Genomic DNA, 121,896 nt, shown 5'->3' with positions numbered 1-121,896 from the left:
CAAATTCACAGGCAGAAAGCTGATGAGAGTTTGCTGGGGTGTGTCGGGTGTGGGTGTGTGTGTGTAATGACTGAAGGATATTTGGGGGGGGGGCGTGATAACTAATTAGTATGGATTTTTTGAGATAATAAAAATGTTCCAAAATTATAGTGATAGTTGTACATATCTGTGAATATAATAAAAACCATTGAATGGTACACTTCAAATGAGTAGTTCCTTGGTGTGTGAGGTATATCTCAATAAAGTTAGAGAAAGAGAGAAAAAAAGTCATGAAACCAATTATTTCAACTACCAAGAGACTGAGGACCCCAGACGTTATTTCCAGGGACCAACAAAGTGGTATCGTTTACGGGCAAGCATCCCTTTCCATGTATAAAATGTCAAACATGGAGCAGCGCATTGGCTGGTGAAGCGCAAACATGTAGTGTTTAAGGGCAGATCGGAAGCTGACCTCCCGGCCCTCAGCGAGCACCTGGGCCGCCTCCGGTCACCGGGCGCCCCTCCTCCGGGCCTGAGTCACCGCGCCGGAGTCCCCACGCGAAGATGCGGTGAGTGTGGCCGGGACGCCGCGGGCCCTGGGGCACAGCGTCCGGCTCTCGGCCGCCGAGTGGCGCCGCACGGAAATTTGGGCCCGCACACCGCAGACCAGCTCCTTCTCGGCGGGCGGCAGCTGGTCGGAGCCACGCGTCCTCCGCCCGCCCTCCATGGCGTTCATCCGGAAGAAGCAGCAGGAGCAGCAGCTGCAGCTCTACTCCAAAGAGAGGTGAGCGCCCGGCCCCGGACGGCGCGGAGCGCCGGAGCCGCGGGCGGAGGCCAGGGTCGGCGTCGGGTGGCCGGCGGGAGAGCGCGGGGACCGACCGGTGTGGCGCCGGCTCGGAGGCCGCGGCGCGCGAGCCGGGGGACCCGGCCGGTGCCGGGAGTTGGGGTCAGATCCCGGGGGCCCGGTCGGGGCCTGAGACCGCCGGGGCAGGAGCCAGGGCCGGCGCAGCAGCCAGAGCCGGGGCCCGACCCCGGGACGGGCCCCGCGGGCTGCTGTGATCCCCGCGGCCGCGTCCTAGCTCACCCGGAAGAGGCCGCGCGGGGTCGGGGCGGACTCTTCTCGCGGGCGTCCAGCCCTGGAGCGCGGGACGGCCCCCTGCGCGCGAGCCCTGGCGTTCTTTGGGGGCGAATTGCAGGGGGTGTGAAGCGAGGTGGGCGGACACCCCCTCTTTTTCACCTCGGCGGTCCCGCACCCGGTGGCTCTCCTACCCCCAGGGAACCGGCGCTGATCGCACTTGGCCGGGAGCCGAGGGGCTCCAGGCGGGCCGCTGGCTTGTCAGCAACCCCAGAGCCTGCACCGGATCGGGGAAATGGATGGGGCGGCGGGGGCGCGGGGGGTTCTCGACTCTGATGCTTCACAACACCGAGCCTTCTTTCTGACAACTTCAACTTCTTCAGACGTAAAGCAGATGCTCTTCTGGGCCTGGAGGAGGGCCACAAACAAGGCCTTATTCTGGGAAAGCCGGGGTCCAATCCCCCAAATGTTTTCTACTTAGCAGTGAACCTTACTATACGTGTCATCGAAGCCTTTGCATTCGACATCTTGGTGGGGCACTGCAGTCACCACCTGTAACCCTGGAGGAATTTGGGGTCCCAGGAGAAGCTAAAATAGTCCCAGGGCAGTACCCTCATAGAGTTTCTGATCCTCAGTCTCCAGGGGAAGTGTCTTATAAGAAATCTCACTTCTGCCCCAGCTATACATCCCAATGCATTTATGGTGACTGAAGCATCTTGCTGATTGATCCTCGGGGCTGGGGTCCCAGGTGACAGAAGGAACTGGGGCTGAATTATTTCACATATATTGTTTTAGTTGTGGGAGCTAGTTATGTCGGAGTGCGGCTAACCTGTCACGTTGTGTGATCGGTGGACACCAACAAAGCAGCTCATATGAGCAAGTACAAGAGTAGACTTCAAGGTCTGTGTGATCTTGCAGCATCCGCACTTGTTTTATAGATGTTGACTGGACCTGTTTTGTCCGAACATTCCCACCCCTTTCTAATCTCTATTGTTGGCCTGGCCATCATGTCCATAGTTTGAAATTTTGTTTCACTAGTGTAGAGAAGGAGATAAGGTATTCCAAAAAAAAAGTCTTGAATATGGCTTCCGAGGGTGTTTTTAGAAGTGTGATTGGGTTTTAGCCACATAAAATCTTGCTTATTCAGTAATAACTGGGCTGTAAAGTACTCACACTTATAGAGGCTCTTCTGACTTCATTCATACTGCTTGCTTCAAGTAGAAAGAGCTTGAGTAGAGTTTCTTTTTCTGTACCAGCAACATTAGAATGTGATGGTATTCTGTGTTAAATAGATGAATGTTCAAATTTTACATTGTAAGAACTTTGAAACATTTGAATTGCCATCCTGTTCTATGATCTAAGAGTCACTTATAACAATTCCATTGCCTCACTGATATACAGGAAAACCTGTTTTCTTTAGATCTGCCAGTTATTTTGATGGCAATAATTTGTGTTGAAGTTGGTTAGCTTGCACAGCTCTGCAATGTCACAGGAGTCTGCACTTACATTTCTGTGTACAGTCTGCTTTGTTGGTATTCACTAATCAGACAACATGACAGGCTAGCAGCACTCTCAATATATGAGCGAGCTCTCACAACCAAAACATTTACATCAGGCAGGAGGCAGCAGCTGCTTCTGAAAAAGTTAGTACCACATATTTTATATTTATTTGAAACCTACTTGCTGACTGCCCAAATTCTTTAATGCTCTCTGTCCCTTGACTTTGCACCTTCCAGATGGGCAAACTTGAACCAGGATGGATGGTGTCCATAGAAGCAGTTTGAATGACAGGAATCTGTCTCACAATCAGATGTGGGCTAAAATCAAGCAGTCTCTCTATAGATCTTAGAATTCATTCTGAAAGATAAGAATATTTCAGCCAACTTTGTTCAGTCCCAAGTTTACCATTTTCATGCAGATTTTTCCTGGCTAAATCCTTTGGTGTCAATTATCACTAATTAGCAAAATGATTGATATGGCTCATTGGTTTAGGCATATATCCAAGGGAATTGTTATTTTCCTTGGGACTGTTTTCATGAAAAGGCCTCACCTCTTCAGACTTGTGAGTTCATTGGTCCCTGTCATGCTGCTTTAGAGATTTTAGATGTCTACTGCAACCAAATAATGACCCCAGAAAAGGAGAAACTTGAAGTTACTGTATACTTCCTTTACTGTTAAGTTGATGGTAGTGAATTTCAAGTATGTGAAATTTCTACAAAGTGAAAGTGGAGAGTCTGGGAGATTCTTGAATTGGTGGCTTACATCAAGGTAGTGGCAGAAGAAATGGAGAAAAGTGGATGGATTTTAGATGTTTTTAGGAGATAGCAGTGACAGATCTTGGTGTGATGGATTGGGTGTAGGAGGTAACAGAGCAAGAATCTCAGCTAGAGTTGTCAGAGGAGCAACAAATAATCTTTTAGGATAAGTATATCCTGTGCAATATTTGATATAAGTATTCATGTATTTGTATTGAAATGTTTTTGTAATTTATCTGAAAGTCACATTTAACTAGTTGTCTTCCATTTTTATTAGCTAAATGTGGCAATCATACTCTCAGGTTTCTGGTGTGAACAACTGTGATGCTATTTATTGGTGATGTTTATGAAGAATTGCTTTGGTAATTTTCAGTATCAGAAAATGAAGAGATACTTGGCCATTCAAATTAAGTACACTAGCATCCTGGTTAAGATTTAGATTGTAGGAACCATATTGATTTTACTTTAAAAAAAATGTCCCATGCAGGTGTTAATGAAGATAAAGTGGAAAATTTTTAAAAAAACAATTCACATATCTTCCTTTGGAATTTTTGGACATGGCAGATGTTTACAGTGGGTTAGCAGATAAGGATATTCTATAAACTGCTGCTATTTAAGGTATTTGAATATTGTAGCCCTGGCTGATGTGGCTCAGTGGATTGAGCACCTGCCTGCAAACCAAGGGGTTGCTGGTTTGATTCCTAGTCAGGGCATGTGCCTGGGTTGCAGGCCAGGTCCCCAGTAGGGGGTGCTCTAGAGACAACCACACATTAATTTTTCTCTCCCTCTATCCCACCCTTCCCCTCTGTCTCAAAATAAGTATAAATAAAACATTTTTAAAAGATATTTCTATTTTAAGATTTAAAAATAGGACATTGTTAAATGATTTTTATCTTCGCATCTAGAAGTGGCGTGGGGGGACTAAAGCTCTTTTCTTCTTGGGTGATATATAAACTTGGATAGTTGAGGCATGTTCCCACCAGGAGAGAGTCACAGTTTTCTCCCTGTAAAGTCATAGAACAGATTACCTAGTTATGGCTTGTAAACTGCCATTCCAGGATAAAACATTAGTGATCATGAATTCTGTACTCGGCACACATAATACATGAATAGTTTTACATGCGTTTCTAAGATTCAGCTTTTCTTCAAACATCCATGTGTGTGATTCTCATGGTTATGCTGATATTAAATATCTTGGCTGATATTAAATAGCTTCTACTTCATATGTTTATTTTATCAGTTGATTCTGTATTCATTATGTTAAAAATACTTGTCAGAAAGCAAAGTGATTTGTTTAATCTTTCTAAACCTGTTTAATCTTTCTAAAACTGAACGTCCTATTTTTAATATCTCCATGGGTTATACCAAGTAATGGAAATGGGGGTAAATTGCAGAATCAGTACTTAGTCAGGACTGCTGATAGGTTGAAAGAAATTACATTACATTTATTAATTGTATTTAGATCTTCTATTTCCTTAATGAATTTTTTTCTGATTGACTTACCAATTACGGAGAGATGCTTCACGATGCAAACTTTGCCTTGTATTTCTATCAAAGTTTGCTGTATGTATTTTCAGTATATGTTATCTGTGTAAGTTTAGAATTGATATCTACTTAGTCAATTGAGTTTTTCATCAACATATAATGACCTCTTCTAGTACTGATTTTTTTCTCTTTTGACTGATGTTAATATAACTAACTATATCAATTTTCTTTTGGTTATTTGCATTATATAGAATTTTTTCATCCTTTTACTTTCAACTCTTGTGTGTTCATAGGTTTTAGGCATGTTTCTCTGAAAGTTTATAGTTGGACTTTTAAATAATTCATTCTGATATTTTTGTCTTGACAGATTAGTCCATTTACATTTATTATTATTACAGGTAAATATTTGGATTAATTTTTACTTTTTTATTTCATTCTTTAATTTTGTCTTATTTTTCCTTAGTTTGAATTAAGACCTCCTCTTGTTCCCTTTCATTTTTCCTGAAGTGTATAGAAGACACATATATATATTCTGCTTCTATTTTTCTAGTGCTTACCCTTGAAACTTTAATGTCTATATTTAATTTAAGGTCTGAAGCCAATCATTCTCTTTACCCTCCTCCCTAATAATATGAGGACCTTAGCATAGTTAACTCCTGTTGCCCCATCCTAAATTAAAACTTATTATTGTCCAAAATTTCAATCTATATTTAAACCTGCAAATTAGACATTATCTTAGTTCCCCTTTAGTCCCTCCCTTAACCATGGAAGACACATCGTAAGAACTCCAGTGAATGCCTGACACTGCGGATAATACCAAATCCCGTATATACTATGTTTCTTCATATACATACATACATTTCACAGATTCTCTTTGGAATATTCAAATTGCCAGCATTACTGATCTTGTACTTTGAGACCATTATTAAGCACAATAAGGGTTATTTAAACATGAGCACTGCAGTACCACAACAGCTGGTGTGATAACCTCGACAGCCACCAAGTGCCTAGTGGGTGAGAGGACTTGGGCCAAGGGGTGATTCACATCCTGAGTAGAACCTAGTGGGAAGGCGCGAGATTTTATCATGCTTCTCAGAACAGTGCCACCATTTAAAACTTATGAATTGTTTATTTCTGGGATTTTTCATTTAATATTTTTGGACTCCCATTGACCACTGGTAACTGAAAGCCCAGAAAGTGAAATTGCCAACAAGGGGGGCATTTACTGTATAACTGTCCGGTTAAAGCTTACATAGTTTTGCATGCATGTTTAGTTCAGCATTCAGTCTTGCATATCATATCTTCCCTTTGGAATTACTTTCTTATTCCTGAAAAATATCCTTTACGGGGTGTCCAACCTGTGGCTTGTGGGCTGTATGCAGCCCAGGATGGCTGTGAATGTGGCCCACCACAAAATTGTAAATTTACTTAAAACATTATGATATTTTTTTGTGATTATGTGTCTCAGTGCATTTAATGTGTGGCCCAAGACAACTCTTCTTCCAGTGTGGCTTAGAGATGCCAAAGGTTGGACACCTTTGCTAGAAGTTCCCCTGATGAGGGTCTGATGATAGTATGTTATGTTTGTTTTTGCCTGCCTGAACAGGTCCTCATGTTATCTTTGTTTTGAAAATCAGTTTTGCTAGATGTATAATCTCTCAGCATGTTGAAAATTGTGTAAATGCAGGCAATGTCTAGGGAATATGCTTGTTGGAGCAGCATTTGAAGGAGGGCACTCAACAGGGAAAAGGCTAGGTAACAGGTGTGCCTCACCCCCCTATTGCAGCACTGAGCTGCATTGGTAAGGTCAGGCTTCAGACTCCAGGAGAAACCTGCATCCCATGGAGTGGCCTGGGCTAGGACACAGTGGAGCTGCACTGTGATGGAACCTTGTCTCATCATATGTAGCTCAGCTTTTGTGGCTGTGGGCTGGCCTTGCCCCTTTCTTGGCCTTTTTGGGGCCATCCAAGCCTTTCTCTTAGGTCCATGTGATGTGGCAGGATGGGGCAGTGTTTGTATCGTGTTCATGGCTAGAGGACCACTAGCCCTTTTTCTGGTATGATTAAGACACTGGGATCCTAGCCTTGTGGTGTACCAGAACTGTTTCCTTTAACCCAAGATCGTAACAGGTTTCCGTGTAGTTTTGCAGAAGGCCACCTTCTGTTCTGGGAGGCCAGCCTGCAATAAACCCGTATCATTTAAGTCTAATTGTTCCCTGTAATGCCTTCTCTCTGGATGCTTTTAAGATCTCTCTGTAGGGTTTTGAAATAGAGATTTCTTTCTATTCATCTACCTGATTCTGAAACAGTTCTGGAAAAATTTGGAGCCAAGCATTTAGCTCTTGGAATACTGCTTTTCCCTAATCTTTTATGTCTTATAACCACTCTTTAATATTTATTTCTCTGTGCTGTGTTGTAGGTTATTTAAATCCACACTACAATTTACTAGTTTTCTCTGTAGTTGCTTTTCTGTCTGTTCCATTAGGTTAAGTTTTAACTTCAGTTACTATATTTTGAAATGTCTAGTTTTATTTGGGTCATTTTTAAGTGCCTGGCCATTTTTTATAAAAGTATGTTTTTGTTATATTCTGATGCCCTTATAGTCTTTAAACTTAGTTATTGGAATGGTCGTAATCACAAAGCAATCTGTAGCTTTTATAGTTTTGATTATTTTGTTGCTTGTGCTAACTTGAGTAATTTTACTTTCTCACTTGCTTTATGATTTTTGATTGTAGCCTCTTGCTCTTTGGAGTATATTCTTGGGAATTCGTAGAGGCCTGGGTTTAAAGTGTATATTTCCAGAAAGTGTTTGCATTACTTCTGCCTAGATCTGGCGGAGGGTGGGGGGAGTCACATGGGTTTTTCTTGAGTTTTATTGAACTATACAGGTTGTGTGAAATCCAGACCCAAATGTGTGTCAAGGCAGGCTTGTGGTTTCATATTCTCAAGGGAGAATTATTTTGCCCCCAGCCCAGAGCCAAAGTCCTACCCTCTCCCTCAGGGGAAGGTGGGATGACTGGTTCTTCTTTCCATCCTTAAAGGTTGTTACCATTAGGGATCCTAGCTTTTCTAAAGGCTTCCCCTTAACCCCTCCCTCCACCCAATGACCATCCCCTCAAGGCACATGGTCCTAATCAGTTCAGGCTCTAGACTACTCAAAGAGTTGGGCACAGCCCCAGGGGAAAAGACTGCTCCAATGCCTGCTAACTTCTTTGTTTCTCTCTTCTAGGATTTTCTCTTTCTTCTTCATCACCTCAGCTAAGCATTTGAAAAGTTTATCCAGCAGTTTTAGAGGATCTGTAGTGAGATTGTTTTTCTGGACATCTAATCTGCCAGATGCCTGAAAAAGAAATTCCTGCTGATTCTTGAAGTTTAGGTTTATTTAATAAGTCCATAAACCCACTGGTTTAAGGGACTTTTGAGGTAATCTAGTCTATCTCTCCTTCCCTTCAACTTTATAGTTGAGGTCTAAGCAAGTACAGTGATTTGCTTAAAAGTCTCAACAGCCAAGTCATGGCTGAACTAAGACTAAAACAAATGTTTTCTAATCCAAGCCTAGCCTCTCTTCGATGATAACAGAATGCTTCTTTTTTAAATGCTCAGCCACTACTTAATTTTATAGTGATACACTCTGAAATTCAGAATATGCAAGAATGATCAGAGGCCTGATTTCTGTAGATGTTAGAGTCTTGTTACTCCAGGTGTGGTCAATGGGCCTGCAGCTTCAGTGTGGCCTCCAAGCTCATCTCAGGTTCCACTTGAGATCTACTACATCCATCTGGATCTGCAACATCCCCAGATAGTTATACACACTCTCAAGTGTGAAAAGCAGTGTTCTAGATAACAGCCATTAGGCATTTACCTTGATTTCTTTTGTTTGCTGTTTTGGTTCCTTCAAACTACGCTTCCCTCTTCATTTTGATAGTATAGTGTGAGCTCCTGAAAAGGTTCTCCCCAGGGCTTTTTCCTTGATGAGGACACTGAAAGGCTTTGAGAGCATGGGTGATATTTTTGCCATTTGTTCTTATAGATAGTGAGACTTGAATATAGAAACATGCCTTTATGGATTGCTTCAGTGAAAGTGGTTTTGATGTCTGTACCATGGATAATAACTGCATCTCATATAGTCAGAGAAGAATGTAATTTCCTAGGTTCTGGCCTGGTGATAGAGAGAGCTTTAAACTTACTCCCAAGCAAAGGGACCAAAAGGCCACATGAGCCCTGGCCATTGTGGCTCTGTTGGTAGGGCATCTTTCCGCAAAGCAAAGGGTTGTTAGTTGGATTCTTGGTCAGGGCACATGCCTGGGTTGCAGGTTTGGTCCCTGGTCAGGGCACATTCGATTGGCAATGATTGATGTTTCTCATGTCATTGTTTCTCTTCCTCTTTTTCTCCCTCCCTTGCCTTCTCTCTAAAATAAAATAAATATTAAAAATTAAAAAGGCTAGATGAACTAGTGAAATTGATTACACTGGAGGACAACAGGCATGTGATGAAATGCTAGCTCAGGGGAGGATGAGCTAGTAATTTACTTGAGAAAACAATTGGTTCACGGACTAGAAATAACATTTAGTCACTCAGATGGTGCTATGCAAGTGTGTAGAGCCTGGATAATAAAATCAGTGAAATTTTATTATAAAAGAGGGTAATGTGTGTTTTAAGTGTCACTGAAGCTTGTTAGGCTGGGTCTCAAATTTGGAATCTAGTGCTAAAAAGCTACAGGCCTATTCAAAAGGAAAGACCTACTAGGAGGTGAAGCAGTAGGCCCTGAATGTCAAGACGATGTATGTCTTCTGCGGAATGCATGAACCAGAGGTAGAGGGGAAACAGAGAACGTATTGGAAAGAGGAACAGAGATAACATAATTGTGTTCATTTCTTACAGGCTACCTAAGCGGGTGGAAAAAAAAGGGTAGATCTGTACCTGATGTAGATTGAAAATAGGAAGTGGCAATACAAAAAAAAAAAATGACAGGAGACCTTACTTAGTCAATGCCTACTGAGCTATAATTACAGTTCTTTGACTTCCCTTATTGAAGCTTATTTATCTTAAGGTAGAGAATCTGAGAACTTTACAGAATTCTAAATGTTAAAGAGAAATTAATCAACCAAGTAGAAATGACAGAAAACTTCAGAAAAGTCAATCATATCCAGTTGTTTGTTGTTGAAGCCCTGGAGGATAAAGGAAGATTTTTGTCATACATAGAACCTAGAATTTTCGGAAGACAGTTACTTAAAGTTTCAAGGGAAAAAGAGATAAGTGTTACTACAGGGCAGTTCTGGAATAGATATTGAAACAGGAGGTTTGTGTAACTGTTAAAAATATAATTCAGAACATCCAATGCAATGGTGTTTGGCAAAGAGTTAGAGAAAAATCAGACAAGCAGAGAAACATGGAACGGTTGTGTAAGTACCGTTCCTCCAGGCAGTGTGAAAAGTACAGCAAACAAGTGTAGATGAAGAGATGTTACAGCCTTGCACAATTAGCATCAAGAAACCTACTGAGAAAACGTAAAATGAAACTTGAAGCCCCAAATGAGTGGTGGTTGTAAGAAATGCTGTAGATTAAAGCAGTTTTTAAAGTCCCCTAAAGTTGTGTCTAAAACTTGGCTGCCTCCTAGGGCCCAGCGTGGTAGTGTAAAGTTGACTGATGGCAGGGAAAGTGGTTTTTACTTTCTGTCCATTAATGATACTGACCACTAGGCTGAAAGAGACACATAAACTTTCAGAAGATGGGTGAAGATGCAAAGGGCACACACGTACTTACACTTGTGTCTCCTGTCATGAAATCCCGGCAGAGTCTGAGTTTAGAACTCCAGAACTGTTTCAGTGATCTAGGAACTTTGAAAGGTGCAGAAAGAACACAAGTAGGTTTAATGCTAGTTCTAGATCACACAGATTGTTTATAGACCACTGGAAGGGGAAGCTATTGTCACCAGTCTCCAGCATGAATCTTCACTATGAAGTCTTGTTATGCTACCCTTCTCTCTTTTACAGAGTTCTGGCTGGTAGATCAGGAAATGTACTAGATTTAGTTCCTCTAAACTTCAGTAGAAAATAAGATTTGTTTCTGTGCTGTCTTAGCAGATCTGAGACAGGAGAAATGACTGTTCATGTAGTTTGGTGGAATAATATTTGTCTGAATGATTCTATTCAGAGGTTGCTGTCACACATATGATTGGGGGAACTTCTCTAATGATGGATCCTAGGACTGTGTTCTTACACTATCTGTTCAACATTTTTCCTAATTTTCTCCTTGTTTCAGAGGCCATTGTAGGAAGCTTACAAAAACTGCCCAGTTTAGGTAAACTGACTCTCTGGGTGGTCAGGGCACTACAGTCCAACTTAACCCAAGGGGAGTGTTGGGGTATTCAGAGTAGAAATGGCAGCCGCATGACACTCCCACCCTTTCCTGTGCCTGTGTGCACAGCACCAAGGTAGAGGGCACTTTCTCCCACGGAGCCCCTATTACAGTCCTCCTCAACCCCGTGGGGCCTATTTTACATCTCCAGTCTAGAGAAATGACTGACTAGCAAAATCCTCTGGATCCATAATAAATACTGTTCATTAACAGAGTGTTGAGTAATTGCTGAGTGGCCATGAGTACAAAGGTTGCCTGAAATGGACTTATTTTATGTTGTTGGTTAAGTGTTGAACACTGTACTTTAGAATTCAGGTGACATGAGGATGGGACAGCATCTTTTAGGAAAGTTAAGCTGCTGAATAAGTAAATTTATCTGTGGAGAATGCCATCATGCCTCCACATGGAATAAACTAAGGAATACCCAGGGGCAGTAAACATGGAATAAACTAAGGAATACCCAGGGGCAGGACCAGGAGCCTCCTTAAAGAAATAATTTATAGTCTGATATAATACTACTGAATGAGATAATATATTATGAAAGGGATTAAAAAATGTTAAGGCATTGGTAGTACAAAGTGGGCAGGGCTGCACGGAGGGGGAGGGAGGGTGGGCAAGATGGCACCTGACCAGTGATTTGCTCAGGATTTCTCCAGGGGTGGAGGCACCTGGGCGGGGTGGGGGAGGGGTTCTCCCTCACTGCTACCCTTCCTCCTCTCCAATCCTGGGATCCTGGAGCCCCACCCCTTCCTCCCCTGCTTCTACTGGGGCGGGGTGGGGAGGCCAACCTGGTTCCCAGATATAGTGTTGGACCCTGAAGAGGAGAGCCACATTGTGCGGGGTGGGCACCTCCGGGAAGCCTCCTCCTTAGCTACAAATTTTGCTCAAGGAACTTTTGGGAAACAGTTCAGTCTGTAGGACTGGATTTCTTTTTCAGAAGGATAATATTGCCAGGAAACTTATATGTTACTCTTCAAGTTTGGGATATGGGAGGGCAGACAGTAGGAGGCAAGAGGTTGGATAAATACATCTGTGGAGCATAGGGAATCCTCTTGGTATATGATGTTACAAATTATCAGAGCTTAGAATTTTAGAAGACTGGTGTGCTGTGGTAAAGAAAGTGAGTGAGGATTCAGAAACTCAGCCACTGATTGCCTTGGTGGGCAATAAAAATACAGCTTTCCTGGAGTAAACAAATTGCTTAAGGAGAAAATTCCTAAAGATGTGTACAGTCTTTTCAATAACAGTTTTGATGATTGATATATGTAACTGCTGTGTTGGTTTGGCCAATTCCTGCTAAGAAAGTGATCATGAATTACAGTATGCAGTCACACAGAATGTTACATATGTAAAATGAAAAGATTACAGATGAACATTTTCCTAAATATTATTTACTGCAAAATCTGTCACCGGCCCAATTCCATATGCTCATGTAATGAAAGATGTTATTATTTGTGTTTCTAAGTTGGTGTTACATTAGTATGGTAGTGTGCATTCATTTTCTTTTGGGGGGATAAAATTATCGGGTTGGCCAAAAAGTTCATTTGTTTTTTCTCCTAAGATGGCTTTAGTAGTACTTAGTTGTCTTTAACTTCATTCAGAATAATTCTGTTAGATTGTATTATGACAGCTGTCATAGCAGCATTCATTTTTTTTAAAAAAAATAGGTCAAAATTGGTGAATTTTTGCCTAGACATTTTAATATTGAAGATGGAATTAAGCAACATTTTGGCATGTTATGCTTTATTCAAGTAAGGTAAAAATGCAACTAAAACACAAAAAAGATTTCTGCAGTGTATAGAGAGACTGATCGACTGTATCAAAAGTGGTTTGTGACGTTTGTGCTGGAGATTCTCACTGGATGATGCTCCACGGCCAGGCAGACTAGTTGGAAGTTGATAGTGATCAAATCAAGACATTGAGAATAATCAACATTTATACCACATGGGAGATAGCTGACACCCTCACAATATCCAAATCAATAAAGTTATTGGTGAAAATGAAAAATGTCTTTTACTTTACAGTAAAAATCATACAGACTTTTTGGCCAACCCAAAATATTTAAAAAAATTTAAAGCATGGAATCTTTTATACATAGAATATGGTTTGAAAAATCATTGTTCAAAATGCATAAATCTTTATTATGATTTTTACATACAAAAATTTTAAAACAGGTATAACTGAATACTTCAGTAGAAAGAAAAAACCTCAGAAAATTTGCATAATCCTTTAATTTTGAATAATATTATTTTGTTTTATCCCTTCACCATGTTCCATGTTTTATATTCCTTACAAAATATGTATATTGATCAATTAATGAAGACATAATTCATTTACCAAAATAATGATTCTTGTTCTATAATAGTTCCTATAATGTAATAATAATTACATTATTATTGTGGTAAGAATCATGTAACAGAGATTTACCACTTTAACCATTTTAAGTGTGCGGCGCATCAGCGTTATGTATGTTCGCATTGTTGTAAGGCAGATCTCTAGAACGTTTTCCTTTTGCAAAACTGAAACTCTGTGCCTGCTGAACAACAGCGCCCCCTTTTCCCCTACTTCCAGCTCCTGGCAACCACCATTCTATCTTCTCTTAGAGTTTGACTACTGTAGATACTTCATATAAGTGGAATCATGTAGTATTTGTCTTTTTGTGACTGTCCTATTTCACCTAGCATGCCTTTACAGTTCATCTGTGTCATAGCATAGGACAGGATATTCTTCTTTTTAGAAGCTGAATGATAGTCCATTTTTTATATATACCACATTTTCTTTATTCATTCATCTGTGCATAGATGTTTAGGTTGCTTCCACATCTTGGCTATTGTGAGTAATGTTGCAGTGAACATGGATATGCAAATGTCTATTCGAGATCCTGTTTTTATTTCTTTTGGTATATACCCAGAATTGGGACTGATGGATCACATGGTAGGTCTAATTTTAATTTTCTGAGGAACCTCTATACTGTTTTATGAAGCAGCCGCACCATTTCACAATCTACCACCAGTGTGCAAGAGTTCCAACTTTTCCGCATCCTTGTCAACATTTGTTATTTTCTGTTTTTTTTTCTTTTAATAGTGTGTGAGGTAATATCTCATTGTAGTTTTGATTTGCATTTTACTGATGATTAGTAATGTTGAGCATCTTTTCATATACTTTTTTGGCCATTTGGATATCTTTGGAGAAATTTCTGAGTAAGTCTTTTGCCCATTTTTTAATTGGGTTAAATTTTGTGTTAAGTTCTGTATATAATCTGGGTGTTAAATCCTTATCAGATATATGGTTTGCAGATATTTTTTCCATTTTTGTAGGTTGGCTTCTCATTCTGTGGATTGTTTTTTTTTGTTTGTTTGTTTTGTTTGCTGCACAGAAGTTTTTTGGTTTGATCAGTCACATTTGTCTGTTTTTGCTTTTGTTGCCTGTACAATTGTTTAATATTCAAGAAATCATTGCCAAATTCAGTGTCAGGGAGCTTCCCCCTATGTTTTCTTCTAGGATTTTTGTGCTTTCAGGTCTTCAATTTAGGTCTCTAGTCCATTTTTAACTCTAGTCCATTTGAGTTAATTTTTGTATATGGTGTAAAACAATGGTCCAACTTCATTCTTTTGCATGTGGATATCCAGTTTTCCCAACACCTTTTGTTGAAGTGACTATTCTTTCCCCATTGTGTAGCCTCGGAACCTTTGTTGAAGATCATTTGACCACACATGCGAGGGCTTATTTCTGAGCTATTCCATTCCATTGTTCTGTATGTCTGTCTTTATGCCAGTACCACAATTGTTTTGAAACAATAGCTTTATAATAGTTTTAAAATCAGGAACTGTGATTCTTTCAGCTTGGTTTCTCTTTCTCAATTGTTTTGGCTATTTGATTCCATATGAATTTTAGGCTTTTTAATTCTGCAATAAATGCCATTGAGATTTTGATAAGAGATTGCATTGAATCTATAGATTGCTTTAGGTAGTCTGGATATTTTAACAATATTAAGGGTAGGATTATATTTTAATAATATGTGGAAGAACTGGTTGTCTGTGAAAGCTACTCGAATTTCAAAGCAATAAAATTATGCCATTGTCTTGTTGAAGAATGCTTATGGTATTTTACCCTCTCTCAAAGAGAAAGAGTAGGGAGATCAAGAGGGAGGAGTTAGGGTTGCACAGCTCCAGCCCAAGCAAAGGGTTTTGAGTTAGTAAGATACAAACTAAAATAAGGGGTGAGGTAGTTTGTAAATATTATCTGAATTATATCTCTCTCTGAGAGATATCTATATTATATCTATCTATATCTATCTATCTCTCTGAATTATACCTTTCTGGGAATTATCTGATATATGAAAGGACTGTTCTAGCAATCCTAACTCTTTTGCTCACATTGAAATTCAGAGTGAGTGTTAATAGTGAGCCTTTTATATGGAGCTCTAGCAGGTTGGCCTATGATTAATTGTTGTTCATGTATTTTAAAATGTAGGACAGGCCAATAAAAGATGTTTGTTAGGATGGTAAACTGGGTCCTACTCTCATTATTTTTAACTTACGAGTTATTTTTCTTTTGGTTCAGATTTTTTTTAATGAACAGTATCTTGTTTCATGGATGAAATTTCTTCTTTGTAAGGATATTCATTATAGTCTTTTAATTTTTTCTGCATTGTCTTAGTCAAGTTTTTTCTGCTTGTTTTGGTCTAGTTCCCTCATGTTAGAGCTCAGTGATCTTGAGTTGTCCATTCATACTTAAGTGTGAAGTGTGTAAATCTCTGTCACTGTGGGCAGGCCTTATGTGTTGGGCTTCTCTGTGGGATGATGTTGTAGAGACCCGGCTCTTTAAAAAACTCATAAGTCATTTCTCTCCAGCTATTTAGTTTTTTCCCAAAACTAATCCAACAGACTATTGTTGGGAGTGATACATGTCTTCCTGTTTTTTGCTTAATCACCCTCTCTTTGCTCCGTAGCCTTGCTCTCCCCTGTACTTGATGTCTAGTTTGGAGCCTCTTGTTCGGTTTTTATATAGAAAAACCATGTACCAGAGTAAAATGGGGATAACCATCTGGGGAGGAATCTAGGCCACTGACCTCATTCAGGCTTTCAGTCACCCACCTCTGCTCCATCCCTGCCTTCTTAGGACCTGCTACCTGCAATTGTGGACTTTCTGGAAGTGCTATGACCTGTGTTGCTTTTCTCCTCATTGGTACTTTCTGTGGAGGCACTGCTGTTCTGGTTTCAGATCACTCCTAACTCTTCCCATTTGCTTTACATTAGTTACAGATTTATTGATATCTCTCTTCTGCTTTTATGTCCCTGCAATTTTCTTTGGTCTGTGGGTTTTACCACTTAAAAAATATTTTTGTTCCCTTTTTAGTGGTGTTTCCAGAGGAAGCAGAAATAAACATATGTTTAATCTGCCATATTTAATCTAAATATCTTCCTCCTTCCATCACACACCAGAACTTCAAGACCCATGTCAAGCCCCACACTTTTCAGGAAAGCTTCTCCCCAAGACTCTAGATGCTGCTGACATTTCCTGCTTCTTACCCTAGAACAAACATACTTGTTTGCGGTTCTCTGTCTTATAGTTGTTTCTGTGGCCATACAACTACATTTATATTTTTTTCTGACTACCTTATTTCATTTTTAAAAGTTTAAAGCACTTAAAACTTTATAAAGAACTATATTTCAATCCCATTTAGTTCAACTTATTTATTTACTAAACACCCTTTGTGCACAAAACATTGCTTTGGTTATTACAGTGGATATTGTGGGAGTAGCAAGGTTTACTCAGTTAACCACAGGAGCTGCCACTGGAGGGGGTGGGGGTGGTGGGAAAGGGGGCAGTGGAACACGGTCAGAACTCCACAGGTGGGAAAGCTCCTAACTTGTTCAGACAAAAATAAGTTTTATTTCATGAAGTTTGGGGATTTTGTAAAGAAATAATAAATCTTCCTGGTAACAATTTTATGTATTTATTTATTTTTGGCGAAGCCAGCTGGTCTGTCTATTGTCTCCTTCTCACTGGATAGAGAGGAGAGCCTGGCATATCATACACTTAATAAGCATATATACTTAATAAGCATTTGTTGATTTATTGTATGAAAAAGCACTTTGGGAATGGATGCTTTGTATATTCTGCTTTCTTATACATTAAAAAAAAAAACATGAAATATTCCCCCCCCCTTTAGATTTTCCTTGCTCCTGCTGAACTTGGAGGAATACTACTTTGAACAGCACACAGCTCATCACATTCAGCATAAGGGCAGTCAGAATGAAAGGTAAGGAAGATTCATGGGTCTCTGTGGACGTTCTGTAGTCTGATATTTTTAAAACTGAATATATGGTCATAGAGGTTTTTCCCTCCTTTCATATTGGTAAAGTAATGAGAAGAGGGGGGTTTTTCAGTTGTTGTCATACTTCAGGTATTTTCCAAAGCTAAGAATCAGTATGTGCTAATTCCTTCAAGGTTGTGAGTGTCTCAAATCAGCTGGCTATGACTCTGATTCATTATATCATTTTTTTCTTGCATCCCTTTTGTGCTTATACTTTCAGTTATTTGGGTCATGGTGTTATACAATAATGATCATCAGAGAGTGATATAAAAATCAACACTGTCAATTTGAACTGGAAGCAACATTTTCTCTGTATTTTAATGACTACTTATTACTATAAAAAAACAGATTGTTTCTTTAGTCATACCTTTGAAAGTTATGTACAAAAGGATACAATGAAATTTTTATTTAAAATGCCAGCTTGGAATTAACTAAGATGAAAGTTGTTCCAGCAAAAATGTTTCTGCTAATGATTTCCTGTTAGGATATCACTTCATGATAGGCCACAACTTGCAACATGCTTTCGTATTAAATACTTGAATTTTTAGTGTTCTTCAGGATTTGTCCTGAAAGGATCAAAGCCATGTAGCATTTGTTTAAATACAAGCCAAAGTAAAAATGACTTAGCTTTTTGTTTATTATCCTAGGACGTTTCTTTCCTTAGCATTCAATCAAATTAAACAATTACTATTTCTCGAAAGTAGCATCTTGCTTTCTTACATCTGAAATTTTGCTCATATTCATTTCTCTAATTTCATACCTTTTTTCCTCTCAATATTCCTGTGTCCTATATCATATTAAAACACAAATATAAGCTAGCAAACTGAAACTTAGTTTTATGATTTTAAAGTTATCACTAGGGTAAAATGGAACAACCCCATGGAAGTGAATTTGGTAATATCTAGCACAATTGCATGTGCATTAACCTATTCATCTAGGAATGCCAATTGTAGGAAATAATCTCAGATATGGAAAGTTTATAAATGGACATATGTACATGTTTATTTATTATAGCATTTCTTGACTGGAAACAATCCAGTAGGGGACTGATTGAAAAAACTTTGCGAAGTGCACACAGCAGAGCACCATGCAGCTGTAACAAAGGAATGAGGGAGTTCTATACTGCAGTGGAGTGATGAGCATATGTTAAATGCAAGAAGCAAAGGGCAGAATACTGTGTATTCTATGCTGTCTTTCACATGAGTAAGAGGGGAATTGTTTTTTGTAATATTTTTAGAATTGAAAAAAACTTAAATTATATATTTTAAAAAACATGGGAAAAAATGATGTAAAATCAACAACGTAAAAAATCCTTTGAGAATGAAGAATTGCAAACTAAACTATGAACTTTTAGCGCAATGAATCTTCTCATTCATTCAATACATACGTATTGAGCACTGAAGGTAGAAAGCTAAAGAAATACTTCCTGCCCACAAAAGAACAGGAAGTAGTATTCTATTCTGGTGATGGCAGAAGGAAGGGGGACAGGACTCATACTGTAAGACTATATTATTTCTCAGTGTGATTTTTTTAGATACTATAAGTTCCCAACCAGTACATTATTGAAACTATAGAGATGGCAGATATAAATCCAGGAAGTGGAATTAAAAATCTTAAATTCAATATTTGAAGTGATAGTCTTTAAAATTGCATATTATTATGGAACAAATTTCTTCCTGAACCATACCCGAAAATCACCAGTAAAAGAGTTGTAGGTACTAAATTCAAACTCAGTTTATTTTTCCATTATGATAAGTAAGAAAAAACTCTCTTAAATAGTCAGTTTTAGTTATTTAGTTTGCCTTCTGAATAGTTTTTTAGATATAGGGAATTAAAAGGACTTAGTGGGAGACAGGACAGTGTTTCTGAGCAATTAGTTCTCCGATCCTTCGTTTCCCTTTCCGTGTGGTCGTGAGCACCAAATGCAGTGACACCAACACAGTGCAAGGGACAGTGCCACCAACTGACCCACGTTACAGTGTATGCAGATTTCATCAACCTCTAGGAAAAGAGGAAAATTATTTTGCTGTGTTTTCTAACCCTTCATAGTCTTTAATTTTTTGGTTTATCTTTTATTAGCTGATGCTTTCTAGTTAAAATGTTAGTATGATTTCTTCTGTGGCTTTTGTTAGTGTTTATTAAAAATAATCCTTTGTACTTTGATCTCTAGGAGAATCAGAGGCTCCTTAAAAATATGTTCAAAATCAGTTATTTTTGAACCAGATGCAATATCCCAGCCCATCATTAAGGTAAATGCACTGCAAAAATAGAGGCATACCTGTTGTTTGTGTGTATTTTACCTTTGCTTATTTTTATATTTCTCCCTTAATTTTATGCAGATTCCTTTGAGAGATTGTATGAAAATAGGGAAACATGGAGAAAATGGAGCCAATAAACACTTTGCAAAGTATGTCATCATCAATAACTGTTTAATTTTACTTCTACCAAAAATGTGTATATGTTTATTAACTTTTATCTGCATTTTAGGGCAAAATCTGGGGGGATTTCACTCATTTTCAGTCAGGTAAGAGTCACATAGTAAATATTTTGTCCTGACCTGAATGAACGTTTCCTGTGTGTGTATGTGTGTGTGTGTTTAAGCATGATTAAATTGTAGGAATCTCAAATTAAGCCATTGAAATAGATGGATAAATGCTTTTAAACAATTTAATCACTGAGAAATATATTTTTTAGAAAGATATGATCCCTGCTGAGGTCCTCAGTGTTTACTAAGTGTGTGAAGCCTGCGGGCTGTGGCTCCATCTCCAGAAGTCCTGGCCATGTTTGAGGGTTGAGATGACTCAACTGCAGGTGCTCCTGTGGCCTCCTGGCCATTTACTGGATGGGAGGCCGGCAGCACGCGACGTAAATGGGTCTCAGCTCAACTCGTGATGACGACCAAGGCAGCGACTCAAGGATGCATAGCTTTGTACAATTGTGATGCTTGGGGTCATGACTTTTTAGTCATTCCTTATTTACTTGGCATACATTCATTCACCTAGTATTGTTCTTAATACTGGCAATACAGAGATAAATTAAAACATGAGTTTTCTCCTGTCATATACTTAATTTGTCTATAGATTTTTGAAAATTTGTAAAGAAAGGAGTAGAGATTATCTAACACTTTCTTTTGGCTCTGGACTTCACCTTCTTCATCTTTAAAATGAAAGGGTTAGAGGAGATCAGCGTTGCCTCAGCTACCAACTAGAGCCCTGGTTCCTTGAAGCGTTCAAAGAAAAATCTTCCCGTGATCAAGTAAGTGTAGGAAACACCGTGGGAAACAAAGACACACAGATTTCTCTATTTCGGGACGTGACTCAAAGCCTGCAGGTACAGCAGTGCATTGAGAGTCTCAGAGAGGCAAATGGTTAGGGGCAGAGTGTGCTCCCAGTGGTGTTCAGATCACTGAACCCTTTGGCCATGGAACACTTTTTAATGTATACTGAAGATCATGTAATGAAAGCTGGGTGATACCAGATGCGGTGATTTTCCAGGGCTGCATCCATGATTCCATTAATTTTAAGGAAGAACACATTTCACAGGCTGTCTTTGACTTTATACTGTTTTAACAGGCATACATAAAATAGTTACAGCCATCTGTTACTTTGGGGAGGGAACACCATTATTAATAATTCTGGTCTGCCCCTATACTCTCCTTATTTCTATAGTATCATTCTACATCATTATCTTATTCTAGAAAGCCTGTGTCTTGAAAGGAAGAAGTACTTTTTCTGTTGGAAGTGTGGTTTTCATTAGAAAAATATACATTTTGGTAAAACTTTAATAACTTTGAGCTTAGAAATAAAGCCCAAAAATCCTTCCCCTCTTTTAATAGTTTATAGAAGAGGTCTTAACAAATTCAAGATCAGCTTAACACCAACGGGTGACTAGACACAAGCTACTCTTTTCAAGTTTTACGTTAAGCTTCCTGGGTATTAAGTACACAACCAAGAAATGTAACTTACATCTTTTTTATTATTTACTAGTTCACAGTGTTTCAGAAACACAGTAGCCTTTTCTTATCTACAGAGGATAATTCCAAGATGCCTGAAACCACAAATAGTCCTGAACCCTGTGTATGTCATGTTTTTCCTACGTGTCATACATTTTCACTTAAAGGAGGACTTGACAGCTTCTCTTTGGCCTGTCCGAATTGCCAGCATCACTACTCTTGTGCTCTGACGCCATTAGCAAGTGCAATAAGGGCAACTTGAGCACGAGCACTGGGATGCTGTGATGGTCTTCTGACAACTGAGGCAGCTCCTGAGTGCCTAATGGGTAGGCGGTGTATGCAGTGTGGACAGCTGGACAAAGGGATTGTTCACACCTGGGCGGTTGGAGAAGGAGGATGTAAGATTTCATACTGCTTCTCAGAATAGGACACAGTTTAAACATAGTAATTATTTACTTTCCATTTAATATTTCCACACCAAGGTTGACTGCAGGTAACCAAAACCACGGGAAGGGAAACCATGGACAAGGGACGACTACTGTGCATTAGGTTCTTTAGGATGTAGAGAGTTTTGCCTCCAAATTTTCTTTTACTGGTAGTTTAAAGAGGATGTGTGTGTGTGTGTGTGTGTGTGCGCGCACGCGAATAATAGTTTTTGTGGTTTTTTTAAAGATTTTTTAAAAAATTTTATTTATTTATTTTTAGAGAGGGAAGGGAGGGAGATAGAGAGAGAGAGAGAGACATCAATGTGCGGTTGCTGGGGGTTATAGCCTGCAACCCAGGCATGTACCCTGGCTGGGAATCGAACCTGTGACACTTTGGTTCGCAGCCCGCGCTCAATCCACTGAGCTAGCCAGCCAGGGCGAATAATAGTTTTAATTCATGTATTCAGTAAGTATTGTATTCAAGATTTTAGAGCTATAGGGAAGAACAGCATTATCCAAGGCCCTCTCCCTATGGATTTTACTTTTCATTGGGGGAAACAGACAAGAAGCAAATATCTTCTCTAATGTCAGGTAGTGATGAATTTCATGAATAAACTGGAAACAGGGCAACAGGATGGACTATGATAAGGGACATGTGCTATTCTAGATAGAATGGTCGGGGGTGCCTGGCTGAGAAGGTCCCACTTGAAGGCACACCACTCCGAAGGCGTGAGGGAGTGAGCCATGCGGTTGTCATGAGAAACAGCATTTGAGGGGCAGAGTGGCAGGGGTGAGGCCCAGAGACACGAATATCCACAGCAGGTGGGAGACACAGTGAGGGCGAGTGTGGGAGTGAAGAGAGTTCTAGGAAGGTAGGCTAAAGCAGTGGCAGAGACCGTGTCATGGAGGGCCTTGTGGGCCACAGTTGGGAGTTAGAGTAAAACCCAGAAGAGAAAAGCCGTTGGAGAGCTGACACAGAAGGTGTGATCTGATTTGTGTGTATCTGTAAGTCTCTCTGGAGGCTGACTAGAGAAAATGTTGTAGGGGGCGAGTATGGAAGCAAGGGTGTTCAGAAACCAGGTGTTTCAGACCAGGGTGACAGCAGTAGGAGGGTGAGGGGTGGTCAGTGTCTGGATATATTCTGAATAAAAACCTAACAAATGTGCTGGTGGACTAGCTCCAAGTGTAAAGGAAAGTAGGAACGACTCCAACTCAGCAGTGCCCTTTATTGTGATAAAGAAGCAGGCAGTGTTTAGAATGTGACCTCTCAGAAGAGAAGTCTGGCAGGCCTTTGGAAGCACTCGCCCGGGCTTCAGAGACACTGAGGCTAGAAAGATAAACTGGAAGTCAGCAGTTCCAGACACTTTTTAAAGCCCTGGGCCGGGATGAGGTGTCCCTGAGACTGAGTGTGGCCAGAGAGGCCCGAGGAGGCCCTGTGGAGAGCAGAGCGCTCTGTAATGTAAGAGATTGGGAAGAGAGCGAGGTTGGAAGGAAGACAGAAGGAGCAGCTGGCGAGGTCGGGGAGAACCAGGAGCAGGTGGCTGGGGAGCCAAGTGGGAAACTGCATTAGGTGGAGCCATCAGCTCTGTCACGTGCTCTGAGAAACAGTCAAGGAAGTCCTGAGAAGGGACTCTTGGATGTGGTGACATGGAGATAGCGTGCATCTTTTATGACATTCTCAGAAGTGGTCTTGGTAATGTGGTGTGGGTGAACACCTCTTCTGAGCTCAAGAGAGAGTGATGTTGGCTCTTTCAAAGAGTTTTGTCATGAAAAGGAACACAGGAATGTCCATAGGAGGATGGAGACCGTGGAGAGTTTTTTACAGTGTTTGTGTCCAGTGGGAGAGACTACAGTGTGTAATCATGGGGCAGAGTGTTTGGTGGGGGAGGTCCACATTCTGTACTCTAGCTCAGGGACTGGTTTCTAAGAGACCGGGACAACCCTCCATCATAACAGGAGAGAAGGCAGGGAGAGACATATAGGTGTGAGGAGATGGTCAGCCTGGCAGGTGGTGGCGCTTGTTTGACACAGGTACTAACATACAGTGTGAGGACAGGTGGCCCAGTGCACGTAAGAACACTGAGTCCAGATCGCCTCTAGGGAAGAGAAGTTTCTTTGTGTGAATGAATGCATTCCATGCCATAGTGATTTGTTTTACTTTTCTAAGTGCCCATTTTTTAGAAAACTGGCTCTTAGATTAGCTTCCTTCACCTGTCTACTTGGTTACTTGGTACAAATAATGACATTCATGAAACATCTTAGCTATTTTATTTATCTAGTAATGGTTGATGCCATGTTGCCTTGATGCATCTCTTTTTAATTTAATATTGGTTATTGCAACATCAGAAACTTGAAGCTCTACTAATATTAACATAAGTGCTTTTGGAAGTTGGAAATTATATAACAATGATTTAAATTCAATTTATAATACCTGAACTTATAGTAATTCATTACTATGAAAATTTTTATTTTACAATTATTGATTTGCCTTTCCCAGGTATATTTCATTAAAGAACACAACATTGTTGCACCATATAAAATAGAAAGAGTAAGTAAAACTTTTCACTTATTCCCACACATTAATATAGTGCTTTTTACAGTAAGACCTTGTGACTGTATTAACATCTTTAATCTCTAATCAAATGTAATAGTAATGGGTATTTAAAAGCTTGTTGCCTAGCAGTTATAGCAGAATTACCCAAGGGAATCAAATACATTAGTCCAAGAGATTTCAATTGCCTTTTGATTTAAAAAGATATGTTTAATAGTCAAAAAAAACTTGAATTACTAGAATAAAAATTGAAATCAAAATGTACATCATTTATAAGATTATTTATTGGATATTGTTGAGAATGTGAGTTATAAAATACCCTTATTTGAGAACTCAATAATAAGTTATAAATTCTCTTAACTGGATAGGAGTAGACATGAATACCGTATCTGGTTTTCCAGGACTTGTCAAGTAAGCATAGACATTACATTTAATCATTCAGTGTTTTATTTTATTCTTTATGTTTCAGCTTAATGGATAGTAAAGAGATCATTCTACCAAAAGAGAATCTTTACAGGACCTAGAGACAGGGCTAGTGCTCCTTATAACGGCACCTCTGTGAATTAGGAGCAGTCACCGTCTCTAGGGAAACACAGTCTCATGGGCCGAATCTCAGTCCCAGTTCAGGTGTGTGCAGTTGCTCAACCAGCAGCCTGTGGAATGCACACACTACCTTCCCTGGCCTTTGGGTTTTATGTACAAGAAACTGCTATGTGTACCAGTTAGTCAGAAACTATAAATACTGAAATGTAGTTGCTCTCAGATGGTGCTGTTGGCATTTTGGGCAGGCTGGCTCTTTATTGTATGGGGCTGTCCTTCTTATTCCAGCCTGTTCCAACCCACTAAATGCCTGAATACACTGTCCCCCCATTGTGTGGAGCACCTCCACACTCCCCCCAAGTTGAGAACCACTTGTTCTCAACTCTCCCTCTGAAGGCTCTCCTGATAGCTTCCTGAAGTGCAAAGCTGCACTTGGTTCATTGAAAAATTATGTAAAAGGAAATGAACAAGGTTGCCTGAAGCAAAGAAAAAGTCTGTTGTTCCAATGTGAATTGGAAAACCAAAGGATTCTCAGTTTTCAAAAGGCTCGGGGCGTGGGAAGATTGGGACATCAATGATGACGATGAGAGATACCAGGTGAGGAAGCCACAGACCCTTGTTTTTTCTCAGGGAGGCACTTCAACAACCATACATGGACCAATTTCCTTTGTAAGAAATTCAAAAACCAATTAAGAGCCTGCTGCAATCCAGGTTATCAGAAAATCAGCCTAATTGAAGCTAGTGGGAAAATTCCTAGCCTCCCCCCAGCACAGTGCCATATGATTGGAAGGAAACTCCCAGCTCTGAACTTCTCCCTGGGGAGGGAAAGAAAACCCTGGACCATATGTCCAATATTCTGACTTTTGGGGGCATCTACTTTCAGAGCCAGTTGCCTGAGGGACTGGCTCTGTCTCGCCTACCTTGGAGCATTGACAGGACCCCACCCACACGAGATGCCTGAGGACCACCAAAAGCAAGAAAGAGCAGGCCCTCATGCTGCAGCTCCAGAGGAGCTGTGGTACAGCAGACAGTGGCCCGGGCAGCTAAGCAGACTCCCTCAGGCAAAAGAGAAGAGTGTGTGACAAACAAAATTAAGCATCACAGCATATAAGCTCCCAGCCTCAATATGTGCACCTGAACAGGTGAAGCAAACACTGACAGAATTGGAGGGAGAAATTGGCAGCAACACAGTAATAGTAGGAGACTTTATACCCCACTTTCAATAATGGACAGAGCATCCAGACAGAAGATTAAAAGGAAACAAAGGACTTAACACTATAGGCCAAATGAACCTAACAGACACAAAGAACATTCTTCCCAACAGCAGCAGAGCACACCTTCTTAAGTACACATGGAACAGTCTTCAGGGTTGATCACGTGTTAGGTCACAAAACAAATCTTAGTGACTTTAAGAAGATTGAAGTCATACAAATTCTTTTGCAACCACAGTGAAATAAAACTAGAAATCCATCACAGAAGGCAAATTCACGAGGATGTGGAAGTTAACACTCTTGAACAATCAGTGAGTCAGAGGAGAAACGTAAAGGGAAATTTTAAAATATCACAAGACAAACACAACACACTAAAACTTTAGGATGCAGCAAAAACAGTACTAAGAGGGAAGTTTATAGTGATATGTACCTATGATAAAAAAGAAAAATGATCTCAAATTTTAAAACCCAGTTATACACCTCGAGGAACTAAAGAGAACAGCAAATTAAGCCCAAAGTCAGCAGAAGCAAGAACATAATACATAGAGCAGTAAACCCCACAGGCTCTGCTCCCTGGAGCTCCTTCCTGGGTGGCGTGTGGGAGGACACACTGGGCAGACCCACACAGCGTTCAGCTGGGGAGTTTCTGATGCTCTTCAAGGAATGAGTTTTGATGTGCTCCTTTTCTTCTTTTGTTCCCATTTCTTTCTCTTTCTTTTTAGGGCAAAATGGAATATGTCTTTGAATTGGATGTTTCAGGGAAAGTGGAAGACGTTGTGGAGACGTTGCTTCAGGTAAGCCAGTGCCTCGCTTGGGGCATATACTGGGCAGAGAATTCAAAACATACTTCGGCAGGAACTTCTTTTTCCAATTGTATATTTACACATCTTACTGAAACCCTAATCTCTTTTATAAATATGAATCAGATTTACTTGATTATGTTGAATTTGAAAACTGTATATTAGGAAGAAGCCATACATATATCAGAAGCAATCTTAACTGTTACTAAGTAACAGAATGATTGCTGCTTTTCATTGCTTCTAAGGAAGTATCTTCATCTCATCTGAGAGAAAAAATAAATTCATGTATATTTATAATGTTGTAGCTTCACAGAGCATCCTGCCTTGACAAACTAGGGGACCAGACTGCTATGGTAAGAGTTTCCAAAGATCTGTATCTTTATTATAAATTAACTTGTATTGACTTTTACTTATAAATACTTATATCCATCCTTTTTAAATGATTTTGTTTTAATAGATAACAGCTATTTTGCAATCACGTTTGGCTAGAACATCATTTGACAAAAACAGGTAAGTTTTTGGTGATTTTGTTTACTGGTTGTGAAGGCAGCAGACATCTTCCGTTTGCCTCACTCGGCGTGTCTAGGGCTAAGGTTGCCACCTCAGACCTGCTTCTCTTAAAGAACGGCCCCGTCTCCGAGCAGGAGCAGTGTCGGGGGCTTCCTCCACTCCTTTCCACCCTGGTGTCAGTCAGGCAGGCCTGTAGACCAATGCTCTGTAAGATCTTTCCACACTGCTGGCTTCTGTGTTTTCACATTGTTACTGTCTCAGTCCAGGCCACCATCACCTCCCACTCAGAACACTGTGACAGATTTCGGCTTGTCTACCTGACTCCCATCTTCCCTTTGCTAGTCCTTCCCCCCCCACCCCCCGTACCTATTGTATTTTTAAAATATGTTCTTTCTAAAGAAGTTATTTAATTGTGTCACTGTTTAAACTCTTCAAGACTTCCCATTTTCTTCAGTGTGAAACCTTAACCTTACTTGGCACACAGTCATTTATGGTCCAGTCCTTGTTCACTGCTTTGAGTCACTGATTGCTTTTGGATTCTGTGTTTTTTGCGTTACGTGCGGTTCCTGAGGGTGCCACACGGTCTCTCACCTGTGGGCCTCAGTGCACGCTCCCTCTGCTGAGAGTAGTCAGCCTCCATCCCCTTTTGCACCTGGCTCACTCTTCCACATTCTCTGATTTGAGCTTAGCTGTCAGCTTTTCTGGGAAGCCTTTCCTGACCCTTCAAATTCTGATAGCAAGTCACCTTCCTGAGGTATCCTCCAGGGACCAAGACACTATATTTTTACTGGTCTAATATGTTTTTTATTTTCTTAGCTTTTCTAAGAATACAGTATATTTTCTGAAAACATTTTTACTTTATTTTTTAGTGTTTTATTGTTTATGCTATTACAGTTGTCCCATTTTTCACCTTTCACTCCCCTCCACCCAGCTCGCCCCCCACTGCCATAGTCAGTCCCCACACTGTGTCTTTGTCCGCCTGTCCTTCATACGTGTTTTTTGATGAATCCCTTTGCCTTCTTTCAATCAGTCCCCACTGCTCCCCTCCCCTCTTACAGCTGTCAGTCTATTCCGTGATCCCCTGCCTGTGGTTCTATTCTGGTCATTAGTTTATTTTATTCATTAGATTCCCCCTATAAATGAGGTTATATGGTACTTGTCTTTTACCGGCTGACTTATTTCACTTAGCATAATAGTCTCTAGTTCCATCCATGGTGTTGTAAAAAGGCAGAGATTCCTTCTTCTTTTTTTTTTTCTTGCTGTGTAGTATACCAGTGTGTAAATGCACCACAATTTTTTTTTTTATCCACTCATCTACTGGGCAAAGGATTTGAATAGGCACTTCTCCAAGGAGGACATACAGATGGCCCATAGACATATGAAAAGATGCTCAACACCACTAGCCATCAGAGAGATGCAAATTAAAACCACAATAAGATACCACTTCACACCTGCCAAAACAGCTATCATTAATAAATCAACAAACAACAAGTGCTGGGAGGATGTGAAGAAAAGGGAACCCTAGTGCACTGTTGGTGGGAGTGCAGCTGGTGCAGCCACTAGTATGAAGTTTTCTCACAAAATTAAAAATGGAACTACCTTTTTGACCCAGTGATTCCACTGCTGAGATTCTACCCTAAGAGTCCCAAAACATCAATTCAAAAGAATTTATGCACCCCTCTGTTCATAGCAGCGCTATTTACATTAGCCAAGATTTGAAAACAATTATACCTTAATATTAACCTGTTCTCTTATTTGTTTCTTACCTTATGTTAAGTAAATTTCCTTGTATTAAGTGGACTTGGGTTATTTGTCTACACCTTCATCTGCAGTACTACAGTATTAATTATTATAGCTTTATAACTACTGGTCTTGATATGTGGTAGTGCGGGGCCCCACGCCTTACTTCCTTCTTAACTGTGTCCTCACTGCTGTTGGTCTTGTGCACTTCTAGATAAATTCAGAATCTGCTTGTTAAGGTCTGTAACAGAAAGCCTGCTAAGATCTTGATTGTAATTATAATGAATGTCTCCATTTATTTATGTCTTCTGTAATGTCTTATGATTTTTGTCATACAGTTCTTTTCTGTGCTAGATTTATTCCAAGTACTTCATATTTCTGATGGTGTTATAAATTCTATCCTAAAAATTTTTATTTTCTGTTTATTGTTTATTTAAAGAATGCAGAAGATGTTTTTGTATTCATTTTGTTTTCAGCAGTCCTGCTAAACTTAGTGATCAATTTCATTAACTTTCTATGTAGGTTCTTTAATATGTACAGAATCTTATGTATGAATTATTGCAGTCTACTTCACCAGATAACATTTTTATTTTAGATTTTTGCATTTGTAATCATTTCAGCTTAGGACAAAGTAGAAAGTATTGGTTGGATAGATTCATTTATAGATTATTATGTGCTAGGCTTTTGCTAGAAGCTTATGTTTATAAGTGAGATTAATTTGTAATATTCTATTTTATTGTTGTTTTTATGAGATTTGTGACCCTTAAAACTTGCCTGTAAAGCCATCTGGCCAATGATGTGTTCTGTGTTTATGTTTGCTTCTTTTTCTGTTTTGCCTACATGGCACTCATTTTCATTTTTATACTTGTAGGATATATTAGGTGAATAGATTGCCCTGGAGAATAGCTTCCATTTTAGAAAGGAAAAGAAATAAGAAGAACTTGCTTCTTTGACCTGCTTAAAATACATGTTTCCTTTCCTTTTTTTTTGCTGTGCCTATCACTCTTTATTTTTATTGTAATTTTTCCATTACCATTTATCCCCGCTATACTCTCTTCCACCTCCACCCACTCCCTGCCATCACCACCCTGTGGTCCATGTCCGTGAGTCCTTTTTCCTATTTGCTCCATCCCTCCATCCCCTAGCCACCCCCTACATTTTTTCTAAGTAGCAGTTTAGACTTCAGTCCCAAGCTTCAGCGTAACATTACTTTAAAAATTGTTCACTATGAAAGTTTTAATTTATCCAGACTTTAAAATGTCAGACTGAAGAATTTGGGGAAGAAGTTTTTACAGTATAAAATGAGATATTACTGTATTGTGTACTTCCTTTGAAAGAAGGTAAAAGTTTTACTAAAAAATATAAGCTTTTATCATATTTCTGAGGAAATATTTTTTATTGAAGAAATAAAGGATAACTATATTTATTTTTTCCTACTGTCCATTCTGAAAAGTTTAAATCCTTGCAAGTTGAAACAATACTAGCATGATCACAGATACTCTGAATCACCAGGTGTTAATTTGTTAATATTTTGCAAAGTTGTCATAGTTTTTACATGTTTATATTCTAAGTTGCTTGCTCTGTGTGTGTGTGTATATATGCATAATGTATATGTCTGTATATATGTGTATGTGTTGTATGTATGTATATATAGGTAATATGTATATGTGTGTGTGTTTGTATTACATATATACAATAACATACATGAGTATAATTTTTTTGGAACCGTTTGAAATCACATTGCCAGGCATCATGACTCTACACTCAATAACTTCTTCACCAGGTGTCTGTTACAAGGGTACTTCTGACATTCCTCCATATAATTAGAGCACCCAAGTGGTAGTGATTTTATATAATGTCATGTAATTTATAGTTCCATATTCAACTGTCCCCATCTGTACCCAAAATGCCCTCTTTAAAATAGTTTACTTTCGATTAACTTCAGATTTAAAGAAAAGATGTAAACCTAGTACCATTCTTTCATTCCTCACTGGGTTCCCCCACTGTTCCATGTTTAGTGAGACAATGCTGCTACCTTTTGTTGGGTGTGTTCCTAGATTTGTGATGTTTTTGACATTGTTGAAATTTTGTTTTTCAACTATTTGTTACTAGAATACAGATACACAGTTGGGTTTGTTTTTACATTGACCTTGTATCTTATGATTTCCAGATTCACTCCTTAGTCCTAGTGGGTTTTTTGTAGATTCCGTAGAGTTTTCTGTGTACATAGTCATTTAATCCATGAATAATGATAGCTTCACAGAAATCCTTATGGCTTTTACTCCTACTCCCTGCCTCATTGCGTTGTGTAACTAACAGATGTGGTGAGAGTAGACATTCTCGCACTGTTCTTGCTATGCTAGAAAGGGGTTTAATGTTTCACCATTAAAGAATGATGTAGCAGTAGCTTTTTTATAGATGCCTTTTTTTTCATGATGAGGAAGTTCCTTTTTATTCCTGGTTTACTGAAAGTATTTTTGATAACAGGCTTAGAATTTTGTTAACTAATTTTCCTGCATTTATTCAGATGATCATTCTTTTTCTTTATTCTGTTGCTAATGTGAATTGTATTGATTGAGTTTCCAGTATTAAACCACACTTGTATTCATGGGATACATCCAACTTTATCACCATGTGTTTAGTAGCCTTTTCCTGTGTTCTTGGAGTCGCTGGGCCAACATTATGTGAAGATTGTGTGCATCTGAGCTCGTGAGAGGGGCTGCTCTGCGAATCTTTGTGTACTTGTCAGCATTTGCTGTTGCCAGGGGGTTGCCGATATTAGTACCCTTTCCAAAGAACCAACTTTTTGCCTTCATTGATTTTTCTCTGTTTTTCCCTTTTACATAAAATTGATTTCCACTCATGATTTCTTTCCTTCGGCTTACTCTGGGTTTGACATTTTTGCGTATCTGCTGTCTGGTCCCGATCTGGCTTTCTGCTTTTCTGAAGATCTCTCTCTTCACCCTTCAGCCCTTAGGCCTTGCTGTGGCAGGTTGCTTCTCTGCCGGCCACTCAGCTGTTGGCCCCTTCACTTAGGTTTCTTTGCATCTTCAGGTTTCTGATGGTTTTTTAAAAATAATGAGGATTGTGTAGCTTATCTTCCTGGGATTTGTTGTTAGTGTGAGAGCGGCGAGGTGTCCTTTACCTCCCCGCTGCGAGAGGAAGACGACCCTGGTGTCCTTTTGTCTTGTTACTTATGAGGGAGATTTATTTTTAACCCAATTATTTAACTACTAAGTAAATGCCTATTTTAAAATATTATTTTGTTGTTTCCCCTCTAAATTCTTTTCCATTAGTAAATCAAGAAGACCATGGACTTTTTGACTGTCAGAATAATTTATAAGGAGGTAGTAGAGAAACCGTCTTGGATTGGCTTTACTGCAGTAACTCCACGAAGGGATATACTGCTGACACTTGAATAATGCGGGAGCTCAGGGTGACAGACCCCTGCGCAGCCAAACACCCACATGTAACTTTGACTCCCCAAGAGCTTAACTGCTAATAGCTGCTGGTGACCTTGCTGATAGCAAAGTCAACAAACACACACTTCATATGTTATATATATTTTATACTATATTCTTACAATAAAGTAAGCTAGAGAAAAGAAAATGTTATTTAAAAAATCATAAGAGAAAATACATTTACAGTGTTTACTGAAAAAATCCTCACGTAAGTGGACCCTCACAGTATAAACTGTGTTGCTTGTGGTCATCTGTACTTGGGAACTGACATTCCAGTAATTGTAGTTGTGTATTTATAGCTTTATGAAGTGTGCTGTGAAATAAATGCAACCTGTGCAAGAACAGCCTGTGCGACTGTAAAAGTGGGCCTTGATGACACAAAATGAAAAGGTTGTTAACTTAAGAATAGTTTCTTTTTTTTAATGTTGCCCTATTTTTAAAAGATTTTATTTATTTATTTTTAGAGAGGGAAGAGAGGGAGAAAGAGAGAGAGAGAGAAACATCAATGTGCTGTTGCTGGGGGCCGTGGCCTACAACCCAGGCATGTGGCCTGACTGGGAATTGAACCTGCGACAGTTTGATTCACAGCCCATGCTCAATCCACTGAGCTATGCCAGCCAGAGCAAGAATAGTTTTGATGTCAGTTTATTTTGGAAGAAATAAGAGTTGAACTAAAGTATTATTTGGCTTCACTTACTTACCCATCTTTCCTTCCGCAATGCATAGCCTCATCTGTTTATAAAAAAATTGTATTTTCATTATACCATTTGAAAGAATGTCAGTTTTATTTAATCGACCAGTTTACATTACCATTTATTTTGTGTTAAATCATTGTTTAGACAAATTTTATGTAAAACCGCACTGTAACTCTTTTAAAGTTAAACCAGAAAGTAGATCAATTTCTGATTTTTTTTTTTTTTGCTTTTGCCGAAAACCATCAGATTCCAAAGTGTTTCTGAAAAGCTGCACATGGAATGCAAGGCAGAAATGGTGACCCCTCTGGTGACAAATCCTGGACACGTGTGCATTACTGACACCAACCTGTACTTTCAGCCCCTCAATGGGTACCCGGTAAGCGAAGACTGCCGGGTCAGATGGAGAGCTCCTTTAGCTCTGGGTGTTCACCTATGCTCTCTGCCCTGCGAACCTGACTGCACCACCAATGTTCTCATTTTTAGAAAGGATCAAAAATTCCCTCCCCCACCCCTCCATCATCTGTGTCTTTAACAGTCTCCCTGTGTAAGCCTAAGGAATCCGAGGTTGAACTCTCCTGATCAGTCTTCATTTGGGGGCCACTTGTTCTCAGTGTTGTGAAAAGAAACCCTGCGCCTCCCAATGTTATTAGTAAAAGGTCATGACAGTTGTGTACCTTTCTATTTGGAGACACTTCTGAGACAGACAAATGAAATATACTAAGATTAAGAAGAAATGAATGTTTTATGTATATCTGTGTGTACATATGCCTATGCTGGTACTTGCTTTTCCTTTATTACCAGCAAAATCAGATCTGCATCCTTCCCAAAGAAGCAGTTTGAAGGGGTCCTCGCCCAGCTAGTGCAGAGTGCATGCAGACAGTGATGCTGCAGTTAGGCAGCTGCCGTGCTCCTGCTGTGATGGAGGAGTCAGCCACAAGTGAAGATGAACTCAGATATCTACACTAAATCTTGTGAAGATGGGTTGTTTGTCTAGATCTGGCCCCTTTTGGAAGTGGTTCATTAAAAGGACAGATATCCTGATACAATCTGATGGTGCCATTGGACCATTTGGCAGGGCAGCTTAAAGAACAGGAGTGTTTTTTTGCCATAGAAGGCTACACATTGGAAATTCTCCAGGCTGCTCACTCATTATATGCCACTAAAACTTCTCAACTTTTAAGTGAAAGATGATGCTATAATAATTCTGTCCACCAGGTGGTGGGACACACTCACCAAACCCTCCAACTGAAGCAGTGAACATTGCTGATGAGCGTTCTCTAGTGGTGTAGTAAATTGGCTTGACCGCTACTGTTACTATAACCTGGGCCAGAAAGCTTTGGAAAAATGTGTCAGTATGTGCCATAGCTTCAGGATTCACACATGGTATGGGCATCAATCCCTCCCACTCAGAAAGAGGAATGAACTTGTCACCTTTTAACCGATCTCATTGCCTTTTCTAACCTCGTTGCTCCTACTAACATTTTAAGGTTCTAGAGAGTCAAGAAAATTGCCCTCCTCATAAAGAAAAAGATTAGAGGCCCTGCTTTTTACTACACTATAGTTTTTTAAGGAGACAAAAGACAGGATTCTAAAGAAAGATGAGTCAGTACTAAGCAAACCATTGCTCATAAAATTAGCAAAATTCCTGAGAGGTTATCTATACTAATTAATATTCCATATCACTTAACAGCCTTGCCTTAACCCAAAAGATGAACGCATTACCATATTGTTTTTTTGGTACCAGTGGAGGTAGGGAGACTTGTCCAAGATCATAAAGTGAAAAGGGCCGACTAGAATGTGAAGCCCAGATATGCCTTGTTTAAGGTCTCCCTTTCCAGTTGTTCACTTTGTAACACATCACAAATGCAAGATTTGGTCATTTTTCTGATTTCTGATACTAAAGATCAACTTTTAATTGGGTCAGGATATTGACGTGTGAAACTTGCTTTATTTTGCAGAAACCTGTGGTCCAAATAACACTCCACGATGTCCGCCGCATTTACAAACGGAGGCACGGCCTCATGCCTTTGGTGAGTTCAAGCAGAATGCCCGTTCTAGGTGAATGACTGTCCTATTTTCAGTTTACCCAGTGGTTTATTAGCTTGTAAACACCGATGGCCTGTTGGAAAATGTGTATTGTATTGTAAGCAAGTGCAGTCTGACTTCTGCTGCTCTTTCTTTTGAATGAGCTAGAAATTCATAAAGGAATAGCTCCTTTCTCTACACAAGAAGTCGGTTGTGCAAATGTTTGTGGCTCCAAGAGCAAGAGGAGTAGGTTGCGTTGAGTTCTCCACTCCTGTGTCCTCAGTTTCTAGGTTTATGCAGGGATAATGTATGCAGTCATCAATCCAGTGCGACTTGGCACCATCTGTTCGCAGCAGCTAGGTCTCAGAGTAAGATTGGGAAGCTAGTTAGTACAAAATTAACTCTTCATTGGAACTGTAGTATCTTCACAGTTAGCTTATCTTAATTTAACCTTCAGTTTGGTAAGTGAGAGAAATTAATAAAATAGCCAGTTAAAGCATGTGGACAATTCTTCCCACTATTCACCTAAATAAACATGTTAGCCTTACATGCTGACCTTGGAAACCAGTCCCTATAAGGTGTGATTCCAAGGTGTTTTAACTTGACATCAATATAAACCCAGTTCTCCTTTGAAGATTAACCAGTAACCTGGTAGCGTTACCAAAGCACTGTGGAATTTTAAGCACCTCATTTTTGTTTCAAATATATGAAATTTACTGGTTTTTCTATCTATTTAACTTAAAAGGCTACTCTTCATTTCTAGTGCTAATGAGGATTATGGAACCATATTGTTAAAAATCTCCTCCATTGGGTGTAGAGATACAGTTAGAAAAAGAAATTGACATTAAGTGTCTTTTACATCCTGACCAATTTGTATATGATATTTTGTTATCATGAAAATCCCTATGAGGTAGATGATGTCCTATTTTATAAAGAAATTGAGATTCTGCCCTGGCTGGTGTGGCTCAGTGAATTGTGTGCCAGCCTGCAAACTAAAATGTTGCCAGTTTGATTCCCAGTCAGGGCACATGCCTAGGTTGCAGGCCAGGTTCCCCAGTTCAGGGAGTGTGAGAGGCAACTGATTGATGTGATCTCTTGAACACATCAATATTTCTCTCCCCCTCTTTTTCCCTCCCTCCCCTTTTCTCTAAAAATAAATAAATAAAATCTTTTTAAAAATTGAGATTCTAAGAGTTCATTTCCTCTGTTCCTTACCTTAACTAGTAAATGGTGAAAGCCTGTATTTGAACCAGGGACAACTCTGCTTTTGTCATTTCTTTGCCTATTCCTGTCCTATCTCGGCCTTACTAACACAGCAATCACCAAGCTCATAGTTTTCTTAAGAATAATTGTAAGTTATTAGTTATATTGTTATCAGTTTGTTAGATTGACATAATAATTAATTATAAAAGAAAGATAAACATTTGTATTTGAAGAAGATATGTGAGGACATGGATCAGCTGGTTTTGAATTCCAAAATCAAAATTCATAAAAGGTTTTATCAATAAAAATATTTAATACCAAAAGGGATTTTATAAAATTTAGAGATGCAAGCCTTGTTCTCAGGAAATTTATACATATTTATATACATATGCATCACTGAATAAAATTTATAGCTGGAGAATATGAATAGAAGACCTACAAGAAAAAATGTAGATGTTTGATTAGAAGGTTTTTGGAATTGTAGTTTATATTGTAAGTGCAATATTAATAAAATGCTAATTTTTTTATTCATTTCTTTCTGAATTTATAGGGCTTAGAAGTGTTTTGCACAGAAGATGATCTGTGTTCGGATATCTACCTAAAGTTCTATGACCCTCAAGATAGAGATGACCTCTATTTTTATATCGCCACATATCTAGGTTTGGTGCTCACCTTTCATTGTATCTATTCATAGAAAGGTAGTCCAACTCCTAAGTAACTAGGATAGGAAATTAAAAAAAAGAAAAATGTTATATCTAGAATCACCTCTCTTCTTCTACTTATTTCTTACTTTGTTATTAGTAACTATGGTTGGCAAGATAGCATTTTAAAAACTAAGGGAGTGATAAATGAATTTTGGTAATAGTTCACTTCAATTGTATGTTTTAAAACTCTTGATAAATATATTTATTTATTTATTTATTATTTTAACATATAAGTTGGATGGATTATAAAGACTCCACCTAATTATTTTTATGTCCAATCATAATTTGTATTAGATTATGAAAACCAAGATTCAGCTTCTTAATGTGAGATGGTGAGTTAGCCAGTCATTTGTGATCATTAATCGTGGTCTTAATTGTGAAGCTAGAAAAAAATGCAAAAGGAACACGTGAACTTCTTGGCTCAAAATAATACCCGTGGGACTGCATTTGTTTTTAATTAATGTTTCCTCAGTCTTTCATGTGAATTTGCCTACCTTTATTAGGGAAAACACCTGTATTTTTCTTTTCAAAGATTAAATATATTAAGTTGTATGGCTGAATGATTTAATTCTTGTTTACGAATTTGCCAGATGACTAGAATAGAATGATTTTTAAAATTAGATTTTGGGATTATATTAATACCATCTTAATTTTATTTGCTGTTCTGGTGTGCAGTGAAGCCATTTATGAGCTATATAGTGAAATACTCCCTCAGGAATGAAATTTTTTCTCCAGTAAGAATAGTTTACTTTCAATAAGGAATATATCTTACTTTACAGTAGGTTTAGAATTTGTTTTTTTCTTTTCACACTGAGCTGTTCAGTTTTACGTAATATATAAGTAAGCACAGGCCTGGTCCCCCTCAGAGCACCACGTGGTGGAGCGCACAGCCGAGAGCTACATGCTGCAGTGGCAGCGCGGGCACCTCTCCAACTACCAGTACCTGCTGCACCTCAACAACCTGGCCGACCGAAGCTGCAACGACCTGTCCCAGTACCCGGTGTTCCCGTGGGTTCTCCACGACTACTGCAGTTTAGAGCTGGGTGAGCGACAACAGGCTGCATTTCTAACGGGCAGAAAAAAACTCTGTTGTAGGGTTATGATGTGGTCTTTGAACAGATTAGAACCCATTTTGACTTTATTAGTAAAGATTGCCAATTTTCTTTTCAAGATACCGGATAAGTGTTACATAAACTATGTGTTTTGTATGCTTTTCTACACTGCCTCTTAATTTTTTTAATCCAGAAAAAGTTCTCACATACTTCTTAAAGACATGCTGGGATAATATGGGTATAATTTTAAGCCATATTATCATTATTATCCAGAAGTACCAAGTTTTGAAACACTATGGTTTTTCACTTTGAAAATTGTCTCAGATTATCCTGTTTTTAAATTTATGTTAAAAATGTGATTATCAAACTAATAACTATTCACTATAGGACATTGAGAATGAACTGAAATATTTTAAAAAGTAAATAAGGAGATAAAAATCATCAAAAATTATGTTACTGAGAAGTAACCATTTTTAATTTTGTGTTATAAATACTTCTCTCAAATTATTTTAACAAAAATAATGATTGTACTGTGATTTTATTTTGTAATTTTAAATTATGTATTGTGAACCATAAATTACTTTTGACAGTTCACTTATTGAACCCTCGTACTTGAAGGAGATAACAGATTTTCTAGGAATCTGATCATTTATTTTTCTGATGATATTCAAGTCCTCAGTTCTCAAATTATGCTATTATTACAGAATAATATATTCACTGTAATTCCAACTTAAAACATAAATCTTAATAGAAGAAAAATGACTTTTAAAATATGTGGGTCCCTTTCTTATTTTACTTAGAATATATTTTTTGTCAGGACTTTTTAAAAAATCAGTATTCATGATGTTTTCAAATTATTCTTCAATGGCTGCTGCTAAATTAAAATCAGAAGTTCTCACATTTACACTTCTATAAATGTCACAAATACTATAATTCTAATGTATCTGTCTCAGTTTTTCAAAAGTATTTATTTTGTGGAGATAAATGTGTGCATGTGAATCAATTCAGGGAGGTAATGTTATTAAGTATAAGCTTGCTTGCTTTGTTCTACTTACTTAATTTTTTAATGTATTTATTTACATAGATTTGTCAAATCCAGAAACCTTCCGGGATCTTAGTAAGCCAGTAGGAGCCCTAAATAAGGAGCGGCTGGAGAGACTACTGGTACGTGGATATAAGGATTCTTGGTCTATAAGGGAATTCCTCAGCCATGCCTGTGTTTTTATAGTAACTGAAACTGGTTTAAACAAGACTTACATGGAAATAGGTCCAGAGTGATCATGTGGGTTTGCTTTTTCTTACTCCCCTCCCCCTCTGCCTGTTGCCTCACCCTGTGAATTTAGTTGCTCACCATTTGCAATTTTGCCTACAATTCAGGAAGTAGGAAGCTGATCCGATTACGAGTGTGCTAACTTATTTTCATGAAGGTGCTCTCTGGTAAATTGCAACAGAGACTGAAATCCCTATATTCAGTCCAGCCCCAACCTTGTTACCACTGTGCCAAAAAAACCCAAAATACTTACCACAGGAATGCCGCTTATTCACAGATTTTTTTCCCTTCTTTTTATCTTTTCTTATTTGAGAAAGAAATTAAGGGGTATAATGTATGCATGCCATGATTTCTTTTAGGCCTTTACTACTTAAGTCAGTGGTTCTATCTAAGTCAGGTATTTTCATGCTGACACTTAATAGTGTTTGTTTCCCGCATATTGTAGACGCGCTACCAGGAGATGCCAGAACCAAAATTCATGTACGGCAGTCACTACTCCTCCCCGGGTTATGTGCTGTTTTATCTCGTTAGGATTGGTAAGGTTCTTTATCATTACCCGAGTCAGTATTATTTCACGTGGATTCTTCAGTGAACCTGTATCTCAAAGCTCTGATTTTTCCCCTCCAGCACCAGAGTATATGCTGTGCCTACAGAATGGAAGATTTGATAATGCAGATAGAATGTTCAACAGGTTTGACATAAATGCCTTACCTACCATTTTTTAAACTTTCTAATTATATATGCACAGTATGTGTTTTTCAAAAAACTATGTCACCAAAAATGTAAAGATATGCAAAAAAATCACTAAATTGTTATATCTATTCCTTTCAGGCTTTTTCTAGTTGTGTCTATGTATAAGTGTGAGAACATATTTTAAATTCAGTTTTTTGTCCTTCCTTTTGTAGCCTCGTATTGGAACTTGAGTTTTTCTGTATTATTAGATGTTTTTAAAAAGAGTGTCCTTTTTAAATTATTGTGTCACATCCTAATGTCTGACAAAATATATTTCAATTATTTCTCCATTGTTGAACATTTAGACTATTTCCAACATTTCATTATTCTAAATAATTCTTTTTTAAAATATATTTTACTGATTATGCTATTATAGTTATTCCATTTTTTCCCTTTATCTACCTCCACCCTGCACCTCCCCTCCCACCAACATTCCCTCCACCTTGGTTCATGTCCATAGGTCATACATATAAGTTCTTTGGCTTCTCCATTTCCTATACTATTCTTAACTTCCCCCTGTCTACTTTGTACCTACCATTTATGCTGCTTACTCCCTATATCTTTTCCCCCATTCTCACCCCTACCACTTCCCACTGATAACCCTCCATGTGATCTCCATTTCTCTGATTCTGTTTGTGTTCTAGTTGTTTGCTTACCTTTGTTTTTGTTTATTTAGGTTCAGTTGTTGATGGTTGAGTTTGTTGTCATTTTATTCTTCATATTTCTGATCATCTTTTTCTTAGATAACCTTTAACATTTCATATAATAAGGGCTTGGTGATGATGAACTCCTTTAACTTCAACTTATCTAGGAAGCACTTTATCTGCCCTTCCATTCTAATGATAGTTTTGCTGGATAGAGTAATCTTGGATTTAGGTCCTTGCCTTTCATGACTCTGAATACTTCTTTCCAGCCCCTTCTTGCCTGCAAGGTTTCTTTTGAGAAATCAGCTGATAGCCTTTTGGGAACTCCTTTGTAGGTAACTGCCTCTTTTTCTCTTTCTGCTTTTAAGATTAGCTACTTATCTTTAATCTTGGGTAATTTGTGATGTGTCTTGGTGTGTTTCTCCTTGTATCCAACTTCTTTGAGACTCTCTGAGCTTCCTGGACTTCCTGAAAGTCTATTTCCTTTGCCAAATTGGGGAAGTTATCCTTCATTATTTTTTCAAATAAGTTTTCAAATTCTTGTTCTTCCTTTTCTCCTCCTGGTACCCCTATGATTCAGATTTTAGAACATTTAAAGTTGTCCCGGAGGTTCCTAAGCCTCTCCTCACTTTTTTTGAATTCTTGTTTCTTCGTTCTGTTCTGCTTGAATGTTTATTTCTTCCTTCTGCTCTAAATCGTTGATTTGAGTCCCAGTTTCCTTCCCTTCACTGTTGATTCCCTATATATTTTCTTTTACTTCACTTTTCATAGCCTTCACGTTTTCCTCCAGTTTGCTACCATACTCAACCTTTTCTGTGAACATCCTGATTACCAGTGTTTTGAACTCTGCATTTGACAGGTTCGCCATTTCTTCATCACTTAGTTCTATTTTTGGAGCTTTGATCCGTTCTTTCATTTGGATCATATTATTTTTTTTTAATCTCCAAAGGCCTGTTACGTAGTAAGGGGTGGAGCCTGAGCTGCTTACCGGGGCAGGGCAACCCACGTTGCTGCCATTGGGATGCTGTATGTGGGGAAGGGGTCCAAGAGGGAACAATATCACTTTCTGGGCTCTGTGCCATCTTTCAATCACTTCCCCCACTACCCACAAGCGAATTGGACCCTACTGGTGCTGATTCCCGGGTGGGTGGGCTTGTGTATGTTCTAGGACCCTGTGGGTCTCTCCAATGAACTCTCCCAATGAGGCTGGGAGTTTCTCCTGCCACCTCAACCCCCACAAGTTTTTTTAGTGAGAGGTTTTGAGGCTTTACTTCCCTGTGTTGGAACCTGTGTTGTGCCATCTGTCTCACTCCCCAGTTGTTCCTCCTGGTTTATCCGCATGCAAATGTGGGACCTCCTGCTTCTCCAGCTGCCACCTTGTTATGCATCCTCTGTGCCCCAGCTGCCTGTCTCCGCCTCTCCTACTGGTCTGGATGAATGATTCTTCTTTAACTCCTTGGTTGTTGGACTTCCATACAGTTTGATTTTCTGGCAGTTCTGGTTATCTTTTGTTTTTAAATTTGTTGTTGTCCTTCTTTTGCTTGTGTGAGGAGGCAAAGTATATCTACCTATGCCTTCATCTTGGCCAGAAGTCCCAATTCTAAATAATTCTGCCATGAATCGAATATAATTCTCTGTGGGTATGTAAATGTATAACTTTTTTTAATTATAAAAGTAATATTTCTTTACCATAAAAATGTCAGAAAATATAAAGTAGAAAATAAAGTTCACTTGGCATCTGACCATGCTGAGGTAATATTCATTGTTAATCTGTGGTGTCTGTCTTTCCAGTCTTTTTTTAAGCTCTATACATGGTTATTCATGATTCCTTTTTGAGATGAACTGTTAAAATAGTTCTACTAACTTTTTAGTGTTTAAGCACCTGCCTCCATTTGTCCTTGGATGAGGCAGCATGTGTGGGGGTGTTCATGACATGGACTTGGAGGTGGTCCATCTGGCCATGTTCCGACTCTATGTTCAATGCAGCGTGAGCCTAGATGTGCATATGGATGTTGAGAATTTGAGTTAATGAGAGAAATGAGTGAATATGGGTAACATGTAGAACAGTACCCTCGGTGCAAAGAAAGCAGTGTGGTTGCTGTGTCTACATCCTAGAAGTAAAATCAGTTTAACTTTCTTTTATGTATTTAGTATTGCAGAAACTTGGAAAAACTGTTTGGATGGTGCCACGGATTTTAAAGAGGTAAGTGGTTTAAAAAGCTAATGATTCACTGGGCTGGTGATTTCTAACTACTTTAAAAAGTGTTTGTTGTTCTTCTTTCTTTTTCCCCTCCTGGAACTTTCAGTTGATTCCAGAATTCTATGGTGATGATGTCAGCTTCTTAGTCAATAATCTGAAACTGGACTTGGGGAAGAGACAAGGAGGGCAGATGGTGGATGATGTGGAACTTCCACCTTGGGCTCAGAGTGAGTACCACCTTGAAGGTGTTGCATTTGTAGACATTCTTTTCCTGACTGTGCAGTTTCAGTATTAATTATTTAGTTGTGTAGATTTTAAAAAATGACAGCATAATTCTCTATCTAAATGAGGCAATATCATTCCTATTCCAAATCAAAAATATTCTAAGTGTATCCTGTAAAAATAGTGACATTTTTGAGAGACCTAAATGTTGTGAAAATGATTCTTGCACTACAGAATTAGTATTTTATATGAGGAGGCAAAACTTCATTAAGAAATATGTGCCTCTCACCTGTCCTAGAAGCTTTCATGTGGATAGATGAAAGAAACGAGAGGAAATAGATGGGTGCTGCCATGTTTTGATCAAGTCTAATCCAACAGGTCCCCAAGACTTTCTTCAGAAAAGCAAAGATGCCCTGGAAAGCAATTATGTGTCAGAGCACCTTCATGAGTGGATTGACCTAATATTTGGCTACAAGCAAAAAGGAAGTGAGGCTGTTGGGGCATATAATGGTATGTAATGGTCACTGAAAGTTCATTTAGCATCTTACAAAAACAAAACTAACCAAAAATAGATAGCAGGAGGGCAGAGCAGTCAAGGTTATTTCTTCAGCAGGAGAATTTTGTGTCAGCAAACAGTGCCTCCTGGCTCAGTGACACTGGATTAGATACTAAGTAACAGAGGAGGAAGTACTTTTGCCTAAAGAACATCTTTTTCACCATGATCCCAAGAGGTCTTTTTCAGTCTTCTCATTTTAGCTTGTGCTCTCTCTAGCCCATTAGATAATGTCAATTAAAACTCAATCAGAACAGCTCTAGCCAGTTTGGCTCAGTTGGTTGGAATTTCGCCTTGTAAACCGAAAGGCAGTGGGTTCGACTCCCAGTCAGCGTACGTAACTAGGCTGCAGGTTCAGTCCTGGTCCCAGTCTGGAGGGCATATGAGAGACAACTGGTCAATGTTTCTCTCTTGCCTAGATGTTTCTCTCCCTTTCTCTCCCTCCTTTCCCCTGTCTCTGAAGTCAATGGGCATGTCCTCAGGTGAGGATAAAAAAATTATTCAACCAGAAAATGATAGGTCAGTGACCTCAATGGCTATGAAGGGCCTTGGAGCTTCTTTTTCATTGGGCTGAAAGAAACCAGCAGCAATGCACCTTCTCATCAGTTTCAGCTCTTCCCTACCTCCAGGTTTCTCAGATGACAAGGGAGTGGAGTTGGAAGTTCAGGCTTGATTTCTCACACGCCTGAGCAGAGGGCAGAATGACTTCCCCTCCGGCAGAAATACTGCTGACTGAGAAATACACTGAGATAATTGGTCCTCTTACCTGCCAATTAGATTTCTGCTAAGCAAAAGATAGTAATTCAAACTGATGTAGGCTGAAATTGGATATTATTAGACCATTTTACAAAGTGAAAATTAATTTCTTTGAATAAAAATTTGAAGTTGTTACTGGGTTTTAAAATTCTGAGCAGAGTGTATATTATGACTCAGCAGTACATCTTTCATGGTGTTTTACATCTCTCTTTTCAGTATTTCATCCCCTGACCTATGAAGGAGGTGTAGACCTAAACAGGTACTTAGTCTATAAGGAACTTCTTCTTGATTTACAAATACCTCTTCAACTAAAATTAGTTAAAACTAGTGCACTTATTTAATAATATTGAAGTATGGAAAATTCACAACTAAGTATATCTTGCTGTTACTATTTTTGAGTTACTGAGCTCTCAGAAAGTTTTCAAAAAATCTGTGATAAGATTTGGACAGTCCTGCTGTTAGTATTTGAAGGTTAATCTCTCTCCTGTTGGTCAGTAGTATCTGAAACGTGTGCTTTCGCAAAGCTCCAGCCTAGCGGCTCACTGCATTATTTGTGCTCTGTCCTAAAGCATCGAAGACCCCGATGAGAAAGTGGCCATGCTAACCCAAATCTTGGAATTTGGGCAGACACCAAAACAGCTGTTTGTGACACCTCATCCTCGAAGGATCACTCCCAAGACTAAAAGCTCATCCCAGACCTCCAGTTACAATGCTTCCACAGCAGATTCTCCAGGTAAATTTGCAAAGAGAAGAAATATGAGCATCTCTTGTTTTTCTCTGACGAAGACGTTTCTAACGATTCCGAAGAGGAGATGAAACGGAAACTGTTATGCTGCTTAGAGATTGTTTTATCATCTTATTGGAGTTCTCCTAGAAAAAAAATAGTTTTTGTTCTTATTTTGTTCATTTTTCACTATTAACTTTAAAGGAAATCCAGTTACTGTTATTTCCTGGTAATTTGAAATCTGGCGGTATTTTTATTGTTAACATTAGGGTTCTGTTTCTTTTCTGTGCTTTCCCAGGCTGGTGTTTGATTGTTGGCCAGTCCCTTGTTGCCGACACATCCTGGCCTGGCTGCCCTCACAGGCACCTCTGCCCTGCTCTTCCCCCAGTTCCTTCCCCCATCTCCGTCCAGCTCTCCTCTCCCATTCCCACAGCCTACAGACCTTCCATTCAGTTCTGTTTTCTGTACTTGACCATATCTCCTTATTCAACCATTTGACGAATGTTTACCAATTATCCGTTCTGTGCCAGGCGTATGTTAGGTGCTGACATGAAATGGACTCTGTTCTCACATCTAGTATTTGGAAAGGGTGGAATGTATTCACACCTTCATCCAGTTATCTGTGTTTTATATTTCACATAGGACAGCCTCCAACCTACAGGCTCTTAGGAGTTTGACACTGCGTGGAACTTTGAGAGAAAGTTTTCTTGTCTCCAATTCTGCTATCTGTTCCAGGCACATTCAGACTTCTTAGGCACACGTTGCTGAGCAAGCTCTCAAGGGTGGAGGGACAGCTCAGCAGAGTCACATGACCCAGGGCTGGCTGGGAGTACTTCTCTAAAAGATAACCCCACTGGGTTAAGTCACAAAGACCATAGGATTATCTCGTGATGCCTCTTAAACCCATATTTTGCTTACTCACTGGCCCTGTACCCTGTCTTGTGATTATTTTAAAGGGTAATTGTTTCAGCCTTTCTTAGAAATGAAGGGGTTATTTAGCTAGTCCTGTCCAAGAGTACTTGGGGTAATTGTCTTCATCTCTGCTTCCTCCCCCACAAAACCAGAGCAAAACTGCAGCATTCTTAGGGAAACAGCAGGCGTTTGCATAAACTGCTGACAAGGAAATGGTTCCTCAGGCTTGTATTTCCTGAAGTTCTTAATTTAGGGGCCAAGTGAAGACTTTGCAAACATTGGTAAAAGTATAAAAATGTTCTGATATTTAAATATACTTCTTAATTATTCTCCAGATTGTTAGGGTGGTCAGTGACATGGACTGTGAAAGAATTCACAGAGAAGGACGTGTAGAGAATGAAGTTTGTGTTCACTGGCCGAGAAAGGACAGGGCATGCGGTGCAGAGATGCACCAGCACTGAGGGGTGGGGGCTTTGAGCTTTCACTGGATTAGGAAAGGGTGGGGTTGCTGCTGTGTGGCCCTGGGCAGTTGGGGCTGCAGTTTGTTCCAATGTTATCTCCTGCCAGTGGCTGTGGAGAGCGGTTAGTTCTTACTTCCAGTAATTTCCAGCCCTGGGGACAAGCTCAGAAGAGTGAAATGGCAGTCCTGTTTACCAGGGTCACAGGCCCACTCAGCACATGGTGCTACAAAGCAAATGGCTCTGGCTTTACCCTTTCACAAACGATTTTTATTTTATTTAGATTATATACCTTATTATTTTTGGAGCTCTCTAACAAGTACATTTCAAAGCTATTATATTTTGGTGAGACATTTTGTGGGGTTTTTTGGTTGTTTGATTTTAATAGGAAACATTGTGACTCTGATGCTTGCTGTCTGATGCTTGTTAGTACTTTAGTTGACTCACTTAGCAATAATTTAATGTAGTCTCTCCAGGTGAAGAGTCCTTTGAAGACCTGACTGAGGAAAGCAAAACACTGGCCTGGAATAACATCGCAAAACTGCAGTTGCATGAGCAATATAAAATCCACAAAGAGTAAGGCTGTCTCTGTGCTGTCCTTGTAGAAGCTGGGGTCTTGGCCTGGTGTGAGATTGTTTTAAGCTGAGTCAAGGGGGAAGTTCTCTTTCAATGTCATCTTGATTGTTTTTTATCTCCCCAGAATGTCCATAGTGATATAGTGATCAGCCAGCTGAGGTCAATGTGGCAAAGGAATTTTTGGCACAAACAGATTTGTGCTGGCCTACCATGTTGTCATTTCTATAGTCAGTCATTTTAGAATTTTAAAAATAATACCTGTACTTCCAAAACATTGAGCTTGCTGTTGGACCTAAAGGGGTTATGTGTTCCCTGTCTTCTGCTACTAAAGATATTTTTATAAAACTTTGGTAGAAAGACTAGAGGAGCACTGGTCACCTGATTGTCCTGTTACAGGTGGGGAAATGCAGCCCAGAGACAAGGCTCCGTGTCCTGCTCCACAGCCATGGGCATCCTATCTGACGTTTTGATATTGTGCACACCGTGGGCCATGGGTGAAACAGAACGTGCCAGTCTGCTTTAGATCAGTGGTTTATAATCAGAGCACAACCTTGGAAAAGAATACGTAGTTTCTCCTTATTCACTGTAACAGTGCCCTTTCTTCCCTCAAATTCTCTGGCACATAGAAAGGGGCCTTGTAACGCAGGGCAGTGAAGACATGAATGAAACTTCAACAGGACATGCTAGAACCACTCAGTGGTGTCATCGTCGCACAGGGGCTAGGTAAATTCGATTCACTGACGATGCAGGTGAAGTGATTGTAAAGAAGAGTTTCAGTCATTCGGGTAAGAGTCAGATAAAGGGGAATTGAGGGAGAAGCATTAGTAGTATTCCAATTGTCAGCAATGTATTAACTTCAAATGAGGCCAGTAGGGAAGCGAGAGTGGGAGTGTTTTCTGGCCACAGGTATCGCCAGCACAGAATTAGAAGTTGCCAGGCTGTGATTTGGTAATGGCAGGTGTCATGTGGGACAGATTCAGCAGACAAGCTGTGAAGAAAACAGTTATAAAAATTTGGTAAAATTAAATCAAGACCTTGAAAGAGACCAGTGTCCTAGTGCAGGATTGATGGTAATTCATAAAACTTTGTTTTTAAACAGGGCAGTTACTGGAATAGCAGTCTCTTGCAATGGATCATCAGTCTTTACCACCTCACAAGGTATGTTTTCCCACCTGAAAAAGGGCTTTCCTAGAGTCATAGTGTCCACGTTTCTTCACTCTCAGTCAAGGACTGTACTTGCATGTGCCACCCCCACATAAAATAAATTTTGAGCAATTATTTTGTGGTTTATTACATACAATGTTATTGTAGTTTGCAAAAAACAATTATGAAAAATGCCTTTCTGTTGCTAAGAAGGTTTCCCAAAATTTAAGGGGAAGGACCGAAAGAGTTTATTTCCCATCATCTTGTTTGGGAGGAGCCTTGCCCACCAGCGCTGGAGGTGCACCTGATTTCTGGCGGGTGGCCGGGGAGAGAACGGGAAGCGGGGCTGGAGCCGCTGTCAGACAGACCTGGAGCGTCACAGGGCCTGGGGTGTGCACGTTTTCACGTGGGAATGACGATTTGCTGTGAAGGTTTTCATTTTTGTCACTCAGTATATGTTCGGGGTGCTTGCTGTAGCATTTGGCTTGAAATCTAATTCCTATATTGTTAATGTGCTTTTGCATTACCAAAATTATGAAAAACCCTGCAATGGCTTGTTGATATGACTTGGAATAATTATATTTGAATGATACATTAGAATTTAACTATTTTGATCTTTAAAAAGGACTAAGCATAAAGCATCTCTTGCTGTGTACAACATTGCTTTCCCTGGCGTCTGTACAACATGTACTTAGTTCAATCACCTGTTGCCCTGCTGTGTTCAAAGCCTGGTGACAGGCACTCCCGAAGGTGTAGAGATGAAAAGAGTAAGGTGTTAGCCACCCTGCTTAGATTTTAGACAGCTCATCATGGCAAAGTTAGTAGCTGACTGTTTGGACTCTATTTATTCAGTCTTTATCATATGAAATTATATTTTTCATCCATTAAGTTAAGAAATAATGCTATCCAACTCAACACCTCCAGGGGAAAATCAGTTACTGCTGTCAGACTCTGTTTGATAATCATGGTTTATTATCTGTAGCATGTCATTCCTTTCTCTTTCAAATACAGTCTCAGATTTCATAGCACAGAGTTTTCCACAAAGCCTAGAAAATGATTCTACTGTAGACCAAAGGAAGTGACTGTGCAGGACACACACTGGGCCATGCTGGGGCCACCAACACGATGCTCTGGGAGAAGAAGGCAGTCCCTGTCTTCCCAAGATCTCTGCCTGCCACGATTGCCGACAGTCATGCAGACAAAAGGCTTTTCCTTAGGCAAAGCCTGTGTTCTTAGCTGGATTGGCCTGATGTGGTTCGTTAAATCCTTCAGCTTGTTGTACTTTTGTGACCTTGTAAATCATGAGCATCAAGGGTTTAAACCTCCAAGGCTTATTAATTATTATATTGCTTCTTTGTGAATTTGCCAAATAAAGGAGAGAGATATTTCATTTTCCTTAAGTGACAAGCTTTTATATTTTTGTTTGTTTCTTCTCAATCTTAATAATTCATATTACTGATTCATATGTATCCTGATAATTACCCTAAAGTTGCATTTCAGATATGCCGCGTATGTTTAGGTATGTGGGCATGACGGGAACCCATCACAAATGAGACTAGCTCTTCAGCATCTGTAACATGATCACTTCTGGTATGGGGAGGGAACCTTTGATGTCAAGAAAAGCATCGTTACATACCAGGCTGGCCTATGGTTTTCTATAGGTTGCCCCAAATTAATAAGCTTAAGCAGGCTTTGTGGTGAATACTCAGAATTGCCAAATAAAAAGGTCATTCTTTGGAATCAAAAGCAAGGTTGGGAAGAATGTCAGAGTGACTTATACCCTCAGGGAGATGTTTGGTGATGTATTCATTCTTCTGTTTCTGTTTTCAAGCTAATATGGGAAAATGTTTTATTTAAACTCATGTTTATAAAGACTCAAGACTTCTGTGTGTTAGTGTTGCAATAAATTGAAATATTAAATTTTACTATAAAAAAGAATTATTTAACACTCATTCTGACCTTTATCATGTTGTATGTTTGTAAATGTTACATATTTCAAATGTGGGATGTTTGGAGCACATTGTGATTTGCAAGTCTTGCTTTTTTTAAGGGGTTTGGGTACACTTCTAAAACTTGTTAGGCAGGGAAATTAAAAGCTTGGACATTATAATCCCAACTTTATTATTCTTTAGAAAGTTAGTGATTCTCTTCCATAAATGCTAATTCTGTACAGGTTATCACACCAAAATTGGTCTATTGGTTAAAAAGGAACAAACCTATACTGCTGCAATTCTTAAAAAAGATTAAACTTTCTATTTTTCTCCTTTTTTTAAGGTTTACTTCTTTATTTAGATTTTATTTATTTACCTTTAGAGAGAGGGGGCAGGAGGGCAAAAGAGAGGGAGAGAAACATCGGCGTGTAAAAAATACATAGATCGATTGCATCTCACACACCTCCAACTGGGGGCCTGGTCCACAACCCAGGCATGTGCCCCGACTAGGAATCAAACCAGCAACCTTTTGGTTTGCAGGCTGGCACTCAGTCCACTGGCCACACCCGCCAGGGCTGTTGTATTCCTCTTTAACTTTAGCTTAGAGCAGTTATTACGCTTAACCCTGTGTTCACTCATGCTGAAATGTCAACTGTGTCTATACTGGGTTTTAAACTGATTTCCTTGTCAGGGAGTTAACAGATCATAGCATCTTGCTGTTGGAGGAGGAGTTAGGTCACCTAACCCCATTTACTACCCAGTGCGGTCAGGAGCGTGCCCCCTGCAGCCTTCTCTGTCATCTCTGTGGTTCTCACATGGTTGCCTTCTCACTGTTAAATTAGATTCCACCTTGAAGATGTTTTCTAAAGAAACCAAAATGCTACAGAGAAGTATATCATTTTCAAATATGGTGAGTTCATTTTAATTTTAAGTCAGTGTCATGATAATATAGGCACACATATCATGACATTTTGTTTCTCTCGAAACAGTTGGGTTTATTCCTGTATGGTATTGACAGAATGCTTTAGTTAGATTATTTCTAAATTCAAGTTAGACTTTTTTCAAGTTGCCTCATTCTCATAATGAAATTTCATTTGTAGCCTAAAAAACTTGGACTGCTGCTACCCAGTAGAGCTCTCCTTAATAAATCTTTCCTCCTTGGAATTTTCAGACTAAATGTATATATGCTACTTAAATAACTTATGCATATCTGAGTTGCTAGAATACCCAATACTAGAAAACCGATGATTCTGAAAAAGCACATTTTATTGTTAATGTAAGTCACCCAAAAGATTCTGAAACTCCCTAAAGAATTTTGGAAGTTCTCCTACCCACATTAATCTGTAACCCTGTGACTGTGCTTGCATTCTTGAGGATAATCCCCAGCCTGCCCTCACGCATGACTTCCTCCAGCGTTCCTGGCAGCACCCCCAGCCCAGGACGTGAGGGAGGCCTTCCACAGCCCCTGAACATGGTCAGGCTAGACCCGGTGCGCTGGATACGCTTTGACTTTCCTACACTTGGGAGGAAGCAAGGCTTCTGGAATTAACCAGTTGGAAAAAAAACTTTGTAAATATCAGGCGGCTAACATAAACAGAATATGAGCATTAATTTGGGGGATCTCATAAGATAGTTTTACTATGTTAGGGACTAACTATTATAGATTATTAATGTTGAATCATTTGTGTTTCAGGCCTTATCATCTTGTTTACTTTTACCAGGAGATGCCACTGTCATAAGTTCTTCATGGGATAATAACGTGTATGTACCTGTGCACACTTCTTTGTAATTACACATGCATCTCACCACTGTGTGGACTCAGCGTAGTAAGGACAGAATCTCCCATTGCCAGGACACTGTGCAGTGTTTTTTTTTTGGGGGGGGTGGAGCGGGAACAAATATTAGATGAGGATATTTCTGTTGGATTTGAATATGATTATTTGAATCTAATGATTTCTCCAGTTGAACTCTTTCTCTAAATTTTAAATTGAGGTGAAAACAAAGATAAGCCAGACCTGGAAATTTCTAGTTTCAAATTAAAATTTTCTGTTTTTTGGTTTGCTAACATGAGAACAAGTAGTTTGTAATTCTAATGGGCCTTAGTAAGTATAACATTAAACAATATGATGTTTCTTGAATATGTGTTTGAGTCTTAAAATTAAGCTGAATGCTGTTTTAATAGTTCTCATTATCTTTTATGTTAGCTATTTTTATTCCATAGCATTTGGAAGATGCCAAGACACATTAATGGGACATGATGATGCTGTTAGTAAGATCTGTTGGCATGACAACAGGCTGTATTCTGCATCGTGGGATTCTACAGTGAAGGTTATATATTTCTATCTTACAATGTTTGTATAATAAAAATATTATAAACCATTTAACTACCTGTTAACATGTTCAATCACTGGTTTTCACAAAGCGTGTGATATATAAGAATATTGAATATTACTGCTTTTTAAATGTGTACACTTCTCAGTATAATAGGAAGTTTCTATGATTATCCTACTGTGTGTTCAACTAGGGGTGAAATGATCTAGTATTCGTTAGACAGCGGAGCTATGGAGAAACGGCCCCTTTCATCTAACACAGTTGGAACTAGCAGTTGACCAGTTAATCAGAAAATTTCAAGTTAAAGTGGGAATCATTAAAAGATAATACATTTTATTGAAAGTTTAAACATAGAAATGCACATTTCATTCACCATTCTGTGGATCGTAGGGCTGTATATAAACTACACCAGTATTCATCATCTTCATTTCTAATCTGCATTTGTGTAAAAAGAAGTCAAAAACCTAGAACGATTATAATTCCTTCAAAAGTTTTTCAAGATTTATCCCCCATTCTTGTAGATAAGTTTCTTTCCTGCACCTCATTTCAGCAATTTTTCGGTAGTCTTTTCAGAACATTAATAGACATGCAACACTCATATTCCTTAGTTCACACAATACTTAAATCCCATAAGGGATGGAAAGAGACACAGGTCCAGTCGACTCTTGGTAAGCACAGGATGGCAGAAATAAAAGCACGGGCACGGCAGCACTGCAGAACGGGAACCAGAGCGTTAGGCAGCGCATTTGCTGGTGTGTTTCAGTGGAGGTTGTTAGTCAAGAGTTCTTCACTTTATTAGAAATGCTTTTATATTACGTTTGTAAATATCTTCTGCATTATGTTCCAGGTGTGGTCTGGTGTTCCTGCAGAAATGACAGGCACCAGAAGACACCAGTTTGACATGCTGGCCGAGCTGGAACATGATGTCAGTGTGAGTACCAGCAACAAAAGTGCACAAAACCTGAGCTTCAAAGTCCGGGCGTTTGAGGAGGATTCTTGGTCTCACTTGTGTTTATGACCTTTTGCTTTGTGTTAGGTTTGCTTATTGGAGATCATAGGCTGACTCTCAGTTCTTTTCTTTGAGTTGATTTTTTGGGTTTCCAAGTCTACTTTTGCCTTTTTTTCTTCAGTTTACTATTTCCCTGAACACGGCATTGAATATTTGGGTATCCTCAGACTATCTCAGGCAACAAGATGTGACCCATTGTCTTTCATGTTTTCTGACACAGAAGGTAAAAGGGACCATCTGTCTAGGATGATACACAGCCACAACTGAGGACACTGACCTGATATTTGGATGGCCCAAGTGTGTGCAGCCTGGGGCAGACCCAGGGCTGGCACCTGATACCTTTCACATGTTGTTTCCACTGGGTCCTACTGCCACATCTTAGGCTGTAGCTCCCAGTACTGCCTGTTCTCTGAGGTTGGGAACTGAAGCCTAGTTTGCATGGTCGACAGATGAACTGAAGTTGAGAAATATTTATTCAGTGTATAATTCAAGATGGATATGCAGGTATAACCTTGAGACCTCCCCCTTCTCCCAAATCCCTCCATTAGGCACCAGTCTGCTGTTGGCACCTTGCTACAACTTATTATTCATAGAGTTAGATGGACAAGTTTAGGCTATTTTAAAACCAAATTACATTTCCAATAGCAATACTTCATCTTATTCACTAGCATACAAAGAATTTTGTCTTTAAATATCATTCAGCAGGTGATATTGAAATACATCTTCATTAACTACACCAGTACACTGTGCCATAGAGTTTAATCTGCATCATTGCATCCACTTACTTGAACGAGCCTAGGGAAACATAGCTTATGACCATAATTCTAAATGAGGTACTTCTGTTTCCTTCCTTAGGTAGACACAATCAGTTTAAATGCTGCAAGCACACTGTTGGTTTCAGGCACCAGAGAAGGCACGGTGACTATTTGGGACCTCACGACAGCCACGGTACTGCACCAGATTCCATGCCATTCAGGGATTGTATGTGATACTGCTTTTAGCCCAGGTACTATTATTATCCTTTTTAATACAAATGATACTGGGGGCATTAGCATTATCACTTTGAAATACATGGGAATTTAAAAGAAAAATACCTGGCTGATAAAAGAGGTTTTGCCTATATAGCTAAACCTACTTCATGGCAGAATGTGGTATACTTGTGGCATTTGCACCTAGTAGAAAAATTGCATTGGATATTATTCTTTATTCCTCAGCTCATCAAGAAATTAATTTGTAAGATGTAAATGAACTCACACCAAAGGGTCATTAGCCCAGTGTCTTAGAAACAAAAGCAAATCTTTCCCTGCCCCCACTTCCCTCCCCGTAACAGTTGATTTGAGCCAAGCTGATGACATGCAGGGGAGGTAGGTCTCAAATGGTCCAAATCAAGCATTTCAAGGAGAGGGTAGTCACTGGTTAACTAAAACAAGCAGCTCAAGGAAAATGAGTGTTAGGTCACTGGATGAGAAATAAATCTCAGAGTAATCTAAAACAGCCTGCAGCAGTGACCCGTGTCTGTGTTTCACCTCACGTTACAGACAGTCGCCATGTCCTCAGCACAGGAGAAGATGGTGGTCTGAATGTAATAGATGTGCAGACAGGAACGCTTATCTCTTCTATGACTTCAGACGAGCCTCAGAGGTACAGTTTGGGGGGTTACTAGTGGTGAAGACATTTACACACAAGTTCATGATCATGCCTTTGGGCTTGCTTTTGGCCAGTGTAATACAGGCCTTCCTTCAGGATGGATGATGAAATGATTTATTTCTAAATCACTCTTGCAGGTGCTTTATCTGGGATGGAAATACTGTTTTATCCGGAAGTCAGTCTGGTGAACTTCTTGTTTGGGACCTTCTTGGAGGAAAAATCAGTGAGAAAATACAGGGCCATAAAGGTAAAGTTATTTGGCTGACTTGACCTTTCTTCCTAAAATACTGAACTCAGACCTGCTTTCCCATAAGTCCTTGACACAGCAATTAAGACAAGGAGAAATAAAGATATCCTTATTGGAAAGAAAGAAGTAAAACTAATATTATTTGCAGATGACATACTATATGTAGCGAACCCTCAAGATTCCACCAAAACACTATTAGAACTGATGAATGAATTCAGGGAACATACTCTTCTCAAGCAGAAAACACTCCATGTACCCTCCATGCTGTAAACATTCCCATCCAACATCCTGGTTGGCCAGGTGGTCTACATTTCTTGGGTCCTTCAGGATTTAGGTTTATGTTGACACACATTTGACTCCAAAAAGAAGTTTTTACATTAAGTTCCATATAGAGCATTAAAAACCATAGTGAAAGCTGTAATAGTTCAATACAGTTTAAAAATATATACCAAAGTAGAGAATCACAATGAAAAAAGCTGTCATCTTTTTGTCACCTAGCACTGTCTCCTGCCTCTCACACTTCTCTTTATCTTGGTTTTCCAGTTTGATCCTGGATGTGGGTCCTTATTGTTGAGAGGGTGTGTTTGTACATGTACACAATTGTTCTGTGGGGTTTTTTTCCCCACTTAATAGTATCTCTTGGAGACTCACTGTAGCTTTTTACATTTGCATGGTTTCCTCCTAATCATGTGGAGCAGGGGTGTCCAACCTTTTGACGTTTCTGGGCCACACATTAAATACAGACACTAATGAAAACTGATGAGCAAAGAAAAGCTTTTAAGCGAATTTACGATTTTGTGTTGGCCCACATTCATAGCCATCCTGGGCCACATGCGGCTTGCAGGTTGGACACCCCTAATGGACTGTTTATGACTTTTAATTCTTCTGGTATCTAGTTGTAAGTCTCTGCTATCTTCGCACTGTGAATGGAAACTTCCCACCTGCATCCTTTGTCATTGTTTTGTGTGGTTAGTTCTTCTTATTCCCTACCTCCTTCCTCATCTGCTTCCTGACTTTTGTTAGTGGTACATATCTGCATTCTCTTCTGTATCCATAATCCCAGTTGTTTTAGCTTTACCTTTAAAAGATTTCTTATTTTCCCCAAGTTCTTTATATCAAGCAGTTACTTTTAATTTCTAAAGATTTTATTATAGGACAACACAATGTAGTACTTATTGGTGTTCTTGGGCTCTTGTTCCACTCACTCCCTAACCACAATGCCTTCTTCTCTTAGGTGCTGTGACGTGTATATGGATGAATGAACAGTGTAGCAGTATCATCACAGGAGGGAAAGACAGACAAATTATGTTCTGGAAGTTGCAGTATTAAGTGCCTTTTCTTCTCCTGAATATTAAATTGAACTCTATTTAATGTATTTTTAAACCAAACTTTTAAATGAACTGGTGAATTGAATGTGCAATGATAATAATCGGAAGTGTTACCACATAAGGAATTTGTGGCTTTAAACTTTCTAAAGCATGGTAACTTCACTGAAAACTATTAGTTGCCATCTTCTGAGGCAGTTACATTTGCAAGGCCAGTGGTCATCCCAGTGTGGTGATGGTCAGAAGGCAGGTTTGAGTGGCAGAGAGTAGCCAGGAGATATTCAACTGACCTGGGGAAACGTTCAGAAAGCACTTATCAATACAGAATTTTCCAAGAAAATGTGCAGTATACGATACTATTTCTGAGTCACTCAATTTTGTCTTCATGATCTATGCAATTGCTGCCCATTGGGTTTTTGGGTGTTTGTGTTTTCATGGAGTGGTTACTTTCTATAACCTACTGTCCCCAGATTCTAAGAACCTGGGGAAGGATTGAGTTCTTATAACAGTTACTGTATATAGGAATGGTTTATTTCATTGCAGCTATTAAATGTTCATCTTTTCTAAACATTAAAAGTATTTTTCTGTAATTAAGCCAGTTTTCATTTTCTCATTTAAATATACTATAGAAACTAGTACCTTTTAAGAACTTCAAATATCAATCCTCCTAGAAAACCATAGTGATATGAATGTTGTTCTTACACTTGGAACCATCTTTGGACCCAAGTCCAGACAGCAAAGTAGATAATCAAACCAGGAAACTTCATTTGGTTTGCTTTTGTAAATTTCAAGTAAGGTAAGTTGTAAAGCGGTAGCACTAACTCTCTTTTCTGGACCATAGTAATGATGTGACTTAAAATTTTTCTATACTCTAAAAGTATATCTTGTTATATCTTGTAAGCAGTAATGGCATAAGGAAAACACTTGAATCAGACCAGGGTGATAGAATTTTCAGTTTTTCTCAGGTATTGCTGGGGAGAATTTACAGCCTCAATGAGTTCCTGGTCCTCTGCCTGAGGAGTCAGAACCTGAGGAATCAAGTTCACAGCTAGAAGCACTTTTCTCAACACTCCTACTCCCCTGCACTGAGGGCTTCTCCCAGGACCCCTTGGCAGCTGCTATGGAGACGACTCTCCCACAGGTCCCAGGTGAATTTCACATACCTACTTTCTAGGTCGTGCACTAGTTTGGAGAAAGCCATGGACAGTTTCCAAATGATGCAATAGTAGACAGTCTGACTAAATTTTAACTTTATTTATACATATTTAATTGGAATAAGTATAAACCAAAAAAGAAGAAAATCAGGATAAAGTGTCAATGCAATTTGTTTACAGGGAGGAGTCAGGAGATAGAATTACCAGGACAACATTGTAAGACCATCCCAAAGTAGCTAGGTTACATCATGTTTAGAGTGAAATGTCAAAATTAGGCATCATCCTACTTAATCTACAATAAAAAAGGAAGTCAAAAGTTTATTCTACTTAGTATAAGAATTTTTACACTAAATATACAATGATTCATTTCTCAGAAAATGATACCAGTAACGTTGAGAAGTTGTTTCCATTACACAATGACTAGAAAATCTCAAATACAACAAAGCAGCTATGCTATATATAGCTCAGTATACACCACTAATTTGTTTTGGGCTAGTGTACATTTCAGTTTAATGCAGAACTGCATTTTGGGTTTTAGAAAGGCAGCAATAGTTATATTTTGGCTTTTATACTAGATGCTTAACATAGTTAAGGCGACAGTTCAAGCATATTAAGTGAAGGTAGTTAAAAATTTAATGATAATGCAATCTCTTGCAATCTACATACACTGTATAATGCTTACATGGAATGAAACCAGTGTTATTTAATTGGTGTTTTACAGACACACACTACACTCACACACACAGAACCAAGAGGAAAAAAAAACACTATCAAAAGCAATCATTCTAAATGTACTACGGTAACAGTAAAAATGCAAATACCACACTAAATGTGGTAACCATTTGTGGTACCACAAAAAAGTAACCATACCATTACTTTAGTAATACCATACTAAAGTAGTATGACAGCACTACTTGATTTCTAGAATAAAGTTGACTGGTTCTAACACAAAGCTAAAGCCTGCATTAGTCATTCTAATCATCATATCATGGCTTATAAAAGCATCAGGTATCTAGTAGAGATACTAATCTATGAGAGTCAGTAAATGTTGTCAAAGTTTCACATCTGTAAAACCAGGATAAGGCTACAACTATTTTGAAGTCTGAACAAGGTATCAGATCAGTTAAGATTCCCAGCCATAATATCAGATAGAAAGGACCTCATGCAGCATATGCTGTCTGGCTCCTAGAAAGCTTCACGTGCATAATACAAAGTTAAGTTGCCAAAGAAGTAAACTGGAGGAGTTCAGCGAAGTTTCCATTGTGTCATGGCTTTTAAACCTCAGGAATGGTGTGGTCCATCAGGCTTTTCATAATGCTTGGTGCCATCCTACAAGAGAGCCACTTTTATTAAATACTGAAGTTTGGGGCTTTTTTAAAAAATGCTAAGTTCTTTTTAATGAGTTCTGATCTAAGGGTATCATGTAATCTACTTGTTTTGTAAATTTCCAGTGTGAAAGGCTATCTGAATCTTGGTGGGAAAAGTTAGATAAGATACAATTAAGTCTTTGTATATTAAGGCTGATGATATTAAAAAGAAAGAAAATGAGAATCCTGTTATGAACTGGGGGAGGGAGGTTGTGGCTCCTATCACTCATTTAGGAGAGAACTTTAGAATGAGGAGTCCTGACAGTAACTCCTTTTTTAATACCCCAAGAGTAACTAGTTACTTTCTACCCAGAAGCTGAAACCAACAAAAATTTCATTATAGCTGCTGTGTTTTTGTAATTTTTTAAATCTTATTTCCACATGCAAGATAACTTGAGTCTGAAACAAGGATCATAAATTCGCTTGGCAGAAACAGCTCTGCTGGAGCCAGGATTTTAAAAGCTCCAGAGATGAGAATCCTTGCTGCCCCTTCTCTAGCCTCCCTTAGCTTTCCAGGCCTCATCCCCCACACACCACACCCCTGCCCACCTCCACCTTCCTCCTGGGATAATCAAGAGAATAAAAACCGTGACTCCTAACATCCAGAAAACAAGAATTTGCCATCATGAACTACCGGGAGATTTCTACTGAGCAAAGGAGCTATAGGCAGCATGTAACCACCATTTCACTGAAAAGTGGTAGGTGAAGTGAAAGCCTGCCCACCTCTGTTCATATACCCTTTTCCTACTAGGAAATGTCCAAGTTTCAAAAGTGTGTGGTGGATTTTATTCCATACTTAGGAAGTTGTGAAAGGTCATCCTTACCAACCATTTCCTCTGATTTAAACAATTTAATCCAAATTTCTGGGTAATAGCAACATCATCTCTTAGGTAAAGAACCAAGAGTTATGGAATTAAAAGAAAGCCCAGTGCTTATACTAAGTCACATTACCATGAGCATCAAGTTCAAGAATTGTCTACTTACCGTTTAATAATATGTTCAAAGATAAAAGCAGGCATAATTGTAATAGTAACTACAGTCCCAGACGTTGACAATATGTCTGCAATTTGAGAGTCCTGTTAAAAACACATGGGTGAGAATTCCAGATTTTTTTATTCAATAAACATAAAATTATATGATTGGTAAATAAATATGTATCCTCTTATGTTTTGCTAATATCTCTAAAATCCTGACCTTTGGCATTTATTACTTTTTTCCAGCTTTCTTCCTCTTTTTTTAAGATTTTACTTTTTTTTATAGAGAAAGTGAGGGAGAAAGAGGGAGAGAAACATCAATCAGTTGCCTTTCATATGTGCCCCACCAGGGACTGAACCCACAACCGAGACACATGCTTTGGGAATCAAACTGGCCACCTTTTCCTTCATAGGAAGATGGCCAACCAACTGAGCCCCACTGGTCAGGGCTTTTTTTTTTTTTTTTTGTAGATTTCCTTACTAAGTTTAATTCTGTAGAATCACAATTTTATAGGTGGTAGCAAAATTGCTAAGTAAACTGATCTGAATATATTAGCCCCCCCAAAAAAACCCCACACCTTTTTATTACTTAAGATTAAGTACTTTTCCCCATCTATAGTATTACCACATCCCCTCAGTTAACCAAAGTTTATGAAATAAGCAGATCATGATGAAAACCTTAAAATAGCCTTGTTTAGGAAACTGCAAGGAAAAAAACCTACAAAAATGAAGTACTAGTATGAACAGCAACTATTACTCATTTCCCACAATCTGGATTGAAAAAAGTTGGGCAATCATTCATTGAAAATGCCATTAAATCTTCAATGCCTATGTCTCTATAGAATTCTAGTTCAAGAAACTACAAAGATCAACTAGTCCAACCACCTTGTTGCGGGAACAATAATTCCAGTTAACAGCCCAGATATTGGGTTGGCCAAGAAATTCATTCAGTTTTTTTTTCCATAAAAGACATTTTGCCCCTGGCTGGCGTAGCTCAGTGGATTGAGCGTGAGCTGTGAACCAAAGCATCGCAGGTTCAATTCCAGTCAGGGCACATGCCTGGGTTGCAGACCACGGCCCCCAGCAACTGCACATTGATGTTTCTTTCTCTTTCTCCCTCCCTTCCCTCTCTAAAAATAAATAAATAAATAAAATCTTTAAAAAAAAGACATTTTCATTTCACCAATAACTATTAATTTGCATATTTTGAGTATATCGGCCATCTCCTCCATGGTAGAGAATTGATAGTTCTTGTTGTCTCAGGCTGATCCCTATTGACTTGAACTCATCCACCTGACAGTGAAGCAATGTCTGGCAAGAAATCTCCAGCACGGAACTTCACAAAGCACTCTGACACACCTAATCAGTCATAGTACCTTCTCTATATACTGCACAAATCTTTTTTTGTTTCAGCTGCATTTCTACCTTTCTTGAAATAATAAAGCATAATATGCTGAAAATGTTGCTTATCTCCTTCCATCTTTAGTATTAAAATGACTACACAAAACACCAATTTTGACTTCTTTTTTCCAATGCACACTGATATGACAGCTGTCACAATACAATCCAGCAAAATTGTTTCAAATGAAGTTAAAAACAACTAAGCAGTACTGGAGCCACCTTATGGGAAAAACCAAATGAACTGTTTAGTCAACCCACTAATTCCTTTGTCCTCAGAGTACAGCTCACAGAGAGTACAGCAGAGCCCCGGGTCCCACGTGATTCATCTCCACTGTATTTCTACATTTTGAAACTCAGTATGAAAACACCCAAAATAGACAACAACCGAAAGAGATAAATGAAACAGACATTTGCTAAAATAAAACCAGCAGAACAAGATGCAAGTTCCATCCCTTACCTTCAATCCAATGACATTCTGTCCATTAATTTCACATATGTTATGTTCTGTGAGAAGACCATTTCTGGCTGCAGAACTGTCTTTTACAATGGATGTTATTTTTCCATTTTTAAAGATAAAACCAACATGTCCAGTACTATCCTTATGCATTGTAATGGTGCGTTCAAAGGGCCTGTAAACATAATGGGTTCAATTAAAAATTCCATAGTAAACATTCTCATGGACTTCTGCCATACTGGATGCTGTTAATTCTAGTAAGAGCAACAAAGAACAGCCATGATATTGCACACTGACAGAGTATCTCAACATAAAAGATTACAGCTGACCCTTCAACAATGCAAGGGATAAGGAGCACTGACCCCCATGCAGTCAAAAGTCGGCACAGAACTTTTGACTCTGCATAACTTCAACAATAACTGGCCCTCCACATTTGTAGATTCCCAACAGCAGCTCAAAACAGCTGACTGTTACACAACGGGTTTGAACTGCTTGGGTCTGCATATTAAATCCATGTGTAAGTGGACCTGTGTAGTTCAAACCCATGTTCAAGGGTCAACTATATCTTTTTTAATTTATACATTACGGTTTGCCTAAATTATTAATCAAGACTTCCTTCTTTTAAATATCAAAGTCTTAACTGGCTTCTACAAAGTTCCTTTTAGAAAGGAAGACACATGGCTATGATGACAAGGTAGCCGGCTATCCACTCTGAAAAGCTACCATGCCGGTTACACCTGCTCCGCTCTCCATAATTCCAGTCAGGTCATTATGGGTTTTGTGATAAACCTGTTTTTACAAAATTCAGAACAATCTTAGCTTCCTATCAGTCCACGTTATTCTTCCTTACATATGAAGCAAAAATGGCATTTGTCTATAAAACATTTACTAAATACTTACCACATGTGAGAAACTAGAAACACCAAAGTAAAAAGTTTAACTGAGAAGAAAAAAAAACCCAAAAGCTAACTATAACAATATGATACAGGTCCACCCTTAATACTTTTGAGAGCCAGAGCAAGAAATGCAGGCCCGTATTCCAGGTGCTGAATGTTTAAGTAATGAATGTACTAACTGCTAAATAAAACTTCCCTTATGCCCACCTGGACAAGACTTTCATAAACACCCCCAAAACCCGATTTGTTTTTAGAACTTACATGCCCTTGCAGTTCTATGGGGACCCTGGCACTTCCTCCCTAGACTGTATGTCTGAGCAGTAAATCAGTAAGTGAGCCAACAGACACCATGTGGCTTACTTTTCCAATGTACATTCTGAATTTTTTAGAGAAACAGATTAAAAAAGGAAAGTAACTTAGGATGAATTTCTATGGAGAACCAGAATGCTATTTCTTAAAAATCAAACTATTTAAGAAAAATCTGCACCATACATTTTAAAGACTCTAAGGCTCATCTATAACATGATTATCTTCTACCACAAATTACGATATTCACAGACTCTAAAAAGCCCCAGGAAATGGGAAATTGGCCTTGAATTTCCATCTGAACTGTTCAGTCAGCTTACCTGTCACGAATAGTCATAGTGATCTTCTCTCCGAAAGCCTGTTTGAGCACCTTGTGCGCTTTATCAGAGCTCCAGCCTGCACAGTTTTCCCCATTGATCTGGAGCACTTGGTCCCCAAATCTCAGACCAACCAATGAGGCTGGAGAATTTGCCTGAACTAGCTGAACAAATATACCCTAGAGAATAAGAAAATAACTTTGGTTAGTTAACTTTGTTATGATACAGTTTTAAAATATCAGAAAATCAGGAACCCACTGTTTAGGTAAGTAATCTACTCTAGTAATTTTTAAAAATTACATGAGTATGCATGTCATTGTCCCTAAACAAGAAATTGAAAATTTTACCAAGGCAGGAATCCCAAGAAATAAGGCAAAAAAAAAGGCTAAGATCTCAGTAGCAATTTATATCTCAAATCATGAGCCATCTGCTCAACCTTAATCATTCCCTTCATCTTGGAATAAAAAGACTAAGGAAAATAAAGCAGGATTACTATCGTAACTAAGCTTCTAGGAGTCTGACAATACTGAATAGGTATCAGCCACATGACCATTATTTACAGAGAAAGCAAGTCAAGTGTTAGAAGTTTTGTGATTTCTTGTACAGTTTAAAAAGTGATAGTTTAATGTCATAACTCTACCCTGTGAGCTGAAGGACTCCTTTGCCCATTTGCTAAATTATTCATAACCAAGTAAGAGTGGGGTTTATTTAACAATGTAAAAAAGATGGGCACATTCAGTACCACTCCATTTATTACAAAGAATCCACTGTGGAATAAATATAGAAAACTCAAGTACATTTAACTAAGTTATTTTCACTTATATAAACTCAATCTCAGATGTTGAACAAGATAGAAATTAAGTACAAAACAACAAACCTGATAAAATGAAAAAGCATCTACAAGGCTACACCCTTTCTGGTGTATTAACAGGTCAGACATGACTTCTGTCATGTCTCTACTACTTCACTTTAGGGCGGCACAAGAAAGCCTGGCAGCATCCTGTGAAAGTGCTATGATCACTGGGCTTTGGTCAGATGGACAGTCCACCCAAGGATAGCTGCAATGGGGAACAGGGGCCTATGAAGAGCATCTTGTCTCTTTAGTGCAGAGGAAGGAGGGGAGAAGAAACCCTGGCACAAGGGGCAGCAAGTACTCTATTCACTGTAGAGGAAGAGAAACTGCAAAGTCAAAACTTCCCAAAAGAGCACACTGACGTGTCCTGAATAAGCTGCAAGTGTGCAAAGACATCGATGCCCTCAGCCCCCTGGATAGGTGGGCAGGGTTGGGGCTTCCTGCCAAGGTCAGCCTTGGCCACTCACTACAGCGTGCCACGCTCATTATTTACTATGTGAAAAGGTTGGACGCACTGAGCTGACACCTCAGGACTAAAAAGGAATCCGATAAGGCAATACCTAAAACCATTAAACGTTGTAGACTTGTCAAGTCTTTAATAATCCTGAATGCTTCCTCTGAGAGTAGCCCTGTTTGATTTCTTCAGTATGGTTAAGGGGAGACAGGAAGTAATTATAAAGGTAAAGTAATGGCTAATTTACCCTAATTAAAAAGTCACCTTTGCTCAGAAAATTACCTATTAAGTTCAAATTGAAGGATGGAAATAACAAAACTGCAAAATTACAAGTTAAATGGTCATCTTTTGGTTTAAAAACACTCATCATAAGACCACTAATTTTCATTGGTCAGTTTTTTCTTAACTTCCACATCTATTGCCCTGTTTCAATCCAGAATTCTATCTGTATAAAACTATGTTATAATATATGCAGACCAGTGAACTTTATTCCAGAAAGAGGACTTGAAAAAGAAGAAAAATTCATTCAAGGTAATGCAAGTCCCCACTGCCTCTTCAGAATAGGGAATTTCCAAGTGGAGAAAAACTTAAGTTAGCTGATTTAAAGCATTCCCAATTATAGATACACCATTATCGTTTATTAATGTATTTCACTCTAACACTGCTCAGTTAATATCCTAATAAGCTATTTAGACAAATTCAAATAGACATGAAAAATACTTACATTATCCACCGATTTAAGCCTGAGCCCAATTTTTCCATCTTGATCCTTACACAAAATGACTTCACGAATCCCTTGCTTAATTTCTGCTCGACGAATTCCAGCATCATTACCAGTTACAGGAGCCACCATATAGTTCATACTAGAAGGTCTTGCTACCAACTGCTGCCAAAAAGATATACAATACATATTTATAAACATTCTAAGTGATTAAAAAAAATTTACACAATTAATAACAAATATACTCATTCAACTTATGCAAAAATGACCCTGCTTTTATTTACCAATTCCTCAGGTAACTTATTCTCACATTTATCATCTGCAATAGATTCAATGACTCTCTGCTGGCTGCCTTCTAAATTCAATGCCATTTGTTTCTCATGTGTGCTTTGGCATTTCAACTCAAATGCTCATCCTTGAACTTAACAGCCATATAACACTTTTGAAGCTTATGCAACATTTTCCAGAGGGTTCTTTTATATGGTCTGATCTTTAGCAATCTACTTACTCTTTCAGAGTTTCTATAAAAGGACAAACTTCTTGCCTCATAGTGTCATTGTCAGGATTAAAAGTACATGTTACATGAGTTCTGGAACACCGGACAAATATTTCTCAACCCCTTTAATAAAGAGCTATGGATCAGCCAGCAACAGGCACAAACCAGGCTGCCCTAGAACAGCAGGGACTCGTGTCAGGAATCATATTTCAAGTTTTCTGGAACTAACTGGTTTCTTATCTTAAATGGGCCCTTTCTTCAACCAGAAAGTCAGGGAGGGAAGAACTTAAACAAGGTTTAATTGGTACCTGTCATAAAAAGTTCTCACGTACCTAAAAGTTGGGACATTCAGAGCGGCAATCACAGGGAAAGAGTAACCTCAGTTACACATATACCACATGTTGCAAACTTTTCATTCAGAATCCATGGTAGTTACTGACAGCTCCAAGCTCACCCTTCTAGACTCTACTTGGTGATGCTGGGATTGAACTGTGCAAATTACATGTTCCTTTGCCAACAGGTTTCTGGTTAGCATGCACCACATGAGGCACTAGAGGGGGACGGGAAGGCTGAAGGGGGACAAGTGCCTTGCTCCTTCTTGTTTGCTTCTGGTTCCTGTAAGCAGTGCCTGGGCATAGCCCTTAACCTTGGTGGCAGCAATTAATTTTACTCTCCAGCTGTTACACTCCCAGAACCAGCCTCACTGCAAACCTCAAAGGTACCAGCACCGTCAGTGGAATGCCCTTCTCCAAGGTCTGAGGCCCAGCTCCCTGGAGTTCTTCCCCCACGCTTCTAGATTCTGATAACTGCCACTTCTTCCCTATGCTACAACTGTATTCCATTTTTGCTTTTTTCAATTCTTCAGCCTCTTTGTGTAATTTCTTAAATTATCTGTTAAAATATCTACTGTGATTTCTGTTTTCCCAAATGAACCCTGATACAAGCCAAGTTTTCAATAACTGGTAAATAAATACAAGATATCACTTACTTTATTAAGCACTGGGGTTATGGCAACAAGCTATACATGGACCCTGTCTTCATAAAGTAAGTATTTAACTATAAGTGCCATAAAGTGCTATGGTCTCATGGTAATGACCTTAATAAAAGGATATGTGATATAACATATTTAAGATTAAAATTTGGGGTCTAATTAAAAGAAACATTAGATCTCAAAACATTAAAAAATTATGAGCAAAAAAAGGTATTATAGACCTATATTTCATAATGATTACTCAAGCAGCAGCTTAGTGCTGTTTGTTGTAGGAAGTTACTAGAGGGAATGTAAGAGACTACTGTAGTAATCTAGGTTAGAAGTTCAGAAACTGAATAGGGTTATAGTACAACTGGAATAGATAAAATGAAAACAAGAAACACGGTAGAGACAGAATCACTACATCTTAGTAACTGACTAAATGCAAAAGACAAAGGAGAATGGAGGAGTCAAAGGCATTTGAATTTTTAACTCCTAATATATTAGAAAAGTGGTACGAGCACAAAGGAAGTAGACTACTTAGAAATAATGTTCAGAAAGGAGCCAAAAATTTCTGAGAGGTCAATGGTAAAGTTATAAATTTTGACTTAGCCACAAAAAGAACTTGTATTTATGTGTAAAGTATGGTTTTCTATAATCCAAAATGAACTGCACTCTACATACCCCCTGAGTTGGTGCTCCAGGGACCATGCCCATATTTGCATGTATTTCTTCTTCATTTAAACTCAGGCCCATGTACTGAAAAAGCTCCGGATACAATCTAGGATAGAGATCTAATACAAATAAATGAATGAATAAAGAAGAAAAACATAGGTGGAATATTCAAAATGAAAACTGTTGTCATAATGGGCTTCTACATGCATTAATAATCTCAGACCTCTAAAAACTCAAATACAGTATCCCAAATAAAGGATCTTACCTTAACTTTTTCTTAAAGTAAACTGACTTGATTAGCAATTTTGTGAACCACTGATTTTCCAATATAGAACTGACTGAAACATCTACTGTCAAGGCAGCTATTTTATAACTCATTTAGTAAACATGGCTATGAAATGACTCTTCCGACTACAATAAAAAAAAACCCCAAAGACTGTTAATTTATTTAGTGTCATATCATTTTAAGAATGTTAACAATATTCAATGAAATCTTGGAAACAGTCTATTTAAACATTAACAGTATTTAACTCTGTAGTAGAGTTAGGCACTATTTCCAAAAACACTTTACATGATTTATTTGTGACTTAAATTGGATTTTCCAGAAGAACAATGTTATAAATACGTATGAGAGGCCACAAAAACTTACTTAACACTCCTGTTGTGTCATGTCATATTTAGGGGCTCTCTCCTGAATGTACTTAGAAGGGAACCAAAGGAAAGGATGCGGACACTGGGTGGATTCCAGGATTTGGGAAGGTCCCCAGAGGGAGGCATCTGGAAACTGCAACTACTCCCCATGCCTCATAGAGAGGACAGTTCGAAAGTTCAACAGTGGCAGTATGGGCACAGTTCACATAAATGAATGAATCGTAAGTTAGGAACTTTAAGAGGGCTAAAATTTAATGTAATTAATTTTCATTAAGCCATAAAACACATCTTCATATTCATAGTTCACTTTCTTGATTAAAGGCTTAGGTTTTGAAATAAACATTTTTTCTTCTTACTACTAGAGATTTAAAACCACCAATTTTATGCTGCATAAAATTTTTAAATTCTTGGATTCCTTATTTCTTCAAAAGAATGCTTAAAGATTTCTGTTCAAGGAGAATGAACCCAAAGTATAAACCTACTTCCATCCTGAGAGATGGGAGCAGATGCTTCAGACAAAATTGCTGGGTTGGCAGGGTTTGCAGAAAAGGCACTTTGAGCCTGAAAAAAGAAAAGAAAATTCTAACAATAATGTTACATGTGTACTTAAAATTCTTACATGTTAAATTAAGTACATCCACAAAGAAACTAAAACACTGAAGTTGTACTTAAGAAAATTTAATTTCAAATACTTCAGCAATATAAGCTTTCAAAAAAATATGCAAATCAAAAATATTTTTCATATTCTAAATATTTAGCACTATCACATGAAACTTGACTAAGCACCATTCTATGTATCTTATAACCAATATTTCATAGTGCTGCTGCAAATTAATAAATATTTGCAAAATGCATTATAAAATACACAGCCACCCATTTTACATTTTCATTATTCTTTCCATAATCAGTTTAAAAAAATTTTATTTGCATAAGGAAAAAGCTCAACCATATTCATATAAAAGTCACATAGCAGAAAAATACCTACAAATTTAAATACTTTGTAAGCTGCTGATACTTACTTTGTTCTTTTAGCATACGCTACTGAAATTTTAGCAAGTGTAAGAAGCAGCTATACTATATTAAATACAGAAACATTACAAAGTATGCAAAATGCATACTTCATCACTGACATAAAAAATTAAGATTTATCATCGTTAAACTTGCCAAAATAATTCTAATAACATATGATATCAGTGTTACTCATGCTCACATACACCAGGAACTCCTCTCCGGGCTGCCCACACAGCCCACATTGTATTAAGTATTCCACTGATGGAAATTCTTTCTGCTTTACAGATAAGATCTGATAGTGAAATAGCCATGTCACTTGGACAAGGTAAATAATGAAGTGTATGACCCACCTCTAGTAACCACTCTACATAATCACAAAGAAGTGCATTGTGTAGAGGGGGAAGTAAAATGGGGACTCTTTGTACTTCCCATTTAATTTTGCTGTGAACCTAAAACTACTCTAAAAGATAGAATTTAATTAATTTTAAAAGTTATTCCCTTTTAGATTAGTTATTATTTCTTATTCTTTCATTCGTTGCTATGATTCTCATCCAAGGAACACTGAAGTAAGAGTACATATAGAAAGTTCTCTGCAACTAGATACATCTTTCTTATGTAACTAAATAAGAGTAACAAAAGAAAGATGGTACAATAAGGGCTTAAGGACTATCAGTCATTAAATGCAGCAAATTGTTTCATACTTATTTGACATCCCAACTATGAAAAAAGGGGGAAAGGGAAGTACCCAAGGAGCACACAGTCACTGCTGGGGCATGCTGTTTCTGCCACTACAGAAAACATGTTCAGAGAAGAGACCAAGCTCCTGGAGCCAACACTTCCAACATCTGCTCACTGCATTAGAAGGCTGTTGAGCACTGGGTCTCTATAGCATTGTTTTTTAGAAGCTTATTTTATATAGGTACAGCCACCAAAGGCTCCCTGTTAAGGATTTGTAATGGATATGGTAAAAAAAGTTTACAATATATGAACTGCCAGTTCACACTGCTGCATTTAGCTCAGCTGTTGTATAAAAAGCCAGAGGATTAGAAAATAAATATCTTTGCAGGGACATCTCAAGAACAAAAATAAACCTAAGTATCAACTACATCAACTACTGTGTAAAATTACACACACAGGCACACATATAGCCCAAGACTTTAGTAGCTAGGAATACTGTTAAATCCAGTGAGAATTTAAGAAAAACAAAACAAGCAAAAAAAACTCTGTATTCCCCCTCTCACTCATTCTTACATCTCTGCACAGCTAGCTTTTTGCTCAAAACAGAAAAGATCTTCTTCTAATGGAAATGTCCATATAATTTCTGTACATTAGGCTTCTCCTTAAAGAAGTAAGCCTAATTTGTACACAGCAAAATATGGTAGCCATTGTTTCAGATCCACCTGCAAATCCTTATCCCTTAGTGCTCTGATGTCATTAATGGCTTAATTCTTGAGGGCTAAATATTTGAGATAAATTCTTTAAAAAGCAAATGTGTTTGTTCAAATGAACTTTGTGGAAATAAAAACCACACGAGAAAACATTGAAGAAAAAAGCAAAAGAACATTTAAGATGACTGAACAGGTCACTTAAAATTGTGAGGCATCAAAGCTCTGGCAGCTTAATAATACATTTTAGATATTTCACACACCTTATTTTAATATCCACAGTGGATCTATGGTGGAAGCATGTGTTTACTGATCTCCCCCCATATGTAACCAATCATCACTACAAGGTTAATAATAACTCCAGCCATGTATTTGTTACTATTATTTCTGGGGGTTTAAAACTGTACTTAAACTATTAAGTACAGTTTTCACCCTAAAAAGGCCAACATTTTATCTAAAAACATTTGTATTCTTGAAATTGTTTACTTCTTACAAATTTGAAATAAACTTTTTATGCTTATTAAATAATTATTAAGTAAATTTCAGAATAAACTAAGGTCAAGGCCTCAGGTGAAATCATCTTTAGAGTAAGAAGCTTTGAAGTACCACACTCAAGAGAGAATTTCATCTTATTAAAAAGATTTTAGAAATAAACAAGTATAAGACAGAGTTTGATTTATGTTGCAAAATTAAAAGAATAAACAACAGCTGAAAAATTCTAAGTTTACTGGACATCAGAATTTTAAGTAAACTAGAATCACGGTGGATTCATTAAATACTACAAGTTATATTTGGTTAAAAAGCATAGTAAAAATTTACAAAATGGCAAGACCTGATCCCCTGATCCCAACCCCCAACTTTCTTAAGCAGAAACACGTCTCCAGAGCTAATACCTACATGAAGGACTCCAAAAAGTTTTTGACTTACTGAGATGAGAAATACTGTAATCTCTAATAGTTTTTAGAGTATGAACATGTGAAATGTCTGCTGCTTACATCTAAAAAGAAATAAATCCCTACACTTCATGCTTCCACATGACTACTCTTCTACAAGCAGCATGTACATTTCACTATTTCTATTAATTTCAAAGAAAAGGCAAAGACTTTAAAGACTGGTCAAAGCCGAAGATCCCATAAAACAATATTTTAATTATAAACAAAACTAGGACATCAAAAGGTTAGAGTGCATTTTACCAACTTATATATGTTGTAGTTAAATTTCAGTCATAAAATGTAGCTATCATTGAATAGTTTAAGTACGCTTTTAAAGAAATAATATCTCATACTCATGAATTCATTGTAAAATGAAAAGGAAACACTGGCTTTTCTATAACATTTTAGCCTGCAATTAATAAATTTTAAAAAGTGTATGATGTATAAAAGTGAGCAAATCTACCTAATTAAGGTTCTTGCTTCACTTTACCTGTAACTAAAATGTATGGCATAGTGTATTGGGTGGGTGGTAGGTGAGGGGGTAGTATTTAACTTAAACGTACCTGAATTACTTTGTCTACCTTCAAATCTTCAAGAGATGGGTATAGAGACATTTTTGCAGGACTTTCCTAAGGGAAAAAAAAAAAAAAAGAATTTCTGTGATTCAGGAAGTTCTGGCCAAGATGGAGGCGTAGATAGATATGCTTCGCTTCCTCACACAACCCAAAGCAGAATAACAACCAATTTAAAAACAAAAAACAACCAGAATTGCCAGAAAATCGAACTATATGGAAGTCCAACAACCAAGGAGTTAAACATTCATCCAGACTGGTAGGAGGGGCAAACAGGACACTTGACAAGGCAGAGGAGGGCGGCTCTGAAGGGCAAGGTAGCAATGGTGGACCAGGTGGTCCCACATTTGGTGCAGATAAATAGGGTGGAACAACTAGGGAGCAAGACAGTTCGTGCAACCCAGGGTTCCAGTGTGGGGATGTAAAGCCTCAAAACCTCTGGCTATAAAAACCTGTGGGGGTTGCTACCAAGGGCGAAACTGCCAGTCATAGGAGAGTCTGTTGAAGGGGCCCATGGGGTCCTAGAACATACATAAGCCCAAGCACCTGGGAATTAGCACCAGGGCAGCACCTGAAAGGGAACAATTCATTTGTGGGTAGAGGGGGAAGTGACTGAAACCTGGGGAGAGCTGGAGCTGGGCAAGAAACACTGTTCCCTCTCTGGCCCCTCCCCCACATATAGCACCACAACAGAGGGAGGTGGGGTGCCCCACCCTAAAGAATACCTAAGGCTCTGCTCCTTACAATGTAACAGGTTTGCCAAGACCAAAAAAAAAAAAAAAAGGCCCAAATGAAAGAACAGAACTATGTGACAAGGAGATAACCAATCTATCAGATACAGAGTTCGAAACACTGGTTATCAGGATGCTCACAGAAATAACTGAGTACAGCCACAAAATAAAGAAACAAAGGCTATACAAAGTGAAATAAGGAAAGATACAGGGAACCAACAGTAAAGGGAAGGAAACTGGAACTCCCAACATCTGAATCATAGGGGTGCCAAAAGAAGAGAAAGAGCAAGAAATTGAAAACTTATTTGAAAAAATAATGAAAGAAAACTCCAATGTAGCAAAGGAACTAGATATATAAGTCCAGGAAGCTAAGAGAGTCCCAAAGAACTTGAACCCAAGAAGTACACACAAAGGTACATCATAATTACATTACCCAAGATTAAAGATAAAGAGAGAATCTTAAAGGCAGCAAGAGAAGAGGAGACAGTTACCTACAAAGCAGTGCCCATAAGACTGTCAGCTGATTTCACAAAAGAAACTCTGTAGGTAAGAGGAGGCTAGAAGGAAGTATTCTAAGTCATGAAAGGCAAGGACCTACATCCAAGATTACGCTATCCAGCAAAGCTATCATTTAGAATGGAAGGCAGATAAAGTGCTTCCCAGATAAGTTCAAGTTACAGGAGTTCATCATCACCAAGCCCTTACTATAGGAAATGTTAAAGGGACTTATCTAAGAAAAAGATGATCAAAAATACAAACAGTAAAATGACAACAAACTCACAACTATCAATGGACTGAACCTAAAAAAACACAAAAACTAAACAAATAACTAGAACAGGAACATAGTCACAGAAATGGAGATCACATGGAGGGTTATCAGTGGGGATGGAGAGGGGGATGGGGGAAAAGGTACAGGGAGTAAGAAGCATAATTGGTAGGTACAAAATACACAGGGGGAGGTTAAGAACAGTATAGGAAATGGAGAAGCAAAAAAAATGTACACACATGGTCCATGGCCCATTGACATGAACTGGGGTGGGGGGGAATGCTAGGGTGAATGAGGGTACCAGGCAGAGGAGGGTAAAGGGGAGAAAAAAATGGGACAACTATAACAGCATAATCAATAAAATATACTTTAAAAATTTTTGATTCATATTTCACTGAAATTTAAATAGTATCCATAACCAACAACATACACATAAACACATGTAAATATTTAACACACTACATTTAAATTGTAAAACATGGGAAAATATGAACTAGGTTATATAAAAATTGTTGATTAATGGCTACCAAACTCTCCTTCCCTCCCTTACCAATACTATCAAACTACATCCACTAGAGACTTTAAACTTCTCTTCAAAGTCCCTTCATTTCAAAAGTTTAGAAAATCAAAAAGAATGGGTATGTTACTTTACTTAGCTTACCTATCTATAAAACCTCCATCACTAGGGAGAAATATATATTATGAATGAGTGGGAAAAAGTAGGTTCACTGTTGTGAGTACACAAAACAGTCTATTCTTGTATTATTACTTATTATAATAAAATGCAACTGTAAACCTACTTTTGCCCACCCCAATATACATATATAGGTATAGCTGATCTTTCAAGGGTCAACTTGTATTTCCATCTGCAGTTAGGAAACTGAGTATGCAGCAGGCCAACTTAACTTAAACTCAGATTTTGACTACAAGAGTGGTTGGCGCCCCTAACTTTCTTGTTGTTCAAGGATCAACTGTATATAGAAAAAACAATATACTGTACTCCAACCATTAATGATAGTTTTATCTTCAGGAAACATGAATGAAATAGACAGTAAGGGCCTGAGGGACAAGATAAAAATTTTACATTTTAAATATTTCTACATTGTTCAATATTCTTTTAGTCATCATGAATTGTTTTTTGTAGTAGTTTAAAACAATTTTCTAAAAGTAATACAAGGATATGTACTTTAAAATTTTGCTTAGCTATTTCAAGATGAATACCTGGTCCTTTCTTTAAACCCAGGATACCAATATATCCTAAACTGTATAGGGTTTAACAATAACTCTTGAACTAGTTATTAGTTTATTATTTCTCATCTCCAAATCTACCCATTATTGGCTACTCTGAGAAAATTTACATAATTGCTCTTTTGCCAGCTGGCAGGTGTTAGGTGTCGTCAGTAAAGGACGCTGGAGATACACTGGAGAAAGAGATTTTCCTCCATTCAGGCTCCTGCAGTACCTGCGTCTCTATCATCTTCCTGCAGCAGGGAGCAGCTTCTTAAGCACCCAGCTACTGCAATGCACAGCAACCCAAACCAACCGCATCACTCGTTGGTGAGTAGGTTCCCAGCATGGTGCCACCAGCAAAGCACTTCCCCCACTGAGTAGCTTTCCCTAGCATACCCTCAAGTACCTTATAGCACCTCCCTGTGAATAGCCTCCCCCATTACCTTAATGGGAGTATTTCCAGTAAGTTAGGAAGGCAATTTTACCATCCTCTAAGTGATGGCTGTACTCTCGCCAAGTCCTGGATCTCAGACATAGGAGGAGGGTAGTGCTGGAACACTCTTATCTCAGCCCTGGGTTGACTAGATACTCACTAAATCTGCTCTTTCTGTATTCATTAAAGTTCTCTTTATTCTTACTAGCCAATCTGTTTCTTCAATCATGTTATAGCTAACAATTCTGTACATTGAACTTTCACTGTTCCAATTACTATATGGTTTCAGTCTCTTGGTTAGATGCTCAATAACAACATTTCTTTTTTTTTAAGATTTTATTTATTTATTTTTAGAGAGGGAAAAGAGGGAGATAGAGAGAGAGAGACATCAATGTGTGGTTGCTGGGAGTCATGGCCTGCAACCCAGGCATGTACCCTAACTGGGAATCGAACCTGCGACACTTTGGTTTGCAGCCCACGCTCAATCCACTGAGCTACGCCAGCCAGGGCTCAATAATAACATTTCTAAATGGATATACTCCATATACCATAAAACTCATTCTTTTAAAGTATACAATTGAATAGGTCTCACTCAGCACAGTATTTTGACAACCAAATGTATTAAAGAACTAAAAGTAATAATAAGCTAGACGATATTACAGATGTATTTGAAATTTGGATCAATATTTATATAATGTATATGTTACAAATTATGCATGATCATTAAGCAATTAGTTTTACTCAGAGATGTTGCCCATTTCAGCTAGCTATACCTTCAAAATCAGAAAATTTATAATAAACATTTGGGCTTATGTTCAAATTTAACTAATTTTTTAACTACCCCTTCATCTTCACTTCCACAAAATCATTCATAAAATGGCCTAAAATAGAAAAAAACAACAACAAACGATGTTCACTGGACCCAATGGTAGAGAGTGATGACTGTTTTGAGGACTGAAGATTAATAAGCATTCCAGGTGGTTCGTATATGGTGTCAAGGAACAGGCATACTCTGAGATAAAGCCCTAGGCAGTCTGCCAAGAGCAATGTTTCTCAAACGTGGCTGATCATCAGAGCAGAATCACCTGGGCACTAGTTAAAAATAGTTCCCAAGCTGACACATATTTCTTGAAGAACACAGAAACTCTTTTTAGTCAAAATCCACGGAGATTCTGATAAGCCACTGAGAAATATGGCCATATAAAGTCTACGTTAAGTAGAATCATTTCTTTTTATCTAAAAGAGTCTATTTCACACTTACTGGACTGGCAAAAATCCGAAGTTTGACAACACTTTCGGATCATAACACTTTGAGAAACGCTCATACATTACCAGTGAAAGTGTAAACCAGAACAATTTCCAGAGAGTTGCAGTATCTACCTAAATTATAAATGCAAGTACCCTACAACCCAGCCATACCACTTCAGGTCTTTATCCTACAAATATATGCGCACATAAAAAGTGACACATGTAAAAGTTTATTCACTGAAGCACTAACTGTAACATCGGAATACATGAAATAGAGGAGGAATCTATACATACTAATACTGAAAGAGGTTCAAAACATTATCAGTAAGTGGAAAAACAAGCATGATTTAGGACAGTGTACAGTAAAACATACTAACATTTATGTTAAAAGGGAAGGATCTAAGTAACTAGAAAAAGACTACAAACTAAGTCCAAAGCTAGCAGAAATAAGGAAATAAAGGTTAGAACAAAGATAAATGAAATAGAGAATTGGAAAAAAAATAAAGTGATGAAACCAAAGCTGGTCAACACAAGTGACAAACCTTTGTCTAGATGGACTAAGACACCAAAAGAAAAAACTCAAAATACTAAAATCAGAAATGGAAGTGGTAAATTTACACTGACTCTACAGAAATAAAAGAATTAGTACTATGAGCAACTACATGCCAAAAAAACTGCGTAACCTAGATGAAATGGACAAATTCCTAGAAACACCAAACCTACCCAGACTAAATCACAAAGAAACAGAAAATCTGAATACATCTGTGACTCATAAACAGATGGAATCAGTATCAAAATCTACCAACAAAGAAAAGCCCTAAACCTGATCACTGGTGAGCTCTACTAAACATTTAAAAAAGAATTAATATCATTCCTCCTCAAAATTTTGCTAACTCATTCTATGAGGACAGCCATTACCCTGATACAAGGCTAGACTAAGATTCTACAAGAAAAAATACTATAGACCAACATCCCTCACGAACATTGATGAAAAAATCCCAACAAAATACCTCCAAAGAGAATTGGAAAGCATGTTAAAAGGATTATACAGCTATATACCTTTAGGAAACAGGATTTACTCCTGGAATACCAGGATGGCTCAATAGGAAAATTGATCAAAGTAATGTGTCACCATGAAGAAAAGGAAGGGGAAAAAACCACATGAGCATCTCAATGGAGGCAGAAATAGCACTTGATAAAACTCAACTATCTTTTATGATAAAAAACACTCAATGAAATACAAATAGAGGAAAACTACTTCCACATAATAAAAGCCATATATGAAAAATACATGGCAAACACATCATACAATGGTGAAAGACTGAATACTTTTCTTAGTCTAAGATCAGGGACAAGGCAAGGAGGCCCACTTTCACCACTGCTATGCAACAGAGTTCTAGTCCCAGCAATTAGAGAGGGAGGAAGGGGAAAAATAAGGGCATCCACATAGGAAAAGAAGTAAAATTATCTGTTTAAACATCATCTTATTATGTTTAGGGTTTGGAAACCCTAGATGCCACACACAAAAAAAATGTGTTAGAATAAACAAATTCAGCAGCATACAGTCAACATGCAAAATCAGTTGCATTTTTATACATTAACAATGAAGAATCTAAAAAGGAAATTACAAAAAAAATTCCATCAAAAAATAAAATACTTAGGAATTTAATCAAAGAGGTAGAAGAACTATATGATGAAATCTATAAAATGATGCTGAAAATTTTTAAAAAGATATAAATAAATGGTAGTACATCCCATGTTCACCAATTATGGCCTAATACTGCTAAAATGTCAATACCATCCAAAGCAATTTACAGATTCAATGCAATCCCTATCAAAATCTTAATTACCTTTTTTACAGAAATAGAAAAACCCATCCTAAAATTCATATGGAATCTCAAGGCACCCCAAATATCCAAAACAATTTTGAAAAGGAACAAAACTGGAGGACTCACACTTCCTGATTTCCAAACACACTCAAAATAGTACTTGAAATAGTATGGTGTTAGCATAAAGACATACAGACCAATGGAACACAACAGAAAGCCTAAAAGTAGATAAGCCCTCCAATATAGGGTATCCTGATTTTTGACAAAGGTGCCAAGACCATTTAATGAGGAAAAGACAGTCTTTTCAACAAACGATGCTGGAAAAATTGGACATACGCATGCAAAACAATGAAGGTGGACCCTTACCTAACGCCATATAAAAAAAATTAACTCAAAATTCATTTAGGAACCTAAACGTAAGAGCTAAAACAATAAAACTCTTAGAAGAAAACATAACACAAAAGATTCACAATGCTGGATTTGCCAATAATTTATTGGATATGACACCAAAAACCTAAGTAATAAAAGAAAAAGTAGACATACTGGACTTCATGAAAAATTTTCAATTTTGTGCCACAAAAGATACTATCAACAGTGTAAAATGGCAACCCACACAATGGGAGAAAACATGTGCAATCACGTACCTAAGGGATTATTATCCTGAACATTTAGAGAACTAAAACTCAACAATAACAGCAAAAAACTGGCGAAGAACTTGAATATATATTTCTCCCAAGAAGATACAGGCATGGCCAACAAGCACATGAAATGAAGATTCTCAACATCACCCATCATTATGGAAATGCAATCAAAAGTAGGAGATACCACCTCACACCCACAAGCACAACTACTATCAAAAAAAAAAAAAAAAAAAAAAAAAAAAAAGTACCCCTGGCAAAGTAGCTCAGAGCGTAGTCCGGATATATCAAGGTTACAGGTTAGTTCCCTGGTCTGGACACATAACAGAATCAACAAATGAAGTTAAAAAAAAAATTGAACAAATCGATGTTTCTCTCTTTCTCTCTCTCTTTCCTCCCCACCTCCCCTCAAGCCATTAATTTTTTTTTTTTAAAAAGTGTTGGTGAAAACATGGAAGAAATGGAACCTCTGATCTGTTGGTGGGACTGTAAATTGCTATAGCAGCTACAGAAAACAGAATGACAGTTTCTCAAAAAATTAGAATTACCATATATGATCCAGCAATTACACTTCTGGATATATACCCAAAAGAATTGAAATCTGGGTCCGAAGAGATTATTCATACATACATGTTCATAGCAGCATTATTCACAAGTGTTCACACACAGAAGCAACCCAAAGTGTCCATGGAAGGATGGATGGATAAGCAAGCTGTGGCATGCACATACAATAAAGTATTACTCAGCCTTAAAATGTTAGGAAATTCCGCAATATGCTACATGGATGAACCTTGAGGACATTACACTAAGTGAAAGAAGCCAATCACAAATAGACAAATACTATGATTCCACTTCTATGAGGCACTTAGTCAAAATCATAAAGACACAAAGTAAAACAGTGGTTGCCAGGGGCTGGGGAGGAGAGAAGGGGAAGCTACTATGTTTCATGGGTACAGCGTTTCAATTTTACAAGCTGAAAAGAGTTCTGGGGATGGACAGGGGCAGTGGTGGTGATGGTTGTACAGTATCAACATATTTAATACCACTGAACTGTACACTTCAAAATGGTCACGATGGTAAACTTTATGGCATGTGTATTTTACCACAATTTTAAAAAGTGGTGGGAATATATTTACACATTTGTTTGTATAGGTATACAATATTCCTGGATGGATACCTAAGAAACATAAAACTTGGCTCCTACACGAAGGGAATATGGTTTGATGGCTAGAGAACCTCAAAGGGAAACTGTACTATATACCTTTTATATTACTTACATTTTTAGTCATGTTACTGTTCACCTCCTCAAAAGCTAAATACATGTAAAAAAATGTTTGCAGCAATTAGAAATTTAAAAGTGCTAAAATAACCATTACCATATGTATGTTTAAAAGTTGTTTGGGGGAACCTTTCATTTTAGGAACCCATGACATTTACTTTACTACCTAAAAAAGTACTTAAATCTGGTAAAAACAGGAAAAAAAAGTTGAGTCATGCTCAGTTTAAGGAAGTGGTTTTCGTTTGTTTTTAATTGAACAACATACTCGAATGCTGCTATTAGGAATTCTCCCCCTTTTGGTCACGATTTTTACATTCTTTCTTATAATGCACAAACATGACTAAAAATTAATGTTGCCAAAATTATATTTAGATTAAGGCAATAACTATTTCCTGAACCTTTTAAATGACATTCCACTTCCTTATTTTTATTCTGTGGCACAAATCACTTGATCTATCCTTTTTACATACCATTTTAAGCACAAAAGTTTATAGAAATAAGTTGGTACAAGACAAAATAAAATTTTTTAAAAAATTACTGTTAACCCACAATCGCAAACAGAAAAACCAAAGACTGGGGACAAATCTGAGTTTAAATTAATCAAGTGAATTTCAAATAAAGCTAACAGACTGAAGCTGTTTTTCAATGTCATTTTGCCTTTTTAATCAATTGTTTTTTCTTTGAGGCAAGTGCACCTTAAGTGTTTGGTAAACTAATGCACTTTCTAAGTAATGGACTTACATAATGGAAGAAATAACAGTAACTATGTATGTAGATTACACAGACTAGAGAAACCTAGAAATTCCTTTCAAAAATTGGCACATTAGAAGGCTTCATGATTAAGTAATTCCACTTAGTGAAGAGGAAAACTTTTTACGTCCATATGCCTTCACTTTCCCATTACCAGGAAATCCTGAAACGAAAGCTCTGAGTCATGAGATCTCAAGGGATATTTCTTTCTCAACACACCCTCCTTGGAAACTGTCTCCCTTTCCTCCAACTTCTCAGGAAACGGGCGCACACAGGTCCCCCTCTCCCCAACCCCCTTCCAGAAAAGTAAGGCCCCCCCACCCCCGCCCCTCAACAAACTCCGCCTCCTCCTTCCAAATCCCGGACGTTCGGATTTGCCACGGAAGGTGATTAAGTACAGCCCCAAGGAATGCCGAGCTCCCCGACGACAAACCGACAAACCGCAGCCGGCGGCTCATTCTCAAGGAAAAGGAACAAACCGAGACGAGAAAGAGTCCCAGAGCTGCTGGGGGTGGGGAGGTGGGGGAGTTCAAGAAGGCGCCCTGGGGCCGCCCCACCACGCTCAGTCCCCTGCCCTGTCCCCCCACCCAGCCAGGTCAGGACCAGAGCCCGCCGGGTCCCCAGCAGGCAGAGCGCGCAGCTCACGCAAACTTTCACCCGGGCGCACAGAGGGGTGCGGAGCCCACCGGGAGGGCGTCGCCGCCTCCACCTCCCGAAAACCGTTGTGACCTAGACACTCCCCGCCAAGTGACGCGAGATCCCCACGCCTCGGCCCCTCGTCCGCGCCCGAGAAGCGACAGGAACACCCCACTTATCCCCTCAAGGGCGGCTTACCTAGGCCGCAAAGAACCGCTACTGCTGCCCCTGCCTCCGGTCACTGGCACTGAGTTCTGACTCCAGGGGAAGAAAGCACGCACCGGAGGACCGCCCTTTAGGCGCGCCAGGGCTCCGCCCCCGCCTTCTGCCTGCGCAGGCGCAGGGAGGCTGGTCAGGTGACCCGTCCCCATGGTAACAGGGCAGCTGGGTGATGGAGGTGAGTAGGGCTGTGTTTGGGGCTGCTGCCCCCGCCGCTGCTGCTACCACTCCTACTGCTGCTACCACTCCTGGGATTGGGGGAGATGGAGCCGCCCACACTGCCACCCGTTACCCTCACCACCTTTTCCACCCTGCGAATAGTTTGTGCATAAGGGCCCGGTGCCCCTTGCTCACTACTTTGTCTAAGCTCAGGGTCCCAACACATCAATTACGAAGAGACCTGACAATCTCTCTTTTGGAGATTTCCTCTGCTCGCCTTGGGACTTCCACCACTGTAGTCACTACCTTCTCCTCCCACAGGCCCAGAAATATTCTTCCCAGTAACCTTTCTAAACTCCAGCCTTCTTTGCGCTACAACTTTTTTACTTGGCCTTTTATCACTTTTCCTCCATCTGAACTGAAGTTTGTTGGCTGTTGAAGGTCTTGGGTAGGTTTGTACAGAAGAGCTGTATCCTACTATAAAAACTAAAAGACTATTTCTTGAGGGCTATGTTCTAGGCACTTTCCTAAGACCTTGATGTTTATAGTCCAATTTGGTCATTAAGATCAATCTATAAGATAGAGATACAACTGCCTTGGCGTACAAATTGAGGCACAATTTACCCACGCTACTTGGTTTCTCATAGTTACCATGCAGCAACATAGAATATAAAATAGCATTAACTTAGAAGTGTTTTATTTCTAGCTGTTATTTAGTACTATGATAATTTAATCTGTATAACTAATAAAAATGTGAGCAGAAAGGAGATGACTATAAGATGAAAACTTCACCCTCATAGAGTTTATGGTCTAGCAGCTCGAGCTGATAAAACATACATTAAAAAAATAAGTACACAACAGATTAGGAAGGAAAAAAACAAACTTTTTCTTCACAGGTGGCATGATTATGTACACAGTTGCAAAGAATTGACCAAAAATAAAAAAAACTAAACTAAAACTAATAAGCAATTATAGCAAGATTGCAGGATACGAATTTAATATACAAAAACCTACTGTCTGTATACCAGCAATGAACCACTGGAATTTGAAATTAAAGGCACAATATCACATTAGCACACGAGAAAGAAGTACTTAGGTATAAATGTAACAAAGTATATACAAGATTTATATGAGAAAAACATCAAAATTTTGATGAAAGAAATCAAAGAAAATCCAAATAATGGACAGATATTTCATGTTCATGGATAGGAAGACTCAATATTGAGATGTCAGTGCTTCCCAACTTGATAGATTTGATACAATCTAAATATAAATCCTAGCAAGCAACTTTTTATATCAACAAACTGATGTAAAGTTTTTGAGAAGACAAAAGTCCCAGAAAAGCCAACATGATATCAAAGAAGAGGAACCAAGTCTCAGGTCTGACAGGACCCAACATCAAAACTTAATATAAAACTACAGTAATCAAGACAATGTGGTTTGGGGAAGAAGGACTAGGCAAATAGATGAATAAAATGGAATACAGAGAGACCAGAAATAGACTCACACAACTACAGTCAGTAGTTCTTTGACAAAAGAGCAAATTCATTCAATGGACAAAGGATAGCCTTTCCAACAAATGGTTCTGGAACAACTGGACTTAAAAATGAAAAAAAAAAAAGGAATCTAGACACAAACCTTACACCTTTAACTAAATTAACTTGAAATGGATCATAGACTTAAATTCAAAATGCAAAACTTTAAAACTTCTTGAAAATAACAAAGGAGAAAATTTAGGTGATCTTTGGTTTGGTCATAAGTTTTAGATATAACACCAGAAACAGAGTGAGAGAAAAAATTGACAAATTAAGGCTTCATTAAAATTTAAAATTTCTGCTCTGGAAAAGACTCTCTTGAGAAGATGATAAGACAGCTTTGCCTGATGTGGTTCAATTGGATGGAGCATCATCCCATCTTGGATTTGATTCTCAGCCAGGGCACATGCCTAAGTTGTGGATGTTTCCACCAGTTGGGGTGTGTGTATACATTTAAGTTTCTCTCCCCATCCCTCTCTCCACCTACCTCTCTCTCTCTCTCTCTCCCTCCCTCCCTCCCTTACCCTTGCTCTGAAATTAATAAATGTCTTCCATGGAGGATTTAAAAAAGTGAAAAGACAAGCCACAAACTAGGAGAAAGTGTTTGCAAAATACGTATCTGATAAAGGACTTGTATCAAAAATATTCAAAGACCAACTAAAGCTCAACAATAAGAGAATGGGTAAAAGATCTGAAGACACCTCACCAAAGAAGATATACAGATGGCAGATAAGTGTATAAAAAAAGTCTTGAAAGCAAGTTAAAACAATAATGAGATACCACTACATACATATTGGTGTACAACACCGAGAGTGAACACTGATGTAAACTGTGGATTTCAGTTAATAATAATGAAGGGGAGGTGGGAACTGGATGAAAGATGAAGTGATTAACCAAAGAACATTTGTGCATGACCAATGGACATGCACAATGATATGGGGTGACTGACAGAGGGAGGGGGCAGTACTGGGTAGAGGTGGGAAAAGGAAGAAAAAGTGGGACAACTATTATAGCATAGACAATAAATAAATACTAATACAAGGTCTGTTTGAAGGCACTACACATGAATATGAAAAATAGAGACATTTATTGAAGGAGATACAAGATTGATAGAAACATTGTACACAGGACAACGATGCCTTAGTTCCTTTCAAAGTAGGCACCTTGGGACCTCACACAGTTCTCCCAATTGCCATCAACTGCCCTTTTATATTTTCCTGAATTTCATTGACAATCTGAAATCTGTTCACTTTCAAAGGTGATTTTAGTTTTGGAAAAGCCAATAGTTACAGGGTGCCAAATCTGGGCTGTAGGGTGCTGAGTCACCTCGGTGGTTTGATGGTTCTCCAAAAAACCCTGCATGAGACATAATGCCTGAGCAGGTGTGTTGTTGTGATGAAACTACCAATCACCAGCTGCCCATAGCTGTGGCCTCCTGAATTAACCAAATAGCTTCCACAGAGAAATGTTAAAGCTTAATGCAAAATTTGATGCAGATTTGTTGCTCTACACAGTCATATTGAATGCAACAGGCACACAGCACACATCTCACTCAACAGTGTCTACCACCCCCACTGACTGCTACAGTGAAGTCATCATTGTTTATGCATGTGCATTTCAGTCCACTCTCTTCAGCTGCCACTTTACATTGATGTCATGATACTATTCTCATTCTATTAACATTGGCTGGACTGTTTTCCAGACAGATCTCATACTGCTACTAATAATAATGTATCAATATTGATTCATCAAGTACAACAAATATACATCACTGATACAAGATGGTAAGAATAGGTTAGCCCTGGACTATGTGTCCCATTTGATTGGAGCATTGCGCCTTAACCAAGAGGTTGTGAATTCCATTCCTAGTCGGGGCACATACCTAGGTGACAGGTTCACCCCCAGTCCAGGCACATAGGATCCCCAGTTTGGGTGCATGTGATCCCTGGTCCTGGTGTGTATGGAAGGCAACCAGTCGATGTTTATCTCTCACATTGATGTTTCTCTCTTTTCCTTCCTCTCTCCTGCCTTTCCCTCTCTAAGAGCAATGAAGAAATGTCCTCTGGTGAGGATAAAAAAGAATATGTTAAATTGTGTTTGGGGAGTTGGAAATACATAAGAATGCTGTACTATTTGCTCAATTTTTCCATAAACTTAAACTGTTCTAAAAAATAAAGTCTATTAATGAAAAGTATAATAATTACACAAGTAAAGTTGTAATGGGTGTTTGAAGAAAAATTCAGAACTATGAATGTTTATTATAAGAGAACCAAAAGTAGTCTAAGAGTCTGAGGAAGGCATCCTTGAAAATAGGGCTTTTAAGCTGAAGAGTAAGAATTAGCCAAGTGACAAGTGGAGGAAAAGCATTTCAGTCAAAGAGAACAAGAAATACAAAAGCATTATGGTTAAATAGAAGCTTGATGCATTTCAGGAGCTGGAAGGCCATTTTGGCCAGAACAGAATCATCAGAATAGCTTAAGACAAAGCTAGAGCTTTGGCAGGGCTCCACAGAATCTACTAAAAAGAGTAACATGATTAGATTTACATTCCACATGATTACTGTAGTTACTGCTTGGAGGATGCATTGAATGTGTGGATAAGTCTGGGATGCACAGAGACACATTAGGAGACTACAACAGTGAAAATGAAGAAAATCAGAAAAATCCAAAAAATATTAGGATAAGAATCAGGAAGGCTTAGTAGTTGATGGGATATGAATTAAATGTGAGAGGTATCTAAGATAAGTACCAAGTTTCTGGCATGGGCAAATGTAGGGAACCGCTTCACAAGGCGTGGAAATGTAGCTCAGCACCCATGTGGAAAAGCAGTGGGGAGTGAGTTGGCACGCAAGACCAAACCCATGAAGAAGTTCTCCCATGGGAAATCAGGCCTGCATTGTGGAGGATCTTTGTCCACCAAACCCCCCACCCCCCTTTCCACCACGGATGAGAATAAGTCTACCAAGACATGATCTGATCTGCTTGGGGAGGAAAAAGACATGATCTGCTTGGGGAGGAAAAGCAGCCAATCTCTAGAAGGAGAAGGACCAAGAGTCTTTTCCTCAATGGCTTTTATTGGGTTCCTTTACACAGGAATTCAGGTAAAGCTGATTACTCATTGCCAGGAAGTAAGGTTCAAGTAACAAGGAACTGAGGGCCTATTTTGAGTCAGGGTCAGATAGCTAAAGAGCTGTAAAAAACTTTAAGGAACAAACTTCTTCCTTGGACCCTTATCATTCAATTGAGAGCATTCTAAACAAAGCAGGTTTCACAGGATTTTACATATTCTCTCTTAGGCTGGATCACCCAGGGAACCCACCCTTTCCAGCACAGGGCTGCACCACCCTCTGTCATTGTTTCAGGCTTAGGTGGAGCAAGGGAAGTAAGGCAGCCAAGAGATTAGGAGATTTTCTTGCAGGTGATGAGGACTCAGGCTTGTCAAAGCTGAGGGGCAAGGGTCCATCACCCCCTTTTGCTATAGCCCCCAAAGTCCTTCTTTGGGGCCTCCCATGTGATCATGCCTATCTTAGCTCATCCCCCCCTTGGGAAATCTTACCCATCATTAGCTAACCGACCAAGCATTGGGGCCAGGCAGGGTGAAGTAAAAGGAGCAGAAGCGGTGCTCCTGCCAGGGAGATAAGCTTTTGTCTCCTTGGTGGCTTATGGTCCAAGGTCATTCCCTCAGCCTTAACCTTGTTGGGGGTTACAGCTTCTGATACCAGGCAGGGCAGTTCCCAACACCACATTATACCTAGGCTGCTTTGTGACTTGCCCGTGCTAAAACTCCATCACCCTGAGTTCTGGCAGCAAATGCTTACTGCATATCTTTAAAGTAACTTCCTGAAGCCTGTGCTAATTCTCCCAAGGACTGAAGTATAACCAGACCTTTTATTCTTATTGTTCCCTTGCATTTGCAACATTTTTTTCCTTGTTAATCTGTAAGAAGTAATCAGTAACATCCCTTCCGTTGCTATCTGTAAAAAGTATTACCTAAAGCAAACCTAAGTATAATGAATGAAAACCTTCTTTAATGTATGCTATTAGAAAGCCAACAAAAGCTTGTCAAGGCAAGGATCAGAGCACTCTCCTCTTGAGAGAGTGGCCAGGCCGCTCTGAGGCATTCTCCCCTTGAGACAGTAGCCGTGCCCTCCCTTTTCCTCCACAGGATTCAGTAGTGTGAATTTGTCTCGTCTCATCCATAACACCGCAGACACTGCGGGCTGGTGTCCACATTAGGCAAATAAATAGATGTTGGCACACATGCTGATGTGGTGTATAGTCCCACGAGATATAGGAGGTAGGAAGATTAGAAGATTGTTTTTGGATTGTTTGAACTGGCATGTGAGTTACCAGTTGTGGTAGGCTGAACATTGGCCCCCAGGATGCCCATGACCTAATCTTCAAAACCTATAAATATATTACCTTCCATGGCCAAAAGGACATTATAGATGTGATTAGGTTAAGGATTTTGAGATGGGGAGATTGTTCTGTATTATCCAGTTGGGCATGATATAATCACAAGAGGCCTTGAGTGAGTATGATAGAGACCAAGACAGAGAGAATCAAAGTGGTAGTAGAAGATGTTGGGAAGTAAGCAGAGACTGGAATGATGTAACCATGAGCCAAAGGGCACTGGCAGACTCTAGAAGCTGGAAAAGATACGAAACAGATTCCTTTCTGGAGAGACTCCCAAAGGAACCAGACCTGTCAGTATCTCAATCTGCAGAATCAGCTTGATGCTGACATCACCTATGTCTGCTGAAAACTGTAGACTTACTCCCTAGCAAATGAAGGGAGTGTGAGTAAAAATTTATGCACTGAATAGTTAAACTCTTGGCCCCTTTTTTCCATCTGTTCATTGGCTTCAAGGAAGCTCATGATCAGGGTTTTAGCCACCCACTGCTCCTGCCCAGCAGCAGATTGAAGGAGGCATCCTTCAAGTGAAACTCAAGTGAAAAAACTTTGAAGATTCTGATAGTTGACCTAATCATCTTATAACAAAGTCTTCCACCTAACACGCCACATCTTTGTTTTTAGGCCTCACTTAAAAAGGAGCAGATACTGAAGATTCCCCCAAACTTGAAAACGCTACTAGTACAAAGAAACAAACAGAAAAAAAAAAAAGAAGAAATGGGAGAAAAACATGACAAAAATATTTAAAATTCATCATTAATCTTTTGTAGAGAGATAAACAAATTATTGCATTCATAAAAGAGGAACAGGATGATATTTTTAAAATATTTAAAACATTATAAAAATGACACATTTGAAATTAAAAGGTATGGTAATAAAAACATAAAAGATTTCTAGGTTCAGAAGCTAAAGTCAATGACATCTTCCAGAAAGAAAAAGTAAAACTACAAAAAGACAGTAAATAGAAGAGAAATAATAAGATTTTTTATTCTTAGTATTTGTCCTATTTACTATTTAGACTTTAGTATTAGTCCTATTTAGTGCTATTTAGACTTAAGTATTAGCCCTATTAACCTGGAGAAAATGAAAGAAGGAAATTATGAAACAACTGAAGCAAGAAGACTACCAAAACTGGAGAACAGAAGTCTCCAGGTTAATAGGACCCACTAACTTCCTAGAACAATTTTAAAAAAGACTCACATGATAGCACATCCTTGTGAAATTTTAGAACATTTGAGAAGTTCCTAAAGGTTTCCATGCAGAAAAAATAGGTCATATACCCAGGACTAGGAATCGGAATGTATTGGACTTCTCAACAGACATGATAGAAGCTAATAAATAAATAGATACATATATACATACACAAGAAAAATGAATAAAAATAAAAGAAATGCTTAAAGCTGGAGGACAGTGGAGCAGTGCCTTCAAAATTGTAAGAGAAAGTGATTCCTAACCTAGAAGCCTATACTGAACCAAACTATATTATTCAACTGTGATAGAATGAAGACATTTTCATATAAGCAATGATTCAAAAGGTTTCTCTCATACACCCTTTTTCAGGAAGTAAATGACCAATTGAATTTCTGTTTTCTTCACAAAAATAGGAATATAATAAAGAAAAAGGAAATGGGTGTGAGAATGTTCCCACAACACACAGGCACAAGAGAGGCAAAAAGAATGGAAGAACAATGTTGAAGGGAGATGCTAGGGTGACAACTACCCAAGAGGCCTAGAAAGCAGCAGTCCCATTTGAAATTCGATGACAGAGAGCTCTGGGAGGGATGTCTCCAGGAAAAGCAATACATTTGAACATAGAGGGGAATCCTGGCTTCTGGGGTAGGGATATAAATTAATGATATGAAATTAAGTAAAAAGAATTATAAAAAAGAGGAAAATTGACCAAAAAAGAAATGTAATCATGTCATTCCACATGACTCATAATACTTACACAGGAATAATAAGATCAACATATTAATAGTTTAGACCCAAACTATGAACATAGTTCAGCTGCAGAAGCTAATATAGTTATTTTTCCAGAACATGTTACTACTTTAGGATTTTCAGTGGTCTGATGCACTTTAACAATTACCATAGTAAGTTACAACTAATCAAAGATTATATTAAATCTCTTTCATTGAGAATTAAATATTAAAATATCTAAATATTCCATGCTATTCCTAAAGTACAAAGCTCTTATTTAAAAGGATATCTCCTTGGATCTATTCCTGGTTTATAATTGATTATGTTGATTATGGAATGGAGCAAAGATGAGAGTAATTACATTTATTCCATTTTCAGAACTGAGAATTTTATCTTTTCAAGGTTCCTAAAATATTCATAGTGATTAGTGTTGTTGTTACTTCTAAAGATCTAATTTTGCCAAAAGGACGAAAAACAGTCGACCATTTGCAGGTCACTTGCTCCACTGTATTATGTAACTTCCTCTTCCCCTCTTTAGAAATCTCAGCCACATGGCAAACCGGACCTCCCTAAACTCCTGTTATTGTTATAGCCTTTATTCTGGAACACAGTTCTCTCCTAGGGGTTTGAACCAACAAAATTATGAACAATGTTGTGTTAAACAATGAAACCACCACTTAAAACACTCCACAGCTCACTTTTCCTGAAACTAATTTGTTCATACATACTTTAGAGAATCTCACTTAAAAGAAAACATGTTCCTGAAAAAACATGTGCTGCAAATTTTATTTTGTCAATTCAATCACTATTTAAATGCACAAGTGGTGCTCCCTATTTAAAAAGAACATTGAAATAAATCATGTAAAGCCTAGATACTTGTGAAAGTAAATAACTATCCCTTAGTAAACATCACTTTTTCAGTTTGGATATGCGTACTGGTTACTGGATATGTGTAACAACATTTCTGGGTAGCTGGTTATCTTATAATAGAACACTTCTGTGTAAATAATAATAGTCTATTTCTAAATTACCATTTCCGCAGGTATTTACAGTGTTTACAAAGCTATTTTTAAAGTTCTTCCATCGCAGATGACTAATCCATAGTCAAGTAATCATTTGTACCAAAATTCCATCACAATCACAAGCCTCACCTTTGAAGTTGTAAAAATATGGTTGGTTGACATACCGGTAAGTTAAACATAGCTTGCAAACATAAGTTAAATTAATTTATAGTATAGCATTTGGATCCCCTTTCAAAGGTGTGTGTTGAATTCTGCTTTCCTAAGAAGTTAAAATAAATTTTACCATAGTTAGAAAATCCTTCTCTCCACAAAACAGAAATATTTTGTGGGCTTATCCAAAAAAAAATTTAAAAAAAGCAATGGTAAAGTGACCTGTGACTTTAAAAAAAAAAGGAGTTTTGGGTCATTTGTTGTATTTCAAGGCTCTATTTTCTCCCAATATGGCCATGATGGATACTACTTATGTGGACCCTGAGAAAGACAGCTTCTAAGGAGGGCTCCTGATGGCTAACAGGGCTGGAAGAAAAAAAGCAACAACAGACCCTAGCAGCCATTACTACACAGGGGCCTCTCATGCAAACTGCACTTCAGGGAAAAGCCTGCATTAAACTACCTGCCTTCGCACTGAACTACCTATACTGTGTTTCTGCTTTCTGAGCCAGCCCTTATAACCGAATTCCCGGAATTTTATTCCAACCAGTAGGACTGAGGTTTTCCCCATGCAATTAGAGCTGCCAGAGCTATATTCCCCAATCAGCTTCTTAACCAACCAATCAGAGCAGCTCCATTCTGACCAATCAGGACAGCGCCATTTGGCAGTGACCAATCAAACTGCAATGATTTTGGAGTACTTAACGAACATGAGGATGGGCCAATCAGGAGGAACCAGGGGCAGGGACTGTTGTTTGTGTAAGTCGGCTCCTCTCTGGCTTTGAGGTCACTTTCCCTTTCCAGGGAAGACTAACAACTGCATTTCCCCTCCTGGAACTGAAACACCAGAAGTATCTACCAGGAGCAGAGCAGAGCAGACCAATGCAGGGCAGAGCACATTGGACCAGGCCAGGGCTGACAAGCGCAGGGCTGAGCAGACCAGCAGGGAGCAGAGCAGAACTGTCTAGCCAGAAAGGGGCCTGGGCCAAGGGCCTCCTCAAAGTTGTGCTGTTTTCACAGCTGTGCTGTATTTGAGTTGTTTGCACTAAATAAAGTTTTCTTCTTCACTGTACCCCAAATCAGGGATTCCTGCTGGTGTTAAATTGATGCCAACACCTTCTGCTGACACAAGGAGAGATACTTAAATGTATGTTAGCCCACTTGATGCAGGATTCCTCTAACAGAAAATATAAAAAGAGGTGATTGATAATATATAAGAATTTACTACAGTAGGGTTGAAATAACTACATTGGTGAAAGGATGCAGCTCTTTCTACATCAGGGTTCAAAATGATTGTTAATAGGAAAACTAACTACAATTTGTGGCCACTTATATTTAGTTTAATTTGTGATACTTTCTAGCTATTTAAGAGCATCTGGGTTTGGTTAAGGAGGTGAAATCATTGAAACCTCTGAACACACACACATTCCACAGGAGATGCGCAACACTGGCATTTGGGTTACCCTCCGTTCCAGGTTTTATTGGCTGATGTTTCTCTATCACACAGGACAGTACTCTTTCAGTATGTTAAAGATTATATTTGCTTTTAACTCCGGAATTCTATTTGGGATTCCTTCCTAAGTTGTAAATACACACACCCTTAAAAAGAATGCCAAATGCTCTGTTCCAAATTACACATGGTCAAAAGTGTTCCAGATGTTCAGAACCAACCGTATCAATTCTATTTACATCGCCAGGAAAATGTATAACTTCCAAACTGTACTCGTGAAAAATCACTATAGTTTCTTGCATTCTCTTAGTCTCTTGTGTGTGAATAATGTAGTTTTATTAATTGAACCTTTGGATCCCACTCTCATCCTTCACCTCTTGTTTTCGTCCTTACCAAATAATTTTACGTGTGAGCAGAAATGGTCTTTTCTTGGTTTTTCGTCCCTGTCATTTCTTTTGTACTAATCATGACCTCACCTTGTAGAGACTTCAGGAAGGCTGGGGCTATGCTTTTAAAGGGTGGTCTTTGAAGCCTGGCACAATGCCTGAGGAACAGAAAAGCTTTCTAGAATTCTGGAATTGTCATATTGTTCTGTTTCTAGGATCCACATTGTTTTTCACACTCCAACTATTTAGAACATAAGGTTTCTGTCATAATCCATGTTAATGGATTATTTCAGCGGCCAGACCAGAAAGTAAATTGAGACAGTTTTCTTTACCTGCTGACCTATCCTCCTTAGCCATGCTCAAAAGGTACTCCTTGAACAGATTGTCACCTAGTTGCATTATTTGCACTCATTGCACATCCAACTGTTACATTTTTAACTTAAGTTAGGATTCCTGTTGTCAATGCAAATGCCTTCAAAAAGATTACCCAATGAGTAACTCAAAACCACTAGATATGAAAGCAGATTGCCTGTACAATTAAAGACAACAAAACAAGGCCAGAGAGGAACAGGACTTCCCTATCTTACCCTGCACACGTTTCAGGAGGTCTAGTTTCCTCTCTGAGAATTAGACTCTTCTCCAGTGATTGACTCTGTGAAGGCCCACCCTTTGCAAGGGAGGCCAACACCACAATAAACCTCACATCTGTTAAACACCTGTATAAAAGGTTCAGAGGAAGCTTGCCAGGACATGGGAAAACAGGAGAAATAGGTGTACTGTTGTTACTTGAAGTAAAGGTCTAGTAGATAAGGATACTGAGAAAGAACAGCATGGATTTTATGCCTATGTGAGAGGTGCAGAGGTAGGGCTTCCTGACTAGGATTTTGGGAGATAAAACAGCCCTCTAAGCTATGCCACTGGCACAAAAGCAGGAAGAAATCCATGTACTTAGTATAAGTGCATTTCTTATTAAAAGTACAAGGATATTACTGGAACTCTTCAAAAGTAACAGGATGACATCCATTGTTTAATTCTTAAATCCTTAGAGCCAAAGTAGGATGCGTAATCCACTCTCCACAGTGGGAGGTTCAAGCACTGTCATACCTGTTGGTTTTCAAGTCAAGATAGGACTGGCTTTCTATAGTCATGCAGCTAATTCTTCCTGGTGACCCAAAAAGATGCACAAAAGACCTTTAGATGTTACTTTTCTGTATGCTCAAGCATCTCTCCTCAGCTTCGTTTCTCTGGGAAACTTCCCTCTCAGAGCTTCATCTGAGTCATTTCTCTTCCAGCAGCCACAGAGCTGTTTTCCAGGACTTTCATTGTCCTCACCATTGACATTACTCCACTGTTCTAGGAGTCCCTGACTTCTGCATCACCTCATTTACTCTCATTTTGAAAAAGTACACCCTCTAGTAGCTTCCTGAACAAAGGATCATGAAGGGTAAAATGTTTAAGGCTTTGTATTTTTCAAGATTGTATTCTAGATGATAAAAGAAAATAAAATTATGAAAGAAAGGAAAGTAGGGAGGCAACCTTGATTGAAGAATTGGTGTCCTTAAGATGTGAAAGATAAATATGTTATTAGTTATAGTTTGCTCTGAAGGTATTGTTTTCTTAATACAGTCAGTTCTTTATAAAATCATGCATGCGTGCATTTAAAGCTTTGCACTCTACAGAAGCATACACTAAAAATAACAAGGCATATGGGATGGAGTTGAGGCACTCCACACTGCTCAACTTTATAATAAGAGCAGCAACAACAAACAAAATAAACATCTTTTTTTTTTTTTTTAATGGCTCAGTTAATTTCCACTAGGGATCTAGGGGCATTTACACCCAAAAGACCAGATTTATCAAAATTGAAAATCTGATTCAGGAAGTTTCATCATTTTTTTTTTTAACACAGAGGGAAATATTTTCACAACTTATCTGTTTTCACAGCTTCACTGACTGGCTTAATGTCGGTAAATGCATGGCACTTCTTGAAACCACCAAACCAGCCCTTGCTTTCTGTAAAGGAAGTAAGCTCTGTATGATCTCTTTCTTAAGGTATTTGTATATTGCTAAGTTTTTTCAACTGTGGAGAAAGTTGTCTCCTGATTTCTTGGAGATCACATGCTGGGAAAAATTGTGCATGAACCAATACAACCTCAGCATTATTACCCTGATGTGATTCCCCATTTACTTGTGTCTGAACTAAATCATGTTGCTGAAACACCTGTGATAGCAGAAGAGCCCTTAGGTTTTGTTCTTTGAAAGACTTTAGGGAATACACTAGCCCTAGAATCCTACCACTGTTTTGTTATGCTTTTTAAAAAAATTTCCTCAATCTTCTCTTCCTGTTTCTTTCTTTCTTTTTTTTTTTTTCCTGTACAATCAAGGAAAATATGCTTGATCTAGTTAAGGTTATGTTCAGTTTCACCCAGAAACCTAAAATAAAGTGGTTTAAACATAATAAATATTATTTTTTCTCACAAAAAAAGAGATCCAGAAGTAAGACCACCTCATGAACTATCTAGAAACGAAGCCACAAATCTGAGAATGAATGGTTGAGTAACACTGAATAGGCAGATGTAAGGATATGTGATAAATATAACTTGAGATCCAATAATTTTCAAGTTGATACATTAATGTCATTGCTGCAGCTGTGCACTGCTCACAGTGCAATGTGCTAGAATATCAGTACTTCGCTATTCTTAAGGGTGAAGCTATCCAAAATAATCAGTGGATGTGGACAACCAGTGGAATGATGACCTATGTTCAAATAAATTGGAAATTAATGTTCCCTAGTGAGTCATAGTATGCTAAATATATATGTTACATGGGAAGCAGAATTGACCAATGCAAGGTAATTAATAAAGTGTTCAAAAATATGCATCAATTCCAGAGTAGGCTATCAGGATCCCATGGTGTATAAAAATGTGACATTTTCCAGCCCTGGCTGGCATAGCTCAGTGGCTTGAGCGCGGGCTGGGAACCAAAGTGTCCCAGGTTCGATTCCCAGCCAGGGTACATTCCTGGGTTGCAGGCCATAACCCCCAGCAACCGCACATTAATGTTTCTGTCCCTCTCTCTCTCTCTCTCTCCCTCCCTCCCTTCCCTCTCTAAAAATAAATAAATAAAATCTTTAAAAAAAGTGAAGTTTAAAAACAAAAAATGTGACATTTTCCTTGGAAGTTTCAACATCCACAGAAGTATCAGTTCTCTACTCTTCTTCTAACCAGATGTCTTCAATTTTTAACTTATCCTGGGGATTCATGTTCTCCCTTTCTACACTGCTAATTCCACAGGAGATTTTACTGGCTCAGTTTGGGAGCTCCAGCATCCTATTCCTGTATCTTTGGAAGCATATCTGCCCTACTCTAAGCTTAAGGGACAGTGGGGGCCATATCATACATACCACTACTGCTGGCTAAAATGCCGAACAGGTCTTACATCGATTTGAAAAGCAATGAATGTTGATTTAATGAAAGCAATTAATGTCATTGTCAATATTGCTTTGAAGGCAACAGTTTGAGAGACCAGGAAAAGTAACTCCTGACAACTGAAGGGAAATAGAACACATCAGACAAAGAATTTGATGTTCGGGTTAAAACTTATGAAAGCCAGAAATAACACCCGTGGGTCCAGTAGTTCAAAATTTAGATAATTTTTTATCAGTTTAAAGAAAAAATAAAACATTATATAATGCTACATTAAAAAATCAGTAAAATATAGACAGGTCATAAACTATTTTTTAAACAAAATTAACAACAGGGTAGACACATTGCAAAATTAGTAACCTATTTAGAACTTGAAAGGGGTGATCTGTAAGCAGCTGGGTAAAGCTGACCCTGTGTGATAACCCTACCTTTGTATGTCATTATTTCACTAATTTTATGCTGCAACTGAGCTAGACAATGGTTATCTTCTGTCACTTTGTCTTGGGTATTAGTCAAACATAAGGACTCATCACACGCTAAAAACACACCCATCATCTTCCTATCAATAAAAAGTGCTATAAGGTATAACATGCCAAGGAATCTTTGGAAATTGTGTCTTGCAAGCTAAGGATTCCTGTAATTTTGCATACCACAATATTTCATTTGGGAAAAAAATGTAGATGACCTAAATTTTCACTTAGGAGAGCATAGTTCCACCAAATTTGAGGCCATCTTCTCCCCCAAGAGGAAATTTATATAAATCATAGCTCAGGAGAAAAAGAAATACATGTATGTGATACATTGCTAAATCATTATAGCTTGTTCTAAGACATGATAATTAACTCAGGCTTGCTCTTATGGACCATATCTTTCAGAAAATCAGTGAAATCTGTTTTTCAGTGCTCCTAGTGAGATAACGAAGTTATGCAGTTAAACATTATCACTGCCAATTAATCAAACTACTTCTTTTGTTTGTGCCCCTCCACAAATACAAAAAGGAAGCCTCTTCACTATACAGAGAGCTCTGAAACATTTTGAAGTAGTCTAAATATAAGAACACTGAGAAATCAGAGCAGAGAATATCCGTGTACTTAAGTGGATCTTAAGTAAAAAATTAATGCAACTATCTTGAAAAACTATTTCACTTGAGGGCTCTCTTGGCATTTTGAATCTCATTGCTTTATGAAAATAATTTGGGTATAGTAAAACAGTGTTTTCTCAACCTTTTTTGTCAAAAATAATTTTAAAGCCAGGCTTAAATAGTATTCAAGTAAAAATATAGCCTTAAAAGCAAATATTAGAACACTAGAAAGACTGAAAAAAACTAGGCATATAATTAGAAAGATAGGCAGAGTATATAAAATAACCCCAAAGAAAACAGAAGAAAGGAATCAATAAATATAAAAGCAGAACTTAATGAAATAGAGGACATAAGACATAGACTTGACTAAATTGAAAGGTTTATTCATTAAAAACTCACTAAATAGATAAGTAGGATCAAGAAGAAAGAGAAGATAATGCAAACAAAAGCAAAAACAAGTAAGGGATATAACTACAGGTACAGAGATTTTTAATGTTATAAGAAAATACTTTGTACATCTCTATCAACACACTGGGAAATTTAGATAAAGTAATTACCCAGAAAAATGTATTGAACCAGTATATTGAATAAGCTCTGCTTTTTTAGGGATGACAGACTAAAACAGCTCATTTTTTTTTCTGGATAGCCAAGGTTTGCTGGCAGATCCCATAGTTCTTCTTGTCTTAGTTGTAGTCCCATCTATTTTCAAAGTTTGAATTTTTGTGCAATTTAAGTCCCTCACCTCCACCAGATAACATCTGACATAAGCTTGGAGACCTGCAGTAAAAAAGAGGTAGAGAGGCTTCCGGTCAAGTTGGTGACATAGGCAGACATGGCTTTCCTCTTCTCACAGCCACTTAAAATTACAACTAAAATATAGAACAACCATCACTTAGGAACACCAGAAATCAAGCTGAATGGAAGTCTGACAACTATAAAACTGAAGAAACTACATCCATCTAGACTAGTAGGAAGGGTGCAGATGTGGAACATGCTGGTCCCACACCCATGTGGATAAAAATATGAGAGGGATATATCAGGAGCAAGGAGTCCAAGACCCACACCAGGCTCCCCAGCCCAGGTTTCCTGTGCCAGGAAGATAAGTCCCCACAATATCTGGCTATGAAAACCAGCAGGGGTTGAGTCAGTTGAGAAGGCCACTGCAGCCCTAAGCACCTCCTCTTGGGGAACCCACACACAGAATCACCTACTCTGACTCTCTCCCTCTGAGTTCCAGCACCAGGATGGCAGCTTAAAGGGAACCAGTGGCATACAGGAAGAAACTGAAGTGTCTGGCATCAAGGTGAACAGAGGCCACTGTCCTATTGCAGAGCCCTCCCTCCCACAGAGTCGGTAGGCTGGTGTCATATCTGAGACCTCATCAACCTGGTTTACACTGTGTGACTCAGCTTGGAGATTCACAGACGCTCTACCCAATCCAAGTTATGCTTTTCCATACAAATGGAACCATATTAATGGAACCACCCACCCTGCTTTTCCATATGAATGGCTGGTCTTGGCTCCTAAATCCTGTCAAATAAGAAACAGCTGGCTTCAGTGAGCCCTAGCAGCAGCCAAATTAGAGTCACAGCTTGGCTTCACCTGGGAATCTTCAAACCCAGCACAAGTAGCAGCCATCTCAGATTGCTTTACAGCTCAGGCAGGGTGGCCCCAGGCAAAATACAAGTAGAGGCGGGTCTTGGCCTGCACCACCCAGGAAACCCCAGGGCCACCACAGCCAGTGCACAGCTACATACCACATCTGAGCACCACCACCCTGCCCTTGCACAGCTGATCCTCCATGGAGGGTGGAAGTTGGTGGTCAGTGGTCACAGCCAATCCTTGCAGCTGACTGGCCTGGGTGAATCCCTCCCATTGATCTGCCAATAGCAACCAAGGCTCAACTATGAGAGGAAGGTGTACTCAGCCCACCCAAAGGGTGCACCTCAAGTACCCAGCTTGGGTGATAGAGGAGGCTGTGCCACTGGACCCTACAGGACATCTACTGCATTAGACCACACTACCAAGACATGGAGCCAAAGAAGCTCTACCTAATACACAGAAACAAACACAGGGAGGATGACAAAACAAGGAGTCAAAGAAGCATGGCCCAAAGGAAAGAGCAGAGCAAAACTCCAGAAAAAGAGCTAAATGAAATGGAGATAAGTAGCCTATCAGACACAGAGTTCAAAACAGTGATTATGAGGATGCTCAAGGAACTTAGTGAGGATCTCAGTAGCAGAAAAAGACCCAGTGAGAAATAAAGAATACACTAATCAAAATAAAGAACAGTTTACAAGGAAACAACAGTAGAATGGATGAAGCTGAGAATCAATGATTTGGAACATAAGGAAGCAAAAAACAACCATGCAAACCAACAAGAAGAAAAAAGAATTAAAAAAATAAGGATAGTATAAACAGCCTCTGGGACAACTTCAAGAGGTCCAACATTCACATCATTAGGTATGCCAGAAGGAGAAGAGAAAGAGCAAGAAACTGGAAATCTACCTGAAAAAAATAGTGAAAGAAAACTTCCCTATTTTGGTGAAGGAAATAGACATACAAGTCCAGGAAGCACAGAGATTCTTGATTATGATGAATGCAAAGAGATCCATTCCAAGACACATTATTATTAAAAGGCCAAAGGTTAAAAATAAAGAGGGATTCTTAAAAGCAAGAGATAAGAAGTTAGTTACTGATAGGTTTCAGATAGGAGTGGGGAGGGGGAGAAAGAGTGAAGAGGTGAGGAGATTAAGAAGTACAAACAGGTAGTTACAGAATAGCTGTGGGGATGTAAAGTACAGTATAGGAAGTGGAGATTCCAAAGAACTTATAGGCATGACCCATGGATGTGAACAATGGTAGGGGGATTGCCTGAGGGAGTAGGGGGTGATGGGTGGAGGGAGGAAAAGAAGAAAAAATCAGGACAACTGATTTTTAGCATAATTAATAAAATATAATCTTTAAAAATTAAGGAAAAAAGAAAGAGAGGTAGGGTGGAATTTATCTCCTCATTCCAACTCCTCTCTCACTGGATGGTTGTTATCTGTACTTCCCCTTTACCCATCCTCCTCTCCAAGTCAGGCAGAGAGTTGTGGGTAAAGTCTTATAAGCAAAAGCAGCTGTCATCTGGCCTCAGGTCATGTTTCCATTTTGGTGTTTTCTCTGATGGTATGTTTGGTACAGTCTTACACCCCTGACCCCAAGGCATCTCTGATCAGCAAGCCCCTATTTGTAACCCACCATGAACTCCTGAATTCTGGAGCTTTATTTGACACAGGCCCTTCCTATTGGAGCCATAGCCCTCCTCCTGGCCATCCTTTTGTGGGCATGGCCTTACCAAGGTGACTCAACACCAGAGACTGGGCCCTGCCCAATTCTAGAAGTGTAGGCTGCTTCTAATGAAGCCCTCTCTCTTCTCTGTCACCCCAGTGGTTCCAGCAGGTCTTAGCTGTGTCATCTGAATGCTGCAGGCTCAGGACAAGCTTCTGGAGTTGTTCTTTGAAAGATCCTCATTTGGTTTGAGGTAAGGGGAGGAAACCCCTCAGCCTTCCTCCACCTGGGGAACACATAGCATATTGACAATTGTCACCAGAGAAACCTCCTCCCTGACCTCTCTTGAAAAATGTCCTGACTTGCCCTAAAACCCCTAACATACTTGACAAAATATGATAATTTTCCTTTTAAATGTCTAGCTCAGCAACTTTTTCTTGTCAACCCTTTCTCTGAGGATGCATGCAGCCTTCTGAGGGCTCTGGCTTTACAGGCCTTGGCTGCAGTGCTCCACCTGTGCAAATCAAGAAATCCCAGCTCCCGCACCTTTCTGATTCTCCATCTTCACTCTGTTTTGCCCCTGAGCATTTCCCCTCCTTTCACTTCTATAGTGCAGCCTAGCACCTAGAATACAGCACTGGGGGAGTTGGGGAATACTGAGGTGTGTATGGAACTGGAGGGATGGTGTTGGAGAAGGGATCGGGAAAACACCTAACTTTCAGGGTGAATATGAATAAGGGAAACACTATTTTACTATTGTTACTGTTTGTCTACTGAATTACTGGGCAAGTGTGACATGGATCAACACAGATCATACCTAGAAATGTAGAAAAAATAAACACTGCATACGTATTATAACATTACTCAAAGTTAACTATTCTTATTGTGAAATTTAAATGTCATTATTAATTTGCTCAATTTCTTTTTGCAAGAGCCAAAGTCTAGGGTAAGTCATTATTTATAAATAATCACAAGCAGCTAAGAACTGGAGTTGTTAGAAGACATTTATAATGTTGCTGAGTCGTAAAGGAAGGGTGGGAAGTGGAGGGCCAGAAGGCAAATGAAAGGTAATCATGGCTTCACTTGGCAGTCAGCTGCTTAAACTTCTGGTTTTCAACTGGGTTCTTAAAGGAGAGCATTTCAGTAGTGCATATAAAATGTCTTTCCAAGTAAATGCCAATGTTTTATGATGTATTACCCCTTTTGCTTATTTGAGGTATAATTATGCCAATACCACTTTTATGTTTTCAATTAATTACTCAAGTACCCACTTATCTAAAAGAAAAGAACATCCAGTGCCCCTATTGTAAGTTCTCATCATCAACAAGATATAAGAACCCAAATGAACCACTTAATCCAAAGAAGTTAGCATTCTTCCCAAGCACCATACAGAAAGACAAGTACAAAATCCCATTTGTTCACCAGTGGATTCTGTTTTTTTGTTTTTGTTTTTGTTTAATTATTGATTTTAGAGAGAGAAAGAGGAAGGGAGAGGGAGAGAGAAAATGGATTTGCTGTTCCACCCACCCATGCACCCACTGGTTGTGTCCTGCATGTGCTCAGAATGGGAATCTAACCGCAACCCTGAACCATTGGGAGGATGCTCCCACCAACGGAGCCACCCGGCCAAGCCTGGATTCTAGTTTTAAAACGTTGTTGCTATAGGCGCTCTTCCTCCCGGGTGCACATCACATAGGCACATTTCCCCTCCCTCTCCCCCTCTTCTTCCCTCCCCAGGAGTGTTACCTTTACCTTCCTCTCTCCTAAGCTCCAAAAGCCCCTTCCTTTCCTGCTGTAACTGGTTTCCTGAGCCCGTTTCTTCTACCACTCACTTTTTCTACCCCTGCGACTTTCTAAATAAACTTTCTTTTATAAAAAAAACTGTTGCTATGTATTATGGCGCTGGTTCCAGCTGACATCACCAAAGGCTGACAGAAGTGTGGAAAAATAGGAACTCTAATTCATAGCTGATTAGAATGCAGAATGGTACAGCCACCCTGGAAGACCATTTGTCAATTTATTACAAAGTTAATTACAGTCCACCATATTATCCAATTATCATGCTCCTATGTATTTTTCCAAATGAGTCTAAAACATGTTCACACAAAAACCTGTGCATAAATGTTTATAGAAGTTTTATTCAAAATTGCCTAAAATTGTAAACAACCAAGATGCCATTCAATAATTGAATGAATAAACAAACTGTGGCACATCTGTAGTAGACAGGGTTCTTCAAAGATACACAACCAAAAGGACATACATGCAGATATATCCTATTGAGAACCAGGGGAGATGATGGTGTAAGTTCCAATCCGAAACCAGAAATAATTGATGCCCCAAGTTGGAGACCCTTGGGCAGAAAAAGTGAATTCTCTTTTGCTCAGCCTTTTGTTTTATCCTGGCATTTATGGATTCAATAAGGCTTGCCTGCAGTAGGGAAGGTTACCTACTTTACTCAGTCTACTGATGCAAATTTTAATCTCATCCATAAATACCCTCACAGACACACCCAGAATCATGTCTAACTAAGTATCTGACACCCCATGGTCCAATCAAGTTGATGCATAAAATGAACCTTCGCAACATCCACACAGTGGAATATCATTCAGCAATAAAAAGGAATGAGCTAGTAAGCCACGCAAAGACAGAAAACTTACAGTAAATGTATATTGTAAGTGAAGGAAGCTAATCTGAAAAAGCTATATACTATATGACTTTAGCTCTATGAGATTCCAGAAAAGGAAAACCTAGAGGCAGAAAAAAGACCAGTGGTTACCAGGGATTTTTGGGGAGGCGGTAATGAATGGGTGGAGCAGGAGCAGGAGGGATTTTTAGGGCAATCAAAAACTATTCCATCTGATCCTATAATGGTGGATATATGGCATTATGCATCCATCAAAACTCAGAACTCTACAACACAAAGGGTGAATCCTGATGTAAACTATGAACTTTAGGTAATAATGTTAACCTAAAAATAAAAGGCCAAATGAAGAGGCTACAGGCATTTATTGGAGATCCAAAAGAATTTGGGAAGCTCTCTTGAGGAAGAAGCCTAAATAGTTTTTAATTAGCTGGTGAAGGTAGAGAGGTATTTAGGAGAAGGGGAAGGGGAATAATTATGTGAACAGAAGAAAGGAATTTCTATGGGTTCAGATGAGCTGACTTAGGGATGCCAGTGCTAAAGAATGTTTTAAATTTTCAGTCCCTTAGTCATATCTGTTTTTCTGTTAGCTTTGCAAATACTTGTTTGGAATACTACCCTTCCTTAAGCCCAGTTCAAAGGTTATTTTGGCCATTTTTAACATTCCAAGGATTTGAGGAGTAAGACATGCAAGGCCATTCCTCTGGGATGGCAGCTCTGACTCCATTTTAAACTGGCTTGCTTAATATTACTTTTTACAATAATAATGTGTCAATATGGCTTCATGAATTATAACAAACATACCACATCAATTCAAGATGTTCATAATAGGAGAAACTGAGGGCAGAGAGGATATACATGAACCCTTTGGACTTTCTGCTCAGTTGTTTTGGTAAACCTAAACCTGTCCTAAAAATGAAACCTATTACAGTGATCTCTCACCTATCACGGGAGTTACATTCCAGAGACCCCCTCGATAGGTGAAAATCCTTGAAGTAGTGGTGTTATATTTTATAATTTATATATATTTTAAAGCTTTATAAACCCTTCCCACACTCTTATAAACCTTTGTCACACTTATGAATGCTTCATATACTCTTAAACACTTTCTACACCCTTAAACCTATGTAATTTTAACAACATACAAAATTCTCTATGGGTACTCACCAGCGAAGTGTAGAGTTGTCCCTCATTATATCGCAGTTCACTTATTGCAGCTTCACTGGGTTAACCCACCATACAGTGTAGCCGCAATAAGTGAACCGCAATATAGCGAGGGATGACTGTAGTTGACAAACAAACATCTTGCTTTATACAGCCAGACGTATCCTTGTGATATTACCACTGGTCTGATCCTCTTGTAGCCTGCAGGATGTCTTATATTTAATATTTTATTTTGAGCTTTCAAAATTTTTATATTCACATAAGTAGTTATTTTTCCAAAGTCTAGCTGTCTTACCTAGGGGCCTTGAATTCAGAGGCTTTTTCTGTCTCAGGTATAAAATGGCCAGACACTGCTCTTGACCATAAACATCCAAGTTTTTCTGTTAAACCACAGTCACCAGTATGGATTCTCTCTTCCCTCTTGGTGAGTTTTTATTTCCTGCCAGCCAAGTTAGATGAATTTAAATCTCACCATAGATTTATGTGACTTTACAAAAAGTAAGAAAAATCAGCCTAATGTCAAGAAACAAAACATTTAACAAATCCAGACTCAAGATGTTTGGTACTGACAGAGAATTTTAAATAACCATAATTAAAATGTTGAAAGATCTGGTGGGGTAAATAGACAATGAGCATTAAGAGAAGGGAATTTCATTAGAAAGACAGATGCAATGAAACAGTCACATGGAAATGCGAGAAATAATAAACCTGAGATGAGATGAAAAATTTCCTCGGTGAGTTCATAGCAGCCTGGAAACAACAGAAGAATCAGTGGACTTGAAAATAAGCCAATAAGAAACACCAACATAAATCTAACTGGAGGCCCAGAAGAGTAAAAGGAGAGTAGCAAAATGTTTGAAGTGATGATGGCCAAACATTTTCTAAAACTAATGACAAAATACAAGGTAGAGATTCAAGAAAAAAAAAAAGAAACCCTAAAAACAGCATTGTCTAACTGCTCAGAACCAAAATTAAAGGAAAAATCTCGAAGGCGATGAGATGGGGAACCACATTACAAGTAGAGCAGCACCATGGCCTGGCGTGAGGCAAGCAGCTGTTGTGACTGGCAGCCTGGCTGATGCAGGGTTTCTCATCTTTGTCCACATGCCACGAGAACAGAAAAACTCATGTGGACTTATTCTGGGATCTTTAAGTTTGGAGCTCCCCCAGGGTTTGCCCCTTAGTGGTCTTACTGTGTCGTTTGTGAATACCAGGACCCTGGCTTACAACAACAAAATCAGGGTTTCCCCAAGCCCAGGTTTTGGTGGCTCCAAAATGTGGGATGAGAGACAGAGCTCTGTGTCTTTGAGTTTCTACATGCTTTCCAGGATTCCAGTTTAAGGTTCTGTGAACCCTAAGAAGAAATTGATCTGCTGAGATAGACTCCCTATGTGATCACCAAGGCTCAGATTTTATGGATAGTAACAGTCTAGCAGTCATCTGCTGACAGGGCTCCTCTCACACTCTGTACTCAGGGGAAGAACTGAGGTTTCCCCCAACTATACCTTGCTTGTTTAAACTGACTGAGTCAAGCACTACAGCGAAACCCTGGTTTTGTCTTTCCACCAATGGACTGAGACCTGCCCTGTCCAAGCGGAACTACACAGATTGTATTCTTGTTTGCATCTATACTGAGCAATCAGAACCGTACAATTTGGAAACCTCATCTACATAAAATTGGGAACTTGGGTGGGACTTTCTCTAAAAGATGGCCTCCCTTTTGTCTCAGTGGAACACAGTTTAGGTTGCTGTCTAAATCTGTTCTTCAAGGTTGTGTTCCTTTTGCTCAAGTAAATGCTGTTTATTTTTTATGTCTAAAATTAATTTTGATTTAGTTCCCTTGGTGAGGGTTGGTAGTTTCCTCTGACTTAACTAGAGGAGGTATCAATGGACATGGTTGTCCACCAGAGGGTGAAATGAGTCCTGTCTTAAAACGAGACCAAACCAGATTCTTGTACAAATATATCAGCATGTTAGGGAAAAAAGTAATGAATAAACTCTAAAACAACCTGAATTTAATCAATTTTCATATTACCTTTTGGTTTATGCTAGGGTTGGAACATATTTAATATTTTTCTTAAAATGTACATTAATAGGAATGAATTAAGCAAATGTAAGACAAAAATTATTGTTAGATATTTTAGAATGATAAAAGGGTAAATCCATCAGGAAATTATGACAATTATAAATATATAAGCACCTTAAAGAAAGTCCCAAAATACATGAAGAAGAACTAACAGAACTTAAGGGAGAAACAGGCAATTCAAAAGCAATAGTCAGGAGATTCAATATCTAACTTTCAATAATACACATAACAACTAGATGCCAACAGGGAATGGGAAGACTTTAACGTTATAAGCAAACTAAACTTAATACACATATATAAAACACGCCATACAACAGTAGAATACAAAGCCTCAGTATATGTGGAATATTCTCTAAGAGAGATATATGTTAGACCATATAGAATAAATTTAATAACAAAAAATTTTTTTGGAAATTCACAAATATGTGAATTCACAAATTAAATAGTACACTTGGAAATAACCAATTGTTCAAAGAAGAAAACACAAAGGAAAGTAGAAAGCATAACATGCCAAAAATTAATGCAGTGAAAACATTGCTTAGAAGGAAACTTACAACTTACCTATATTAAAAAAAGAAAGATCTCAAGTTAAAAACCTAATCTTTCATGATTAGGTTTATATTTTCACTAGAAAAATATAACAGTGAGATATATCCAAAGCAAGCAGCAGGAAGAAAATAATAAAAACCAGAGGAGAAATAAATGAAATACAGAAAAGAAAAAATGGATTTAATCAACAAAACCAAAAGTCGGTTCCTTGAAAAGATCAACAAAGTTGACAAGCCTTCAGCTAGACTAGCCAAAAGAAGAAAGAGAAATACAGAGAAAGAAAACTCAATTACCAAAATGAAGAATAAAAGAGGAAACATTAGTACCACATTAGAAAAATAAAAAGGGAAAAGAAATAAGAAGAATGCTTATAGCAATTGTATGCAAACAAATCAGATAACGTAGATGAAATGGACACATTTCAAAAAGACACAAACTATCAAAACTGACTGAAGAAGAAATAAAATATCTGAGTAGACCTATAACAAGAAAAAATATTGAAGTTGAAATTTTAAAAAATTTCTATAAAGAAAAGCTCAGAACCAGATAGCTTCAGTGGTGAATCCTGTTGCCAAATATTTGAATAAGAAATAACACCAATCCTTCACAATTTCTCCAAATATTAGAAAAAGAAGGATCACTTCCCAACTCACTCTTTGGACCCAGTATTATCTGATACCAAAATCAGATAAAGACATTATAAGTAAAATAAACTACAGACCAAGATGTAAAAATTCTCAAGAAATACTAGCAAACTGAATATAGCAACACATAAAAAGCACTGTGCACCATTATCAAGAATGACTTATCAAAAGAATGCAAAGGTGATTTAGTAGGCAAAAATCGACCAATGAAATATGCCATATTAATACAATAAGGATAAAAAACAACATATTTATATCAGTAGATGCAAAAAAACTATTTAGCAAAAGCCCAATACCCTTTCATGATAAAAACACATGCACATACACTTTTAAAAACTAGAAATAGAAGGGTACTACCACAACATGATGAAGTGCATCTACAAACAACCCACAGCTAACGTGATACTTAATGATGAAAGACTAGAACTTTTCCTCTGAGATCAGGAACAAGACAAAGATATCTGCTCTTGCCACCTCTTTTCAACATTGCACTGGAAGTAATATTCTGGGAAGCTGGGTGAGAAAAAGAAATAAAAGACATATATTTGAAAGGAAAACTACCTCTATATTAGAATATATATTCATTTTGTATATTGAAACTTATCAAGAACCCACAAAAAAATCCTTAGAGATAATCAAATTGTTCAGCAAAGTTACAGAATGCAAAATTAATATCTAAAAATCAGTTTATTTCTTCTATACACTAGCAATGAGAAATCTGTAAATGAAATTAAGAAAACAATTCTCTGTGAATGGCATCAGTAAAAATAAAATATATTGGAAATAAATTTAACAAAAGAGTGCAAGATTTGTATACTGAAAACCCCAAAACATCATCAAAAGAAATTAAATCAGACTTAAATAAATAAAAAGACATCCCATGCTCATGGATAAGAAAACTTAATATTACTAAAATCACAATACTCTCCAAATGAATCTACACAGTGGATGCAATCCCTATCAAAATCCCAGCTTCCTGTTTTCTGCAGAAATTTGCAACCTGATTCTAAAACTCATATGGAAATGTAAGAGATCCAGAATATCCAAAACAATCTTTAAAAAGAACAAAGTGGGAGGACTCATATTTCCTGATTTCAAAACTCACTACAAGCCTACAGGACTCAAGACTCTGTGGTGCCATCATGAGACTAGATATGCTGCTCAATGGAAACTAGAATTGAGAGTCCAAAAATAACCCCTTAACATGTACGGTTAATTGATTTTTAACAAGGGCGCCAAAAATGAAGTGAACATTCTTTTCCTCAAATGCTCCTGGGACAACTGGATATCCACATGAAAAGAGTAAAGCTGAACACTGTACTTCACACCATATACAAAAAGTAACACAAAATTGATGAAAGACCTAAATATAAGAGCAAAACTATAAATCCTTTAGGGGAAAACATAAGCGTTAAGTCTTCATGACATTGGATTAGTCAATGGTTCTTAGATGTGTAACACTAATAGTATAAGTAACCAACAAAAAATTAGATAAATTGGACTTTTATCAAAGTGAAAAACTTTTGTGTAGCCAAAGACATTATCAAGAAAGTGAAAAGGAAACCTACGGAATGGGAGGAAATATTTGAAAATTATATTTGATAAGGTTATAGTACCCATAATATGGAAAGAACTCTTCAACTGAACAATAAAAAAACAAATAACCTTGTTAAAAAATGAGCAAAGGATTTAATAGATATTCTCCAAAGAAGATTTACAAAAGGCCAATAATCATATAAAAGGATGTTTAGCATCATTAGTCATTACAAAAATGCAAATTAAAGCCATAATATGCCATACCCACTAAAATGGCTATAATAATAATAAAAAAAAACAGACAATTATAAGCGTGGACATGGAGGAACTGGAAACCTTATACATTACTGGTGGGAGTGTAAAATAGTGCAGTCACTTTAGAAACCAGTCAGGCAGTTCTTCAAAAAGTTAAACATAGTTACAGTTTGACCTAGCAAATCCACTCTTAGCTATATAATCAGAAAATTTAAAACATATGGTCATATAGAAACTTGAACATGAATATTCATAGCAACACTATGTATAAGTAAAAGTGGGAAGAGGCTCAGCTCTCTTGATCTCCCCTGGCTGCTCTCTCCTTTTTCTAACTTCTTGAGCTCTCTTAACCTCTTGGTGAGCTTGAGTTGGCCCAGTGAGTCCAATGAACAATTGCTCTTTTTTTTTTTTTTCTGTTGAGATTCCTGGCCTACGTTTCAGAAGGTTCAGATTAAGGTGAGATCATAAAAAGCAAAGAAGCACTTAGCCTTCTTTGACTCTAAGTCCTCAGTCTTGCCTTTAACTTGGGGAAAGGAATTCTCCAAGAAAGAGCATAGCATAGCAGGGATTAAACTGGGGCTTGGCGTGTAGCCAGAGCTTCTTAGCATTAAATCATCTAACAATGGAGGCAACAGTGTCCATCTCATAGTGCTACCACGTGGTTCACATAGACAAGCATGTGAGAATCTTAGAACAAAACATTGATGAATAGCCTGACCTTTTCTGTTAAGAAAAATGATATTTTATCAGAAATCAAACAGCATATTTGTTCTCCTTTTGTTCTTGTATTGACTGGTTGTATCATCCTGACCAGAGAATTTTGCCTGTCTTATCTACCTTTGTATGTCCAGAACCTAAAAGCTACCTGGCACAAAGTGAGTACGAAGTTTGAATGAATGAATGAATCAATCAATCAATCAATGAAATGCATGAAGAAATGTTTGCTGGATGATCTACTTACCTTTCCCTCATTACCTAACAGCACCTTCCACATACTTGGTGTTCAGAACATGTCTGATGAATCAGTTTTATATCTGAATGTGTAGTTAGTATGTTTACCCTTTCCTAAATCTGCGGCCAGCTCCACTGAACTCTTTGGTTCCACTGAACTTCCTGTGAAGTTCTGAGTTGTACAGGAGGAATGCTGGCTGCAATTCAGAAAAATCTGAGGTTGTGTCCTGGGTTTGCCACTTAATATTTACAACCATTTTTTTTTTAGAACAAAGCAAGTTTTACTCAGGTAGAGAAAAAGAAAGACTCCAGGGTGCAGGTGCTGCTATGAAAGAAGCAAAAAGTCGCGTCTGAGTGGATGCGGGCCAGCTCATGAGTGAGTTGCCTTCAACAGGCACTTTTGAGCATAGACTGTGCCAAACCCTAGGCCAATATTTTACACACATTGTCTTGCTTTATCTCAGCCTCTCTATTAGGAGTCATGCACTGTAATTATCCCCATTATACTGGTAAGAAAGTAAAGACTTAGGATAGCATTTTGTTCAAAGGGATACACTTAGTCAGTGACAGAGCCAACATATAAACCCAGGTTTAGTTTCAGCTTCTATTCCATTTGAACAATTTTACCTTTATGACATTAGTCACTTAACCTTCATGTCCCTGTTTCCTTACCTTTAAGATAACTAAAATACTTGTCCTGCCTGAGATGATTATTTCAAGTTGGGAAATATGTGTACGTCAAAAGCTTTTTAAAAAAAAGATTTTATTTATTTACTTATTTATTTTTAGAGAGAGGGGAAGGGAGGGAGAAAGAGGGAAACACCAATGTGTTTCAATCAGTGACCGACACCCCCCACCCAGGCCTGTGCCCTGATGAAGAATTGAACTGGCTACCTTTCTGTTTGCAGGACAACGCCCAGCCCACTGAGCCATACCAGTCAGGGCTCAAAAGCATTTTTTAAAAAGCTTCAAATTAATGTAAACACTACTATGGTTCTCTAAAATAGAATTTCTCAACACCTTCCTGTTCTCTAGTCCTATGGTACTGTATTTATTCAATGGGCACATTTAGATATACTAGGCATTTATAGCCTCAACACCATGTTTGAGATGTACAACTGTATTGGAGAATCAGATATTCCATATGTGTCATAACATAACCTTTTTTTCCTACAAAAAGTTGAAGGTGTGGCTCAAATGTAAGATAGACACAGTCCAGCACAAATAACACCCTTATTTAGTACAAAATCTTTTATTACAAAATCATAAGCATGTAGTTCTGCAACATAACAATATCATAGTCAAACACACCATATGACATTTTAGGTGAAATGCTCAAATTAAAACTATAAATTATTACATTACATTCATATCATTACCCTACCAACCACACTCAAGCAGTTGTTACTTCTGCTGGAGCCTGTATTTCCTAAGAACTTATTATGAAAACCCAAATTAATTATAACAAGACCTCACCAGCCTATTCCACTCTGCTGTCCCACTAACTGGCCCTGGATTAGGAACCTGATGTGCAGCCTCAATCCCCGGGAACTCTGGGATGCTCTTGGAAAATGCCAAGCATTGCAGTAATGGAGGCAATCTGCTTTCCACCGTGGAAAGTAGGTTTGACTTGTAAATTCAGGAAAACAACTGGTTTGACTCAATTGTTTAACTATATTCAGAGTTCATTTTACTTAAAGCAATCTTATTGATGTGTGAGTTCTGTATGGATTGTGCTTATTGCATTTTTTAGTAGAAACCACCAAAATGGGCCATCAGTTTATATAAACCAATAGCTTTAGTCATTCAGCTTGCTTTCTGTTCTTCTAGTTTTAGTTTTCATGTTGTGTATATATCTCCTCATGAGTATTTGGTGTTGGACTTGGGCCAACACCAAGATATTCTCTAAGGCCCCCAATAAATTCTCTCTCAACACATCAGTGAGCTTGTACACTACTCTCTGAAGATAAAGAGGAAATTGACAAGCTGTGGAGGGATTAAACAGTTCAGATAAACCAGTTCCTTAAGGTAGGCCTTCTGGCAACTAAGACGTATTCCTCTCTGCATCAGGGCGCTTAACACCTTCCCTGCTGCACTGCAACCCTTCAGCTCAGGGCTCAGGGCTTCCTTGTTGAATGCAGTGTTGACACAGTGTCTGACACACATAATAAGTGCTCTGTGTGTGAGTGTGTGTATGTGTGTGTGGAGAGGGAGAGAGAAAGGGGAGGGGAGAAAATAAAGCTTTACAATTTGAAAGAGCAGAATAATAAAATATCAAGCAAAGGACTTCAATTCAGCCAGCATTTATTTAATACCTGATACTCTGAGCACTATGATAAACACATTGAGATTTCATAAAATCCGTGTGTGAAACTTTATGCATTTGACTTATCAGGAAACCTTTTAGGTATTTCCTTGCAGCCTATCAAGTTTTGACAACGGTAGCAAACATCTGAATTCCTACTCACCAGATTAGAAGTAGAATATTAGGGATGTGTTAGTGCCATTTATGGACATGTGACAGTAGTAAGAAGTGACATCTTCAGAAGGAAGACATAAACCATATATAACAAAAAAATGATTATTAATATTTAAGCCGTTGCTTTTCCTCAGCCCACAAAGAAAACTGTGTGTGTGTGTTTCCTGGGCTCTTGCTGTGTAGAAGGTAGGCAGTAAGTGAAGGAGTAAAATAGAGAAGTAAGGAGAAGATAAGCAGTAAGTGAAGTGTGAATAGATCTGGGTAAAAGAAATTGAGAGAAATACCAACCAGGCTATATGTGAAAGGGGTTTATGATGTTCTGAGAGGGGGTGAAGCAGATGAGACTTACGGTAAGTTTCCCTGGGGTTGTGAATGTATTTCCCCTTTACCATTTGAAAAATCTTTTAATTTCATTGTAATGAGAGATTTACAGGAAGTTCCAGATATAGTACTTAGGGGTCCCTTATGCCAACTCCTTTTCGTGTTTGTTTATTTGTTTTAAAGATGGCTCTAAAGGGTTGTTTGGATGTTAGATTGGTGTTTTCTCCAACTGTGACAGGCCATGCAAAGGTTTACCTTTTAATGCAGAAAGCAGATCCAACAATTTAAAAAAGCACATCAGACTAAATGGGGTTAATATGCACAAAGTCTTAAAAAACTTAAATAGATCAGGAGACCTAAGTATTGCCATACATTGACTGATATTAATAATTATGATCATGAATAACACAAATAAAATTAGCGTTCTTTGTTTAAGGAGGCAACAAAAAAGCATGAAATAAACTGATGGGTTTTATAGCCAAAAATTGGAAACAAATCGAATATAGTACAAACCAAAAAAAGTACTATAGTAAACTATAGTGTAGTCAATGGAAGAATATACACACATTAAAAATGAAAGTATGTAAACATACTCATATGTAATACATAGATATATGTTGTTACAGGAAATGTCCACAGTATATATTCATTGTTTTATGTGCTATAAAAAAGGTCTTTAATATAACCCCATCTTTGTGTGTGTTTTTGTGTGACCACCTGTCTCTATATTGTCAAATCTAGTGGTCATTTCTTTGTCATCTTATTTTGACCTCAAAGAAGCATATGATGTATTTAATCACTCATATTTCTTCAAATGCATTCTCCTCTTCTTTCTAAGATATCATATTTTCTTAGTTTTCCTTCTGGTTCTTTCTTATCCATCTCCCCTTCTCCTGCTCTCAGTAAATGGAAAGCTCTGTGGACTGGTGTTGGGCTCTTGTTTTTTCTCAGGATTTATTGTCTCCCTAGGTGATCTCATAAGGTCTTTTGGATTTAAATACCATCCAAATGCTTATGACTTGAGATTTTTATTTCCAGTCCTGGCTTTTATCCCTAGCTTCAGACTCTTAAACTCAACTCTCAATCTGATATTGGTCCTTGGATATCTAATAGGTCTCTCAAATTTAAAACATCCAAAATAGTATTTTTAACCTTTCTCCCTGCTCTAATGCATTCCTATGCATGAACTAATCTCTTTACTGCCTTTTGTCTTTATATCTTAACTGTTTCCCCTCACTCACTTTGCTTCAGTCTAACTTACCCTTTTTCTCATTCTTAGATATACCAAGTTCATTCTTGATCAGGACCTTTGCATCCTGTGTTCCCTCTTCCTGCAGTTCTCTTCCTTCTGATTTGCACTTGGCTAATCCCTTCTTGTCATCCAGCTCTCAGCTGTCCTCTTCGTGGAGGGCTCTCTCTTGATTGCCTTGTCTAAAGTAGCTCTCACCCCCCAATAGCTCTCTATACCTGATTTTATTGTATCCATAACATCTATATTTCATTATCTGTCTCTTCTAAAATAGAGCCTCTATCTATCTTGTGAACACTTATAACCAGAGCACCTTTGAAGAGTTCCTGGCAGACACAGAATAGGTGCTTACTTAATGTTTGTGTTTGCACAGAAATAAAGTTGGAAGGGGTATATACCAAACAGTTGACAATGGTTACCTTTGAATGGGGAGTTGTAGGGAAGGTAAATTATGAATTGACTTTCACTCTTTATTAAGATATGTTTCAGTTAGTTTTAAGTTATTTGAAATGAGATTATGTTACTTTAACAATGAGAAAAATTAATATACATATTTTCAATTAGAAAAATTGGTTGACAAAGTTTTGATGCTTACATAAAACAGTTTAATTGAGAGATGCATTAATATGAGATACTTTCTTCAGGATGTTAAGTTACTAACTTCTTATTGTATATAGTAGAATAGCTATGGTTTTGTAAAAGCACTGAACCATGGAGCCCCAGAAACATTTCACCCAGTTCTTGTTCCTTTGAACTTGACCACTGTATCTCTCATAAATCATTCAAATTGATTTCTTCTTCAAAAGGTAACAGATCAGATCATTGGCTTCATAATAACTTATGCTTTTTTTTTCAATTGCTATATTTTACATTTCTGTTTAATGTGTTCATCCTGAACAGGTTTATTTGTTTTTTGTTATAAACATACTAACTTTGTAACATTAGCTGTCATTCCCAGGTCTGAATGTTAAGTCAGCATGTGTTTGAAAGACCTTCACCTTACTGAGTATTGCAAGTCTCTGATTGTTTTGGAAAGTCTTCTGATACCTGTGGACTTAGTTCAAGGCCAGCTCTTTTTTTTTTTTTTTTTTTTTTCTAATAGGATGAACAAATGGTTAATTGTTTGCTTTGGACACTCAAATGCAAGACCTTACCATGTATAAAAAGTCTAGCTGCAGTATAAAAAGTCTAGCTGCAGTTTCTGCTCAGTGACATCCTTACCCTTCTATTCAGGTTCTCCTCCTCAGGTTTGGCATTAGGTTTGCTAAATGATAACCATGTCTTTGATCTGGGGGATTGTGATAGCAATGTGCTGCTGTTTGTGGCTTATCCTGGGAATGAGGAGAAGGTAAAAAAAAGTATCTTTAAATTGAATCTAAATTCATTCAGTTAATATTTTTTTACATTCGTTGTTATAAAATAAATTTGGCTTTCTGTACTTACACTAACATTTTCTTTAATTTTCTTCTCAAATTAAAAGGTTAAAATTTTTAAAGTAGTATCTTTTAAGTTATATTTAACAAAAGATATAATTGGTGGTTTTCTTTTTAGCATTGGCATATCCATGGTAATGCAAAAATGTACAGACTTGTTAAATATAACTGACAGAAATCTGTGAGGTCTCTGTGCATGTTTGTGTGGGCATATGAAGAGGAAGTCTGGATTAGTAAAGATACAAGCGATAAGTGGGATCTGCCATGAAAAGAATTTCTTTCTATCGTGTGGATCAAATAGATGTTCTGACTAAATAAATTTTCTCCTTCAGCTAGTTATTGTACATTGTAGAGACTCAGCCTAAGTGTAGATGAGAGCAGAGAGCCTGCACTGATCATTCTATAGTTTTTTTTCTTATTAAAGATATTTGACCATGATGAATTGGAAAACTGCTATATGCGTGTGACATCACTTTTATTTGTATGTGTCATTTATTTGTAGCTGGTTCAAGAAAGCAAGAAATACAAATAGAGTCAGATGTATAGTCATAGTTTAACTTTTGATTGGCTCAAAGAGTGTTCATGGGGAGGGAGTGGGTAATATGTTAGTACTCTCTGTGGGATCAATCTCCAAGGGATAGAATTACCCACAACATATCCTCAACTGTGTAGATTGCTGTGTGTCGTATACCTTTTACAAGTATGTTCTGTCCCTTAAGATGTTTCAATTCAGGTCTGATGGTTTCTAATTTTAATTAAACTACTTATCTTTGAAATAAGAAAATAAAAAATAATTATTTTATGCTGTGTTATTCTACCAAGAAGGATAGTAGTTTATGTTGGGAAATAAATGTTTATATTCTTTAAAAAAAACATTTAAAATTGCATGAAAGAGTATTGAATTACAGTAGATGATTCTGTCAATACTTATCTTAATTTTATTTTATACACTAATTTCTCAAATGAGATTCTCCTTACTTATCATCACAGAATCATGTCTTCAAACTATGAAGATTGTGAAAACTGTAATTCTATAATCCTCTCTGTTATTCAGTATTCTATATCTTTAAAGAAAACAATAAATTACTTAGGCAAATTATGCTTAGGAAAATATTCATGCTAGAATGCATTTTGATCTCTGTATTGAGAGCAAAAATCTTGTTGGTCTTGTTCATCCTTTCATCCTAATCATTGGGAAAAGTGGCTAACATATAGTGGACATTCAGTAAATGCTGGGGACTGTAACCATGGAAGGGTGGGTGGGTATCATAACCATTTTCACCAACATCTTACTAGGTTAATATAGCCCATTATTTTAGTAAAAGATTAGGGCCCCATCAACACTGAAAAGTATCTATAAACTGTAGAGTTTTGAAGTTTGAAGTCAATAGTAACAATTTAAAAACCTGGTATAAATATAAAACTGTGTAATTTTCTATATCTATCCTATGTTTGTGTCTTAAGAAAAATGGGTGAACCGCCTCTGGAGAATGGGCTGATTCCATACCTAGGATGTGCTCTGCAGTTTGGTGCCAATCCGCTCGAGTTCCTCAGAGCAAATCAAAGGAAATATGGTCCTGTTTTTACCTGCAAACTAATGGGAAACTATGTCCACTTCATCACAAACCCCTTGTCATACCATAAAGTGTTGTGCCATGGAAAATACTTTGACTGGAAAAAATTTCATTTCACTACTTCTGCAAAGGTAACCACTTTTGCATTTATACAGCATTCTGTTTATTTTCTACCTTTTAAATATGTCAGTCTACTTAGTTATTTTGAGGTACTTTGACTTAGAGATGTAAGAGTTACTCTAACATGAACATTCTTGGGAATATAATCAAATTAGATATAATCTTTTGGTACTAGTCATTTAAAAAGTCAGAATAAGTATAGATTTGTCATTTCTTAACCAGCTAATGAAGGTGAAATAAAAATTAAATATTTTACTGAGTCAGATGACACTGTATGAGTAAAATAGATACAAACTCACTCATGTCCGCCATGTCTACACAACACCCAGAGTGCATATGGTGAGAACTTAACATTGAACCATTGTTTTCCCACACTCGTGCCACAACTTTGTTTAATTTTATTAAGGAATTGACAAGATATTTTGACATCACTTAGATATAATCTAAGAGGCTCTTTTACAAAGAAAACAGTTACTGTATTTTGCTGTGTATAATGCACACATTTTTGCCCAAATTTTTGAGGGAAAAATAAGTATGCACATCATACATAGGTAGTACTAATTCTGTATCTATATAAATGCTTTTAATTCTTTTATTTATGCTTATGTGTTAACTCTAGAAAGCAATAACGATATCCATATGTTCAAAAATAAATGTTAAAATTCCTTTATAACACACAAAAAAACCCAAGTCTTTTAATATAAATAAATAAATAATTGAATTAAAAAATTAGAATGAAAAATTTTTCCCCCAAAAGTTTGGGCCAAAATCCTTGGTGCACATTATACATTGCAAAATATGGTAACCAACATTGACTGTGTCTCTGCAAGGAAATATTAGACATGGTGCCTACCTCTAAGTAAATTAAAGTCTGGTTAAAATATATCTACAAAGAATATAAAAGAGAACTAATGATTAAAAACCATTTTTGATTAGTACCAAATTAACATGCAAATAAATGCCTTAGCATAATAAAAATAAACAGACAAATAGAATGGTTGAGGGAAGTCACACTGAGGAGCTGGAGATTAAATGTGCCCATAAAGAAAGGGTATAAGTAGGTCATTTATTAGAAAATGCTACAAAAATGTATGTGGAAAGGGCAATTTCTATCCCTCTTTTTAAACAAGTAGACTTTTTTTTAAAAATGAAACTTTTCCATTTATCAAGGTATCTAATTTGTTTTTCAGCCATTTACTAGCACTGGCTCAGGTTTAATTTCTTTTTTCACGTTTTGTTTACTGTCAGGTATTTGGGCACAGCAGCATTGACCCAAGTGACGGAAATACCACTGAGAACATAAGCAAAGCTTTTGTCAAAAATCTGCAGGGCGATGCCTTGAATTCCCTCACAGAAGCCATGATGGAAAACCTGCAACTTGTCCTGAGACCTCCAGTCGCTCCTGACTTGAAGAGGCCTGCCTGGGTGACAGAAGGGATGTACGCCTTCTGCTACCGAGTGATGTTTGAAGCTGGGTATTTAACTCTCTTTGGCAGGGATCTTACAGAACAAGATGCACTCATTCTAAATAAACTTGACAACTTCAAGCAATTTGACAAAATCTTTCCGGCCCTGGTAGCAGGCCTCCCCATTCATGTGTTCAAGACTGCACACCAAGCCCGGGAAAAACTGGCAGAGGGCTTGAGGAACGAGAACCTGGGAAAGAGAGACCACATGTCAGAGCTGGTCAGGTTCCTGAATGACATGCTCTTCACCTTAGATGACATGGAGAAGGCCAAGACGCAACTTGCTGTTTTGTGGGCATCGCAAGCAAACACCATTCCAGCCACTTTCTGGAGCTTATTTCAAATGATAAGGTAACCAGCAACTTACTCAGTTCTTTCTTTCTTTCAGAGGAAGGCAGAAATTCAACTCTTTAAAAAAAATCATAAGCAGCCATGACCAGTAAACATGTCTTACAGAAGCAGAACTTCCCAGGGAAAGGAATGCGCTGGTGCAGGGTCCATTCAGGCCGCCTGGGGCCAGAGCCCTTGCTCTTAACCCCAGGCTCTTCATCATGACACCAACTTAAGTCCATGAATTCGGTCTTTGTAATCATTAAAATATATTTAAGTGACTGATGACTCATGGACAACGAAGGGGCAGGGCCTATGCCTTATTCATTTGTGCATTTACAGTATGCGTTTTCACTCAATTAGTTATTAGTCTTACTGCTATTTTTTAAAAATGTCTCTTTATTGACCTTTAGAGAGAAGGAGGAAGGAAAGAGAGAGAAAAATGCCATTTTGTTCTTTCACTTATTTATGCATTCATTAGTTGCTTCTTGTATGTGCCCTGATCAGAGACAGAACCTACAACTTTGGTGTATTGGGACATAGCTCTAACTAACTGAGCCGCCTGGCCAGGGCTTTTGTCTTATTGTCTATTTGACCAAATATTATAGCTATGGATCCATTATTCTTGATGGGATTTAGCTAGATTTTGCCTTTCAAAACTGTATGTAGAGAAAAACAAACAAAAGAACTGTATGTAACACGTTATTTTACATAAATGTGATTTATTTCCAAAGTATTAGTGTTTTGGAAATTTGACATTCAAATAGTTTATTGAATTATTCCAGTTAAATGGGATGTTTAGTATCACATAGACACAAAATTACTATTCCCTGGGACTGAAAATACCAAATTTCCATTGATAGCTGATAGTTTTGTGTCTGTAATATAAAAAAACTATTGTCAAAACAATTTTAGATTAAAAAAAACATTATCAATCTGTCTCAAATGCTCAATGTCTTCCAGAGTTTTTACTTGAGAGAGCTCTGTCCAGAACAAAATCACATATTTACAGTAAGGTCGCAGCATCAATTTAATGTCATGTAGCTAATAGTAGCCTTTTTATGGCGGTAATCACATAAATACTTATCAGATATCAAACATTTCTGAGAATCAGTGACATAATCACATCATGTAGATTTCTTACGATGGCACTGAGGCTCCAGTAAACTTCAGTGCATTAAAGTTGACTTTGACGTGTGAAATGAAGTAGCATTCATTTTACAAGTCAAAGTGCTAGAACAATTATGAATGGAAAAGCTGTTGTTCTACCTGAAATGATGGTATGGATTTTAGGAGTATATTTAAATTTCCATTTGTAACTTATCCAGTACCATATGATTGTTATTTTAGATGCAATTTTTCTTGTCAGATACTATGTAAATGACTAACTTGACCTTTTAATCTTTACTAGAAGCATTTATAAAAATCTGGTCAGTTTTACTTCTGCATAGCAAGACCCTTTTAAGGCAGCTATTCTTGCTGATATGCAAGGACTTACACACAATTACAAAATAAAGTTAAAAAAGGAAAGGAAGTATCCCCTTTCCACCTTTTCTCTGGTATTTTGATCACGTATTTATAAGATAGGGGAAAAGCTCATGTATTTGCAAATTTTTTGGCACAGAAAAAATTTATTTGCTGTACATCTTTCCTTTTCTCTTAACTTTTAATAGGAGTCCTGAAGCAATGAAAGCAGCTACTGAAGAAGTGAATAAAACACTAGAGAATGCTGGTCAAAAAATCAGCTTTGACGACAAACCTATTAGTTTGAATCAAATGCAACTGAATGACATGCCTGTATTAGGTATGCATAACTTACTACATTCATTCCATTTACTGCTTCCTACTAACAGTAATTGTCAGTCTATGTAATACACTTGCTTGTTTCAGGCATAACACTAAGTATTTCTAATGTGTT

General features: G+C 38.2%; 3 protein-coding genes and 1 long non-coding RNA gene across 8 annotated transcripts in view; 3 read left to right on the top strand and 1 right to left on the bottom strand.

The window, feature by feature from the left end:
- Positions 1–452: 452 nt before the first annotated feature.
- On the top strand, positions 453–58,928 carry NSMAF (neutral sphingomyelinase activation associated factor). 3 transcript variants are annotated; one of them, XM_028533828.2, is made up of 31 exons: positions 453–763; positions 17,327–17,416; positions 19,641–19,719; positions 19,810–19,877; positions 19,958–19,994; positions 24,345–24,395; positions 26,872–26,943; positions 27,255–27,302; positions 27,407–27,459; positions 33,602–33,731; positions 35,314–35,385; positions 37,134–37,242; positions 38,154–38,330; positions 39,424–39,503; positions 40,055–40,145; positions 40,237–40,300; positions 43,137–43,188; positions 43,292–43,412; positions 43,786–43,917; positions 44,933–44,975; positions 45,286–45,449; positions 47,278–47,386; positions 48,486–48,544; positions 51,303–51,370; positions 52,154–52,221; positions 52,665–52,788; positions 53,639–53,722; positions 54,656–54,806; positions 55,339–55,441; positions 55,585–55,694; positions 56,929–58,928. In XM_028533828.2, the coding sequence occupies exons 1-31, from the start codon at positions 705–707 to the stop codon at positions 57,021–57,023; spliced, it is 2,763 nt and encodes a 920-aa protein (XP_028389629.1). In that variant the 5' UTR covers positions 453–704; the 3' UTR covers positions 57,024–58,928. The 3 variants fall into 3 exon arrangements, with proteins under 3 accessions (XP_028389629.1, XP_035887028.1, XP_035887029.1); XM_036031135.1 differs by lacking the exons at positions 453–763; positions 19,641–19,719; XM_036031136.1 differs by lacking the exons at positions 453–763; positions 17,327–17,416; positions 19,641–19,719; positions 24,345–24,395 and having other exon boundaries at positions 26,909–26,943.
- Positions 58,675–82,476, bottom strand: LOC114514488 (syndecan binding protein). Of its 3 annotated transcripts, none has more exons than XM_036031138.1 (10): positions 82,347–82,476; positions 72,600–72,665; positions 69,191–69,269; positions 68,067–68,176; positions 65,920–66,081; positions 63,892–64,067; positions 62,373–62,544; positions 60,525–60,616; positions 59,061–59,502; positions 58,675–58,998 (listed from the first exon to the last, which is right to left on the bottom strand). In XM_036031138.1, exons 2-9 carry the CDS (start codon positions 72,648–72,650, stop codon positions 59,448–59,450), a joined length of 897 nt encoding a protein of 298 aa, XP_035887031.1. In that variant the 5' UTR covers positions 72,651–72,665; positions 82,347–82,476; the 3' UTR covers positions 58,675–58,998; positions 59,061–59,447. The 3 variants fall into 3 exon arrangements, with proteins under 3 accessions (XP_035887031.1, XP_035887032.1, XP_035887030.1); XM_036031139.1 differs by having other exon boundaries at positions 82,366–82,387; XM_036031137.1 differs by lacking the exon at positions 82,347–82,476 and having other exon boundaries at positions 65,920–66,078.
- LOC118501709 lies at positions 70,893–88,290 on the top strand. The gene is made up of 4 exons (XR_004904351.1): positions 70,893–70,904; positions 82,182–82,185; positions 87,229–87,233; positions 88,178–88,290. It is a non-coding gene; the product is annotated as an uncharacterized LOC118501709 (long non-coding RNA).
- A 27,950-nt stretch (positions 88,291–116,240) lies between these two features.
- The window catches only part of LOC114514767 (cytochrome P450 7A1), a 9,008-nt gene continuing 3,352 nt past the window's right edge, over positions 116,241–121,896 (top strand). The window contains exons 1-4 of the mRNA XM_028534019.2: positions 116,241–116,403; positions 117,953–118,193; positions 119,431–119,999; positions 121,652–121,782. Of these exons, the coding sequence (XP_028389820.1) occupies positions 116,324–116,403; positions 117,953–118,193; positions 119,431–119,999; positions 121,652–121,782 (1,021 nt within the window). The 5' untranslated portion in view covers positions 116,241–116,323. The remainder of the gene's footprint in view (positions 116,404–117,952; positions 118,194–119,430; positions 120,000–121,651; positions 121,783–121,896) is intronic.

Source organism: Phyllostomus discolor, chromosome 7 (assembly GCF_004126475.2).
Source record: "Phyllostomus discolor isolate MPI-MPIP mPhyDis1 chromosome 7, mPhyDis1.pri.v3, whole genome shotgun sequence".
Taxonomy (NCBI): Eukaryota; Metazoa; Chordata; class Mammalia; order Chiroptera; family Phyllostomidae; genus Phyllostomus; species Phyllostomus discolor.
This window is presented reverse-complemented; position numbering and strand designations above follow the sequence as displayed.

Bases quoted from the DNA above. Each gene is read 5' to 3' on its own strand.
- NSMAF (XM_028533828.2), top strand. From the start codon at position 705: ATGGCGTTCATCCGGAAGAAGCAGCAGGAGCAGCAGCTGCAGCTCTAC. The intron at 43,413-43,785 runs GTGAGTACCACC...CTAATCCAACAG, and splicing joins ACTTCCACCTTGGGCTCAGA to GTCCCCAAGACTTTCTTCAG. The intron at 53,723-54,655 runs GTGAGTACCAGC...TTCCTTCCTTAG, and splicing joins AGCTGGAACATGATGTCAGT to GTAGACACAATCAGTTTAAA.
- LOC114514488 (XM_036031138.1), bottom strand. From the start codon at position 72,650: ATGTCTCTATACCCATCTCTTGAAGATTTGAAGGTAGACAAAGTAATT. The intron at 64,068-65,919 runs GTAAGTATTTTT...CTTATTCTCTAG, and splicing joins GGCTTAAATCGGTGGATAAT to GGTATATTTGTTCAGCTAGT. The intron at 60,617-62,372 runs GTAAGGGATGGA...TGTTTTTAACAG, and splicing joins AGAATGTCATTGGATTGAAG to GACTCTCAAATTGCAGACAT.